General features: G+C 42.6%; 1 protein-coding gene and 1 non-coding gene across 2 annotated transcripts; both read left to right on the top strand.

Moving 5' to 3' along the window:
* Positions 1-5,285: 5,285 nt before the first annotated feature.
* On the top strand, positions 5,286-5,360 carry Trnas-uga (transfer RNA serine (anticodon UGA)). The gene has a single exon. It is a non-coding gene; the product is annotated as a tRNA-Ser (tRNA).
* Positions 5,361-25,146: 19,786 nt separating this feature from the next.
* Positions 25,147-120,318, top strand: LOC126484728 (uncharacterized). Its single transcript, XM_050108323.1, has 4 exons — positions 25,147-25,297; positions 54,520-54,880; positions 97,082-97,248; positions 120,215-120,318. The coding sequence occupies exons 1-4, from the start codon at positions 25,147-25,149 to the stop codon at positions 120,316-120,318; spliced, it is 783 nt and encodes a 260-aa protein (XP_049964280.1).
* The last annotated feature ends 23,861 nt before the right edge of the window (positions 120,319-144,179 follow it).

Genomic DNA, 144,179 nt, shown 5'->3' with positions numbered 1-144,179 from the left:
AGTCGTTCCTGAGAATGTAAGTTTAGAGCACAGCGTTGTGTGGTAGTGAAACATGAACTGTGGGAAACCGAAAAAGAAGAAAATCGAAGCAGTTGAGATATGGTGCTACAGACGAATGTTGAATATTAGGTGGACTGATAAGATAAGGAATGTGGAGGTTCTGCGCAGAATCGGAGATATAGGAATGTGTGGAAAAAACTGACAAGGAGAAAGATGAGGATGACAGGTAAGGGAATGAATTCAATGGTACTAGAGGGAGCTGTGGAGTTCAAAAACTGTAGAGGAAGGCAGAGACTGGAATACATCCAACAAATAATAGAGTACGTAGGTTGCAAGTGCTACTCTGAGATGAAGCAGATGGCACGGAAGAGGGATCAAAAATGTCGGAAGACCAATAACTCAAAAAAAAAAAAAAAATCTTATATAGAATTGGAGGAAAACATCGTAGAAGTTCAAAGAAGGACAGCTCGTTCAAATGGTTCAAATGGCTCTGAGCACTATGGGACTTAACATCTGTGATCATCAGTCCCCTAGAACTTAGAACTGCTTAAACCTAACTAACCTAAGGACATCACACACATCCATGCCCGAGGCAGGATTCGAACCTGCGACCGTAGCAGTCGCGCGGTTCCGGACTGAGCACCTAGATCCGCTCGGCCACCTCGGCCGGCGGGCACCACGTTTTCTATAATCGTGAAACAGGGGAGAGTGTGTCCCGTACATTATGCGCAAGTTGGGATGGCAATCTGTACAACAAAGGCGTTTCTCGTTCCGCTGAGATCTTTTCCCTACATTTCAAGCACGAGCTTTCCCTCCCATCACGAAAATATTTTGCTGTCTGTGAGCTATGTAGGGAGAAATGACCGTCGTAGTAAAATAAGGGAAATCAGAGCTCGCAAAGCAATATTTAAGTGCTTGCATTCCGCAGGTGCTACTCGAGTGTGGAAAGGTAGAGAAATACTCTAAAGGTGGTTTCATAATCCATCTGCCAAGCACTGAAATGTGAGTCGTGGAGTAGTAGTGTAGAGATATAGATGTAGATGAAAGACATAACTCTCAAATACGGCGCGGTAAGTCCCATTGTGGAAGGGGGGGGGGGGGGGCGGGACGAATATAGCCTCCTCTGAGGTCAATCTCTAGGTCTACCAGTCAACAGCGCCAAACCACACGTTCAGTGTTTTCTGTAGTAATGAAAAAATAAAATAAAAAATGTTCACATGATGTATAAGAAAGCCTGACGTCATAATTGTACGAGTAGCTTACCTCAACTGTCTTGTGGCCAGCATGAAACGTGTTTTTGTATAAACTCAGTCTTATTGTTATTTCGCGACTAACCTCGTACTATTGGCCATTACACATCTCTCACTTTGAAGTCATTCTGTTCGAACAATGATTCCTTTCTCGCTTAATGTTTCAGAGTTCAAATCATGTCTCAGTTACGAGTGTTAACGAAACGGTTATTGCCATCCAAAAAAATTAAAATTTTATATTTAGGTAGTTGGTTAGAGGTTCTGTTTACAAAGGAAATGCATCTCCTTTTTGTCTTCCCGTTTGCTTCTTAATTCTATCAGTGGAAGAAGTAGAGGGCACTAAAGCTTAACAGTGGATTTTGTCATGATTGTGGGTTGGTTTTACTTATTCTCTGAAAGATGAAACGCATACGTGCATGATCGAGTATTAGACACGTGTGATCCTAATGACAGTGCTGTGGAGCACCTATGACCCCGTACTGTTATCATCATCTATGGTTCGACATTACCTGCGAGACTGATTCAGAGCTCTCCCTAAAGTACTCATATTGTGCAGATACATTTGATTAGCTTGAAAGAGAATAAAGATATATAAACAATCATCACAATGCAGATAAAAGAAATTTCATCTTCTTTATCTTATCCAAAATGTTCAACGTACAACGGCGAGATTTCGGAACTAAAGCAGCTTTGTTAGAGGGTATAACGTTGGGGCTCTAACCCGTGCTCTGACGTGGAAGCAATATCTGCGTAAAGTGTGCTGTTGTTTCTGGGCCACTGGTGCGGAATATGAACATCCTCGGCACTTGCTCCCGTATTTCATGCGACACACGTCATGAAATTAGTGCACAGCCATGTGCATCCCCGCGCCTCTAGGATTCGGGTTGCTGGTCCTCAGTGTAGCTACCAACTACAGCAGCTATGTAATAGCTCATTTCTTAGATCCCAGAACTAATTACATGTGTCGCACACCGCAGAAAGAATGGGTGCTTACAGTATTCCATACTATATATAGACAGCACATTACTCAAGAACAAACAGAAAGCAAGCTTCTTCTCACATAACATTTTCGCATTAAAACAAATAATAAAAACAAACGACAGTAAAATTCTTAAAACCTACATAGTGGTTATAGACTATCGCGAAGCTCCTGAAAATATTCACGGAGGAAAACTGTGGAGTATAGTCGCTAAAAGGGGGAATAACGCCACGTCTGATGGAAATTATCCGAAGTATAAACACAGATAAATGTAACATTAAAATCTGGAATATCGTCCAAGAAAATATTCATATAATGGTCAGAGAAGGCCCTTGTTTTTACCGATACTTTTTAATTCATATGTATATGATGCTGTAAGAGAGTGGAAACAACAGTTTATAAAATTTAAAACAGAAGACGCCTTCAAAAGAAGAAATTTTATTAAAGCCTATATTTGCTGGAGACCAGATTGTGGTTCCCCTTAAGGCAGGTAACAGAAAGTGCGCTGTATGAACTGTATAAAATAGCGAAGTAACAATTTACGCACATCTAAATGGAAGCTTTTCAAATGCAAACTCATATTAGAAAACGGAAACAACGAATACGTTAACAAACTTTCAAACTCGTTGACTGTGACATATCATATCTCGGCGAAGTTGATACTGAAAAAAAAATTGAGAAAATGAATATGTTGTGTGGAAGCATTAAAAGAAAACTCATGGCAAAAGAGCGAAAGGACATGAAGCTAAAATTTTGTCAAGATATGACAGTTTTCTGTGGACTTATAGAAGCGAAAACTGAACTGTGAGCTCTAGAATACATAATAGACCCCAAGAAGCAGATGAGATGAGATTTTCGAAAAAAGCGTAGGGAGTTACAGAAGTAGAGAGATTAAAGAAAAAAGAGAGAGACCTTCATCCCTAAGAATGTAGGTATTCACAGCTTACATTAAGGACTACTCGAGAATGGGAACAACATATAGAAAGAAAGGACGATAAACGCACATCCCATAAGAGAGAAGAAACACTGGAAGTCTAACGAGAAGATGAATGGACAAGAAGCCGCAACGGACAAACTGGTGTAATGCTTGAGGCATAATAATAATAATAATAATAATAATAATAGTTGTAATCGCAGGTACCATATATCAGACGGGACCACGTCATGATGATGTGCCATTTTATTAATCTGCTATTTTTTCGTTTGGTATTCTTTCGATTTTTTTTAATCCGTGCACGAATCCAAGGAGCAGGGGAGGGGAGCGGTGGGGTTTATGGGAGACATGATCCCAGACATATTTCTACTGGACGTGTTTATATTTTCACGCATGTCGATGTCCAGATTTCACAGCTAACTTCACGAGACTTGACTAGAACGAAAACATGGAGTCTCAAAAATGGCGAGGAATCCTAGAACTCACAAGCCACAGCTTCAGTCGCTTGCGCTACCGCCTGCTCACTTGGTACTGCTCGCTGTGTGTCAGGTGACACTCCAGCCAAGAAGAGGCGTCCATTCAGGATATGACAGTGCATCTTGTCAGCAAAAAACCTGACCCAAAATGGTGAGTCAGTAGGTAGAACAGGAAAAGCACAAGAAGCTGACTAAGGAAAGGCAGAAAGGGAAAAATCCTCCACGAAGAAAATAAATTTCTAGAAAAAAATATGACTCCCCGAAAGCAGGTTGAAACGCTTAGGAAAAAGAGAATTCTTTCATTGGCTCGCAGGTACATTTATATCTCGTAGACCAGTGTTCACAATTCTTGTGCTTAGTGGAGTACCGATAATTACGTGGTGTACACTTCGATTTTACACTGTGTAAATTACGATGGTATCAAAGTTGTGAGAGTTTATAGTTGTTAAATTACTGTGTTAAACATACACTTCTCAAATTTTCGGACTGATGCTTTTTAAAAGTTTATTCTTTGTGAACTGTAATTCATTGGACATCATGCCAAGGAATTGTTCTCTACACTTATGTATAGAGATTTTTGCTTCATTGAAATATTTAATATATTCTATGGAACTTACTGAATTATTATTGTATTAATACATTTCGGACATTTTATCTTTCTTATTACTAAAATAGTACATTCTGTGGCATATTAAGTGGGACTGATGGCAAGCTGTAGTGATCGGTATTGGTTGGTGGAGAGAAAGGGGGGGGGGGGGGGGGTAAGAGGACAGAAGAACAGAGAGATGATAAAAGTCAAAGTCTTCTGCTGTTAGACACGTTTGCTGCTGAGGGAGGTGGGGGGGGGATGTGGGAGACGAAGAGAGAGAGAGAGGGAGGATTAAAGCCTTGTGCTGTCAGACACGTTTCTTGCTGAAGCAGGGGGAGAGGGTGAGGGAAGAGAGAGGGAGAGAGAGAGAGAGGGAGAGAGTGAGACTAAGAAAGTCTTCAGATATTAGAAAAATTTCATGTTGAGGGGTGGAGAGAGGGAAGAGAGAGAGAGGGAGGGAGATGATGAAAGTCTTCTGCTTTCTGCTGGGCGAGGGGGGACGGGGTGGGAGCGAAGTCAATACACAGATAGAGAGAGGGAGAGAGTGACTATGAAAGTCTTCTGCCGTTCGTTCGACACATTTCATGCTGAGGGGGGAGGGGGGGGGGGAAGTGAGTACATAGATAGAGAGAGGAAGAAAATCTTTTGGTGTCAGACACATTTCATACTTCCAGAATGAGATTTTCACTCTGCAGCGGAGTGTGCGCTGATATGAAACTTCCTGAAAGTTTAAAACTGTATGCCCGACCAAGACTCGAACTCGGGACGTTTGCCGTTCGCGGGCAAGTGCTCTACCATCTGAGCTACCGAAGCACGACTCACGCCCGGTACTCACAGCTTTACTTCTGCCAGTACCTCGTCTCCTACCTTCCAAACTTTACAGAAGCTCTCCTGCGAACCTTGCAGAACTAGCACTCCTGAAAGAAAGGATATTGCGGAGACATGGCTTAGCCACAGCCTGGGGGATGTTTCCAGAATGAGATTTTCACTCTAAAGTTTCTAAGGTAGGAGACGAGGTACTGGCAGAAATAAAGCTGTGAGTACCGGGCGTGTGTCGTGCTTCGGTAGCTCAGTTGGTAGAGCACTTGCCCGTGAAAGGCAAAGGTCCCGAGTTCGAGTCTCGGTCGGGCACAAAGTTACATTTCATACTGTTTGGCTGTTTGTTAATGGGTACTTAGGTAGGTACCTGTCCCTCTCAAAGACTCTGTGGTCATCTAACTATCTTCTGGGGTGTTGTACTGCTTGGTGGAGACCGTCAGGCATGCCTTAGTAAGCTGTCTACAGTTTGCTGTGACCCATCCAAAAGCTTAGCTTGGCGGGCGGAATCGTATAGCAAGGATTGGACCGTCGGCAGGCAAAGGATCACTCTCGTCTTGTCAGTCTCTTCTTCCATCTTGTAACGACACAAGCCACAGTACCTGCCTGGTGTCGTATCTAGGACATAGGTAGAACCCGACTGCCACAGTCAATGACCTGTCAGTGCAACACACCCCGCTGCTAGGCCAGTGCCGCGGCGTTTTCCTTCCGCCGCCCGCCCTTTTGGGAAACGTAAATGCCAGCCAAAGGGATCAACAAGATTGAGGAACATGTCTCCTACGTGGTCAGCTCCAGGCAATTGTATTTAAACCTTCAGGGATAGACCATCATGGATCTGCGTCTCAAGGTTATGCTACGATGTCCACCAAGCTAGAGTCACCGCCTACAGATGACAACATACTAATGATGCCCTCATCGTCGATGCAGCTGGACTGTTCTGTGAGGCTCTGCATGTTCAACTCGCCGCCGTAGTTAAGATGGAGCCGCCAACGGCATCACTGGGATTCAAACCTCCAACTGCTGCCTGATCGCTGCGTCATTAGTGTTCTTTACTTAGACAGTGTACGTAATGTGTCACCTCCCTACTTGGTCACGTAATTAATTCCCCTGCAGCTACGTTTATTCAATGCCTGCTATTGAGGAAGAACAACTTCTCTGACAAATGTATTCATCCGTATTATCTGTATGGGACCCTCATGGATAATTGTTCACCACCTTTCCACAGTAAGGACAGCTACGTGGATTAATCTTAACTCGGTATTCTCGGCAGATTGTTTACGAAGTAGACTTACGGACGAGATGTTAGTCGCCCATCCAAAATAATTTTCACATGTGCAGGTCCTCTCTTTTGCGTATTAGGTACACAAACTCTACGATTAATGTTGATAGGCGTAATTTAGATCAGGTCTGAGCAATTTGCCGGAATTGAGTCCGAATGTACCTCAGTTGCTACAATATTCACAGATACTGCTAATACACAAGCCTGTTAAAGACGTGCTAAAGAGCTCAACTCTCATTCTTGTTAAAATGGGCGTCTTCCGTCATCTATTTAACTTCAGTGACAGATCAAACTATCTTTTACTGTCCTTTAGCAATCAGTCCACCTCAAGCTAATTTCACGTCAGAATAAAGTATTCTCCCTTATCACAAATCAGTTATCTAACTTATCTAACTAGTCAATTTCAACGATACAATCTTCTGACTGTACGTCGTAATGAAACCCGTCATTAGTTATTGAGGCGTAATATTCTTCTCGTCGTTTAAATAAAGTCACCTTCCTTGTAATAGGTGAAGTTCTCTGTTGCACAACGTTCGTACTTTGATAACTGGTTTAAAATATTTGGAATAACAGTAACAGTTAACTTAGAAAACCAACAGGAGTTAGTAAGAAGCATAAAATTTTCCAATTCGTTCGTTGTGCATAGTGATGGTAATGTGAAATGGAAGAAACATATTAATGAGCTTCTGACACAACTAAGTCCATTAATGTTTTCCCATCATATAATTACCAGTTTCAGAGACAAAGAAATCTTGACTTATTTTGTACATTTCCCCACATTAACGTCTTAAGGCATATTTTTCTGATGTCGCTTATGACTTAGAAAAGCACTGAGAATAATACTAGTACGTGGTGTTCATCCACAGTCTTGCTGAAGACGGCTCCTCGAAGAGGTAGGCATTTTAATCGGTTATTGCCGGTATATACGAATACATTCAGTATTGAAATGTTCATAAATTTCTATCGCAATTTGAGGAGAGTGGTGATATCTACAGCTACAAGAGTTGAATATTTTATACATTACTAAGTGGCTCAGAAAGAAGTTGAACACAAAACCACAAAAATAATTGTACATTTGAGCAACAGCACAAAATCAGTGATTTTGTAAAGAATCCAGTTCGCATATAGGAAATTGGTTCAATAGTCTGGTAATTTACTAATTAGCTAATGTGTTCAATATTTCACTTTAACTGTGTAAGACCTTTAAGGTTAAGGAGATGAAACACTAATTATGTCGGTCTCTTTAGGGTCGGATTATTTATGCAGAGTCTGATATAAAAAGTCGAAGATAAATCTGGTAAACGAAACACATAATAACCCATGCACTCCGCTAAATAATAAAGGTAGTTCAGCTTCACTATGAGTCGCACAATGATATAATTTTGCAGGTAAATTCAATTGCATGTGTGCCTACAGTCAGAAAAATTTATTAATAGTAAAACAGTAATAAATTACGATACTGAAGTTCTACTGTATGAACAGTGAAAGTCTAGTAAGTGGCAAACTTTGTTCCTTTCACTGTTTTGTGTTGAGTGTAAGCGAGAAAATGTTTTGAAAACTTTCGGAATTGTGTGCAAGTTTGATTGAATTCGCCAAGTGCTCGCATTCTCAAATACTGGATGAATAGAATCAGAGTAATTCCACAGAAGAAAATTTATTGTTAACGGTTAATGTGTTCACTTATGAAAAAATAAGTACATCACAAGTCATATTGCTGCATAGTAAAACTCTCCAGTGAGACAGTGACACTACCGAGTAATTCAGACTACTGCTCTTCATGTGTTGTAACTGTGGGCATCACTCTTCTGAATTCATTAGCGATTAAACGTACTGTGAAGAACTGGTTGAAGTGAGTAACTCCTTGGTGGGATGTCTACGAGATGACTGCGATTGCCGACCACACTGTAGGCTCTCAAACTCCGCTCCTGAAGTAATGCTATCCGGTAACCTGGTCTGCATACACAGCGAACAGAATGACGTTCCCATTCGGAATATAAATGAACATGACGTACGGAACTTCGCTACGCATTAAGGTAATGCTGCTGACTGAGTTGGTTGTGGTGATATTCAGACCAAAAACTAACTTGATGCCATTGTCCCCGTTAGTCTGTCGTGTGCGAGACTCTCCATCTCTGCCTCTGTTGTAACCTACGCCCATCTGCTTACTGTAGACAACCCTTGATTCCCTCACTTCTCACACTTACCTCAAATACAGGATTAGTTATTCCTTGATACCTCTGTAGGCAACCTATCAACAGATCCGCCTCTTTAGACACATTTTCTCATAAATTTCTTTTCCCCCTATTTCCATTTTGTTCTTCTCCGTTCGTTATACGTATGATACGTTCATGAAGCTTTGAGCATTACCATGAAACATGGTACCAAATTTCAGAACTTTCTGTCTCTTCTCGTCTGTAAAATTTATCGTCCATGCTTCACTTCTGCACAAAGGTTGCACTCCACATTAATACACTGAGAGAAGAACTCGTAACACTTAAGTTGACATAGGTTGTTGAAACAGCCCTCTTTTCTTTCTGTTAACAGTCAGCGTTTTATAACCTACTTCCCCCATCTCAATTATTTTGCTGTCCAAACAACACCTGCAACTTTTATTGTCTCATTTCATAAACTTTTTGGTTCAACATCACCTACTTCATTTGACAAAGTCCATTACTGCTATTAAACTGTATTGATGTTCATCTGATAACCTCTTTCGTAGACACTATCCATTCCGTTCAACAGTTCTTACAACTCTTTTGCCATCTCTCACAATGCCGTCGGGAAACGTCAAAGTTTATGTTACCTGTGCCTGAACTTCAACTCCCTCTGCAGATCTCTCCTTTCTTTCCCTTTCTACTTATTTGACGTACACACTGAGCAACATGGAGGACAGGAAAGAACACCGTATCTGTTGCTTTTCAACTATCACCTCCCTCTCGGGCTCTTACACTCTTATAACTGCAGTCTGGTTTTTCTGTGTGTTGTATTTAACATAACACACTCTGTACTGTCACCTGATACCTTAAGAATTTCAAGAAATGCTTTGTGAAAGGCTTTCTCTGAAGCTATAAATGACATAAATATTCGTGTCCATTTTTGGACTTGTTTGCCTGAACGAATGTAAAGAGTGTCAATAATAAAAGCCTGTCTTAATAATTACGATGAAGCAGAGGCTGCACCAGTGCCGATGAGAATGGGAATAAATACAGCCCACTGTAAAGATAAATCCGTCTGCAACGGCCACAGGAGTCGCCACAGACAGAACGTAACGGAATAAACATCTCTCATGCAGACCCAGACCACAGGCAGCGCGCGGGTCATCCGTCTTCTCAACCGCGAACCTCCTGTGGTCTGCCACTGTGCGGTCACTGGGCTGACACTTCCGCCACTTAAGCGGCTTGAGTGCAAAATACCACACTGAGCTAACGTGACAGTTCGCGGTTAGGGCATCAGTATGCAATATATTTAACTGTAATTGAACAAGATGTATAGTAACACTTCAAATTTTAGAATTGTTACTGTGTATACCGTGTAATTTCTCTGCATCTGAAACCGATAAATGTATTTAACGCCTGTTCAAAAAGAATAATAATATCAAGAAAGGTTATATCGCTATTTGAAGAACAACGTAGAACTAATTGTAAAATTATACAGGAATTAGATTACTAGACGTAACATCCAAAACTTGTTACGCTACGATCCTGAACAACAGATTAAAAGTAATATCAGACCGTATATTAAGTGAAGAGGAAATGAGTTTCCGTCGAGGAATATCGATAAGGAACACAGTATTTGTGATGAGACAGGTCACAGAAAAACATGAAGAATTAAGTCGGTAGACCCATCTGGCGATTGATAATTTGGAAAAAGCCATCATAAAGTTGACAGAGAAAATCAGTGGACTATAATGAAGAACATAGAGTACCCACTCCATCTGATAAACGTCTTAAGATGCCTATACGAAAACATAACACTCGCGCTAGATTGATATGGAGGGCTTGTAGTACAGCTTATTATTAAGAGGGGGCATAACTAGAAAGGACAAAATCAAGCATTAGGTGAACAGAAAAGTAGCTGATATTAAGGTAGCTGTCATAAAGAAACGCAGGCTTCAGTGGTATGGGCACATAAAGAGAATAAACAGCGAGAGCCCTTCCAAAAGGTATTTCAACCTGAGCCTCGTAGGAGAAAGACCACGGGGAAGACCAACAAAACGCTGGATAGAGACTGTAAGATTATAAGCTGAGGGCAAAGGACACAGATGGGAAGTTGTCCTGAAACAGAAGCTGTACGAAGATAGAAGCAGATAGCGAGAGCTTGTACAACACACCCGGGAAATTGGAACTGAAGTATTATGATGATAATGACGATGATGATGAGGGGGGAAAAAGTGCGTATCATTACGCTCACGGTTGTGTACGTATGACTTTCCATTCCAACAGTGAATTGTGTGTGTATGTACGATTTAATGTGTGAATGGAAAGGCAGAAAGTCAAATTACAAGCACGTATTAGAACAGACAGAGATCCTATCGTGAATTGTGCTTTATGTGTAAATGATGTCACGTTTTTATCAGAGAAAGAGCATGACCTGTGGAAACAAAATAGCCGAGGACTATGGTATTACTTTACCCACATAGAAAACTAAAATAAAGGTTCCAATCATTTTAATTGTACTTGTTGTGACGTGACAGTACATACGAGTATGACGGAGACATAGACAAGAAAGCAGCAAAGTGTGGAAATGATTGTATAAACAGTAAACAAATCCTTGTGAAACAGGACACGAAATGTAACACGAATGACGTTTTATCAAATAAGGGCCACCCCCAGCGGAAGTACGTCGTGGGTCATTTACAAGTAGCAAGACAGTAAGACCCAGACACCTGAAAAGAGATTTCTTACGGCTGTAAAATGCTGTACCAGAATGGACAGAATAAGAAACGCCGACTTTGTCAGTGAATAAAATATGTTAAACGTAATTAAAGATAACAGAACAAATTGTTGAAACTTCCTGGCAGATTAAGACTGTGTGCCGGACCGAGCTCGAACTCTGGACCTCTGCCTATCGCGAGCAAGTGCTCTACCACCTGAGCTATCCAAGCACGACTCACGCCCCATCCTCACAGCTTTACTTCTGCCAGTACCCGTCTCCTAACTTCCAAACTTTACAGAAGCTCTCCTGCGAAACTTGCAGAACTAGCACTCCTGAAAGGAAGTATATTGGGGAGACATGGCTTAGCCACAGCCTGGGGGATGTTTCCAGAATGAGATTTTCACTCTGCAGCGGAGTGTGCGCTGATATGAAACTTCCTGGCAGGTTAAAAGTGTGTGCCGGACCGAGACTCGAACTCGAGACCTTTGCCTTTGGCGGGCAAGTGCTCTAGCATCTACCATTCATATCAGCGCACACTCCACTGCAGAGTGAAAATCTCATTCTGGAAACACCCCCCAGGCTGTGGCTAAGCCTCGTCTCCGCAATATCCTTTCTTTCAGGAGTGCTAGTTCTGCAAGTTTCTCAGGAGAGCTTCTGTAGAGTTTGGAAGGTGGGAGACGAGGTACTGGCAGAAGTAAAGCTCTGAGGACGGGGCGTGAGTCGTGCTTGGGTAGCTCAGTTGGTAGAGCACTTGCCCGCGAAAGGCAAAGGTCCCGAGTTCGAGTCTCGGTCCGGCACACAGTTTTAATCTGCCAGGAAGTTTCATATCAGCGCACACTACGCTGCAGAGTGAAAATCTCATTCTGAGGACAAATTGTTGTCAATACCTCGACAGATTTTACTGCGCCAGACTAATTTTGAAAGCCATAAATTGTAAGCTGGTAGGCGGAGGAAGTCTGTGACGGCCAAGCAATAGGTTGGCGCCGCAACAGGCAACGGCATGATACTAAATGTGCAGAATAAAAGTAAGAAGAATAAGAAGAAGAAGGTAATTTTGTGTAGGGATAGTTTACCCTTAAAGATTGAATGGATTCTCTGAGATGAACACCAGGCCACCTGTTGCAAGTTGGACGAACATTATGCAAATTGTCAGCCCTAAAAGAATGATACTGGGCATGTTGTACAGAAATGTGGGGTATCACATTGTGCAACACACTGACTGAAAAACGCCCAACACAAAAAAAAAGTTAAATCAAAGGAAATTTTGTAAAGTCTTTGTCTATGCAACATATTTAACTGCATAACACTGCAAGATCGTAGGATAACTATGCGCAAGATAAGCCATTGCAAATGTGAAATACTGGTATATTAATAACCGATGTAAACGCCAGGATGTTGAATATAAGCATGTAAACGTGCATGCATTGTGCTGTACACTTGCCATATGTCACTTCGTGCGCGGGGTTCTATGCCCTTTGTACTTGGTCGAGCAATACAGGGGCGGTTAACGCTGATGCTGGATGATGCTGAGATTATCGCCCGATGATGCCCCAAATGTGCTCGACTGGAGGCAGATCTGGTGATCGAGCAGGCCAAGACAACATGTCGACGTTCTGCAGGGCATTTCGGTTACAACAGCGATATGTGGGCTAGCGTAATTCTGTTGGAAACATCCACAGGAACGCTGTTCATGAATGGCGGCATAACAGGTCGAATCACTAGACTGACGTGTAGATTTGAAGTCAGAGAGCGTGCCACGAAAGTGCTCCTGCTCTCAGCCTAAATCGCATCCCAGACCTGGTGTATCTCCAGTGTGTCTAACACGCAGACAGGTTGGTTGCAGGCTCTCGACTAGCCTTCTTCTAACCAACACACAGCCATCACTGGCACCGAGGCAGAACCAGCTTTATCAGAAAACACAACAGACCTCCGCCCTGCCCTCCAATGAGCTCTCACTTCACACAGATGAATTCGCAAATGGCAGTGGTTTGTGGTCAGTGGAACGCACGCTACAGGACGTCTGTTAAGAGCTATTCTGTAAGTAACAGTTCGCTGTGTCACTGTGGTGCAAACTGCGCTCGAATTGCTGCTGCAGACGTTGTGCCAGAGGCGTACGCCGAACACGATTGCAGTCGCTCTTGGTAGGCCACGTGACCGCCCGGTGTCCGGTCTTCTTGCAGTCGCACATTCTCTTGACTACCCCTGCCGCCAGTCACGTAGAGTGGCTGCATTGCTGCAAAGTCTTCCTGCAATTCGTAGAAGAAATATTGAGCTTCTAGAAGCCCTATCACACGATCGCGTTCAAACACAGAGAGATGTTGACAACGGCGTCTTGTCGCCTTAAAGGCATTCCTGACTAACATCAACTCACCACGTCAAGCCTCAAATGCAACTCATCCTCACGAAGGTTGCACCGTGTGTTTAACGCATACCTGATCTGTATCGTCTTACAAGGGGAGGCCGCCAATTGTGAAATTCAGATTCGATTCATACTGTGCATAATAAAAGCTCATGGCCAGAGGTGTAATGTGGCAAAGCACCAAGATGCACTTCTCAGCGGTTGTCGAGAAAATCGACAGTTAAAAGAAACCGTTGCGGTGAAATACTCTCTACGATTAATAATTTTCTTCAGCGTCGTGGCGCAGCGGTAAGCGCTCGGGTTCGTAATCCGAAGGTCGCCGGATCGAATCTCGCGCCATGCAATTTTTTTTTATTATTAGTTTTTGTAATTCATATATATATATATATATATATATATATATATATATATATATATATATATAATGAATTGCTTATGCATGTTGGTGAAGGTGGATCGCTCTCCAATTGTACCGCCTCCATTTTTCCGTTTTTTTTAACAGGTTGTACCAAAGCTCTCCCGTTCGCACTGATTTTCGACAATGTTATAAGTTGCGCTAGGGACCGCATCTACCTTCTTTCGAAGTTAGCAGGCAACTACGCTGTTATGCGGCGGCTCGTTTCGGCCCATTCAACATCTGTCATTCAAGTGTAACGAGCGAGTAACGGAGTTTATATTTCATACCTGCCTCAGCAAATTTGTGTTCGTGGGGTCTCTATTCTAATTCGAACGTTTGACTTACGCTATACGTATTCGTTTCGGAATATCGTTTCTACGTCTTCCGTTAACTATACGTGGTTAACATTATGAAGACAATTAATAACATTTGTGAAATACAACTTTGTTTGCGGAAAACATAATGATGTTCGAAGTCGCCAGTTTTTCCACGACAAACGTCTTTCAACAACTTATTATATGCATAATTGTTGCAACTGATTGCCGGGAATTATATATATATATATATATATATATATATATATATATATATATATATATATATTGAATTATAAAAAGCAAATACTAAAAAAAAAAAAGTTGCATAGCGCGGGATTCGATCCGGCGACCTTCGGATTACGAACCCGAACGCTTAGCGCTGCGCCACGACCCTGTAGAGAATTGTTAATCGTAGAGAGTATTTCACCGCAACGGTTTCTTTTAACTGTCGATTTTCTCGACAACGGCTGAGAAGTGCATCTTGGTGCTTTGCCACATTACACCTCTGGCCATGATCTTTTATTATGCGCAGTATGAATCGAATCTGAATTTCACAATTGGCGGCCTCCCCTTGTTAGTGGCGTTTCTAGCGCCACTCTTATGCGACTGGCGCGAAATTTGAATGGACATCATCTTCCAGATGTAGAAACACGACTACCAAGTTTCGTCTACGTTGGACAGTTCCTTCCTAGTCCAACGATTTTTTTTTCAGCAGTGTATTAACGATTGTGCGAGAATGTAACGCTTTTCATCCTCGGAAAAAATAATTGTCATTTTAATAAATGAATGAAAAGCAGCAGTTTGCTTTTGTTCTACAATATTACAACAAAACAAAACAAGTTAATGAATACATTAAGTTGTTTTGTTTTGTTGAAGTTGCCTTTGTGTTCCATATAGACTGTAGTTTCAATAGTTACGGCTTTCTTTCAACTGGTACTTGTATTACTGTCCATGTTTAACACCCCTTGTAGTTGTCTCATCAAGTACTGTTCATATTTTACTTTGCTCATTTATTTAACGGAAACTGTTACACAGCCACTGCTTTGATTACCATGTTAATGTTAAAATGCAGTACCACCACACTCTCAAACTGTAGGTTTCCTCAAACACCTCCATTTTCCTGCATTTATTTATTTCTTTTTATCTTATTGATATTGCTTAAGTTCCTTATGTATTCTGTAGTTACACTGATAATTGTCTCTTCTTTTAATTGGTTTGTGTACCCCTCTCCACGTTTCACACCTCCTGATGCAGCCTTGTCTAGCACTAATTTTATTTTATTTTATTAGTTTTGTTTATTAATAGAAACTGTTATGTAGGCATGCTATTCCTATTTTGTGCTAAAGGTTTTCCTGTCTACTCCATTATTATTTATGTACTGTTCAATTTTTACTTTTTCATTGCAAAGATGTTACTTACTGTATGTTTCTACTTCATTCTAGGTGTGTTACTTCCAATGTTGTTTGCAAACATTTTAACTTCTTTGGTGGTAATACTAAGTAAATATCTGAAGATGGCCTAGTAAGCCGAAAATCGGTTAACAATAAAAGTAATATTGTAGAACAAAAGCAAACTGGTGCTTTTCATTCATTTACTATAATGTCGTTCTACCAAGAACCGACGGAATATTTTGTTAACATAATTATTATTTTGTTTACGACATATTCAAATACTCCCGCGTCATCTCATATATCTCCGGTGACTCCCGGTAGATGGCAGCGCTATAATCAGTTTTTAAAACGGCCTCTGGAACTGAGGTTCGTTGCAAGCAAAGACCAATTATTGAGGTTCATTTGCTTTTTTGCGGAGGATTAGAAAATCAAAAATACTCGCAAGCGTTTGCAATATGGGTACCGATACCCTGCATGGACAAACTCGCGGTAAGCCAGTTTCCTACGCGGAGCCCCGCCCCACACAGTTGTGAAGCCTGCAATGTGGCAACGTGTGGACCTCTGTTTCGAGGTGATCGAAGAAAAACACTTACGCAACTCAGTACTCCATCCAACGTATATGTCGATAGCGCTGACACACTTGCCCACGAGTCACGGTATTCAAAGGCCTTTACCACCTTAGTTCCTCGAAGCGTAAATTAAAAACATAAACAGGACAGAAGGAACATCTGTGATGAACTGTTCGCTCATTATGCGGCTGACGGCGACGATTTCCTCTCGAACATTGTCACAAGTGATGAAATATGAATTGACCACTTCGAGCCTGAAACAAATTGGCGAGCCAAGGAGTGGCACAACACATCTCCTACCCAGAGGAAGGTCAGAACCCTTAGCTGATAAAGTCATGGCTGCAGTCTTCTGGGACTCTGAAGAGGGTATTCTGTACTCTGTCCCCCTCCCCCTTTATGGCCAAGCGTTCAGGTTCAAAGTTTACTGTGAAACTCTTTGGAAACTGAAGAAATGATTTCAACGTCTTCGTGGCCACAAAAATGCGAATGCAATTGCCTTTTTCGAGGTCACACACAACAGGAGCTTACAAAACGTGTGTAAAGGATAGTAATAATAAATGTCGTGTGGCTAGTGCCTCAAGTCGGGTAGATCGTTCGCCTGGTGCAGGTCTTTCGATTTGATGCCACTTCGGCGACCCGCGCGTCAATGGGGATGAAATCATGATGAGTAGGACAACACAACATCCAGCCCTTGACCGGAGAAAATCTCCGACCCAGCCGGGAATCGAACCCAGGCCCTTAGGATTGACAGTCTGTCACGCTGACCATTCAGCTACCGGGGGCGGGCTGTAAAGGATAGTGTAGTGTGGATCTCAGAAGCTGAGAATAACGGTCTATTACAGCACTAGAGCTATCAGACTATAACTAAACTTTCAGTTGTAGAAACATTCCGTCAAACGAAACACTTCCTGTATGTTCAAATTGTAATGTAGTTGTATCTGAGATATTTTCTATCAAAATGGTTCAAATGGCTCTGAGCACTATGGCACTTAACATCTGAGGTCATCAGCCCTCTAGAATTTAGAACTATTTAAACATAAGTAACCTAAGGACATCACACACATCCATGGCCGAGGCAGGATTCGAACCTGCGACCATAGCGGTCGCGCGGTTCCAGGCTGAAGCGTCTAGAACCGGTCGGCCACACCGGCCGGCTATTTACTATAAAAACTTACTGTCGCAGCATAACACACACATTTTAGGATCAAATTCAACTTCAAGGAGAGGTGATGGTAAAACTTTCATTTACTTTCATGTATTGTGTCAGATCTTGGTGTACTCTGACACTTGGACCGGCGCCAGCCAACAAGAAGGAAGGCCACGAAAAAAAGACACTTTTTCCGGCCTGCTCTGAACAAAGAGCTCAGACCACTATTACTGACGCGTCCTGTTTGGTGTTGTCGTGGTGATGTTTCGACGTTTCAACACGTTTTTTGGGTAAAACAGTTACTTGGTACAGTGCATATTCCTCATGTTTCAAGCATGCACTGTGCGTGGACCAAGGTATGCAAGCATCACAAATACATTACCCAGACAAATACGATGCAGGAAAACCTTGGCATCCACAACAGCTTCCTGTGGTCTCAGAATGAATAAACACAGGTTCTGTGTGGTTCTCGGGGGAAATAGATATCATTATTACTACAAAACTGTGGGTACTTATGGTAACGATGATGGAGTGTTTAGCGATCACTCACCTTTGTCTCCAACTTAGATCACAATAGCTCAATGATATTGGCATCTGGTGACTCTGGTGGCCGTGGTGAATGCGACAGTTCATCCTCCTGCTCACACAACCAGTTCAGGACGACGCGAGCTGTGGGAGCTGTCATCTTGAACACAGTATCACCACTGGCGAACAAACAATGGGCTTCATCGGCAAAAATGTTCACCTTGCGTAGTAACCATAGTGACCATGGAATAGCACAATACAGTTACCGAAATCATCATCAAACCCCTGCCAGGTTTCACTCGGACATCCCTTGCTGCATAGTCCAGGTTTTATGGCTTCTGCATCACGTTTTCCTATTATGGTCATTTGCACCACTGAAGAGTGATTTTGAAATTCTAGCTTGTCCTGCCAGTCCGAGCCTACGGAGCTCCGTTCGAGTAGTTATGGTGCTGAGAAGGTTCGCAACTGCAACATCCTCAGTGATTTTTGAACCTGTCGTTCTCTTATTTTCTGTCACAATCGTCCTCAATGTCTGTCCGTCACGAACACATCGAGAAACCATTTTTATCCTTGTGACTTAGTGGATCCAGTTTTTCCGCTCTCCCTGTATGATGTATAAATCTTCGGCACAGTGCCTCTTGAATCACCAAATGCTTCGGCTACCTCGGTTACAGGAGGAGGCACCATACTGGCATCGTCAATTTTCTCACTTTCGAATTCACTTAGCTCCGGAATAATTCACTCACATGTATACGGAAGGCTCTTCTAGCCAGGACTGACACAACGTACTGAGGACGTACCACAGGCGTCGCTCGTGGTCAAATACAACAGCGCAACATGCAGGCTTGCCCTTCAGCTGCATTTATGTTTATTTTTGTCTAGCCATTGTGTTTTACAAAATGGTCATTCTTAGTTACGTGTTGAAGCGCGTGTTTGATAATTTCCTACGGGACTACTTTACCAGCCATTAAAATTGTGCAGATGTCCGTAAGTTTCTCGTCCGCGAAAGCAACTGGCTTCAGATATCTCTTTCTCTCTCTCTTAAAGCACTCTGGAAACATCTTGTAGCTGTTACTTTGGATATTACCGGGTAAAGAAGTAATGTGTGAATTTTTGCATAGGTTGTATTACCGCACAACTGCGGATATATATTTCTTATTGTCATATTGTCAAAGTGTATACCATCCACTTTCCCTGATTTTTTTGTTCGCATATTTTTTACAGTGTAGAGCTTTCTTTTGTCATCCCCTACAGCCAGGAGTAGGACTCATGCCACTTAACCATAGTCGTATTTTCCTCGGAAGACTCTTTAAGAGCAAGGCCACCTATACGGTATATACACTACTGGACATTAAAATTGCTACACCACGAAAATGACGTGCTACATACGCGAAATTCTACCGACAGGAAGAAGATGCTGTGATATGCAAATGATTAGCTTTTCAGAGCATTCTACATCTACATCTACATGACTACTCTGCAATTCACATTTAAGTGCTTGGCAGAGGGTTCATCGTACCACAATCACACTATGTCTCTACCATTCCACTCCCGAACAGCGCGCGGGAAAAACGAACACCTAAACCTTTCTGTTCGAGCTCTGATTTCTCTTATTTTATTTTGATGATCACTCCTACCTATGTAGGTTGGGCTCAACAAAATATTTTCGCATTCGGAAGAGAAAGTTGGTGACTGAAATTTCGTAAATAGATCTCGCCACGACGAAAAACGTCTTTGCTTTAATGACTTCCATCCAAACTCGCGTATCATATCAGCCACACTCTCTCCCCTATTACGTGATAATACAAAACGAGCTGCCCCTTTTTGCACCCTTTCGATGTCCTCCGTCAATCCCATCTGGTAAGGATCCCACACCGCGCAGCAATATTCTAACAGAGGACGAACGAGTGTAGTGTAAGCTGTCTCTTTAGTGGACTTGTTGCATCTTCTAAGTGTCCTGCCAATGAAACGCAACCTTTGGCTCGCCTCCCCACAATATTATCTATGTGGTCTTTCCAACTGAAGTTGTTCGTGATTTTAACACCCAGGTACTTAGTTGAATTGACAGCCTTGAGAATTGTACTATTTATCGAGTAATCGAATTCCAACGGATTTCTTTTGGAACTCATGTGGATCACCTCACACTTTTCGTTATTTAGCGTCAACTGCCACCTGCCACACACACCATACAGCAATCCTTTCTGAATCGCTTTGCAACTGATACTGGTCTTCGGATGACCTTACTAGACGGTAAATTACAGCATCATCTGCGAACAACCTAAGAGAACTGCTCAGATTGTCACCCAGGTCATTTATACAGATCAGGAACAGCAGAGGTCCTAGGACGCTTCCCTGGGGAACACCTGATATCACTTCAGTTTTACTCGATGATTTGCCGTCTATTACTACGAACTGCGACCTTCCTGACAGGAAATCACGAATCCAGTCGCACAACTGAGACGATACCCCATAGGCTTGCAGCTTGATTAGAAGTCGCTTGTGAGGAACGGTGTCAAAAGCTTTCCGGAAATCCAGAAATACGGAATCAACCTGAGATCCCCTGTCGATAGCGGCCATTACTTCGTGCGAATAAAGAGCTAGCTACGTTGCACAAGAACGATGTTTTCTGAAACCATGCTGATTACATATCAATAGATACGTGGTTCATAATGTTTGAATACAGTATATGCTCCAAAACCCTACTGCAAACCGACGTCAATGATATAGGTCTGTAGTTCGATGGATTACCCCTACTACCCTTCTTAAACATGGTGCGACCTGCGCAATTTTCCAATCTGTAGGTGCAGATCTATCGGTGAGCGAGCGGTTGTATATGATTGCTAAGTAGGGAGCTATTGTATCAGCGTAATCTGAAAGGAACCTAATCGGTATACAATCTGGACCTGAAGACTTGCCTGTATCAAGCGATTTGAGTTGCTTCGCAACCCCTAAGGTTTATACTTCTAAGAAACTCATGCTAGCAGCTGTTCGTGTTTCAAATTCTGGAATATTCCATTCGTCTTCCCTGGTGAAGGAATTTCGGAAAACAGGCATCTTATCCACATGGCTGTAATGGATCGTGCAGCCACGTCTCGATCCCTGAGTCAACAGATGGGGACGTTTGCAAGGCAACCACCATCTGCACGAACAGTTCGACGATGTTTGCAGCAGCTCGGAGACCATGGCTGCGGTTAGCCCTGACGCTGCATCACAGACAGGAGCGCCTGCGATGGTGTACTCAACGACGAACCTGGGTGCACGAATGGCAAAACGTCACTTGTCGGCTGAATCCAGGTTCTGTTTACAGCATCACCATGGTCGCATCCATGTTTGGCGACATCGCGGTGAACGCACTTTGGAAGCGTGTATTCGTCATCGCCATACTGGCGTATCACCCGGCGTGATGGTATGGGGTGCCATTGGTTACACGTCTCGGTCACCTCTTGTTCGCACTGACGACACTTTGAACAGTGGACGTTACATTTCAGATGTGTTACGACCCGTGGCTCTACCCTTCATTCGATCCCTGAGAAACCCTACATTTCAGCAGGATAATGCACGACCGCATGTTGCAGGTCCTGAACGGGCCTTTCTGGATACAGAAAATGTTCGACTGCTGCCCTTGCCAGCACATTCACCAGATCTCTCACCAACTGAAAACATCTGCTCAATGGTGGCCGAGCAATGGCTCGTCTCAATACGCCAGTCACTACTCTTGATGAACTGTGGTATCGTGTTGAAGCTGCATGGGCAGCTGTACCTGTGCACGCCATCCAAGCTCTCATTGTCCAGGCGTATCATGGCCGTTATTACGGCCAGAGGTGGTTGTTCTGGGTACTGATTTCTGAGGATCTACGCACCCAAATTGCGTGAAAATGTAATCACATGTCAGTTCTAGTATAATATGTTTGTCCAATGAATACCCGTTTATCATCTGCATTTCTTCTTAGTGTAGCAGTTTTAATGTCCAAGTAGTGTATATACGGAAGGCTCTTCTAGCCACGACTGACACAGCGTACTGAGGATGTACCACAGGTGTCGCTCGTGGTCAAATACAACAGCGCAATATGCGGGCTTGCTCGGCAGCTGCATTTATGTTTATTTTTGTCTAGCCGTTGTGTTTTAAGTAATGTTCATTCAAAGTAATGTGTTGAAGCACGTGTTTGATAATTTGCTACAGGACTACGTAATTCCTTTCTCAGCCATTAAAAGTGTGTAGATGTGCGTAAGTTGCTCATCCGCGAATACAACTTGCTATACATATCTCTTTCTCTCTCTCGTAAAACACATTGGAAACATGTTTTAGCTATTACTGCAGATATTATCTCGCAAAGAAGTGATGTGTGAATTTTTGCATAGGTTGTATTACCGCACAACTGTGGATATATATTTCTTATTGTCATATTGTCAAAGTGTATAGCATCCACTTTCCCTGATTTTTTTGTTCGCATATTTATTGCAGTGTAGAGCTTTCTTTTGTCCTCCCGTACAGCCACGAGGAGGCCTCATACCACTTAACCATAGTCATATTTTCCTCGGAAGATTCTGTAAGAGCCAGAGCACCTATACGGTGTATAATTAGTACGCTAGCTATCTTTCGAAAAGCTGTCAGCAATCAGATAAGGACGCCGCGACGCTGATCATGAGACACAGTTTGCAGTGGCAGTTTAATAGCTTTCAGGTACACCACAGCTTAGTAGTTTTAAAGTGATACGAGTAACAAACGGCAAGCACATTTGCCCGTCACGAATTGAGCCAATAATGCAAGATTCAACACACTTTGGTATTAGTTTAATCCAAGTAACCATATTATTGAATCGATCCTAGTTGGAAACACTTTACAAAAAACAAACCTGTTGCGTTGACGAAGCGTCTATCATGTCTTTATATCGGTCAGCCACATGTGCTCCTTTGGTTTGAGACCAGGAAAGGTATCAAAGTGAATTCGCTATTATGCTTGTCAAGCCACTGTAGTTCGATTCTGGCCTTGAGAGACCGACAGTTATCCTACCGACATTCCCCGGCTGACTGCAAAACGATTCTGCCGCCGCCGATTATTACTTTTCGTATAAAGACCGCGAAGACGAAATAGAAATTAGGGCTCGTACAGAGGTGCACACAGAGTCACTCTTTCTTTGCTCTGTTTGCGCATGGAGCAGGGAAGGACTAGCAGTGGTACAAGTTACGCTCCACCATGCACCATACAGTAGTTAACGGCGTATATATGTAGTTGTGGGTGTAGACCAGTTGCACAAGTCAAACGTGCGTTATCCATGGTCATAATATCTGGAAACTGATAAAATTCAGGATGAAACACATTTAAAACTTACTTGAACTGTGGCCGAGCTGTTCTAGGCGCTTCAGTCCGCAACCACGCTGAGGTTCGAATCCTACCTCGGGCATGGATGTGTGTGATGTACTTAGGTTAGTTAGGTTTAAGTAGTTCTAAGTCTAGGGGACTGATGACCTCAGAAGTCCCATAGTGCTTAGAGCCATCTGAACCATTTTTACTTGAATTTGCGTAAAAGTCTTCAGAAATATGTAGGACATTTTCAGTGTTTATCAAATTATCGCGGACGAGAACCTTTTATTCTAGCTGTATCATTCTAGTGTACGACCAGAAACTTACTTTCTCGCGTTTTATATAGGAGCGGATCTGAAATTATGAAATATATATTGATTACAAGAACGTAGCCTTCCGCGGCCGGTGTCATAGTGATTAAAATTCTTCTGGGTATTATGCCGCGTCATTGCTAAAAAACTAAAAACAATAATAGACTAAAACCGACGTTTCGGCCGAATTGCAACGGCCTTCCTCAGAGCACGGCTGGTTTTGCATGGGGATAGGTGCTTCTATTTATTACAATCTATGTCTGACGTCACTGTTGTAAAACTTTTTAATTGGCCCTCTAATATAATAGGCTAGTCATGACGTCTACGATCTACGGTGTGAGTGCGGAGTTGCCTACATAGGAGAAACAGGGAGACCTGTCAGCTTACGAGTAGCAGAACACGAACGCTATGTACGATTACAACATAATAAATCGGCGATAGCGGAACACCACCGTGACTGTGGACAACCTATCAGGTTCTAGGAAGCCCGAGTACTGGGGAAAGAATCGTGGATGCGAGAACGCAAAATACGGGAGGCGATCGAAATCATTAAGCAGCCTGACAACATCAACAGAGAAGATGGCTACGAACTCCAGGCGTCCTGGCTGCCGGCCATCCCAGTCCAACGGGCCGCTAGCGGTCGCGGGGCAGAAGCTACACGGGACACGGACGTATCTGCACAAACAGCTGTAGGGCAACTGTCAGTCCACTTCCGCGCACAACAGGAGGAAAACTTGCCGACCAGAAGCCCAACGCTGATTGGCGGACAGCGACCAATCGTTGACGACATGGACATCCACGAATAGCCTCTTTCCTTCCATCTTCCCTTACGTCATGACTAGCCTATTATATTAGAGGGCCAATTAAAAGTTTTACAACAGTGACGTCAGATATCGATAGTCTGTAATAAATAGAAGCACCTATCCCCATGCAAAACCAGTCGTGTCCCGAGGAAGGCCGTTGCAATTCGGCCGAATCGTCAGTTTTAGTTTATTATTGTTGTTAGTTTTTTAGTAATGACGCGCCATAATACCAAGAAGAATTTTAATCACTATATCTTGATTAATTAATTAGATGATAAATAAGCTGAAAAAGTGTGCTTTCAAGTATAAATTATCACCCGTAGAAACACCCACAGTGTTATGTTTTGCTGCTCTTATTTAGGTATAATTGTTATTTGCTTCGTTTGTAGATTGGAAATTTTTGGTAAGGTCTTATGGGACCAAACTGCTGAGGTCATCGGTCCCTAAGCTTGCGCACTACTTAATCTAACTTTAACTTTCACTAAGGACAACACACACACCCATGCCCGTGGGCTTCGTCTGTGATGGACATGTACGTACTAATACACGGAACGGAACACTCAATGATTACCGCGGAAACAGGTGTTTGGAAGTGAAATACAACCGGCGATCAGCAGCGTGATTAAGCATTGACTGCGGCTTCCACTCGAGAGTTGCAGACGCGGACTCAGCTGAGACTGACTGCAGACAGGACGGATGCTGGTTTTGGGAAGGCCAGACGCGCACTGCCAGAAACGTTGCACGTCCTGCGGAAGGACGTATCCGCCGCCGGCATTTCACGCGTCTGGAGGGAGTGTAACCTGTGTTCTAGCGCAGACGTGTTCGGTATGGTGACGCCGCTACTGCTTCTTATGGCGCTCAACACTCCGCTAGAAGCGGCGTCGAGCGTCGTGACCGTGCTAGACTGCATCTGCGACAGGTTCTTCGACAGGGAATTGGAAGAGACGGCGAACAGTATGCTGCGCCCGTACTGCGTCGGTAAGTACTTCGAACGGCTGAAAGTGAATACATTACGTAGCAGCAAGTATACGATGAAATGGTTCCGTTGAAGAAGCAAGATAATTTATTATAAATGTCATTTCACAGAACATTAAGTAAATAGAATAATCACCAACATCGCTCACAGAAATTAATATATTTATCAAAATTCTTTAAAAAAATTCCTCATATCGTGCTGATGGGATTTCAAAAAGAATTCTGGAAAGATATTTCAAGTTATCAAGCAATGTCCTTAGCAATACCTGTAATGCTTCACTGGCACAGGTAATTTTTTACACACGGAATAAAATATGCTGTTGTTAAGCCTCTTCACAAGAAAGGTGACAAAAAGATTTAAAGAATTATCGTCAAATTTCCTTACTGACATCTTTTTGCAAACTTTTCGAAAACGTGGCGTTTTCAAGAGTAATCTCACATTTAAGTACAAACACTTTATTTAACACATCACAGTTTGGATCTCAGACGAATGGCCCGTCTGAGAATGCCATTTATACATTCACTTACTAAATATTACAATCCTTAAACAATAAAAATAACGCTGTAATGTACTTACGTGATGTTTCCAATGTGTTTCACTGTCTAGATAATAACACTCTCTTAAAAACTTACGTTTTATGAAAAAAAACTTATATACGGAAAAGTGGCTTAAATCGCTTATACTTTATACATTCACTTACCAAATATTACAAGCCTCAAACAATAAAAATAACGCTGTTTCGCACTTTTGTAACTTTTACAATCGTTTGAGTGTCTAGATAATAACACTCTACTAAGAAACTTACGTTTCACGGAAAAAACATATTTACGGAAAACTGGCTTAAATCACTGAAGACCACGGACTCTCATGGTTATGATTGTCTAGCAGAATATTAAAATGCTGTGCTGCACATGTTAGCCCTGTATTTAGCCATGTTTGTAATTTTTCCTTTAGGAATGCTCAGTTTCAAATGGCTCTAAGCACTGTGGGACTTAACACCTGAGGTGATCACTCCCCTAGACTTAGAACTACTTTAACCTAACTAACCTAAGGACATCACACACATCCATGCCCGAGGCAGGATTCGAACCTGCGCCCGCAGCAGAAGCGTCGTTCCCTACTGAAGCCCCTATAACCACCCGGCCACCGCAGCCGGTAATGGTCAGTTTCCTGAGCGATTAAAGTCCTCAGTAGTAAAGCCGCTTTATAAAGAGGGAGAAAGGGATAATGTAGATAATTTTAGACCTATTTCTATGCTATCAATATGTGCAAAAGTTATTGAAAAGGCTGTGTATGTAAGGATAATTGATCATTTTATATCACACAATTTGCTATCAAATGTGCAGTTCGGCTTTAGAAGTCATTTAACAACTGAAAATGCTATATTCTCTATGAGGTACAGGATGGGATAAACCAAAGATTTCGAACGCTTGGCATATTTTTTGATTTAACTAAGGCATTTGATTGTGTTGATCACAAAATATTGCCCCAAAGTTGGACCATTACGGAATACGGGGAGTAGCTCACAATTGGTTCACCTCTTACTTTAGCAACAGGCAGCAAAAAGTCGTAATTCACAATGTTGATAAAGGCTGTGAAGTTGGATCTGAGTGGGGTGCCCCAGGGATCAGTGCTGCGGCCACTCCTTTTCCTTATTTATATAAATAATATGCCCTCTAGTATTACGGGTAACTCTAAAATATTTCTGTTTGCTGATGACACTAGCTTGGCAGTAAAGGATGCTGTGTGCAACATTGGCTCGGTTTCAAATAGTGCAGTACATGACCTTACTTCATGGCTTGCAGAAAATAAACTAACGTTAAATCACAGTAAGACTCAGTTGTTACACTTTCTGACATACAATTCATGCTGTCATGGAAAACCCACGTTCAGGATCTTGTTCAAAGACTTAATACTGCCATTTTTACTATTCGAACGGAATCAGAAGTGAGTGATCGTTCGACAATAAAATTAGTCTACTTTGCTTATTTTCATCCGCTTATGTCGTATGGTATTATATTTTGGGGTAACTCTTCCCATTCTAAAAGGATATTTTTGGCTCAGAAACGGGCGGTTGGGGCAATAAATAGTGTAAGTTCACGAACCTCTTGTCGACCCGTGTTTACGAGTCTGGGTATTTTGACTTTCGCCTCTCAATATATACATTCCTTACTGTCATTTCTTGTTAACAATATTAGCTTATTCCCGAGAAGAAACTGCTTTCACTCGATTAATAATCGTCATCGGAAGGAACAAAACTGGCGACCTATAGCTCGGAGAGTGGAATGTTAGAGCTTTTAATAAGGCAAGTAGAAAATATAAAATGTGTATGGATGGGCTAAAGTTTGATGAAGTGGGAATTAATCAAGTTCAGTGGCAGGAGGAGCACTATTTCTGCACAGAAGAATACAGGGTTATAAATGCAAAATTAATCCCGATGTGGGTTTAAGAATGAATAAGAAAATGTAAAGATTTAGAGGCATATTTCATTAGAGGAAAACAGGCAATTGAATGAAACTTTTGGAGAAAAAAAGAAGCAACTTTGTGAATCTATAATGAGATTTCAACTCTGCAACGGAGTGTGCGCTGATATAAAACTTTTTTTTTTTTTATTATTTCGATATATAAAGAAAGAAATTACCTCTTCCACTTCAGGCGTTGGCCCCTATCACCCATACTACCCACAAAAACCTATCTAACCTAAAAACAAAAACAAAGCTAGTGCCCCCGCCACTTTCTTCCTAAAGCTACACTCCTGGAAATGGAAAAAAGAACACATTGACACCGGTGTGTCAGACCCACCATACTTGCTCCGGACACTGCGAGAGGGCTGTACAAGCAATGATCACACGCACGGCACAGCGGACACACCAGGAACCGCGGTGTTGGCCGTCGAATGGCGCTAGCTGCGCAGCATTTGTGCACCGCCGCCGTCAGTGTCAGCCAGTTTGCCGTGGCATACGGAGCTCCGTCGCAGTCTTTAACACTGGTAGCATGCCGCGACAGCGTGGACGTGAACCGTATGTGCAGTTGACGGACTTTGAGCGAGGGCATATAGTGGGCATGCGGGAGGCCGGCTGGACGTACCGCCGAATTGCTCAACACGTGGGGCGTGAGGTCTCCACAGTACATCGATGTTGTCGCCAGTGGTCGGCGGAAGGTGCACGTGCCCGTCGACCTGGGACCGGACCGCAGCGACGCACGGATGCACGCCAAGACCGTAGGATCCTACGCAGTGCCGTAGAGGACCGCACCGCCACTTCCCAGCAAATTAGGGACACTGTTGCTCCTGGGGTATCGGCGAGGACCATTCGCAACCGTCTCCATGAAGCTGGGCTACGGTCCCGCACACCGTTAGGCCGTCTTCCGCTCACGCCCCAACATCGTGCAGCCCGCCTCCAGTGGTGTCGCGACAGGCGTGAATGGAGGGACGAATGGAGACGTGTCGTCTTCAGCGATGAGAGTCGCTTCTGCCTTGGTGCCAATGATGGTCGTATGCGTGTTTGGCGCCGTGCAGGTGAGCGCCACAATGAGGACTGCATACGACCGAGGCACACAGGGCCAACACCCGGCATCATGGTGTGGGGAGCGATCTCCTACACTGGCCGTACACCACTGGTGATCGTCGAAGGGACACTGAATAGTGCACGGTACATCCAAACCGTCATCGAACCCATCGTTGTACCATTCCTAGACCGGCAAGGGAACTTGCTGTTCCAACAGGACAATGCACGTCCGCATGTATCCCGTGCCACCCAACGTGCTCTAGAAGGTGTAAGTCAACTACCCTGCCCAGCAAGATCTCCGGATCTGTCCCCCATTGAGCATGTTTGGGACTGGATGAAGCGTCGTCTCACGCGGTCTGCACGTCAAGCACGAACGCTGGTCCAACTGAGGCGCCAGGTGGAAATGGCATGGCAAGCCGTTCCACAGGACTACATCCAGCATCTCTACGATCGTCTCCATGGGAGAATAGCAGCCTGCATTGCTGCGAAAGGTGGATATACACTGTACTAGTGCCGACATTGTGCATGCTCTGTTGCCTGTGTCTATGTGCCTGTGGTTCTGTCAGTGTGATCATGTGATGTATCTGACCCCAGGAATGTGTCAATAAAGTTTCCCCTTCCTGGGACAATGAATTCACGGTGTTCTTATTTCAATTTCCAGGAGTGTATCTTATGCCGACCTCGACAAGAAAACTACATCGTCCGCATATCCACAAAATTTAAAATGGACATTGCAGAGGCGAATGCCCTCGAAACGCTGTTGTAGACCATAAAGTGCAGTCTCGAAGGCGACGGCGAAGAGAAGCGCCGACAGAGGGCATCCTTGTCGCACTGAGCGCTCAATAGTGAACGGTGGTGAGCACTGTGGAAGGGGCTCAGTGGATGAGATGGAGAACCAAACCTGCCAATATTGGACACAGTCTCTAAGACAGCCAGCAATAAATGGTGAACTCGGTCAAATGTGTGGTCTGGGTCAACTGCCGCGAGGGCGCCTTCTAACAAGGGAACCTCCCCATCGCACCCCCCTCAGATTTAGTTATAAGCTGGACCAGGGATAGGCCTTGAAAAACTGAACACAGATCAATCGAGAAAATAGGAAGAAGTTGTGTGCAACTGTGAAAAATTAAGCAAAATATACAAACTGAGTAGTCCATGTGCAAGATATGCAACATCCAGGAGAACGTAAGCTTACGAGCGCCGTGGTGCCGTGGTTAGCGTGAACAGCTGCGGAGCGGGAGGTCCTTGGTTCAAGCCTTCTCTCGAGTGAGAAGTTAAATTTTTTATTTTCAGACAATTAACGAAGTTCAGGCACTCACACATAATCAACTTCGCTCTCCAAAATTCCAGGACATGTTCAGATTTGCTTGGACATATGCAGTATTTGACGGTCTACACACGGAAACATTTGAAAGCGTAAAAAACGTGTTTTGACAGAGCACTGGGAAAACTGTGCGACTGTGAAACTGTTGCATTTATTTGTTGCAGTTTATGTGTTTTCATCACTTTTTTGGGAGTTTTTATCACATCCACAAGAAAACCTAAATCGGACAAGGTAGAAGAATCTTTTTACCCATTCGCCAAGTGTGCGAGTTAGGTGGGTCGACAACATATTCCTGTCATGTGACGCACATGCCGTCACCAGTGTCGTATAGAATATGTCAGATGTGTTTTCCTGTGGTGGAATCGGTTGACCTATGACCTTGTGATCAAATGTTTTCGGTTCCTATTGGAGAGGAACGTCCTTTCGTCTACTAATCGCACGGTTTTGCGGTGCGGTCGCAAAACACAGACAGTAAATTTATTACAGTGAACAGAGACGTCAATGAATGAACAGACAGATCGTAACTTTGCGAAAATAAAGAAAGAAAAATTTTCACTCGAGGGAGGACTCGAACCAAGGACCTCGGGCTGTACAGCTGCTCACTCTAACCACGGAACCACGGCGCCCCTCAGCTAAGGTTGTCCATAATGTTGCTTATGTTGCGCATGGACTACTCAGTTTGTATATTTTGCTTATTTTTTCATAGTTCCCCACAACGTCTTCCTGTTTTCTCGATTGATCTGTGTTCAATTTTTCAAGCCTATCCACTGTGTCAATTTATAACTAAATCTGAGGCGGGTGCGATGGGGAGGTTCCCTTGTAAGTGGCGTGACAACATGAGCGCCACCACATCTCTATAAGAGCTTAACGCCGTGAGTATATTACTGCCACGTCCTAGACATGTTTCGTCGGCATGAATGGCATATTTGACAATAGAGATGAGGCGAGCACTAAGAATGCAGGCGTACAGCTTGTAATCTGAATTCAATAACGTCAACGGCCAGAAGTCTTGCAGTCTGCACCCCCCCCCCCCCCCCGTTTGGTTTTGGCACTGGGATGATCATGCCCTCCAAAAATTCCGGGGAGGGGGGCGGGGGACGCGGAAGTCCGGATCCAGGAGTTCGCAGCACATCTGCCGCCAAAGTTCCCCCAGGAGGTCAGAAAAGGTGCTATAAAATTCAAGCGGAAGACCATCAGGTCCAGGTGATTTGTTTCTCGCACCCCGCGATAGGGCCATGTGCATTTCTTCCCACGTGACGGCCTCCAAGAATGTGGCGTCGCCTTCCGCCCTACCTGAAGGTGACAAGTCGTGCAGGACTTCCTCAGTGTCATTGTCACGCCGTTGATCTGCTACATAGAGAGTGCGGTAATAATCTGTGAGGTCATGGGATATAGTGGCGTGTGTCTCCGAGCGTTGCCCATCCGCAGACATAACTGCCGGGATGAGTCGTCTCTTACGGAGTCTCCGGTCTCTGACGATGTGATAAAGAGAGGCACGTTCCTCTGGTATGGAATCTTGCAGTCTCCATTGAACCCGCGTGCCGTCCAATCGGTCAGACGTGATGTGCAGAAGCCGTGCCTGTGTCCGGTGGACGGCCATTTGGCGCTCTGGCGAAGGTGGTTGCGTCGCTAGTTCCCGCAAGACCGTGTAGTAAAACTCAGAGGTGGATCGGAGCCAAAGCGCCCTGTCTCGTCCGTATGCCACGAGCGTGCGACGGAGAGCTGGTTTTGCGCTGTATGTCCTCCATCTTGTCGTGGAATCATAGGTATGACGCCTTCGCTCACATTTGTGCCAGGTATCAGTGACGGCTGCACGGCAAGCCTCTTCCCGGAGAATGTTAACGTTACGAGTCCAAGGTCCTCTACTACGGATCGTCTGTTGTCGTGGCAGCGTCACGGTGCACATGAAGGCCTGATGATCTGTGAATGGAGTGGGCCACAGCTCAGCACCGACAGTTGCTGTCCTAAGACCTCGGGAGACATAAATCCTGTCCAACCTGCTGGCCGAGTGGCTGGTGAAATGTGTATATCCGCGTCGGTCGCCGTGGATTAGCGTCGATGTATCATGCAAAGCGATATCTCTGACCATAGCATGAAGGGTTGGACATGGGACATGGTGAGGTATCTGATCTTCAGGGCGTCAGACGTTAAAGTCCCCGCCCACCAACAGGTGCTCTGTAGCGCCTTGAAACAATGGAGCTACGTCAGTGGAGTAATAGAGTGTTCGCTCTCGACACTTCGCAGTACCAGACGGGGCATACAGATTCACAAGGCGGACAGCGCCTATGGTGAGCGCAATGACTTTCACTGATGGCAAAAACTGTTGGTTCGATGCCATCGCGTATTAGTATAGCCGTACCACCACCACCGTCGGAAGTTGGGTTGATGTATGACGCATATCCATAAACATCCAAACGCAGATCAGGCAGTACCGTTTTGAAGAAACACTATATCAATGTCCGCCGCTCGAATCATGTCCTTTAGCAATTGAGTTTTGATTGTGGTGCTAATGCCGTTGGCATTGAGTGTACCTACCAGATAAACCTGGGTCATTTGATAGTACGATGACGTATCCTGCAGTCTTTTAAGCCTGTATGCGCCACATAGTCTGCCAGACTTTCCCTGTCATCTGCACCGTATACAGGGTGAGTCACCTAACATTACCGCTGGACATATTTCGTAAACCACATCAAATACTGACGAATCGATTCCACAGACCGAACGTGAGGAGAGGGGCTAGTATAATTGGTTAATACAAATCATAAAAAAATGCACAGAAGTATGGTTTTTAACACAAACCTACGCTTTTTTAAATGGAACCCCGTTAGTTTTGTTAGCACATCTGAACATATAAACAAATACGTCATCAGTGGCTTTTGTTGCATTGTAAAATGTTAATTACATCCGGAGATATTGTAACCTAAAGTTGACGCTTGAGTACCACTCCTCCGCTGTTCGATCGTGTGTCTTGGAGAGCACCGAATTACGTAGGGATCCAAAGGGAACTGTGATGACCTTGGGTACAGAAGAGACTGGAACAGCATATTACGTCCACATGCTAACACCTTTTTATTGGTCTTTTTCACTGACGCACATGTACATTACCATGAGGGCTGAGGTACACGTACACACGTGGTTTCCGTTTTCAAGTACGGTGTGGAATAGAGTGTGTCCCGACATGTCAAGCCAATAGCTGTTCAATGTGGTGGCCATCATTTGCTGCACACAACTGCAATCTCTGGCGTAATGAATGTCGTACACGCCGCAGTACATCTGGTGTAATGTTGCCGCAGGCTGCCACAATACGTTGTTTCATATCCTCTGGGGTTGTAGGCACATCACGGTACACATTCTCCTTTAACGTACCCCACAGAAAGAAGTCCAGAGGTGTAAGATCAGGAGAACGGGTTGGCCAATTTATGCGTCCTCCACGTCCTATGAAACGCCCGTCGAACATCCTGTCAAGGGTCACCCTAGTGTTAATTGCGGAATGTGCAGGTGCACCATCATGCTGATACCACATACGTCGACGCGCTTCCAGTGGGACATTTTCGAGCAACGTTGGCAGATCATTCTGTAGAAACGCGATGTATGTTGCAGCTGCTTGGGCCCCTGCAATGAAGTGAGGACTAATGAGGTGGTCGCCAATGATTCCGCACCATAGATTTACAGTCCACGGTCGCTGTCGCTCTACCTATCTGAGCCAGCGAGAATTGTCCACGGACCAGTAATGCATGTTCCGTAGATTCACTGCCCCGTGGTTTGTGAAACCCGCTTCATCGGTAAACAGGTAGAACTCCAACGCATTCTCTGTTAATGCCCATTGACAGAATTGCACTCGATGATTAAAGTCATCACCATGTAATTGCTGATGTAGCGACACATGAAACGGGTGAAAGCGGTGACCTTTGGATCCCTACGTAATTCGGTGCTCTCCGATACACACGATCGAACAGCGGAGGAGTGGTACTCAAGCGTCAACTTAAGGTTACAATATCTCCGGATGTAATTAACATTTTACAATGCAACAAACGGCACTGATGACGTATTTGTTTATATGTTCAGATGTGCTAACAAAACTAACGTGGTTCCATTTAAAAAAACGTAGGTTTGTGTTAAAAAACATACTTCCGTGCATTTTTTATGGTTTGTATTAACCGATTACACTAACCCCTCTCCTCACGTTCGGTCTGTGGAATCGGTTCGTCAGTATTTGATGTGGTTTACGAAATATATCCAGCGGTAACGTTAGGTGACTCACCCTTTATATCGGTTGCGACATGATGTCCGTACGACGATCCGCCGGCCGCGGGCATCTGGTTGTCGCTCGAGTCTGATATCATTCTTTCCATCTCCATCTCGGACGCCCAGTCACCAAGCTGGAGGTGTGGCATGTTAGGCGACGCATGACGTTCTTCCGATGTCTTAGGGGCAGAATCGCCAGGGGGCTCGTCGGTGAGATGAGCATCGTCATCTTGTCTTTGTCCTTGGGCGGACGTCGCCAGCAGCGAACCAGGAACCGTTGGTGTGAGGTCCACAGCCCTGGCCGCAGTTGGATTTTCCTCATCCTCCTGCAACGTGTCACCATCTCTAGAATCATTTCCTGCAGACAGCCTCCTCTTCTTTCGTCGCTTGGGCGACTTCTGCTTGCGGGAACGCGTGTCCGCGTCCTGTGGATCACGGCAAACAGAAGGCACCTCCTGCATCTCCGTGTCAGTGGTCGAATCGATAATTAGGTATTCTCCTTCCTCACACGGCTGGGGTGCAGACGTGGACGCTGCTGTCGAGCACGGCGACGGTTCCGATTGAGGCTTCGTCGTCGTGGGCGCAGGAACCGGGCCCGCGTGGGTCGGCAACTGGAACGGAACAACGTCCGTGCCAACACGTTCCTCGCTGCCTCAACGTATGTAATAGGCAGCGTTGTCGGTGGCGACGTAGGCGCCGTGTCTGGACGTGGTATCTGGACGAGGCGCCGCTGCAGGCATTCAGAGCGTACAAGCCCTTCCTGCCCGCACCCTAAACAACCCGCGGTTGACCGTCATAAATGACGATTTTCTCGACAGCCACCAGTGGTCACGTACGATGGGATGTGTTTACGCAGTTCAATTCGCAGCTGACGCACTCCATTCAGTACAGGATACGTCTCGAACGTATGCCACTTTTCTTCCACGTGACTCACAAGGGAACCTCCCCATCGCACCCCCCTCAGATTTAGTTATAAGTTGGCACAGTGGATAGGCCTTGAAAAACTGAACACAGATCAATCGAGAAAACAGGAAGAAGTGTGGAACTATGAAAAAAATTAGTAAAATATACAAACTGAGTAGTCCATGGGAAGATAGGCAATATCAAGGGCAGTGGCAGTCAAGGAGCACCGTGGTCCCGTGGTTAGCGAGAGCAGCTACGAAATGAGAGGTCCAAGGTTCAAGTCTTCCCTCGAGTGAAAAGTTTAATTCTTTATTTTCAGTTTATGTGACAAACCCTTATGTTTTCATCACTTTTTTGGGAGTGATTATCACATCCACAAGAAAACCTAAATCGGGCAAGGTAGAAGAATCTTTTTACCTATTCGCTAAGTGTACAAGTTAGGTGGGTCGACAACATATTCCTGTCATGTGACGCACATGCCGTCACCAGTGTCGTATAGAATATATCAGACGTGTTTCCCGTGGAGGAATCGGTTGACCTATGACCTTGCGATCAAATGTTTTCTGTTCCCATTGGAGAGGCACGTCCTTTCGTCTACTAATCGCACTCTTTTGCGGTGCGGTCGCAAAACGCAGGCACTAAACTTATTGCAGCGAACGGAGACGTCAATGAACGAACGGACAGATCATAACTTTGCGAAAATAAAATTTTCAGTCGAGGGAATACTTGAACTCAGGACCTTTCATTCCGCAGCTACTCACGCTAACCACGGGACCACGGCGCTCCTGAGCTCACATTTTCTTTGATGTTACTTATCTTCAGATGGACTACTCAGTTTCTATATTTCACTAACTTTTTTCGTGGTTCCACACAACTTTTTCCTGTTTTCTCGATTGATCTGTGTTCAGTTTTTCAGGGCCTATCCACTGTGCCAACTTATAACTAAATCTGAGGGGGGTGCGATGGGGATGTTCCCTTGTCAGTACTTCCTCGTAAGGCCGCAGCGCGTTCACGTCACGCGTGGCCGGTACTTCAAAAGGCAGTGCGAAGATTCGTATGTTCCGAACGCCGAGTCCTGCATGGTCGACAATCACTACACCCACGTTGCCGTCTGAGTGGTGGAAACCATATCCATCGGTGGAACGTCGAAGAAGTCGTTCGCAAGCTGCTTCATCTACAAGTTTCAGATAAACTGATGATCGAAAGATGTACACCAATAAGTTCCTGTGGGTATACGTGCATTACTTCACGCAGGAAACGTTCTACTTCGTATGCCTTAGGTCGTGCGTACTGGGGATTGAACGTCACTTTAATCTTGGCCTTTCTATAAGAAAGTACCATCGTCATTCTAGGTGATCTGTTTACACTGTAATGCCCCTACCCGCGCGAGGTAACTCGGCCCGCTTGCGGAGCGCCGCACAGAGCCCCACGCGCGTCCACTTCACAAGAAGGCTGAGAGCCGACTGGCCAACTGAGCTAGCCAAGCACGACTCACACCCCGTCCTCACACCTTTACTTCCGCCAGTACCTCGTCTTCTACCTTCCAAACTTCACAGAAGTTCTCCTGCGAGCTTTGCACTATTAGCACTCCTGGAACAAAGGAAGTTGCGGAGACGTGACTCAGCCACAGCCTGGGGAATGTTTCCAGAATGAGATTTTCACTCTACCGGCGGAATGTGCGCTGATACCAAACTTCCTGGCAGATTAAAACTGTGTGCCGAACCGAGACTCTAACTCGGGACCTTTGCCTATCGCGGACAAGTGTTCTACCATCTGAGCCACCCAAGCAGGACTCACGCCCCGTCCTCACAGCTTTACTTCTGCAAGTACCTCGTCTCCTACTTTCCAAACTTCACAGAAGCTCTCCCCGAGTTCGAGTCTCGGTCCGGCACACAGTTGTAATCTACCAGGAAGTTTGAGCTTTGTGAATATCAAGAGCTCAGATGGAAAACCAGTACTAAGCAAAGAAGGGAAACCTGAAAGGTGGAAGTAGCATATAAGGGTTCTATACAACGGGGATAAATTTGAAGGCAATATTATAGAAATGCAAGACAACTTAGATCAAGAAGAGATAAGAGGTAGCCTATGTTATCGAGAGAAGAAATTGACAGAGCACTGCAACAACCAAGTAGGATAAGACCCATGGAGTAGACGAAATTCTGTCGGAACTACTGACAGCCTTATGGGAGCTAGCCATGATGAAACTCTTCCACATAGTGTGGAAGATGTATGAGGCAGGTGGAATACCCTCAGACTTAATCATTCCAGTTAAAAGGAGAACAGTCGCTGACAGATGTGAAAATTAGCGAACTGTCAGTTTAATAAGTTGTGGTTGCAGAATACTATAACAAATTCTTTACAGACGATTGGAAAAATGGTATAAGCCCGTCTCGGGGAAGATTTGCTTTCCAGAGAAATGTAGGAACACGCGAGGCAATCCTTACGCTACGTTTATTTTGGAAGATAGGTTAAGGAAAGGCAAACCTTCGTTTAAAGCTTAGTTAGGTTAGTGTTTTTTTTAACGTCCCGTCGACAACGAGGTCATTAGAGACGGAGCACAAGCTCGGGTTAGGGAAGGATGGGGAAGGAAATCGGCCGTGCCCTTTCAGAGGAACCATCCCGGCATTTGCCTGAAACGATTTAGGGAAATCACGGAAAACCTAAATCAGGATGGCCGTACGCGGGATTGAACCGTCGTCCTCCCGAATGCAAGTCCAGTGTGCTAACCACTGCGCCACCTCGCTCGGTCCTTCGTTTAAAGCATTTTTATGCTTAGAGAAGGCTTCTGACAATATAAGAGAGGAATACTCTCTTTTGAATTCTGAAGGTAGCAGGTGTAAAATCCACGGAGCAAAACATTTTTTTTATAACTTGTACAGAACCAGACGGCAGTTATATGAATCTTGGAGCATAAAAAATAATCAGTGTTTGTGATGGGAGTGAGACAGGGTTGTAACCTATCGCCGATGTTATTCAGTCTGTATATTGAGCAAGCAGTACAGGAACCCAAAGAAAAATTAGGAGTAGGAATTAAAGTTCACGGAGAAGAGATCAAGACCTTTTCGCGAGGATGCTTTCAGTTACTGGTCTATTCTACCGCTATGAGAGTATTTTGTAGCTCTGTGCAAGACGTACAGTATCTATGTAGACACATATATTTCACTGTGATGTATGGCCGTGGGTTCTAGGCGCTGCAGTCTGGAACCGCGAGACCGCTCCGGTCGCAGGTTCGAATCCTGCCTCGGGCATGGATGTGTGTGATGTCCTTAGGTTAGTTACGTTTAACTAGTTCTAAGTTCTATTAGACTAATGACCATAGAAGTTGAGTCCCATAATGCTCAGAGCCATTTGAACCATTTTTACTATGATGTATCGCGTTATGGTAATGTATTGGTGACTTAACAACTACAGTTAATTCGATAATGAATAGTGCCGCACTCATAAAAGAACGACCTCAGAAGAGCGTGTCAAGAAAGCTGGTACCGATCTCATTCCACTCTTTTGCCTTTTTTAACAAACCGTTGGCAGAACGAGGATGACGCCGAAAGAATTTGGCCACAGTTGCTAAGGATTTTTATTCAAAACCTAAGCATTGGTGAGGTTCGAACCCGAGACGTTTGCAAGTCAACGAATCTAAACCCAGACTGCGGGAATGATGTTGTTGTCGTGGTCTTCAGTCCAGAGACTGGTTTGATGCTGCTCTCCATGCTACTCTATCCTGTGCAAGCTTCTTCATCTCCCAGTACCTACTGCAACCAACATACTTGTGAATCAGCTTAGTGTATTCATCCCTTGGTCTCCCTCTACGATTTTTACCCTTCCCGCTTCCCTCCAATATTAAACTGGTGATCCCATGACGCCTCAGAACATGTACTACCAAACGATCCCTTCTTCTAGTCACGTTGTGCCACAAACCCCTCTACTCCACAATTCTACTCAGTACCTACCCGTTAGTTACGTGATCTACCCATCTAATCTACAGCATTCTTCTGTAGCACCACATTTCGAAAGCTTCTATTCTCTTCTTGTCGAAACTATTTATCGTAAATGTTTCACTTCCAAACATGGTTGCACTCTATACAAATACTTTCATAAAAGACTTCCTGACACTTCAATCTATTCTCGATGTTAACAAACTTCTTTTCTTCAGTAATGCTTTCCATGCCATTGCCAATCTACATTTTACATCCACTCTACTTCGACCACGATCAGTTATTTCGTTCCCAAATAACAAAACTCCTTTACTGCTTTAAGTGTCTCATTTCCTGACCTAATTCCCTCAGCAACACCTGATTTAATTGGAGTACATTTCATTATCGTCGTTTTGCTTTTGTTGATGTTCGTCTTATATCCTCCTTTCAAGACACTGTCCAATCCGTTCAACTGCTCTTCGAGGGCCGTTGCTGCCTCTGACAGAATTACAATCTCATCGGCAAACCTCACATTTGTATTTTTTCTCCGTGGATTTTAATTCCTACTCCAAATTTTTGTGTGTAACTGAAATACAACACTATGTCCGAGTAAATTTGAAAATACTACATGAGCAGTCGCGCGGTGTACTGAGTTACACAAAATTTCCAGTTATACAAATTCATTAGCATCGAGAATCAGTAGACAGCATACTGAAGTAGTGAGGATACTAATGAAGGAACTGCTAGAGTTTAAAATGATTCCAGCATTGTCAACGTAAAGAATGAAATCTTCGTATATCCATGATTGAAATGGACGATTTGGGACGTCAGCTAGTATATGTTAAAAAATGATGAAATTCCTCCAGCTGTATTAAGGTGTTGGTTTTATTGGTGACTAGTTTCGATTTTGTTACAACATCATCTTCAGGCCCATAATTGTTGACAGCAACCGTATGTGTCGAACACAAGTAGTCAGTTGTGAGATAGGCCTATCGCAGCACTACTAGTGTTAGACATATACGGTTTCTATCAACAAGTATGTGTGATGTGTGTTGGACCTAACCTTTTCTGAGACTGACTTCACTTGCAAGTAGTTAGACGACGGCGGTGTGAGTTCAAATGGTTCAAATGGCTCTGAGCACTATGGGACTTAACATCTATGGTCATCAGTCCCCTAGAACTTAGAACTAATAAAACCTAACTAACCTAAGGACATCACACAACACCCAGTCATCACGAGGCAGAGAAAATCCGTGACCCCGCCGGTAATCGAACCCGGGAACCCGGGCGTGGGAAGCGAGAACGCTACCGCACGACCACGACTGCGGACGGCGGTGTGAGTTCAAACGTCTCGGACTACTCGTCTGCCGAGGGCACACTTATTCGTTATTCGTTTACCTGACTTGACGTTTGGTATCCTTTGCGCTCTGTCGTATAAGCCAGCCAAATTGGTCCTTGGTACGACCAGTGAACCAGTGTGTCACACACTGAAATCTATCATGATTTCAGGGCTCTGGTACAGAGTAAACTGCGATCCGTCTGCCTGATCGCTAGATCGTCATATTTTTGCATTTCTTTCGTAGTCGCGATCGATTCACAGGTGCCACCTCCACATCTTACTTCCGTCGCACACATCTCGCCAGCTGCAAGTTACATTACCGCACGAAGCAAACAGGGTAGCCTACTGCCGCTCTGGCATTGACAGGGCGTACAGATCTCAATCGCCACTTGCCCTCAGCTGCACCTATGTAGAGATAATTCAGTAGATTTGATCAGTCAAATTCTGCTCAGCGACAGATCAATTCAGATCGTGTTATCCACATGTTTAGAGCCAGAGTACTTGACCCACTCAACTAGTTAAACTGCCTCTGCCACCCAGGATCCCTGTCCAGTGCAGTCTTACATCACCTGTCAGTTATTTATGGTATTCAATCAAGAACTTGTTTAGCAGAATGTCTGTTTTGGAAAAATAAATGTTGTTCCTACACTACATATTGCCTACAGGCCCAATCATTATGTAGTCCCTCCAGGGTACCCTTTCAACTATAAAATTGCACCCAGTAGACACATGAATAACTACAGAAAAATCAGTGTATGTACACCCACAACGCTTCGCCGAATACATTCTGTAATTCATTACTGTAACTGGTATTAAAAAAAGCTTTTCCTAAACGCGACTATAAATTAATATAATACATTACTGGCCAATAAAATTGCTACACCACGGAGATGACGTGCTACAGACGCGAAATTTAATCGACAGGAAGAAGATGCTGTGATATGCAAATGATTAGCTGTTCAGAGCGTTCACACAAGGTTGGCGCCGGTAGCGACACCTACAACATGCTGACATCAGGAAAGTTTCCTACCGATTTCTCATACACAAACAGCAGTTCACCGGCGTTGCCTGGTGAAACATTGTCGTGATGCGTCGTGTAAGGAGGAGAAATGCGTACCATCACGTTCCCGACTTTGATAAAGGTCGGATTGTAGCCTATCGCGATTGCAGTTTATCGTATCGTGACATTGCTGCTCGCGTTGGTCGAGATCCAACGACTGTTAGCAGAATATGGAATCGGTGGATTTAGGAGGGTAATACGGAACGCTGTGCTGGTTCCCAACGGCCTCGTATCTCTATCAGTCGACATGACAGGCATGTTATCCGCACGGCTGTAACGGATCGTGGAGCCACGTCTCGATCTCTGAGTCAACAGATGGGGACGTTTGCAGGATAAAACCATCTGCACGAACAGTTCTACGACGTTTGCAGCAGCATGGACTATAAGCTCGGAGACCATGGCTGCGGTTACTCTTGACTCTGCATCATAGACAAGAGCGCCTGCGATGGTGTACTCAACGACGAACCTGGGTGCACGAATGGCAAAGTGTCATTTTTTCGGATGAATCCAAGTTCTGTTTACAGCATCATGATGGTCACATCCGTGTTTGGTGACATCGCGGTGAACGCACATTGGAAGCGTGTATTCGTCATCGCCATACTGGCGTATCACCCGGCGTGATGGTATGGGATGCCATTGGTTATACGTCTCGGTCACCTCTTGTACGCATTGACGGCACTTCGGACAGTGGACGTTACATTTCAGATGTGTTACGACCCGTGGCTCTACCCTTCATTCGATCCCTGCGAGACCCTACATTTCAGCAGGATAATGCACGACGACATGTTGCAGGTCCTGTACGGGCCTTTCTGGATACAGAAAATGTTCGACTGCTGCCCTGGCCAGCACATGCTGCAGATCTCTCACCAATTGAAAACGTCTGGTCAATGGTGGCCGAGCAACTGGCTCGACACAATACGCCAGTCACTACTCTTGATGAACTGTGGTATCGTGTTGAAACTGCATGGGCAGCTGTACCTGCACACGCCATCCAAGCTCTGTTTGGCTCAATGCACAGGCGTATCAAGGCCGTTATTACGGCCAGAGGAAGTTGTGTGGCACTTATTTCTCAGGATCTATGCACCCAAATTGCGTGAAAATGTAATCACATGTCAGTTCTAGTATAATATATGGGTCTAATGAATACCCGTTTATCATCTGCATTTCTTCTTGGTGTAGCAATTTTAATGGCCGGTAGTGTATTACAAAGACTCTGGCATAAGCGTAGACAGCGTCTAGCACATTGAAATGAACGTGCACGAAACTCGAAACCATTTCCCAAAACACGTAGAGGAGTTGATAAATAATTCCACTTTAGGTATTTCACCATTGCTACCGTTTCCAGGAGCTTATCACAATTACTGGGACAGTAACACACACTGTTACGTGTTTGTATTAAGAACGCACTTTGTAGCTACAGATTAACTGTTTTGGTTTGTAACTATGCTCCTCTTCGAGTTTACTACGATTTCTCTCTACTATAATCAAATGATCTGCGGGAAATTTCTGGACACCAAGATTATTCTCGAATCCTATCCTCCTTCCTGTTTCTCATTTGCCGTGATTGTATCTTTAACGCTGCAAAGGCTCTGACACACCGGGGAGGGAATATCGTGAACCAAAAAATCACGCAACATGATTTATTCAGTGGTGTCAGTATGCCTTCTGATTTTAGGAGACATAACCTAAAGTCATGATCAAGTCACGATTTATAAGTATAAAGCAGTCAAGATTTAACTCTTAAGCGAGTTCTCGTCTAAAATATGATAAACTGCTAGCTACAGTACAGTTTTATGAAAACGGGAATTGTAAAACTATTCTGACATGATTACGTGAACAACTTGGAGGTATACGGCAATCCAGAATTATAATCTTAAGTGAGTACTCATGTAAATCATAATAAACTACTGGCTGCAGTATAACGTTACCCAAGTGGGGATTGTAAAACTGTACTGATATATGGCTGTACGAAATGAATTATAAACCTTGTGTTATGCAGGGTTTTCTTGGTGGGAGAGCCAGGTATTTTCCTCCGTTGTATAGATCCAGCTGAAGTCTTCAGTGTTTAGTAGGTTGGCGAAGTGGATAAGTTGCTTCTGCGTGTTACTCGCTCGTCATTAAACACCTCTTAACGGATGATTTGGAAACAGAGACAATATTCACATTCCAATACCATGACTGACATTCCATAAAAGCCGTAGGACAGTTCTGCATTAGTTCTGCTGTCCTGTTTTAGTCAGTACATTCCTCCCAGTCATGGCATCACATACTGCAGTGCTAAGTATTGATTAGAAAGTACTGGTTTCGATTCCACATTGGTCGGTCTTATTACTAACAACTGTCACTTCTCTATCTTCACCAGTATCTACTTTCGTTGGCAGTTCACTGGTTGCAACATAGTAATATTCGATGTACTTTTTCCAATCATCATTTAGCTTGAAGGCTGTTTTCTTTTAATTGTGTACTTTCGGTGTACGTAGTTTCAGAGCTCTTTCCAACAATCACCTGCGTCACAAAAGAAGCGTTTCCGGTTATCTCACGACCTCTAACGAGCACTGAACACTATTTGGAGCATGTAACAATTTAATTTCTAGTATCCTCTATGTCCATGACATCCTAAGCGTCATCTACATAAGTCAAAGGAAGTAATACACTGACTGCAGCATAATCCTTCCGACAGTTTGCAAACCATCATACACAGGATCTCCAATGCTGCAGCCACTGCCTAGGGAAGAAATTTAGCGACATATAATGTTATAAACTAATGGTTATATCGCAGATTGGTGTGGGTATATGTAAGTGGCGATCTAAAAGTTACTTCTCGAAAGCTGTACAGACCACACTCGTTGTGCCAATCCAACAGTATCTCTGTGAGCAATTGAGGCGATCATCCCACTGACGCAGTAGGTTGAAGATACCCATTTGGTAAAACATGGTGAGCTGCTATGTGAAGACGTCAAGAACTGCATGCTCCACGTCGCCCCTTTTAAGAAACCGAAGGCGTGATAATGGCATGGGGAGTCTTGGTTCAGTCGGCAACCCCAGTAAGATGGTTGTATCTGTATATTGAAGACTGTTTTAACAAAATTCGTCACAGCGCGGGATTAGCCGAGCGGTCTCGGGCGCTGCACTCATGGACTGTGCGGCTGGTCCCGGCGGAGGTTCGAGTCCTCCCTCGGGCATGGGTGTGTGTGTTTGTCCTTAGGATAATTTAGGTTAAGTAGTGTGTAAGCTTAGGGACTGATCACCTCAGCAGTTAAGTCCCATAAGATTTCACACACATTTTTTAACAAATTTAGTCTACAACACCTATCAGTCAGCTGTTTGGTACTTCCTCCTGCCACTAACAACACTTTGCAAAAAATGGTTCAAATGACTCTGAGCACTATGGGACTTAACAGCTGTGGTCATCAGTCCCCTAGAACTTAGAACTACTTAAACCTCACTAACCTAAGGACAGCACACAACACCCAGTCATCACGAGGCAGAGAATATCCCTGACCCCGCCGGGAATCGAACCTGGGAACCCTGGCGTGGGAAGCGAGAACGCTACCGCACGACCACGAGCTGCGGACCGTTGTCTATCGAATCGCGAAGCTCGGCGCACCGTTCCTACAAGATGGTTTGCGAAAGACACGCTGCCGCATACAAATTCTTCATTCTCAACTGGATATATGCCGATGTTTCCCCTTTGGCAGCGAGCACATTGGTCTGTTTGGACGCAATTGGTAATAACGTCACTGTAGTGCATATCTCTGCATTTACCGCAGACGTTTCGGAAAAACATGAATTCCACACTGATCCGTTGGCTACACCCACAGCAAAGTCACGCTATGTTGCATAGATGCTGCAGCAACTCCCTCCAACAACAACTTTAAATCAACCCTTACATAAAGCGCTAAATGATTAATAAACCCCGAATCTATTTGCAGCATATTTTCGACAATTTTGACACCGCACAGGAATTATGGACTATCTGGCAAGATAAACGACAGCCACATAATGCAAGCTTTGCAAAAAAGCAGTAACATCTAGTTCACCATTCAGTCATACATCTTCTCATGCTTAGAATGTATTTTTGTGTAGCGATAGGGTCAGAATGCCTAGCACCAGGGAAAGCTATTTTTGTTGATGGCAGTAGTCTGTACCAGCGGCAAAATCCTCAGGAAAGGTAGAGCTGTTGACAACTGCTGTTGATAGTGCATAACTGCAAATAAACATATTTCCCAATATCATGACTTAAATCAGTCTTGATTCAATCGGCAATACTAGTAAGACGGTTGGTCCTGTATGCTGGAGACTGTGTTAACAAAGTTACTCTACAACACCTACCAGTCTGCTGTTTGGTTCTTCCTCCCGCCATTAACAAATGTGCCATTAACATACTTCTACTGCTACTACTACTACTACTACCACTACGTGATCAGGCCCAGTGGACCGCACGCATCTACAAGTTTCCTCCTCCACTGTACACTGTCCATTGCTGTTATCCGCCATTCGTCCACATCTATTGACACATCCCTCCAACGCTTCTTGGGTCTCCCTGGCGGTCTCTTTCCTGTAGGAGCTTCCGAGGCCATCTGTGATCCTCCATCCGGGCAACATGGCCGGCACACTGCATTCGTTTGTCTTTGACATTTCCTGCTATGTTGGGCTGCTGGTATAGTTCCTCAAGCTCTTGGTTGTATCTGATCCTCCATTCCCCTGTATCTGCATCCAGAACCGGACCTAAGATCTTCCGAAGGACTTTTCTCTCAAAAACAAGGAGCTTATGGAAGTCCTGTTTCCAGATACTCCACGTCTCACAGCCATATAGAACAACAGGCTGGATCAGGGTTTTGTACAGTCGAATCTTGAGCTGTGGGGAGAGATATCTGGACCGAGACAGTTGTGCTAGGCTGTGGTAAGATCGGTTTCCTGTTTGTATTCTGACATTGATCTCTGCTTCACATGAAGAGTCGTCAGTGAAAAGTGCCCCTAGGTATTTGAATTCATGTAGGACTGGTCCCCAACCTGCAGTGATTGTAATGACCAGCAGTCTGACAATGACCACGCGTCATAAAGAGGTACTCTTTCTTGGCTTCTTTTATGTTTAGCCCAAATTTGCTGGCAGCCTCCTTTAGTGCTTTGGTCATTTGCTCCAACTCCTCTTCCGACCTAGAGAGTAAACAGATGTCATCTGCATAGGCTAAGTATGCCAGTCTCTTTCCTTCGATTTCAATCCCTTCGTTCTCTTGGAAGGTCTCGCATACGATATTCACGAGGGCAAAGTTAACATAAAAAAAGAAAAACAGACTTACGAGGGATATAAACGTATCCTAGGAACTGAAATTCAGTTTTCTTACAATGAATACCCAACACTTCATCATATCAATTAAATCAAACATGTCACAAAGGTTCCACATTGTTTACATCTGTCAGTACTCTATTTACAATACAGTTTTGCTATGTGCAGCACTGCCTCCTGCCAAAACTTCCATGTGTTCTTATCATTGCAAAATGACTGTGTTTGTCACAATACGCTAATTATTAAATATTAAAACCGTTCACAACATTTCACCACCTCTATATCAGACTGACAGCATTATCTGACGTAGTTTGTCCTACCGCGCAGTGATACAGTAGGGAAAGTGTTTCCACAGACCACAGCTTTAGACATCTCCAAGCAACAGCGAATCAATATCTCTATGCAGACTATCCTAAGAAAACACTTTTCTTCTGTGGCCCCTACGTACATGGCCATAAATATGAGTGACATCTTCATTAGACTGTTATGGAGAATGGTATGTTCCTTTCTTATTCCTATGACACTCTAAATTTTCTTTTAGCCAGAAAAGAAAATGATTTATGTATTCATCTGATCTGTTTTTGCCTTATGTCCTGTGAAGATGTTCGACGGACAAAACTGGTAGATATTAGATGTCAAATAAGAACAACTGATGGTTAAAATACATTTTTCCCACAACATGTGTTGCTGTTCCGTTACACTATTGGTAATAAGCCGCTGGAAAGGGCAGCAAGAGTAAAATACCCAAAGTGAAATTATTTATAACCTGCATGATATGTTTTGCGAAATGATTTCGAATTTCAAGTAACTTTCTTCATGTGTTAGGCGCTGTGTACATCATATGCCAGACTCTTTTGTAATATTACATTAATTTACATATGCATTTAGAAGAGTAATAATTCTTGCATACTATTCAAGAGGTTATGGGAACATAGTGTGTCAGAACACAGCAATGTCTCTTCAGCCATCCAGTATACCAGTTGTGTCATTAGTGGATGGCTATGTGGAGGATTTAATAAAACGCTTGTGTTTTCTATTCCTACCCCATGCCTTGGCGATGTGTTGTAGGCTGTGTTTATTTGTTAATATCAAATTACTTCAAGTCACGTCTCTTGAGACATAGACTATGGAAATTTGTTAATAGCAATTTAATATTATGCAAGTTGAGACTCCTAAAGGGGCCACACCTAACAAGATACAGTATATAAGTACCCTGACTCTTCACAAATTTTCAGTTTTTCACCTAAAATCGTATTTTTGCATATTTAACCAAACTTAACATGTTTTTGCAATTACCTGAGTTCCATTTCAATATTCCGGACGCCGCGTCAACGTTATGATTTTCGCACATGATCATAATACAGTATGTGTCCAAATTCATTGTCACTGTTGTCGAAGCGCCCCTTCTAATCACCACCTTTGACAACTGGGATACTTGAGTGGGAAGTACAGGGAGAGTGTCAAGGCTGCATTTATTAATAATAAATTCCGTTGAATCACGGTTGTTAATAACAACTTAATATTTAGTCATTCAAGGCACCAACAGAGGACCCACACTCATATAGAGGTAACTACTCTACTGGCCATTAAAATTGCAACACCTAGAAGAAATGCAGATGATAAACGGGTATTCATTGGACAATTATATATTACTACTAGAACTGACATGTGATTACATTGTCCGCAGCTCGTGGTCGTGCGGTAGCGTTCTCGCTACCCACGCCCGGGTTCCCGGATTCGATTCCCGGCTGGGTCAGGGATTTTCTCTGCCTCGTGATGACTGGATGTTGTGTGATATCCTTAGGTTAGTTAGGTTTAAGTAGTTCTAAGTTCTAGGGTACTGATGACCATAGAAGTTAAGTCCCGTAGTGCTCCGAGCCATTTGAACCATTTGTGATTACATTTTCACGCAATTTGGGTGCATAGATCCTGAGAAATCAGTACTCAGAACACCCACCTCTAGCCGTAATAACGGCCTTGAAAGGTCTGGGCATTGAGTCAGAGCTTGGATGGCCGGTACAGGTACAGCTGCCCATGCAGCTTCAACACGATACCACAGTTCATCAAGAGTAGCGACTGGCGTATTGTAACCAGACGTTTTCAATTGGTGAGAGATCTGGAGAATGTGCTGGCCACGGCAGCACCCGAACATTTACTGTATCCAGAAAGACCCGTACAGGACCTGCAACATGTGGTCGTGCATTATCCTGCTGAAAGGTAGGGTTTCGCAGGGATCGAGTGAAGTGTAGAGCCACGGGTCGTAACACATTTGAAATGTAACGTCCACTGTTCGAACTGCCGTCAATGCGAACATGACGTGACCGAGACGTATAACCAATGGCACCCCGTACCATCACGCCGGGTGATACGCCAATATGGCGATGACGACTACACGCTTCCAATTTGCGTTCACTGCGATGTCACCAAACACGGATGCGACCACCGTGATGCTGTAAACAGAACTTGGATTCATCCGAAAAAATGACACTTTGCCATTCGTGCACCCAGGTTCGTCGTTGAGTACACCATCGCAGGCGCTCCTGCCTGTGATGCAGTGTCAAGAGTAACCGCAGCCATGGTCTCCGAGCTGATAGTCCATGCTGCTGCAAACGTCGTCGAACTGTTCGTGCACATGGTTGTTGTCCTGCAAACGTCCCCATCTGTTGACTCAGAGATCGAGACGTGGCTCCACGATCCGTTACAGCCGTGCGGATAAGATGACTGTCATTTCGACTGATAGAGATACGAGGCCGTTGGGATCCAGCACAGCGTTCCGTATTACCCTCGTGAACCCACCGATTCCATATTCTGCTAACAGTCATTGGATCTCGACCAACGCGAGCATCAGCGTCGCGATACGATAAACTGCAATCGTGATAGGCTACAATCCGACGTTTATTAAAGTCGGAAACGTGATAGTACACATTTCTCCTCCTTACACGACGCATCACAACAATGTTTCACCAGGCAACGCCGGTGAACTGCTGTTTGTGTTTGAGAAATCGGTAGGAAACTTTCCTCATGTCAGCATGTTGTAGGTGTCGCTACCGGCGCCAACCTTGTGTGAACGCTCTGAAAAGCTAATCATTTGCATATCACAGCATCTTCTTCCTGTCGATTAAATTTCGCGTCTGTAGCACGTCATCTTCGTGGTGTAGCAATTTTAATGGCCAGTAATGTATTATATTAATTTATAGTCGCGTTTAGGAAACGCTTTTTTTAATACCAGTTACGGTAATGACTTACAGAATGTATTCGGCGAAGCGTTGTGGGTGTACATACACTGATTTTTCTGTAGTTATTTATGTGTCTACTGGGTGCAGTTTTATAGTTGAAAGGGTACCCTGGTGGGACTATATAATGATTGGGCCTGTAAGCAAAATGTAGTGTAGGAACAACATTTATTTTTCCAAAACAGACATTCTGCTAAACAAGCTCTTGATTGAATACCGTAAATAAGTGACAGGTGATGTAAGACTGCACTGGACAAGGATCCTGGGTGGCAGAGACAGTTTAACTAGTGGAGTGGGTCAAGTACTCTGGCTCTAAAAATGTGGATAACACGATCTGAATTGATCTGTCGTTGAGCAGACTTTGACTGATCAAATCTACCGAATTATCTCTACATAGGTGCAGCTGAGAGCAAGTGGCGATTGAGATCTGTACGCCCTGTCAATGCCAGAGTGGCAGTAGGTTACTCTGTTTGCTTCGTGCGGTAATGTAACTTGCAGCTGGCGAGATGTGTGCGACGGAAGTAAGATGTGGAGGTGGCACCTATGAATCGATCGCGACTACGAAAGAAATGCAAAAATATGACGATCTAGCGATCAGGCAGACGGATCGCAGTTTACTCTGTACCAGAGCCCTGAAATCATGGTAGATTTCAGTGTGTGACACACTGGTTCACTGGTCGTACCAAGGACCAATTTGGCTCGCTTATACGACAGAGCGCACAAGGATACCAAACGTCAAGTCAGGTAAACGAAAAACGAATAAGCGTGCCCTCGGCAAACGAGTACTCCGAGACGTTTGAACTCACGCCGCCGTCCGCAGTCGTGGTCGTGCGGTAGCGTTCTCGCTTCTCACGCACGGGTTCCCGGGTTCGATTCCCGGCGGGGTCACGGATTTTCTCTGCCTCGTGATGACTGGGTGTTGTGTGATGTCCTTAGGTTAGTTAGGTTTAAGTAGTTCTGAGTTTTAGGGGACTGATGACCATAGATGTTAAGTCCATAGTGCTCAGAGCCATTTGAACCTTTTGAACTCACACCGTCGTCGTCTACTTGCAAGTGAAGACAGTCTCAGGAAAGGTCCAGGTCCAACACACATCACACATACTTGTTAATAGAAACCGTATATGTCTAACACTAGTAGTGGTGAGATAGGCATATCTCACAACTGACTACTTGTGTTATACATATACGGTTGCTGTCAACAACTATGGGCCTGAAGATGATGTTGTAACAAGATCGAAACTAGTGACCAACAAAACCAACACCTTAATACAGCTGGAGGAATTTCGTCATTTTTTAACATATACTAGCTGACGTCCCAAATCGTCCATTACAAGTATGGATATACGAAGATTTCATTCTTTACGTTGACAATGCTGGAATCATTTTAAACTCTAGCAGTTCCTTCATTAGTATCCTCACTACTTCAGTATGCTGTCTACTGACTCTCGATGCTAATGAATTTGTATAACTGGAAATTTTGTGTAACTCAGTACACCGCGCGACTGCTCATGTAGTATTTTCAAATTTTCTCGGACTTAGTGTTGTATTTCAGTTACACACAAAAATTTGGAGTGGGAATTAAAATCCACGGAGAAAAAATACAAATGTGAGGTTTGCCGTTGAGATTGTAATTCTGTCAGAGGCAGCAACGGCCCTCGAAGAGCAGTTGAACGTATTGGACAGTGTCTTGAAAGGAGGATATAAGACGAACATCAACAAAAGCAAAACGTCGATAGTGAAATGCAGTCCAATTAAATCAGGTGTTGCTGAGGGAATTAGGTCAGGAAATGAGACACTTAAAGCAGTAAAGGAGTTTTGTTATTTGGGAACGAAATAACTGATCATGGTCGAAGTAGAGTGGATATAAAATGCAGATTGGCAATGGCATGGAAAGCATTACTGAAGAAAAGAAGTTTGTTAACATCGTGAATAGATTTAAGTGTCAGGAAGTCTTTTATGAAAGTATTTGTATAGAGTGCAACCATGTTTGGAAGTGAAACATTTACGATAAATAGTTTCGACAAGAAGAGAATAGAAGCTTTCGAAATGTGGTGCTACAGAAGAATGCTGAAGATTAGATGGATAGATCACGTAACTAACGGAGAGGTACTGAGTAGAATTGTGGAGAAGAGGAATTTGTGGCACAACGTGACTAGAAGAAGGGATTGGTTGGTAGTACATGTTCTGAGGCATCATGAGATCATCAGTTTAATATTGGAGGGAAGCGGGAAGGGTAAAAATCGTAGAGGGAGACCAAGGGATGAATACACTAAGCAGATTCACAAGTATGTCGGTTGCAGTAGGTACTGGGAGATGAAGAAGCTTGCACAGGATAGAGTAGCATGGAGAGCAGTATCAAACCAGTCTCTGGACTGAAGACCACGACAACAACATCATCCCCGCAGTCTGAGTTTAGATTCGTTGACTTGCAAACGTCTCGGGTTCGAACCTCACCAATGCTTAGGTTTTGAATAAAAATCCTTAGCAACAGTGGCCAAATTCTTTCGGCGTCAACCTCGTTCTGCCAATGGTTTGTTAAAAAAGGCAAAGGAGTGGAATGAGATCGGTACCAGCTTTCTTGACACGCTCTTCTGAGGTCGTTCTTTTATGAGTGCGGCACCATTCATTATCGGGTCAGTTCACTTTTTGCGGTCACTATTCATTTTGTAGGCTCACGTTTCAACCAAGCCACAGGAACATATCTAAAGATGCAGCATCCCTTGTCCATAATGGCCAAGAAACGTGACGATTTCTTCCTGGGAAGGGTTAGATGATGTCTCATTTGACTAGAATGTGCAGAGGCCGGAAATGAGGATTTTAGTGGTTGGGACTGGAGGCATAATCTTCTATGTGAAACACCGATACGTAGAAAAATATTATATGTCTCTCTGGAAGACTAAGTTCTACCGTCTGAATAATGTCTTGTATTTCGCCTACAAGCTGTTGATGAAGCATGGCTGGTATGCACTGCACCAGTCTCAGGCAGTTAATGAAAGCGCGAGTGAATAGTCTTGAATCTCGTGCTCTGCGGTTAGGAGATATGTCTACAGTAGCCTCTGCAAGCAGTAGCAGAGTGTCAATTACCAAACCTGTACGCAGATATCATATCGGCTCACCCAAAATTCGTAAATACTTGTGGCACACTTCAGTGATTCAGTGAGTTGCTTAACAAGTTACATTCACAGTAACAGTCGAATAATTGCATTATATAAACACAAGCATGCCCTCATGGTTTGAACTTATAAACAAGAATGACAACCAATTAACAAAATCCGTAGCGCCTGCAGCACAAATACAGGGATATTACAAATGATTGAAGCGATTTCACAGCTCTACAATAACTTTATTATTTGAGATATTTTCACAATGCTTTGCACACACACACAAAAACTCAAAAAGTTTTTTTAGGCATTCACAAATGTTCGATATGTGCCCCTTTAGTGATTCGGCAGACATCAAGCCGATAATCAAGTTCCCCCCACACTCGGCGCAGCATGTCCCCATCAATGAGTTCGAAAGCATCGTTGATGCGAGCTCGCAGTTCTGGCACGTTTCTTGGTAGAGGAGGTTTAAACACTGAATCTTTCACATAACCCCACAGAAAGAAATCGCATGGGGTTAAGTCGGGAGAGCGTGGAGGCCATGACATGAATTGTTGATCATGATCTCCACCACGACCGATCCATCAGTTTTCCAATCTTCTGTTTAAGAAATGCTTCTGCTTTAGCCTTTTCCGTAAGATTTTCCAAACCGTCGGCTGTGGTACGTTTAGCTCCCTGCTTGCTTTATTTGTCGACTTCCGCGGGCTACGCGTGAAATTTGCCCGCACGCGTTCAACCGTTTCTTCGCTCACTGCAGGCCGACCCGTTGATTTCCCCTTACAGAGGCATCCAGAAGCTTTAAACTGCGCATACCATCGCCGAATGGAGTTAGCAGTTGGTGGATCTTTGTTGAACTTCGTCCTGAAGTGTCGTTGCACTGTTATGACTGACTGATGTGAGTGCATTTCAAGCACGACATACGCTTTCTCGGCTCCTGTCGCCATTTTGTCTCACTGCGCTCTCGAGCGCTGTGGCGGCAGAAACCTGAAGTGCGGATTCAGCCGAACAAAACTTTATGAGTTTTTCTAAGTATCTGTAGTGTGTCGTGACCATATGTCAATGAATGGAGCTACAGTGAATTTATGAAATCGCTTCAATCATTTGTAATAGCCCTGTACATTAAAAGAGAACTTATCTCTATAAGCAGCTGCACAGTTCTAACTGATAAAGGCTGGACACATGTTGTATGGAACTGTTCATTCGAATCAGTGTATGCCATCGGCTCCTGAATTATTTACTGTTCCTTCCGAAACATCTATGTATGTGTCTGTGTCTGTGTGTGCGCTTGTTTATAAATAAAATTATGTTAACTCTGCAGGTCCTTACACCATATTCAGTAAGCCCTCATGCGAAGACAACATTCCGGATGTCTTCCCTAAAGGCGAGTACGCTGTGGACAGACCATCATGCGCATACGCCTTGAAGGAGGACGACGACCCACAAAAGTACGGTAGAAACGGCTCCAGGTGCGAAGACGCCATGATGGATGACGCCTTCAGCAGCTCGCTCGCCATGGTTGCTCAAATGATTCCTCATCGCAACAGCTCAGCTCGCCTGCGTGGTGATCCGCCCGACACGTGTGGCTCTGTAGACGGGTTGCGAGATATGGAAGCCGACGACGCCAGCAACTTGCTGTGTCAAGTCGTGCCAGAGATAATGAACACCGTGCCAGGCGAATGGTGAGTATCACAAACAGCCTCTACATCTGTATTTGATAGTCCTCATTCGAAGAGTGAAAGGACGTTGTGACACGTGATTGCACTGATAAACCTGTTGTGTTGTTCTGCCCCCCCCCCTCTCCCTCACCATGTTGACTGTCAATTGCACTCCCCCAATCATATAGCTACTATCAAGGGAATATTATGCTGCAGCAATAAAAATCGACAAGCTCCCAGCGTTCCAAAATGTACTACGCATTCAGCCTCAAACTGTGTGAAGGGTCGTAAATGTTCCTACTTTCAGGGCATCCCTGACTGGTTGAGAGATTCAGGGTGGTGGGACGGATGGGAGGGTGGGGGGGGGGGGCGGTGGGTGTGCTCACAACTTAAAACCAAGTACGCGTTAAAGAGTCACGTAACCGGTGAATTCTGAAAAATTGAAATCGCAACAGTTATCAGAGGGCAGTCTTCACTGACATGTGAAGGACATAAGAGTACACGATGGATACCTGCGTTTACGGCGCACAGAAACCACACAGGCTGAGTGAAGGTTACTTGGAATATACTGACGCCTGTATTGTATTAGACGGAGAACGTCTGAAGCGGTTGGATTCTGCCGGAGAGGGATCTACTGAAGCACGTCTCACAAGAAGATGCTAGAGAAGATCATCAGTTTACGGTCTTAAGCCAGGTTCTTCTTCGAGCAGGAATTACACGCTGCCCGAGCAAGACCGGACTGTTTGCTTCTGCTGAAACGAAAATCTCAAATCCTTTGCGCATCTGTGTTGTCCTATAAAACAAGCACCAAGTGCATTAACTATTCAATCGGCATGTCTTTTTGGTACTGGGCAAGGAAACCATTTTGAAACCTCTTAAACCACTTAAGGCTGAACGTCATCTGTGACAAAGCTTACGAGCTTCTGAATAGCTGTTCTCGGTCTAAGTCGCTGCAGTCATGGACTGTGCGGCTGGTCCCGAAGGAGGTTCGAATCCTCCCTCGGGCATGGGTGTGTGTGTGTGTGTGTGTCCTTAGGCTAATTTAGGTTAAGTAGTGCGTAAGCTTAGGGACTGATGACCTTAACAGTTAAGTCCCATAAGATTTCACACACATTTGAACATTTTTGAATAGCTATTCTCCCACGTGTTGTGAGTTGTTTTACGGCCTAGAATGTAAACACAATAAACGAATACATGTGTCTTTTCCTTCTGTTACGAATAACTCATGTTTCCCTGTGGAATGAAAATGATAAATTATACGATTTTTGGATGCACAACTCATTATACATGAAGTGGTTCTGTTATATACTATTTTGTTGATACAAAGATGAAGTTAGAAGATCTTAGTCACAAAATCTCTCCGATGACCAAAGAAAGAAACTTCGGCATAACATTGTCTTCAACGTGGCGAACTGAGACGATGTTCTCGGAAAGAGTGCCCTTCATAGAAATTACTTTCGAAATTCATTCTTTTTGTCAGCTAAGCATTTGAAAATCATCCTAAGAAAACGTTGTCCTCTTGCATCATTGCACTCATCTGATTTCATTGAAAAATATTAACACTCATCCAAATCTAATTGGGGAAAAACATCATCAGTCTTTGTTTCATCTCTTTTTACGATCGATGTTGATTGAAGTTGAAGTTGTGGAGTGGCATCCACTGTTTCAGATTTATATTTTAAATTCTAGAACAATTCATGAAGAGCTTCCCGAAATGTTGCTTTTACGAATTCATCGTTTTCGAATGCTTTCCTCCTTCTTGCCAATCCATTCGAAGCACGATAAGAAGCAAGATTGGCAGCACCACTTTTGTCAACTGCTTTTGTAAACAGATTTTGCCGAAAACTTAACTGATGTTTAATTTGTTTGATTTTCATTTTGTCAGTTGAGAATATAAAGGAAACTCGGCGTTCACACCTTTTCTTTTTAGCAGCTGCTACAGAAGCTTGACACAGCAAAGAAATGCATGTGCAATTTCTTGGTGCAGTGAAAAACTCATGTTCCCTTTCGGAACGAAAAGGATAATTTTTTATTTTTTTTATACACGAATTATTATGGGTCAGGACATTGCGGTACGTTTTACTTTCTTGATAGAGGATCACGATGAAGATCGTAGTTATGAAATCTGCCTGATGACCAAAGACGAATTTTCAGATAACATTCACGTGAAGAATTGTGATGCCGTTCTCACACAGTTTAATACTTTTAGTTTCTTGTTTGCATATGTGTGTGTACCCATAGAAGAAACAGTTAACATTGTACAACAACAGCTCATAAGCAAGAAATCCCCACACATGCAAATAAATGAAATCTCATCCATTCATACGCTAATCACAGAATAAAATTACTTCACTGTCCGCCTGTTTAGCTGAGTGGCACCGTGCTTGCCTTCGATGCAAGCGAGCCTGGGTTCGATTCACGGCTGGGATCGAGATATTTCTCGACTCGTGGACTGGGTGTTGTGTTGTCCTCATTATCACTTTATTCTCATCGCCGGCGAACAAGTCGCCCAATGTGTCGTAGAATGGAATAAGACCTGCACGTGGCGATCGAACTTCCGCGGATGGGCCTCCCGGCCAACGATGCCATACGCTCGCTCGATTTCATTTTTTTTGTTTCATTACCTCACTTTCAATAACAACTTTTATTTGCAGCTAGAGCCGATATTCATCAAGAGGTCCCACATCACTGGAACTTTAGCCAACATTTTCTTAGATCGTACAGTGAACTCAATATTCAACAACACTGCGAAACAAGAAGTGTACAAAATAATGTAAGCTGTTATGTAGATGACGTAATGTGTCTCATAGATGAAACACAAAATGGGATAGAACAGCTACACGGTAACATCAACACAGTACACCCACAAATCAACTTCACAATGGACATAGAACAAAAAGAAACCAAGTTTCCTGGATCTAACAATTACATGAAGCAACATCTATGGAAAACTCAAATCCAGAATCAGTGTTATCTATAGCACAGCCAACGACCTGACAGTGCATAAATACGCCAGTTTCACAAACATGCTCCACAGCATAAACACAACAAAAAAATAGCTCTGAGCACTATGGGACTCAACATCTTAGGTCATTAGTCCCCTAGACTTAGAACTACTTAAACCTAAGGACATCACCCACATCCATGTCCGAGGCAGGATTCGAACCTGCGACCGTAGCAGCAGCGCGGTTCCGGACTGCAGCGCCTAGAACCGCTTAGCCACCGCGGCCGGCTAAACAGAACACTTCTTAAAATAAATTGCTCTGAGCACTATGGTACTTAACATCTGTGGTCATCAGTCCCCTAGAACTTAGAACTACTTAAACTTAACTCACCTAAGGACATCACACACATCCATGCCCGAGGCAGGATTCGAACCTGCGACCGTAGCGGTCACACGGTTCCAGACTGAAGCGCCTAGAACCGCACGGCCACAACGGTCGCCAACACTTCTTAAAACACAGATAACTACACACGGAAATTAAATATAATAAAACAAATTGCTGTTAAAAACGACTACAAAACAGACACCATAAACAAGCTCAACAACAAGGCAAAAATGAAACCTGACAAAAGTGGCCCCCCCCCGGTCAAGAGCACAACCAAAGAATCTGAAAACCTAAAGGCAGAACACACAGTCAAGAAAGCGGACCACACCACACCCGGAAAAACAATCAGATGGTATACACTAACATAAAGTAATAAAATAGCACAACGAATCGGAAGCACATTTGAAATGCAAAGAATCTCAATAACATTCAGATCAGACAACACAGTTTAACAAATGCTAAGACCAGACAAAAAATTTCAGAGAAATTCAGCAATTCTGGAATGTCGCCGGCTGTGGTGGAAGCGCGGTTCTAGGCGCTACAGTCTGGAACCGCGAGACCACTACGGTCGCAGGTTCGAATCCTGCCTCGGGTATGGATGTGTGTGATGTCCTTAGTTTAGTCAGGTTTAAGTAGTTCTAAGTTCTAGGGGACTGATGACCTCAGAAGTTAAATCCCATAGTGCTCAGAGCCATTTGAACCATTTGAACCATTTTGGAATGTACAGGGTGGCAATTATTGAACTGTATGAAATAAAATCGTCATAGCTTCTGAAAGGTTTGCATTAGGACGCTCAAACTGCACGGTTGGCCACGGGGTGTGATGGAGATTGTATGTCTGGGTTTAGACGACGTTGCCCATTTCAATCTGGATGGGTTGATCAAAAAGCAACCCAAAATGGGTGACTGTGTGGTATGCAATGGCCACTCACGGAATAATCGGTGTAATATTCCTTGCTGTCACGGCGGCTATTAAACGGTGCGTGAAGGTTTTGTAGGGTGATTTCATACTCGTTATATAAACAGATCCTGATTTCGACAAGACGTGGTTCATGCAAGACGGAGATCAGCCCCAGCGAAGCGAGGGAGGGTATGATGTCCTGGAGGAGCACTTTGGGGACCGCATTCTGGCTGTTGGGTACCTAGAGGCTACCGGCTTAGGCATCGATTGGCCGCCACATACTCTGGATCTAAGCACTTGCAACTGCTTCTTGTGGGGCTCTATTGAAGACAAGGTGTACAGCCATAACCCAAAACCATTTCTGAGATGAAAACAGCCATTCAGGTCATCTACAGCATCGATGTTCCGACACTTCAGCGGGTCATATGGAATTTCACTATTCGTCTGTGCCACGTCATCACCAATAATGGCAGGCACATGGAACATGCCGCAACAAAAATCAGATTATCCGTAGTTGTATAAAGTGTGTGCACGTGGTAGTTTGTAACTAATTTACGTTTTCTTTTCATACAGTTCAATAACCGTAACCCTGCACCAACTCACATGTAATTCCTGTCAGGCCCAATACATAGGACAAACAAGGAGAAATACCCAAACAGGGTACACAGTGCACATGAGAACTGTAAAGAGTGACAGCATACGTTTCACTTTTGCAGAACACCTAATGAACAAAAACCTCAACACCACTAACATCGAAAGTGATCCACACATCCTGTAGCACAGCAACAGTTTATATCGAAACCTAATAACAGAAGTAAATTATTACATAAAAAAAGCCTGTAGTGGGGGAGAAAAACGTAATAAACGAAAACACAACACTTTGCAGCAACAGACATTTTACTGCTCTAAGAGAACTGACACAGGACACAGAACAGGAAAACACACACACTAAGCCACTCCCCATAACACACAAAGACATAAATAAGGAAAAGAAGTCTTCAGAGTTCCCACTATAATTGTCATAACCTTCTCGCAATATACGATACATTTCTCGCGACAACGCGCACTACAAGAAGGCCTAATGTTTTGGATTATGAACAAAGTGCGAACGTTAGTTTTTCTCTGTCTAAAACTGGCCACCAGCCGTCCAACGAACGTGAGTACATGACAAACTGGTAACAACCTTGTACACACTTAAACGGTATCGACAACACTACCGTAAAACCAATTGTATATCGCTGACATGCATATGTTCACACTTTATTATTTCTTTACCAACAGGCATTCACACAGTTCCAGATAGCAGGCTGTATGCCGAGAAAACGGCAAAAACACAAAAAAAATACACCAGAAACAATGGCGACAACCGCAAAAATCATACTGTGAAGTATGATAAATAGGGTATTATGAAACTACTCACAGGAAACAATATTTAGAATCAAATAATACAGATGGAAGAATGTTTAACAACTTTTATAAGTGTGCTGTCTTTGCCTGTTCTAGAACCTAAGAAGTCCTGCTGATGCCGATATTTTCGCTGAAACTAGTTTGTGAATAAATAAATTAATAACAAAGGTTTTTTTTCATCAAGGCGGACCAACAATCCCGTCTGGTTCTTATTCACGATTTTTTTTATCTGTTCTTAATCCTATATAGTCTTTGACGAACCCTTGTTTCCTAACTCTAGTTTACAGTCTTTCTTTACGTTGCACTTCAGTATTCCTTCTTACTACTACGCAGCCATTTGATGGATTGGTGATTCAGGTGGATGAGTGGTTTTAAGCATCAAGCGAAAGTAGAATGCGCAGATTGTCTGTAGAATCACTACAGCATTGGTAGCGGAAATGCTTATAGTTTTGAATAAGATGGAACATTTGTCCTGGAGAAATTCGTACTTTTAGTGGCGCTCTCAGTTCGTTTAGCGAGTGCAATAGGACGATGTAAGAGGCTTGGTTGAGGAATATTATGTTCTAGGTGTAGCACTTCCAGCTGTTATGCTAGCCTGCACAGCGTAGGCCGTGCGAATTGGATCGTGGTTATATCCATGACAGAAGCTGGACGACGAAACTGTGCTCCTATTATATCACAAGTTGTACCATTTATTGATATACCACTGTTCCGTAGTTATACTTTGATTATGCCTATGGATTTTCCATTTTGGTAACAGATTACGGTGACAGCTGCCGGTATATGCTGCCTCTCTCTGGAAATATGGTTCTGACACGCTTCCGTTTTCTCTAGCGACAACTATATTTCACATGGCTGTTCGTCAGCCGGTATCGCTCCGGCAAATCATAATACTTCCTCTTACATGTTCTTGTAACTCTGCTAATGTAAACTTCTCTTCGTTTTGATATTACTAGCACTTGTTGAGTTAATATCTGGATGCACTTGTAGACACTAGGGTGAACTGTAAAATAACGGTATCGTGCATTCAATTCCACTCTCGGAAACTATCGGAAAAAGAATTGATAAGTGTAGTTTTACTCTATATGAAGTGGCGTTAACGGGTGCTATGCACTGTTTCTCGTATTTGTTGTACTGACTTATTTAAGTTTTGTACATCTTCACTATCTGCTGAGCTGGATACGATTTTCAGTAACTTCTGTGCGGCATTCAACCATTCTCATATCTTCCTGACTAGCATCTGTGGTATTGCTTCTGGCAACTGTTTTGGCTGTGCTCTCAATTTCTCATACAGGGTGGGACAAATAAAAGTGGCCTATAGAACGAAGTTCCATGGTACACAAAAAGGAGAAAAGGAAATACAGTGCTAACCTGTTTATAGCAAATTTTTCAAGTGATCACCATTCATCTCTTGACACTTTTGGGTCCTGGTCAGCAAGTTCCTGAATGTGTATCGAAGCTGGGCTGCTGGAATAGATGAAATCTCATCTGAAATATTCTGCTGCAGTTCTTGAAGACTATGAGGAGTGTTGAGCTATACCTTAGACTTGAGAGTTCCCCACACAAAGTAGCCCCACACTGATAGGTCATGTGACCTGAGTGGTCAGCTAGGGCCACCACCAGTTGGACTTCTTTTGACAACTCGGTCAGTTAGGAAGATTGTGTAAATGTGCTCTAGGATTTGTCCCCCTGTGGATCCATCCTGTTGGAAATACACTACTAGCCATTAAAATTGCTACACCAAGAAGAAATGCAGATTATAAACGGGGACTCATGGGACGGATAAATTTTACTAGAACTGACATGTGATTACATTTTCACGGAATTTGGGTGCATAGATCCTGAGAAATCAGTACCGAGAACAACCACCTCTGGCCGTAATAACGGCCTTGAAAGGCCTGGGCATTGAGTCAGAGCTTGGATGGCGTGTACAGGTACAGCTGCCCATGCAGCTTCAACACGATACCACAGTTCATCAAGATTAGTAACTGGCGTATTGTGACGAGCCATTGCTCGGCCACCATTGACTAGACGTTTTCAGTTGGTGAGAGATCTGGAGAATGTGCTGGCCAGGGCAGCATTCAAACATTTTCTGTATCCAGAAAGGCCCGTACAGGACCTGCAGCATGCGGTCGTGCATTATCCTGCTGAAATCTAGGGTTTTGCAGAGATAGAATGAAGGGTAGAGCCACGGGCCGTAACACATCTGAAATGTAACGTCCATGTTCAAAGTGCCGTCAGTGCGAACAAGAGGTGACCGAGACGTGTAACCAATGGCACCCCATACCATCACGCCGGGTGATACGCCAAAATGGCGATGACGAATACACACTTCCAATGTGCGTTCACCGCGATGTCGCCAAACACAGATGCGACCATCATGATGCTGTAAACAGAACTTGGATTCATCCGAAAAAATGACGTTTTGCCATTCGTGCACCCAGGTTCGTCGTTGAGTACACCACCGCAGGCACTATTGTCTGTGATGCAGCGTCAAGGGTAACCGGAGCCATGGTCTCCGAGCTGATAGTCCATGCTGCTTCAAACGTCGTCGAACTGTTCGTGCAGATGGTAGTTGCCCTTCAAACGTCCCCATCAGTTGACTCAGGGATCGAGACGCGGCTCCACGATCCGTTACAGCTATGCGGATGCCTGTCATCTCGACTACTAGTGATACGAGGCCGTTGGGATCCAGCACGGCGTTCCGTATTACCCTCCTGATCCCACCGATTCCATATTCTGCTAACAGTCATTGGATCTCGACCAACGCGAGCAGCAATCTCGCGATACGATAAACCGCAATCGCGATAGGCTACAATCCGACCTTTACCAAAGTCGGAAACGTGATGGTACGCATTTCTCCTCCTTACACGAGGCATCACAACAACGTTTCACCAGGCGACGCCGGTCAAGTGCTGTTTGTGTATGAGAAATCGGTTGGAGGCCGCGGTGGTCTAGCGGTTCTAGGCGCGCAGTCCGGAACCGCGCGACTGCTACGGTCGCAGGTTCGAATCCTGCCTCGGGCATGGATGTGTGTGACGTCCTTAGGTTAGTTAGGTTTAAGTAGTTCTAAGTTCTAGGGGACTGATGAGCATGGGTGTTAAGTCCCATAATGCTCAGAGCCATTTGAACCAAATCGGTTGGAAACTTTCCGCATGTCAGCACGTTGTAGTGTGAGTGCTCTGAGAAGCTAATCATTTGCATATCACAGCATCTTCTTCCTGTCGGTTAAATTTCGCGTCTGTAGCAATTTTAATGGCCAGTAGTGTAACTCTATGTCTCTTCCTCCTCCGTTAATGCTGCCAGAAATGATTTCAAAGTGTTGCCGATGTAATTTGCCTCAGTCAGCGTCCGACGAAAGAATATGGGACCAATAACGCGGCATGCAGACACTACACATCGAATCCCAGCCTTCTGCTCATGTAAAGGTGTTGTTGTGGAAGTTATGCGTATCCTCTTCTGACCACAACCCGTGATTCTGTGAGTTGACATAACCACTCAGGTGAAACCAGCCTTCATCAGACATAAAGAACAGATCCATGTCCAAGCCATTCATTGCTATCTCACGAATACGCGCTCGCTAAACTGGAGGCGCTGGGGGACATCTGCTAGTCTTAATTGATGAACAACAGACACGCAGTAGGGATGCAAGTGCAGGTGCTGTAGGAGTATTCGTCCACGTGGTCGACGTGATAAGCAGGTCTCTTGCTACAGCGTTGGATTGGTTCAAATGGCTCTGAGCACTATGGGCCTTAAAATCTTAGGTCATCAGTCCCCTAGAACTTAGAAGTACTTAATCCTAACTAACCTAAGGACAACACTCACATCCATGCCCGAGGGAGGATTCGAACCTGCGACCGTAGCAGTCGCGTGGTTCCGGAATGAAGCGCCTAGAACCGCTCGACCACCGCGGCTGGCTGCGTTCGATTGATTTGGTAGGACTCTCAAGGATTTTCTGGTGAACTGCAACCACATTTTCTTGTGTGCAGACACCTGTCGGAATGTTTTTTGATCCTGACTGACGACACCTTGGGACTGAGCGTTGCATGGCATTCTTTGCTGGCGCTTCAACACCACTAAACTTCTCAGCAAACAACTGAGTACTACGTTCCAGCGATTTTCTTGTCATGTCACTTTCCACGACGAACTCTCACCATCGTCCCCTTAGCACAGCTCCACTCACACTGACATAGCCCGCACTATGCGTTGAACCAGTGTGGATCACTTGTCTGGCGTAGACGTGGTGTGCACGTCACGTGCTATGGTTATATGCATACGTTCATATCCAACCGTATCCTCTTGTGTGGGCGACTTCCATTTGCCCCACCCTCTCTCTATATGAATGTCTTAGCTTGTGATATTCGTTTTGTATATCATCCAAACCATCATCTTCCTGCGATTCCTCGTGTAACACCTCCACTCATCTGCTTACCTCATTTCGTATTTCCCATATGCCAAAGGTAAATCTTAACGTCCGCCCATCACTGGTTAAAAGCACATCTAGCAGTCTCGAGAACAATGTACCAGAACTGTGCGGCTTGTTCCAAATTGTATACGGTGCTCCTCCATTGACGAAGCGGAGCGTTTTCAGCACTGTGATAAACTTCTTGCTCGTCCATAGAGACACGTTACCTACGAGAAAGGAAAGTTTCTTCAATTCCTTCCCTTTTCTGCAAACGCGTGCACAAGTAAAGGATAAGAAAATAAACTCTACGGTATTGAATACAGATTTTTTAACTATATCGTACATGACAGGCCAATAAATACATGGCAACACATGGACACAACTAATGTGCAGCAAACTCTAAAACAATATAAAAGATCTAATCATGACTTTTTATTTCGCTCTCTGTGGGAGTAAGTCGTATTTTGTGGCCCTTGATCGTCATTAGACACCCGCTCCCTAGTATTTTTGGACACTTTTCTCGAAATTTCTGTAACTGGTGGAACTTTTTGTAGAGCCGCTTAATGGCTTAACCCTGCTTATGTGAAAATCAGATGTTGTTATCCATCTTTGCAACGTCATATTTACCGGTAATGTCATTTCACTGACTTGATGTAGGCCGTTGTACTTAAATAAAAACTTTTTGGTTTTCTCTTAATAATACCTACTGACAAACTCTGTATTGTGGTAGTAGTAGTATACATTTCTCTTCCTGTTCCTGACATTCTAAAGCTTTTTTGTTGGCTCGTTTTATTTTTCGTCAAACCTCACATAAACGTTTTGCGAATTCTGTTACTCTCTCACCGCTAGCTCCAAACTCGGATTTTATGATGTCAAAAGTAAATGGCATCATATGCATTACACCACCTTGTATGTTGAAAGATTACTACAGATGTGTAAACTTTAGAACTGCACGCCGAAATTGTGGATGCTACGTATGTGTCCTCGTTATCCTGCTAACACAGCGGCTTAACACTTTGGAAATCGTTTTGTGGACAGTTTTTGTGTGTCCAGTTGCTTGTGGAACGCAACGATTTGTTCTTAAGCTGCCAATGTCAAGCAGGTGACGCAGCTGTTTCATTAAATCCGATATGAAATTAATATATTCATTTGTGAACATGGTATCTGGTATTCCGAACTTGAGGATCCAGTTATTTACTGAGAGATATGATTCTGTGTTAGCGTCTTGATCTGGGATTGCTACCATTTCATTGAATTGGGAGGAGTGACCTATTGTAGTTAATATTGGCTTATTCCCTACTGGAGCTCTGTTAAGTGGTCCTAATACATCCAATCCAAGGGTTTCAGATGGTTTGTTCACTTCTAGTAATTTTTGCAAAGAAACTTATCGGAGGCTAAGAACAGCCCTTTGTGCACAAGGTACGTATTTTTTTACATACTCTGCCACATCACACTTCTTAGTGTTCTGCCGGTACATTTTGGCAACGCTCCTATCTGTAGTTCTGCGACCACCATGAGCTGCTGACATGTTGCAAAATTTCGTCCCTATCACAGCTGGAACTAGCACGTGTGGTCCGCACATTATCGATTGCAGAGTAAGCCGCCATACACCATACGCAGCTGCTGCAGGTTAAATGCCTGACACTATGTTACTTCTTTGTGCCTTCTGATACACTTTTGACTATCGTTTGAAGTTTTTCAATTTTTCTGTTCAGTGTGTCTGCTTTAGTATGTTTCTTCCCTGGTATATGAAGTGCTTCATAATCGAATTCACTCAGTTCTAACACACATCTCTGTAATTTACTAGGAGCATCGTTTAAGACTAACAAACATCTCAGCAATGTGTAATCTGTTAGTGCTTGGACATTAGATCCTACACCTAACAGCAGAAGTGCGTAAATCCATAGAACACTAATCTTCTTTTCCACGATGGAATTATTCTATTCTGCCCTGTAGATCTGTCTAGATACTGAACCTGTGGAATATTCTTTATCGTCTAAATTTTTACTCGGAATGGACTCCGGTGCACTTTTATTAGTACCACACAAGAGGATGAATTCTTTTTCGAAATATAGGAATACCAGTACTGGATCTGACGTCAGCTCTTTTTCAATGTCTCAAATTCTCTTTATCAATCTCCTGTTGATTCCAGTATTACACTTTTGCAAATACTGGTTTGGCAATTTTTGCAGATTCTTTAATGAATTTCCTATAAAAACTGATTAATGTTCTTTTGTTGTTTACGGTATTGCAAAGTTACAGACTACTGAAATTAACCGGGGATCAGCTTCTATATATTCTGCGCAAGTTACATGTCAAAGTACTTACCTTTCATTTGTGCAAAATATTGTTTATTTATGTGAGCATCAGATGAGCTACAAGTAGTCTGTTAAACTCTTTCTCCAAAAGCTTGACATGTTCTTCACTATTTCTAGAAAATATATATAAAGTACACCATAAATTTCTAAGGTTTCAACTGCAGAATACATCATCAAACAGTCTCTGAAATGCATCCGATCCATTTTTAAGTAACAATGGCCTTCTGAAATATTGGAAATGACTTGATGGTGTCGTGAGGGCAGTTTTCGGTCTATCGTTTGGAGCTGCATCCAGCTATTGATACATTCATTATTGAAAAGCATTTGCTTTGACCCAGATTTTCCAATGTCTCTGTAATACTGGAGGTAGCATATGCATAAGTGGCGGTTTTAGGATTCAGATATTTGTGATCGCAGCAGAATCTGTAATTCTTAGCTCTGTCTGGTAATTTCTTTGGGACAATGACGACGTTTTCACTGCATGGACTATCACTATGTTCTGTTATTCCTTCTGCCAGTAGCTAAAGAATAAATTCTTCCATCAATAGTTGTAAGTGCTTGGCTACACATTAATATTCCCAGTAGACTGGAGCATTGTTGCCTGTGGCTATATGATGTGTAATAGGAATATTTGTGTTAAAAATCGTAGAAACAAAGCTTCCATCACTTGGCAATCAGTTCCTTGCAGATGGTTCATTTCTTTATGTGAGGCAGATGCCGTAACATTTGTCTTTCAACTGTGTTCATCACACGACCTATCAATGTCTTCTTCATACAGAACATCTAAACCGGAAATCACGAATCCCTCTAGCAGTCTGACCTTGCCCATGTAAAAATTATCTAGGTTAACATCAACCAATAACTCTCTGTTTCTATTACTGATACATGCTACGCTTCTATAGGCAAAACCATGCATTTTATCTAACTTTTCTTTCCTTTGAAGTGGTTCTGCCACACGCAGCACTTCCTATGGTACATTGGTATCTACAGGAATCCGAAGCAGCTCTCCTGTTTCTGGTGGTACGTTATAATGGGAACCAATATTTAGCACATGTGTCTACATTCAGTTGGCAACACATTCATAAGTTGTCCACCTTGTGAGAGTGTCTATCTCACAGTTGTTGTTCCCAGCGCAAACAAAGTTACACCGAGTTTAATCGTATATCAAGAAAGATCGATTTTGACATGATGTTTGTCAAGAAAGTGTAGTCTGAGAATCACAGAAAAACCTTCACCTACAATTGTAAACACTTCCATGTATTGAAACTTCCTCGAAGATTAAAACTGTGTGCCCGACCGAGACTCGAACTCGGGACCTTTGCCTTTCGCGGGCAAGTGCTCCACCATCTGAGCTACCGAAGCACGACTCACGCCCGGTACTCACAGCTTTACTTCTGCCAGTATCTCGTCTCCTACCTTCCAAACTTTACAGAAGCTCTCCTGCGAACCTTGCAGAACTAGCACTTCTGAAAGAAAGGATATAGCGGAGACATGGCTTAGCCACAGCCTTCCATGTATTCCCGCAAACTCTTATCTCCAGCGCTAGATTCGAGTAGTGTTGCCCCAAACGACTTCATGTCATTTTCACGTACCCTACAAATTCTGTACCGTATGGTCCTAGATGTCTTCCTAAGTAAGAGGTCCAGACATATTATTGACAGATAAGCACCTGTGTCTACGAGGAAACCGTAGCAGTGCGTCACAGGCTTGGCATCGTAGCTGGTGTACTGGACCGTAAACATTTACAGACGTAAGGGCATCGTCTGAGGCAACGACATTATGACAGGCTGGAAATGACCGAATGGACCATACTCTTCCAAGCTACCTGCAGTCTTCAGTAACCACCTATTTTGCAAAAATGGCTTTCAGGGCTTCATACTGTTGCCTTTCCACCATATCAGTGGGCTGATGGGTGTTCTTGTGCACCTCAAATCTCTCTTGCAAAATCAGGATGAGATGTTAGAATGACGTCATGTTTTCTCGCCGTTAAATTTTATGTTGCTGAGTTCACGGTTCAGGTCTCTCAACAGTGTAAAGTGAGACAATATCTTCTGGGCTTGCTCTGCTATTCTCACTGTGAGTTTTCTGTCTTTGGTTCTGATTGCGTTGGTCTGACTTTAGCTTGACTGGTGCTGGATGTAGAGACAGGGCGCAAAATTCCTGCTGCTAGGAAAACTTGGACTGTGTGTGAGATGGTTGTGCTCACCCAGTGAACAAGACACCATGTGTACCACAGCAACACTACAGTGTACAAAGTCAAGCTGTACTGTTGGATCTTTCGGTGCTCTCTCAAATTCTGCTCGCAGTATCATATCTCTCATCTCATCTTGCTCAACGAGGTACCCATAAAAGGTAACCAGATTTAAAAAAATGTAACACTTTATTGAGTACAGAAAATGGAGTATGCATTACACCACATTAAGATCTGAACCTTGCATAATCATTTTATTAAGGTAATACGAGGGTTATTCGGAAAGTAAGGAATGATCTGTCGTGAAATGAAAATACAGCGAAAATCTAATGAAGCTTTGTACAGATGCGCTGGACACTGTGACTAGTACGTTCGTCAATCGCATCATGCCGCTATTTTCAGTTCTGAACTCTCAGTGGGAACGTAAAGATGGCTAGAAATTAGCGTCTGCGGCCAAGTATGATGGCCTGGTGAAACATTTCGCCTGAAGCTATGCAATCCACATGACATAACTGTCATGCGGTTCGTTCTACACGACAATTCTCGGCCGCACTCTGCAGGGGCAATGAAGATGCTCCTGCAGCGTTTTCGATGGGAAGTGGTTGATCACCCACAATACAGCCTGTAATTGGTTACCCCTGAGGTTCATCTCTGCTCGAATGAACTGTTGGCTATGAAGACAATATTTTGACACACAGCGAGCTGCAGTCCGGAGTGGAAAATTGTCGGAAAACACTGGCGACTGTCTTCTATAACGAGAGAATTTAAAAGTTGGTACAATGCTACGACAGATGTCTAAGTCTGAGCGGCGACTGTGTGGAGAAGTAGCTGGAAGGTGTAGCTAACCGTTGCAAATAAAACAGTTTTGATTTTCACTGTGGTTTCCGTTTCACGACCTATCGTTCCATACTTTCCAAACAGCCCTCGTACATTTCAGCTTCGAATCACTTCAGGATGTGCACTGCTGGTAACACGCAAAATGTCCGCCCTGTTAGCTGAGTGGTCAGCGTGAAGGATTGCCGTCCTACGGGCGCGGGTTCGATTCCCGGCTTGGTTGGAGATTTTCTCCGCTCAGGGACTGGGTGTTGTGTTGTCTTAATCATCATTTCATCCCCATCCAGCGCGCAGGTCGCCCAGTGTGGCGTCGAATGTAGTAAGACCTGCACCAAGGCAGCCGGACCTGCCCTGCAAGGGGCCTCCCGGCCAATGACGCCAAACGCTCATTTCATTTCCAACACGCAGAATATTATGCCACGCGTTCTGCAACGTGTCTGGTGTGACTGCGCCAGTGTCATCTATGATGAGCTATCGCAACGTCTCAGTAACAGAAACTGTAAATTTGTACACATTATCTTTCGCATACCCCCAAAGAAAGAAATGTATGGGAGGTATGGAAGGTGGTCCTGGGGGCCATAGAATTGGGCCCTCTCTGCCAGTTCATCCTTTGGGGAATGTTTCAACAAGAAAATCGCAGACTTCTAGAGCTCGATGAGGTGGAGCATCATCTTGCTGAAAGATGAGTGTCTTGCATATCCTGTAGCTAGAGAATGGGAAGATTCACCAACACATCAGATAAACATACCCAATTACACAGCTTTCAAGGAAGAAAAATGGGTCAGTCACTCAATCACACATTAACTCACACCACACATTGACTTTCGGACTGTCCTGCATGTGTTCTTGAACGACATGAGGACTTTCTGATCCACAGGTCCGGACATGTTGGCAGTTAACTGAGCTACAAACATCAAATGTAACCTCACTGGGAAAACAAGCACGCTTAAAGAAATCATTGTTTTCGTTCAAACGGTTCAGCAAGTCCACTGAAAGCTCTTCACGTTTTGCACAATCATCTGGTTGTAATGCTTGAACAATTTGGACATTCACAAAACTTAAGACGTTTGCGAACCACTTTATGCACAGCATTCTTTGGCACTTGAAGCTCCTGCGGGCTAGTCTAATCTATTTTTTGTGGCGACCTCGCGAATGTGGTTTAAACCACCTTCACAGTCTCCTGCGAAACTGATGATCTGCCTCTGCTTGTGCGTTTATGAACCGACCCCGTTGCAAAAGAAGTTTCCATCTAATATTAACTTGATATCAGGTGCTTTCTTTTCATAAGGGGGCACAAATGTTCCCTGCACTATAATCGGTGATTTGCTTTCTGCTAGCCACACCACATACTGAGCTTTCTCCTGTGGTCCTCTAGCCATTCCTCCTTAGCCATTTTGCATTTCCTGCCAGTCTCATTTTTTAGACATTTGTATCCCGTTTTGTCTGTTTCGTTTGCTGCATTTTTAAATTTTCTCCTCTCATCAGAAAAATCCAATATCTCTTGTGGTATCCAAGGATCTCTATTAGGGCTTGTCTTTTTACCTATGTGATCCTCTTCTATATTCACTATTTCATCTCTCAAAGCTACGCATTCGCCTTCTGTTGTATTCCTTTCTCCTGCTCCAGTCATTCGATGCCTAGTTTTCCCAATGAAAGTCTCAACAACCTTTGGTTTTTTCAGCTTATCCAGGGCCCATCTCCTTAATTACCAACCTTCTTTCCAATTTATTCATTCATAAGCGATAAATTATGGTTAGAGTCCTCATCTGCTTCTGGAAATGTCTTACAATTTATGATATGGTTCCGAAATGACAGTGTTACCGTTATTTAATCAGTCTGAAACTCCTGGCATCTCCAGACATCTTCCTCATATACAGCCTCATTTCATGATTCTTAAGGTAGTGTTTGCTCTGTGCAAAAGTCTACAGTGGGGGAGGGGGGATGAGGGCGGGGAGGGTTTCCTCCTTCATTCCTTTCCCCAGTCGATATTCACCTGTTATTTTTCCTTCTCTTCCTTTTCCTGCTATCATAATGCAATTCCATATCACAATTAAATTTTCGTCTCCCGTAACTATCTAATTTCTTTTTTTTTCTTTAATCTCATATATTTCTTCAGTTTCTTCATCATCTGCGAGCTAGCTGGTATATAAACTTGTGCTGCAATTTTAGGTGTAGGCTTCGTTTCCATCTCGGCTATGATAATGCGTACACTATGTTGTTCAAAGTGGCATTCCGACACTCCTATTTCCTTATTCGTATTAAAACCACCCTTGCATTACCCCTATTTGACTTTGTTTTTATAATCCACCTCACCAGAAGTCCTTCCTGCCACCGAACTTTACTAATTCCCACTACATCTAACAGCGGTAACTTTCCATTTCCTTTTTCAAATCTTCTAACCTAGCTGTCCAGTTAAGTGATCTGACATTCCACTCCCCAACCCGTGGAACGCTAACTTTGTTTCTCCTGATGGCGAGATCCTCCTGAATAGTCCCCTTCCGGAGATTAGAATAGGGGACTATTTTACATCCGGAATACTTTACCCACGAGGACGTCACAGTCATTTAATGATACGTAGAGCTGCATGCCCCCAGGAAAAATTACGGCTTTAGTTTCCCCTTGCTTTCAAAAAAGTGGTTCAAATGGCTCTGAGCACTCTGGGACTTAACATCTGAGGTCATCAGTCCCCTGGAACTTAGAACTACTTAAACGTAACTAACCTAAGGACATCACACACATCGATGCCAGAGGCAGGATTCGAACCTGCGAGCGTAGTGGTCGCGCGGTTCCAGACTGAAGAGGCTAGAACCGCTCGGCCACTCCGTTCGGCCCTTGCTTTCAGTTGTTCGCAGTACCAGCATAGTAAGGCCAGTCTGGTTGATGTTACAAGGCCAGATCAGTCAATCCTGCAACTACAGAAAAGACTGCTGTCCATCCTCAATAACGACAGGTTTGCCTGCCCTCTTAACAGATACCTCTCCGGTGTGGTTTATACCGGCGGTCCTTCTATCTGTACCGCTGAGGCACGCAAGGCGCTCCACCAGCTGTAAGGTCTTGGTTCATGTAGGGTGACGTGTGTTAATGCATCGATTTTTGTAGAGCAGTTTCCTGCAGTGCATATGTATATAATTAACTACCTGACATTAAGAGAAAAAAGCTTATCCTGAATGAAGCTGTTTTCCCTTAGTAAAATAAAACAAACAACCACCACATGACGCTCTCCCATCAGTACCCCCTATCCCATTCTACCTAAAGTTGTTCGATGCACACCTAACTTTGTTTCGCTGTACACTGCACTGTCACATTCAAAGTGTACCTTATGCTTAGCCACCCATACAAGCGATGTGGCCAGCATTTTTTTGTGTTATGGTAGGACTTATAAGGTAAGTAACCATCTTGTTAAACGTACTTGTACTTTGATTGACTTCATGTATTGTATACGTAGATTGTAAAATGGTGTACTCTGTTCTACAGGATGGCTTGACAATGATCTAAAGCCCGAAACCTTTTCGCGATTTGAATAAAAACAAACTTTTTTGCTACTCTGACGGTTTCATAATTTCATTGAGTCTACTAAGTTACGGCCTTTTTCCATTCAGATCGCTAGAAGTTAGTATCCACGTATTGTTGCATAGCAAGCGTCATAGTGCTGATCGTGTGCCAAAGTACTGTATAACCGCAAGTGCCTGCATCACAAAGTTAACCGAACGTAAGCAAAAGTGACAATACGAAACAGATCTAAAATTGCTGTAGCAGTGAGGTAACAAGCAGAAAACTGTGGATTAAAAGTAAGGTTATATATGCTTATAGCTGTAAAGAGAGTTCAAATGAGGATATTTATTTCTCGCATTTAAAACTTTTAGCTAGCATGGATTCAGTGATAAGGTAGGGGAAGTAATCTGTAAGTAGCGAAGTTTTCTCCTTGTTATAGAAGTAAGAAAACGTTTCATCAATGATGAACTGACTTTACTCAATAAGAGCCATCAGTTCTCTCCTTGTTTACCATTAGCTGCTGCAGATTTTGCTCTTACGATTGTGGAAGTAAAAGTAGGAGATGCCGTTGGTTAACTTAGCAGTATAGAAGAAATCAGAGTGGCTGTAGAGACACACGATTTATTAGTCGCAGGGTTAGAGGGAGGAAAGAGTATAGAGTAAACATAATGGATAAATGCCCATAAATAATGTCAGCACTAAATTGAGTATGGAAAATGCACTGATTATGAAGTCAGATAAAGGAAGTACGTTGACTGTTATCTATGAGTCTGAGTATGAGAACAAATTCTTGCAGTATTCGTCAGAAAATTACATGAAAGGGGTAGATTAAGATCCTAGAAAGTATTGTAATATGAGCTCAACAAAGGAAATAGGAAACAGTGCAGTTTATGTTACAGCCACATGGAAAGCGATATATGATGAATACGAACCCAAAAAATACCGACATTAAACGCGCGGTGTAAGTTACATAAGACAAACAGAAGCACGAATATACTCCCTGGAGGGAGGAAAAACTCATCGTAGAATTTGAATAAATTGTTTTTCAAGAAACTAAAACGTATTTGTGTGTTTCCAAACAATTTTTACATTACAAATAGTACACTTTCTGCTAATGAATGTAAAGACCTCCGGTTAAGGGTGGTATGATGACAGCATCCTCTGATACAGTTAATAATTACACACGTTTCAGATTATGAGACATCTGAGATCCTTCGGAAATACCTGAAATATAACGAAGCCATGAATAAAGGCGAGCTTAGTAAATTCCTTGACCTGGTTAAATTCAGTTTTCCTCACAATGATTTTCAGTTTGTGGTAAAGTATATCAGCAATCATAAGGTTTGATAGTTGGCAATTCCCTATCAGGTTTATTAGCAGATATCTTCATAAACAGCCTAGAAACCTGAGTCTTCACCAGTAACCCTGAATTACGAGGAACAGTCGTCTTTTGCAGATGATATGTAGGTGACAACTTTCCCATCGTTAAAGGTGGTCATAATGAAGTTATGGCTATTTCTAATGAATTCTATAAACAGCACAAAAACGTCAGTTACACGCTCGAAGTAGAGGTTGACAATAAAATAAGTCTTTTACATTTTCTTGTAACTATAAAGGCTTCCCAACCTTTCGTAAAACGACATTATGAGATGTAATTATTGGAAAAGATTGCAATCACCCCATTCAGCATAAAATGCCCTTTTTCAGTCCGTGATTACACTACTTCATAGACTGCCACTAAGTAATAAGGACAAAGACAACAAATTTAACATATTACAACAGATCGCTTTTAGCAATGGCTACAAGAAATCTGTTGTTACCCGGTTGAACAATAAGTTCAAACAAGGTACGATCGCAGGTGCAGATAAGGATAAGGAGTTCTTAACTACGCAGTACTGCGGCCCATTGTCCTCTAAATTAGCATCATATGTTCTTCACAAATTCAGTGTTGGCTTCCGGATTGGAGCCCATCTCAGGTGTATGTCGATACATAAAATAGGGAAAGAGAGAAACGGATCAGTTACGAAGAAATACAGCTCGTCAGCTGTGCATAAGTCGCAGTGTGGCGCATACGATTCCTTTTACATTCGTCAAATGGGCAGAAAATTTCTCACCCGCTTTATGAAACATACAAGCCTAGCTAACAAGACGGCATTCGGCCAGAATCTGAGTGCTGCATCATGCGTCTAAGGTCTTCCATCTCGACAAATCAGAAAAGTTACTGACTTTTAGAAAAAGATGAAGCAACTCGATAACGTAATCAATGAGCAGGTCGACTTTGGTTTCAACAGTTTTTCTAGCAGTTTAGGTATGAGTTATAGAGCCCCTTTGTGTCATCTTCATTGTAAAACATTTTAGAGCGAGTAACTTTTGAACTAACGGATTGGTACTATACTTTGTGATGATGAACTTTTATTTGGATTAGTATTTCACCTTATTTTCTAAAAGTAATTCCTCCGTTAGAACCTCCACTTGTCCCACCCAAGCCGGCCGGGGTGGCCGAGCGGTTCTAGGCGCTACAGTCTGGAACCGCGTGACAGATACGGTCGCAGATTCGAATACTGCCTCGGGCATGGATGTGTGTGATGTCCTTAGGTTAGATAGGTTTAAGTAGTTCTAAGTTCTAGGGGACTGATGATCTCAGAAGGTAAGCCCCATAGTGCTGAGAGCCATTTGAACCATTTGTTCTACCCAACCGTCTTTCTGTGCCCCTATGCGGCTGCGTTTTCTTGTTGTTTTGTAAGACAGTTTATTGGAATAGTGAACTATCTGGGTGGGAGAGTACGTAGAACAAGAATTAGTTAGTGAGTAATACATGTGAACAGGAATAAGTTTTGCATCTATGAGGTGTCTCTTATCTTACGCAGAATAGTACATTCCAATTTGAGTACGCTACCTCTTCTACAACACCTCATTGCTTGCCACCTGCTTATGCCTGTAACCCTCTACATCTCGCTTTTCTACCCCTCCCCCTTCCAAGATAATCTCATCTTTCTCATGCCCATCTTATTTGAACAGTCATGCTAGATTCATATTCCGTTATGTTCGTTTGATCGTAAAACAAACACTGACGCTCATTAATGCGTTAGAGGCCTGGGTAGGCCTTTGGGTACACATTCACCTATGCCGTTATGCATAACAGTTGCCGATAGGTTATTTTATATGGCTATGTTATGTAATTTAAGTAAGAAGTAAAAAGAAGGACAGAATAAAATAAACATTGCCACTCAGAAGACCGATGATTCAGATATTGTCTAAAACTGGGAACCGGCGTTTACTATAATTACACTAATCTTTCGATATAACCATTTTTTAAATTGTGTCTAAATTTAAATTTTTAAATTGTATCTAAATTTCAATTGCGTCTAGGAATCCTGCTTACTCACTTTACTAGACAAACAGTCAAACAACTTGTATTAATCAGTTTTTCGAGGGTGAATCAAATGAAAACCTTAAATATTTTTTTAAATATTATTTGTTGTGCAGAAGTGGTACAAAGCTGTATCACTTTCCAACATAATCTCCCCCACGCTCAATGCAAGTCCTCCAGCCCATACAAAGTGCATAAATTCCTTTAGAAAAAAATCTTTTGGTAGTCCGCGCAACCTCTTATGCACGGCATGGCGTACCTCTTCATCATAACGGAGCTTCTTTCCTCCCATTGCGTCTTTGAGTATTCAAAACATATGGTAATCACTTGGTGATGAGGAATGGCGCCATTCCTTGCTCGCTCTCTTCGTTTCCGGTTGATGGAAGTGAACCCAGATTTCTTCCCCAGTAACGATTCTTGCAAGAAAGCCATCACCTTCTCGTTCAAATCGCCGAAGAAGTTCTTCACAAGCATCAACACGTCGTTTTCTAATTTCAGGAGTCAGATGCCGTGGCACCCATCTTGCAGACACTTTGTGAAACTGGAGCACATCATGCACATTGTGGTGTGCTGACCCATGACTACTCTGTAAACATGCTGCAATGTCATTCAGTGTCACTCTGCGGTTTTCCTTCACTATGGCTCCAAATGGCTGCAATGTTCTGTGGAGTCACAACTCGTTGTGCCTGACCTGGACGAGGAGCATCTTCCACTGAAGTCACACCATTTGCGAACTTCCTACTCCATTCGTAGACTTGCTGCTCTGACAAACATGCATCACCGTACTGAACCTTCACTCGTCGATGAATTTCAATAGGTTTCACGTTTTCAGTACGCAGAAACCTAATAACAGAACGCTGTTCTTCCCTGGTGGGGCGGCCATCTTTATAATGATACTGCGACGGTATGTGTGCATCTGCACTATGCTGCCATCTACAGGCCATTGAGCACGCTGTTTGTAGCACACTTACCAACTTACAGGATAACGGCACGAAATTTCGATTTGTTATTAAAAATTTAAAGTTTTCATTTGACTCACCCTCGTATTACAAGTACAAATACTTAACTTTGATTTGAGAATTCTACATCTACATCTACATACATACACCGCAATCCACCATACCTTGCGTGGCGGAGGGTACCTCGTACCACAACTAGCATCTTCTCTCCCTGCTCCACTCCAAAACAGAACGAGGGAAAAATGACTGCCTATATGCCTCTGTACGAGCCCTAATCTCTCTTATCTTATCTTTGTGTCTTACCGCGAAATATAAGTTGGCGGTAGTAAAATTGTACTGCAGTCAGCCTCAAATGCTGGTTCTCTAAATTTCTTCGGTAGCTATTCACGAAAAGAACGCCTCCTTTCCTCCAGAGACTCCCACGCGAGTTCCTGAAGCATTTCCGTAACACTCGCGTGATGATCAAACCTACTAGTAACACATCTAGCAGCCCACCTCTGAACCGCTTCTATGTCCTCCCTCAATCCGACCTAATAGGGATCCCAAACGCTGGAGTAGTACTCAAGAATAGGTCGTATTAGTGTTTTATAAGCGGTCTCCTTTACAGATGAACCACATCTTCCCAAAATTCTACCAATGAACCGAAGACGACTATCCGCCTTCCCCACAACTGCCATTACATGCTTGTCCCAAATCATATCACTCTGCAATGTTACGCCCAAATATTTAATCGACGTGACTGTGTCAAGCGCTACACTACTAATGGAGTATTCAAACATTACGGGATTCTTTTTCCTATTCATCTGCATTAATTTACATTTATCTATATTTAGAGTTAGCTGCCATTCTTTACACCAATCACAAATCATGTCCAAGTCATCTTGTATCCTCCTACAGTCACTCAACGACGACACCTTCCCGTAAACCACAGCATCATCAGCAAACAGCAGCACATTGCTGTCCACTCTATCCAAAAGATCATTTATGTAGATAGAAAACAACAGCGGACCTACCACACTTCCGTGGGGCACTCCAGATGACACCCTCACCTCCGATCAACACTCACCATCGAAGACAACGTACTGGGTTCTTATAGTCCTTTATACATGATCATCCACAAGTGCACTTACACAGATGTGTCGCAAGCAAAGGGCGACATACAAAGCAATCAGTCTTCTTCAGAATAGACTGATTGCCTTTTGTGAGAAGAGCTAGCTACAACCAGAAGTGATATTTGTGTTTGTCTTCTTCAGAATAAAACATGGTTCAAATGGCTCTGAGCACTATGGGACTTAACATCTATGGTCATTAGTCCCCTAGAACTTAGAACTACTTAAACCTAACTAACCTAAGGACATCACACAACACCCAGCCATCACGAGGCAGAGAAAATCCCTGACCCCGCCGGGAATCGAACCCGGGAACCCGGGCGTGGGAAGCGAGAACGCTACCGCACGACCACGAGATGCGGGCTTTCTTCAGAATAGACAAACACAAATATCACTTCTTGTTGTAGCTAGCTCTTCTCACAAAAGGCTGTCAACTGAACTGCAGTGACTACTGATCTCTAACTGACCAACGTAGAGATTGCTAATGTAGAGGCTACGATGTGTCGGCTAACTAAGTGGCTTCGTTGAAGCTGCTATCAAAGTGGTCCGCCACCACTCTGGCGCGGCATTTATGTCGTCTTCACCTAGTGGTCCTTGCTGACGTGTTGTCGTCCGGGAGGGAGGTCGGTCAGCGTGGGATTGGCTGACCTCTTCGCACAGCGTTCTCTACTCGGTCGTTGCCAACTGACGTGCCAGCGCTGACTTTTCGCCGTAATATTCCACTCCCCCCCCCCCCCCAAATCGACGGACCGTCGTCGTATATAATATAGAGCATGACAAGGTAGGGGGGGGGGGGGATGGGGGCAGAGCACACACGCTATGATGGACCGGAAACTGTCGCCGAAGGGGACGTCAGACTTCTGGTGGTACCCCGCCACGCGGTGTTTCCCTCCGGTGGAAAAGTCCCCCAGGAAAACGTCCAGAAGGGTACTTGACCGCCTCCTGAGGCCCATACCAAGGTGAAGAAGGCTTCGGCCGCTGCGTCGTGGGCCGGTACAACTCCATCTGTAAGACGAGAGGAGGCAGAGGAGGCTCCGTCTCCATGGGGTCGTCAGCAGTGTCGCGATGACACGTTCTGACGGCTGCTGTGGCCGCGCTGTCCTAGGGCTCCGTGAATCTGGGGCAGAAGATACAGAAGGATCACCGTGCGCGTGACGGTGGCGAATTTGATTATAATATCGGTGCTGCAATTTGTCTAGGCCAGTAATGCAATACATGTACGCGCCAAGTCGACGAAGCGTCTCACCTCACGCCCACCGTCTGCTGCCGCTAAAAAGCCTGAGAAACACAGCATCATACAGCGCGAAGCTATACTTGTGGCCTTCCTTCGGCGCTGGATGCTGAGAAGGGTGGAGCAGTGTCCTACGGCGGCGGCCGTGAAGTAGTTCCGCCGGCGGTGGTCCATCTCGTGCATGCGAACGATAAGAGGCGAGAAACAGTTGTAATGCTTGATCCCTGGTGTCTGCGGTGCGAAGTTCAGCCATCTGCTGCTTGAAGATTCTGACAAAACGTTCCCCTTTGCCGTTTGGCTGTGCATGGAATGGTGCGATAGTTAGATGCTGTATGCCATTGCATTCACAGAATGTTTCAAATTCATTTGACGTGAACTGAAGGCCAATGTCGGACACTATGACTTCAGGCAAAACTTCGAGGCAAAAAATAGAGGACAACGCCTAAACTGTCCTACGTCACGTTGTCGAGTTCATTGGCACAGCAAAAGGAAACTTGCTATATGAGTCCATGACAATCACTCAACGAATGTTCCAAAAAGAACCCGCAAAGTCTATGTGCACACGTTGCCATGGTGCTTGCGACTTAGGCCATGCAGATCATTTTTGTAGCGGAGCGGACTGATTGTCCGCACATGCGTGACCCTGTGACGTCATCTGTTCTATTTTGTTGCCCACACACTGCCAAGTACAGTGTCGACGCGCTACCTGTTTTGTACGAACAACCCTCAGTGTCATTGGTGAAGTAATCGCAACTTTTTTTTTTTCAAAGCTTTGGGGATCAACACACGTGACTGTCCACTGTCATTTTGCAGCATTCGGTATGAATACCTGGAATTCTAAGACTGACTGTAATTCAGTGACATTGCGAGGAACTGGCAGGTCACATGTGGCTAACAAATGTGACTGAAGAAAACGTGCGCCTTGACTGTTTATGACATGACCAAGATACTGCAACTCAGGTTTTAAAAAATTACATTTGTCCAATGTACTCTTTAGTCCTGCATCAGGTAACACACAAAGCAAAGCACGCAAATTTGCGATGTGTTCTGCAGCTGTATGACTTGCTGCGACATATCGTCCAAATAGCTGAACAGTTTCGTACTTGGGCAGTCAGCTCTTACAAACGCCGCTGGAAAATGGTGGGTGCGGAAGCACTGCCACAAGGTAAACAATATATTTAGACAAGCCCAAATGAGTTTTCACAACACACACGGTTTGAGATTCTTCATAAAGTGGTATTTGAAGATAAACCTCACGCAAATAAATATTTGAAAAGTAGCGACCAGCGCCTTACCTGAATTGTTAGTGTTGCCTCAACCTTCAGAAAAGAGTTCAGGGAATTCTTTCAGCTACACTGTTTTCGGTATTGAATGCAGTCACTGGCAACACATTGTCCTTGATTTGAAAACTATGCAAATCAAATGAATCAGGACAAAATACGTTCTCACAATCGCGTGATTGTAGCACAGTGAAAGTCACAGTTTAAGTATGTGAGCGATACATGGCAGGGAAATTACATTTTCCAAGAACGGGAATCTCTTGTCCATTATAAGCCACGAAGTGCGTGCTAGTTTCAGACAGGCGTGTTGAGCCTAACAGTTCATATGTGTTACGATTCAGCAATGTAACAGAGGCAACTGAAATTTCACACATTTCTGGTAAGAAGCAAATGAACAAAAAGTTTGTTGGGCTGGCGTAGCACTGAAGAAACTGTTTCGTTTCTTGTTTTGCTAATGCTGCAGCAGGACAATGCATTGTATTGACATTGTATTGATTACATCGTCTTGCGACTAAATGTTTGTGTGGGGGGGGGGGGGGGGGGGCAGAATTCATATGTTTGTTCCGATGCAAACTTACGGACTGTATGTAAAGTTTGTTGCTTGTCTGGACGGGCAGTTTTGGGGCTTGTGGCGTGATATAATCGAGAGCATGACTTAATTCTATTCACTGATGTAGCCGCCTGTTTAGAGAACTGTTTACACGGCTTGGCGTGCGTGTGTTGTTGTTGCTTAATGGGTTGCTCGTGAACAAGTGGTGACTCAACCCGAGAAATTGGTGGCTGCTCATATTTGTCAGCCTCTACGGCACATGAATTATAATCATCTAGAATTCGCACTACGTGATGAAATTATGAATCTAGCTGTTTCAAAATCTGTTCTCTAAGTTGACATCAGTTACGTTGTACGCAATCGCATCATGCAATATAACATCTGAATATAAAGCACCACAATCACCACAAGCATAATTTGCATTTCGTCATCACACCTTGCAAATCTGTTACCCACTCGCGGTATGTTTGTACTGACCTTCTCTTGCAATGAAAAAATTTGTACTTAGCTGCCACCACATTCACCTGTTGGTCATACTAGTTAGTCAGGGAACCTATAATCTGATCATAGGGAAGTTCTCTCGGAGTGGAGTTAGGAAACAGTTTCTGAATGAGAAGAATGACTACATTTCCTACCGTTCACAAAAAGTAATAGAGTTTCACAGTATCTGATACTTTGTGACCAATGATGTGGGCTTCATACTGGAGTCATTCTTCTTTTTCGTTAAATGAGGTAAAAGGCGGTTTGGCACATGGATCTACAGTTGTTTAGACAATAAGAAATTCAGCTTTCAGCTATGTTAAAGATTTGTAAAGTTGTTTCCTGTTGGTGGGGTGGTCGCGATGCATTTCTTGCTTGGTTGGCCAGTAACTGCTGCACCGTGTTTAGCAGGGTTGCAGTCTGCTGCGTCGGAATCTGAAACATATGTGTTAGCTGCATTGCATCTATCGCTTGCAGCTGAGGCGCCTGAACAGAGGGTGGGAGAGGTGGGTTGCTCATTTTGGAACAGGAAAATGCAATAAACAGATCATGCAAGCAATAAAAATAAGCACGCAAGCAAAGAAACTTTCTGCAATGCTCACCAGATATATTGAATAGAAAAAACACTGTAAGAGACACTGTTAAAAATGCAAACACACCGCCTGTCGGGGTGGCCGATCGGTTCTAGGAGCTACAGTCTGGAACCGCGCGACCGCTACGGTCGCAGGTTCGAATCCTGCTTCGGGCATGGATATGTGTGATGTCCTTAGGTTAGTTAGGTTTAAGTAGTTCTAAGTTCTAGGGCACTGATAACCTCGGAAGTTAAGTCCCATAGTGCTCATAGCCATTTGAGTCATTTTTTGTTAACACACCCCTGCAAAGAAAAGACAAGGTAAAAGTAAGGCGCCGGAAAAACACAAAAGCCCACGACAGAACAAAACAGAGGCAATCTGTGACAGCTGGTAGTTCTGGGTTCGAAGCCTTAATAGATTGTCGCTATGTTATTGCTCCTAAATCGTTGGCACCAAGTTATTCGTACATCTTGTCCCCATATTGTTGTGTCTAGGAATCTTGCTTACTCAGTTCACTTAGAGAAACAGTCAAACAAGTCGTATTAATCAGTTTTATTACGAGCACAGATACTTAACTTTCATCAGAGAATTCTTGTAGTCCTTTATACACGATCATCCACAAGTCGAGTTACACAGATGTGTCGCAAGCAAAGGGCGACATACAAAGCAATCAGTCTTCTTCAGAACAGACAAAGTATCACTTCTGGTTCTAGCGACCGCTTCTATCAAAAGTCTGTCTACTGAACTGCAGTGACTGCTGATCACTAACTGAGCAACGTAGTGATTGCTAATCAAGAGACTACGATGTCTCGGCTAACGAAGTGGCTAACGTTGAAGCTGCTGTCAATGTGGTCTGCCACTAATCGGGCGAGGCGCATACGTCGTTTTCACCTAGGAGCCGACGCTGACGCGTTGTCGTCCTGGAGTGTGGTTGGTCAGCATGGGATTGGCTTACCTCTTCTCACAGCCTTCTCTTTTCTGTTGTTTCCGACTGGCACGTCGGCGCTGACTTTACGCCGAAACATATCGCTGCTTTACATAGTTTTCATATCTTATCTTCCTCTCCCCCTCCCCGAGTCACTGCCCTGCATCGTTCCTTCAACAGACTCGTTTCCTCTCGCCACCCTACACCCTCTCCTCTTTACCCCATCCGCAGCTCTGTCTTTTCACCCATCCTTATTCCATTCCCCTCGCCCCTTCCCCAGGATGTACATGTAAATTTTACTTGTGGAAGTTCTGGCATTCCTGTAGAAGAGGATAACTGGCTTGAATCCCGACATCGTTTACGTTGCACATCAGGCTGTGTTATTAGGGACAGGGTTTTGTTCGTTGTGAACGGATTCCAAGACGTACTTTGTATGATTTTTATATGTGTCCTCGGATAGTCTGTTGTTGATAATCGTTATAAAATGATTGCCGGCTTTTGTGGCTGAGCAGTTCTAGGCGCTACAGTCTGCAACCGCGCGATCGCTACGGTCGCAGGTTCGAATCCTGTCTCCGGCATGGATGTGTGTGATGCCCTTAGGTTAGTTAGGTTTAAGTAGTTCTAAGTTATAGGGGACTGATGACCTCAGAAGTTAAGTCCCGTAGTGCTCAGAGCCATTTGAACCATTTGTAGCTGCCTTCGCAATAGCTCCCTTCACAACAGCGTCGGAATCGAGAAAATCTCCGTAAGATAGTGAAATCGTGAGAGAGATGCCAATTCACGGGGCACACCCCAGCCGATGCCAGATAGGAAATTTCCAGCCCGCACGGAGAGGCGTGGTGGCTATGTAACGGCTATTTGTCATTGGGCTGCACTGAAAATATTGTCCGCCTATATGGAGAAGAAATAAAAACTTTGAGGTTCGCCGATGACATTGTAATTCTGTCAGAGACAGCAAAAGACTTGGAAGAGCAGTTGAACGGAATGGACAGTGTCTTGAAAGGAGGATATAAGATGAACATCAACAAAAGCAAAACGAGGCTAATGGAAGGTAGTCAAATAAAATCGGGTGATGCTTAGGGAATTAGATTAGGAAATGAGACACTTAAAGTAGTAAAGGAGTTTTGCTATTTAGGGAGTAAAATAACTGATGATGGTCAAAGTAGAGAGGATATCAAATGTAGACTGGCAATGGGAAGGAAAGCGTTCCTGAAGAAGAGAAATTTGTTAACATCGAGTATACATTTAAGTGTCAGGAAGTCGTTTCTGAAAGTATTTGTATGGAGTGTAGCCATGTATGGAAATGAGACATGGACGATAAATAGTTTAGACAAGAAGAGAATAGAAGCTTTCGAAATGTGGTGCTACAGAAGAATGCTGAAGATTAGATGGGTAGATCACATAACTAATGAGGAGGTATTGAATAGAATTGAGGAGAAGAGGAGTTTGTGGCACAACTTGACAAAAAGAAGGGACCGGTTGGTAGGACATGTTTTGAGGCATCAAGCGATACAAATTTAGCATTGGAGGGCAGCGTGGAGGGTAAAAATCGTAGAGGGAGACCAAGAGTTGAATACATTAAGCAGATTCAGAAGGATGTAGGTTGCAGTAAGTACTGGGAGTTGAAGAAGCTTGCACAGCATAGAGTAGCATGGAAAGCTGCATCAAACCAGTCTCAGGACTGAAGACCACAACAACAACAAGACATCTCCGAAAGGAAGAATATTTCGAAGAGAAACTGAGCTAAGATATGGAGGAGGAGCGAAACAGGGAGTCGTCGAGACACCGTGAAAGCGAGAGGAATGGGCACCCTTCCACACATCGACAACATCTGCCTTCCGACACCGTGATATCACAGCTTCAGCCACGCAACCGACAGTGGTTAGACCACGTGGAGTTAGTGCCTTGGCCTCGCCGCTGAAGAGGGCAGCCGACTCGTGCCACTCAGCTCCGAGGCGACGCGCCGTACCGACGCAGCGCCTGCCGCCGACAGCAGTCTACGACGAACGGTAACGAGTAATGGGAAGACGATTCGTCCCCTCCTCCTTCCCCATAATAACTGAGTCACGTCCACGCCCAGTCAAAACGGCCGTGAGATCAGTAATTTGGTTTTGGCGTCTGTAAACAGCACTGAAATAAACACATTAATTTCATGATTTGATCATAAAATTAGTCTTGTACATAAATATCCGAACCCTTAATTTCTTACCCTTGGTGTTTCATTTCATTTAATTATCGATATCGAGTAACTGTTACTCCTAATGTGGGGCAATCTTTTTAGACATCTACTCGTCATTTCACATCTGACAGCACACAATAGTTCTCAGTCCGAATGTTGGGCTCCATAAGGTTACCTTTCTGTGCTGCGACCGTGGAATATAAAATTATAAAGAATGTAGCAACCAGTCGCGGAAACATAATTTATTTATCTTGTTGCAAATCGATTTCGACTTATATCAGTCATCATCGGTGCATTTTTCTAACCGATATATGTCTTATGGCAAAAAGCAGCAACTTACTATGATTCATTGAAATTATCAAACCGCCAGAGTTGCAGAAAAGTTTGATTTTATTTAAATGGCGACCAGTTTCGGACTTTAGTCCATTATCCCATTATCAAGCCAGCCTGTAGAACAGTGTGTAACTTGTTACAGTTAACATTTACATTACATAAGGTCAGTCAAAGTACAAGTAATTTCGCCACATCGATCGTACGAGAGACTATGTTTAAAGCATCATCTACCTAAGACAGTCCAGTGCTGTATGCAGCAAAACAATGTTACGTGGGCATTGAACTTCTTTATGTAGAGTGAGGTAGAGGGCGTTGAAAGGAGTGCGCTGTCGAGAGGTTGTTTGTTTTACTTTACGAAGGTACAAAATATCGGTTCCATAAGATCATAAATAATATTCATTTGATCTTGATGTTAAAACATAGTTATAATTTAAAAAAAAGAACACAAAAGCGTCGTGCCTTGTAGCTTTGCGAGTGGCTAGTCAGTACAGCACTAAAATGACCGTAGCCTTCATAGGGGTACACAATTCTATTTTTCTACACAAAAAACTAAAGTAGCCAAGACACAACACAGAAGATAGCATGTACAACAAGAATTTTACGAACTCTTCCGCGTCAAACTTCGCAGCACTACTGGTGGGCAATCAGTACTACAGTAAATGAATTTAACGTACATAAAATATATTATTCAGATTCTGGTACCGCGCGCCAGAAATTTGAATCCGCGCCAGATGTCATGGACGTCGAAGGCCCATAGAGATCTCTACACCATCGCGCCCAGTGATCTCTATCCTACCTGGATGTTGAACTTCAGCTATCTGATCTTGCCAGCCATAGATGCTCATAATTCGTTTCTTGCCAAACTACAACATAGCTGCTAGGAGATATCACTACAACACGAAAAGAAAATACTTTTCAATTCCGCTCCCTCACCAGCCTATTACATCATATGTTGACATAAAGTTCAAAACAAGAAATCAGTCCGCAAATCTTTGTGACATGCAGAACGATGGAAATTTGTTTGCCAAACTACAATATAGCGGACGATTCAAAGCACGTGTATTTGCAGACACGCTGCAGTTCTATGCTCACAGACCAGACCTCTACATCCAGGTTGTATGGAGATCACTGATCGCGCCGTAAGCCGTGGCGGCGCGCGCCTCCTGGCCTGCTTTTAGTGTGAGGGCGCCACAGTGGAACACGTGGTTCCAGCGGCCAATAACGACGCCCCCGATAGCGTACTTAAGCGCCGGCCTCTCGCTCAGCCAGTCCACCTTCTCCAGTATGCTGATGACACCGCTTTCCTGGCTCTCTATCCTACCCTTCAACGGTCTCAACGTACCCTCCAAACCCACCTTAACCAGTTCACCACTTGGTGTAACCAGTGGTTCCTCCGTCTCATCCCCTCCAAAACCCAGGCAATCCTCATAGGCCACACCACTCGCTCCTTTCGCCTTCATGATTTCTACCTCACCCTTTGTGGTCGTCCCATCCTACTCACCCCCATCCTGACATACCTTGGCCTCACCCTCAACCGACACCTCACCTGGACCCCTCATATCCAGACCGTCCAGCAGAAAGCCCATTCCCGCCTCCGCCTTCTGAAACTCCTGTCTGGCTGGACATGGGGATTGCATCCTTCTACCATCCTCCACACCTACAAATCCCTCATCCATCCTATCCTCTGTTATGCCAGCGTTGCCTGGATCTCTGCCCCCACCCACTTTTACAAGGGCCTCCAAATCCTTGAACGCCATGCGCTCCGCCTTGCCTTCTGTATCCGCCTTCCTTCCCCCACACGGCTCCTGTATGAACTGATCCCCTTCCCCCACCTCCTCCTGTTCCTCCAATATCTCCACATCCTTTACATTGTCCGCAGGCTTGATCCGCCCCACCCTCTGGTTTCCTCCTTCCTCTCCTCCCCCTGGCCGTTGCAGCGCCTCTATCGCTGTATCCCTCCCTCTCTCCACCTCCACACCCTCCATCTCCTTCATCAGGGCAATTTCCAATGCCTCCCCCTCCCAGATGACGATCTTCGCCGTGACATCTACCCTTCCTTCCAACTATAACCTGGCCTTGTTCCCTCCCCCCCTCCCCAGGGCCCCTTTTTTCCTCTTCCCTCCTTCTCCCAGAGCGGATTTTCCTCCTTCCCCCCCCCCCTCCCCTGAGACCCTGCACCCCATACTTGCCTCTTTCCTTCCCACATCCCTCCCTACCTGGCCCTCTTCAGCGCGCACCCCACTCATCTCCCCCATCTCTTCCCCTCCCTCCCTTCTTCCGGTCTCCCTCATCTCCTTGCACCTGGCAGATCCTCTGTTTTGATCATCGTCAGTGTGCCACATCAGTGTTGTGTTTAGTGCTGTTTCTCCTGTGCGTCAAGAGGTGTGATTATAATTGTGTACTGCCTTGAGGTTCGCCGTCAGTGTTTGTTATGTGCTACACCATCTGTCAATACCTTTTATGCTCCAGTCATACTGTGCCTTGTGTTCTTTTAATTGTCGCAGTGTGTGGCTTTATGTGTGTGCTACTTTTAAACAGTTTTAACAGTTTTTTATCTACATTTTACGGTCACCCCGTTTTTTGTCTATTGCCTTCCATGATGTTCCCCCTTTTTTAAATCTATGTTCACCATATTCTCTCCTTTGTTATTTTTAAATGTCTTCTATTGTTTGTTCTATGTCTTTCGGCTGAAGAGCAGCGCATATGCTGCTGCCAGCCCGCCCCGATGGGGAATTGAAATACAATAAAGAAAAAAAAAAAGCTCAGCCAGCCAGTGTAATCTCGCGTACGTCTGTTGAGACCTCGTCCCACGTTAGACAGCTTACTTCCTTGTTCTGTGTACGAGTGTTGTTACCTTGTGATTCCATTGTTCGATCTTGTATTCGTTCTGTCCTTCGTTGGTCGTGTCCGTCCTCTCCCGTTGTGTTGTTGTTCGCGGGCCTCTCTGCGCGTACCGCTGCGCTTTCCGTCATTGCTACCCCGCGACCCTCCCGGTCGCAGTTACAACACAGATAGATAAAGGAGAGGAAAATATAATTTTGTTGGGGGACTCGAATTCAATAGTAGGAAAAGGAAGAGTAGGAAAAATAATAAGTAATATGGACTGGGGAAAAAGAATGAAAGAGGAAGCCGCCTGGTAGAACTTTGCGCAGAGTGTAATTTAATCATAATTAACACTTGGTTTAAGAATCGTAAAAGAAGGCTATATACATGGAAAAGACCTGCATACACGGGAGCATTCGACATTGATTACATAACGGTTAGACAGAGATTTAGGAAACAGATGTTAAATTGTAAAACATTTCCAGAGACTGATGTGGACTCTGACCGCAATTTATTCGTTATGAATTGCAGATTAAAACTGAAGAAGTTGGATACGATATTAAGGCTATGAATCTGGATAAGTCGAAAGAACAAGAGGTTGTTGAGAGTTCCATAGGGGGAATTAGGCAACAGTTGACTAGAACAGGGGAAAGAAATACAGTAGAAGAAGAATGGGTAGCTCTTAGAGATGAAATAGTGAAGGCAGCAGTGAATCAAATAAGTAAAAAGACGAGACCTAGTAGAATTCCTTGGATAACACAAGTGATATTGAATTTAACAGATGAAAGGAGAAAAATTAAAAATGCAGCAAATGAAACAGACAAAATGGAATATAAACGTCTAAAAATGAGATTGATAGGAAGTGTAAAATGGCTAAGCACGAATGGCTAGAGGACAAACGTAAACATTTAGAGTCCGCAGCTCGTGGTCGTGCGGTAGCGTTCTCGCTTCTCACACCCGGGTTCCCGGGTTCGATTCCCGGCGGGGTCAGGGATTTTCTCTGCCTCGTGATGACTGGGTGTTGTGTGATGTCCTTAGGTCAGTTAGGTTTAAGTAGTTCTAAGCTCTAGGGGACTGATGACCATAGATGTTAAGTCCCATAGTGCTCAGAGCCATTTGAACCATTTTTAAACATTTAGAAGTATGTTTCACTAGCGGAAAATAGAAGCAGCTGTATGAATATCAAGAGTTCAGATGGAAAAGAAGTCCTAAACAAAGAAGGGAAATCTGAAAGGTGGAAGAAATATATAGAAGGTCTATACAAGGCAGATGAGCTAGAAGGCAATTTTTATGGAAAGGGAAGTGAACGTAGATAAAGATGAGACAGGAGATACGATACTGCGATAAGAATTTGACAGAGCTCTGAAAAATTTAAGTTGAAACAAGGCCTCTGGAGTAGACGATATTCCGTGAGAACTAACTACTGATAGCCTTGGGAGAGCCTGGCATGACAAAAAATTTTCATCTGGTGTACAAGACGTATGAGAGAGGCGAATACCTTCAGACTTCAAGAAAAATATAGTAATTTCAATTCCAAAGAAAGAAGTTTCTGACAGGGGGGGGGGGGGGGGGAATTACCGAACCGTCAGTTTACAAAGTCGTGGTTGCAAAATACTAACATGAATTCGTTACAGAGGACAGAAAAACTGGTAGAAGCCGACATTGGAGATTGGATTCTGGAGAAATCTAGGAACGCGTGAGGCGTACTGATGCTACAAATTATCTTAGAAGACAGGTAAGGAAAGACGAACCTCCATTTATAGCATACTGAGAAAGCTTTTGACACTGTTGACTTGGGTACTCTCTTTAAAATTCTGAAGGTAACATGGGTAACATACAGAGAGCGAAAGGCTATTTACAACTTGTACGGAAACCAGACGGAAGTTATAAGGATCGAGGTGTATCAAAGGGTGGCAGTGGCTGAGAAGGGAGGGAGACATGCTTCTTCCCTATCCCCGATGTTATTCAATCAGTACAATGAAGAAGCAGTAAAGGAAACAAAAGAAAAATTTGAAGTAGGAAATAACGTTCAGAGAGAATAAATAAAATCTTTGAGGTTTGCCGAGTACGTTGTTACTCTGTGAGAGACAGAAAAAAAAACTTGAAAGTGCAGTTGAACAGCATGGACAGTGTCTTGGAAGGAGCATATAACATGAACATCAACAAAATGAAAGCAAGGACAATGGAATATCGACGAATGAAATCAGGTGATGACAAGGTAATTGGAAACGAGGCACTTATAAAGTAGATGAGTTTTGCTATTTGGGGAGCAAAATAACTGACGTTGGTCGAAGTACAGAGGATATAAAATCAAGACTGGTAATGACAAAAAAATCATTTCTGAAGAAGAGAAATTCGTTAACATAGAATGTAAATTTAAATTTTAGGATATTTTTTTCTGAATGTATTTGTCTGGTATGTAGGCATTGTGGTGAATTGAAAATTATGAAGGATGTAGCAATCAGTCGCGGAAACGTAATTTATTTATCTTGTTGCAAATCGATATCGACTGACATCAGTCATCATCGGTGCATTTTTCTAACCGATATATGTCATAAGTAGAAGTACTGTCATTCGAAGGACAGGTACAGAGTTTAGCACAGTAATTCCTTCAAGTTGGTCCATATTTTCTCGTACAATCACTAAACGTACGGCTGCCACAGGCCTTCGCAACTCAGAGATGCACCAAATCAGCTGCCAGTGCGAGAATGCATATACAGGCGAAATTTTATGCAGGGTAGATAAGATCTTCCCTGAAAGTAGATGCCACACTGAAGTACGTGGGACCACCAATCCGCTCATGGCCAGTCATAGTACAAAACCTGGCCATACCACGGATTACGACAACACCAAAATATGTAGTCACTTTTCCTACTTGTTGGACTGTGTTAGTAAAGAGCCCATAGAAAATATCGCCTAAGGTGGTCTGATTGATGAAGATACTAGCTTACAAGCGAGTCAGGCGTGGAACCCAGCTCGGAGTTAGGGAAAGAAAAGCGTTTCTGTACAGTGAGGCCTGCAGGCAAGTGCGACAGCGCGGGTACCAGAGACCAAGAGATAGGGACAGGGCGGCGCTACCCCCACCACCGCCGCCGTCCACCGCGGTGACCGCAGGGGCAGCGACGGAAGCGAAAAGGTTGAGGGGGAAACGTCCAACTTGTATTAGACGCCAAAAGCAGGGTAACAGCAGACATTATGGGTCGCCTAAAGATGGTAACGAGTATGTTTGCCACAATATTGTGGAGTAATTAAGATGTGGTACGGCTCAACACACAAGGATTCTACAGATTTTTCTTGCCGAGAACGGAAGCGTGGCGGGACCAAACGGGAGTGGCCCGCGAACAAACAAAACAAACGAGGAAGGACGGACACGAACAACAACAGGCAACCGAGCAAGACCTAACGAACAACACGCAAATAGCAATGGGGTCACAAGTGAATCCTCACGAATCCACAACGTCTACTCGCAAACGAAACAAAGTACTGTAAACACGCTGTCTGTAGGCGAGAAGTACATAGACTAACGCGAATATCAGACTGCCTGCTGAGCTTTGTTTTTTTTTTTTTATTATTATTTATCGTGATTTCATTCCCCTGCCCCATCTGCCGCTCTTCAGCCGAGTGACGCTACAACTAAAATAAGAATAAAATGATACATACAGAAGGCGATAGAAAAGAGGAACATAGAGTAATGGGAGAAAATGGAGGTAAAAATAGACTGACATGGAGACGTTCATGGGGGGACAGTTAAAAAAGTCACCAGAAAGTTAAAAAAACACAGTTGGCGATTCTTAAAACACAGAGAAGACACTGAATGGACATGCACAGGTTAAAAGTCGGCCACAGTATTAAAAACACTCCAGAACAACACGTTTAAAACTCACTTGTAGCACACATGACGAAAAATAAAACTGCCAGGTGGGACCTGCCGAGGGAAAGGTCAGAGAGGCTGGAAAAGGAGGGGAGAGCAAGGGGCAGCAGGGCAGGCGGCGGGATGAAGAGAGTAGGGACGTCAGCGGGTACACTAAGAGGCAGGAGACATGCGGGGCAGGAGATGAAGAGGGAAGGCAGGAGGGAGTGCAAAGGGGCACAAGGAGGGGGAGTGGGAGGGGGAAGCCGCTCAGAAGGAGGGAGGGGGAAGAGAGGGAGCCCTGAGGAGGAGGCAGGAAGATGAGGTTAGAGTTGGTAGGAAGGGTAGATGTCAGGGCGAAGCTCATCATCTGGGAGGGGTAGATGGTGGAAGTTGCATTGGGAAAGGAGATGAAGGGTGTGGAGATGGAGAGAGGGTGGGACACAATGGTAAAGGCGCAGCAACTGGTTGGGGGAGGAGAGGAAGGGAGCCACCAGGGGGTGAGGGGGATCAAGGCGGCGGACAATATATAGTGTGTGGATGTGTTCAAGGAAAGGGTGGGGGAAGGGGATGAGGTCATAGAGGATGCACATGGTGGATGGGGGGAGGATGCGGAAGGCGAGGCGGAGCGCATGGCCTTCGAGGATTCCTGCTGAGCGAGAGGCAGGCGCTTAAATACATGGTAGAGTAGGTCGCTATTGGCCACTGGGACCACGTGTTCCACAGTGGCGCCCTCACATTATACGCTGGCCAGGAGTGCGTGCGCAGCCATGGCTTATGGCATGACGACTCGAGAGACCTCTAGTGGTAATCAAGGTCCGTGCCGTCTAGCGCAGATTCGAAACCTGTGGCGCTCGGTACCAGATTTTCCATAGTTTTTTCGAGTGATCAGTTAAGGTTAACTTATATCTCAGGACAAAAATTAATAAGTCATCAACAGACGATCAATTGAAGCAGTATTTGCTTCAGATTGTATCTTAGTATTAAAATAAATTTTGAGAGTCACACGATGGACTTACTCTTTCGCCAGGAAAGTCTGCAGTGGTGATACTTAGGATGGAAAGATGTAACCGTTTCTCACTAGAGATGCATCTTGGCCCATACCAGTTTCCCACACCATCACGCGCTAAACTACTTGGAGAAACTACGGTGGAAGAAATACGAATATATTAAGAACAACTATTGAGATCTGGTGTAGAGCAGACCTGGCAATTCTTCTGACTATGCATAACGTATCGATCTCCTCTGTCTTCGACTACAGAAGCATCGATTTTTGATTTGCAGAAACTAAATGATCCCCACTGCACGTTAATCCTCTTAGTGCTTTAAGCCATTACCTCCAAGCCTTCAAAATTTTCTAAATTCCATTTAAGATACGAAGACAGATGTTGTCAGATACATTTGCCTTGAGTTTTTTATCGGAACATTTGATCATAGCTTCATAACTGCAGTGATTAAATTTGGGGGACTAACAAAATACATTCCCTTGCTGGTCCAAAGAGAGATCTCTTACCTCGAATACTACAGGACAAGAAATTACCATCCTCTCAGTATCAGTATTCCCACTGTCATACTTGCCACACGAGAAGTTGTGAACTACAGAAATTTATTGAACGACGATGGCCACAGTAAGCTCATAAATATAATGATCGCTCTAAAACAGAAGAAACTGTGGGGTACACCTCCTTCAACCCCCCTAAAAGGCACCAGTGAAGTGCTTACACCTCTACCCGAAAATTCCGTCTATACAACGGCGGTATTGGCCTAAAGGTAGGCCATTTATTGTGCAATACTGGTGTTTCAGTTCGTAATGATGCGCACAGACTCCATTAGCATTAAAAAACCGAAAATCTGACAAGCAGACTACAATGTACATTTTCGATGTGTTAAGATTACTACAGAAACAAGGAAAAGTGACACAGACATCCCCTTGCTGTGGATAAAAGGACATTATGGAAATTTAGAACAATAAATAGTTGATCACCTATCAAGCAGACTCGTGTACTGCAGGACAATTGCATCTAACACTAATCCATCACATTAAGTTCAAAGCTACGATTAAGAAAGCTACTTACCACGACTGCAACAGTGAGTAGCAACATAAAGGTCGACGCCCAGAAGCCATCCAATCGGTCATCTGTCCTCGGCTGTGGTTCAACTACATGAAGCTGACTGAACATCATCTGAGCTCCATCTTTCTTATATGGCTGGGACATGGGCACTAAACCCACATCCTTACACTGTATAAAAATTTTAGTTTCTGCACACTATGATCACAATCAAACTGATGCAGCTGGTCTGAATCGATTCATATAATACTGACATGCACTAAGCACAAGCAAACACGAGTAGTTGGGTACATAAAACTCAGCATGCTATGTACTTACTCTGTACATTAGATGTAAGTAAGTAGAGTTTGATAACAGAAAACCTATAAAAACCTGATATACAGAATTAAACTTGGCTAAAAATAAAAACTTATAATTTTAAATGAGAACTCGAATTATTTTTTTCTTTGTATACTAGTTTAAACTGAGAACTTTTATGTGCTTATGTGGACTACATCTATTTTGCATGATATACTACATATGAAACCATTCCAGGACTAGACATGTATAACAAGATTTCCTTGGTATACTGTACTGTCCACAAAGCTAAACATACTCTGTCAATTTACTTTAACTGAAAGCCTTAGTTTAACCTGTATGTTTTTAAATGTTTCTTGCTGTATTGGCACTCTCAAATAAAGGCCAAACAAATAAATCAATAAAAACGTTTCTAATGCAACAAAAGAGACTTTATCAAAGGATAATAATGTTTGCAAGACATATTGATTTTACCATCACTTTACCTCTCAAACAATATAATTACTAGCTTAATACACCATATTACTAAAGTTAAAACAGAAATATAATATTTGACTTGAAACTAATTATCTTTTCTATTACAGAGATACTTTAGAACAATATTGTTTGAGAAAAAAAATCTGTGACATTTTTATACAAATTTACATATCTTCCCATATGCAGGGCTTAGAGGCAAGCCTACCCTTCTTCCTATGGAGCCCTAATTACACAAAACGCATTTCTTTCATGCAGCGGAACCAAACTAGGGATTAATACAACCAAGAAATCAAAGTTGAGGAACTAGGGTTCCACTAACACGTACTCTGTAGGATATAGCAACTGCTGGACAAGTGTTAAACCATTTTTTTTTTGTTACATAAGTCATCATACTGAACTTGTCTTTATCACAGTTTTTGCGTTCTTATAACAACAAGCCACCTGTCGTTATAACATTATTTATTTTCGCACTTTCGGTAAGTGTGTCATGAGAAGAAGACCAAAGTAATTAATACTGTGTACCATGCAAATTGTTTTTCCGAAATCAGTTAATAGTGACACCACAAACCTGTTCTGCATTTAATGTCCTGTATATTTCACAACTATAAATTTATTATACTTTGTTGATCAACTTACCAGAACACATTCATTGTAGTAAGTAGAAAGCAAAATGTAGTTGTTAGCATGGTTGCACATGAGCATTTATATTGCTGGGTCCATGCTTCAATGCTTAATACATCCGATTGTACCTTTTCTCTTTGGTAGTGGTATAACAATAAGACTCTACTGCTCTAAGGGGCTACCAGTAATTCACCTATCTAAATTTTGCCACTGTTTTCTTGAAGGTTGGTGGACATGCAACTGAGTGAGGAAGTACTTCAAATACCCCATCAGCGAAGAGAGCTGTTGGACAAACTATTACTAACTAATGCCTGGCTTTCGAAAGCCATAATCATCAATTATGATTGCCATGTGTTGAGAAGCGACAGCCAAACCAGCTCTATGGAAATTGGTGAGCATCTTTATTGTGGAACTTGTATCATAATAGAGAATGTTGGAAGGAGAAATTGTATTGTGCTGCCAGAACGTTAGCATGCAAATTGCATACTCTCTACAGTATCAACATACTGTGATAAATTGGATGAATGGTTGTCTCTTGCCCGTGATACAGCCTCTATTGTTTAACCAGTGGTTTGCCAGCGGGGAAGAACCATAATCTGACCCATGTGCACCCATTTTAATTGGGATTTAAGTGATTTCCCTGACACAGTTAACGATAAATCCTTTAAAACAGATTGGCCCAATTTCCTTTCATAGTAGAATACGAGCTTTTGCTTCATGTTTAATGACTGTGTCATTCAGAGAAAGACAAACACTAATCTCTGAGTCATATGCTGTTGTTCATTTATCTTACTTCCAAAACTATCATTTTATTACATTTGAAATATGAATTTATAACTATCTGACTACAGCTTTAACAAAAATACAAATGAATCCAAATGACTTTGTCAAAATTTTGTATTCTCTCGAAACTATAGTATAATTCAGTTTTACCAAACAGTTAACTAGTTGGTTCGGTATGTTGCCACCAAACGAACCAAAAACAATTTTTGTGTTGTAGTAAGACATCCATTGTATCCCAGAGCGATCAGATGACTCTAAATTTACTATTCCACATTCGATATTTTGTGGTTGGTCTGCTGGTAATGCATCAATTAAGAGCATACCACAAAATTATTTAATTTTAAATTTCTTAGCAAGTTTTTTCTGTATCGAAATTAGGATAGATTCTAATAATTTTTTGAAATTTAATTTTTTTAAAGCTGAACCCTTTCTTACATTGATTGATCATACTTCTTTTGTTCTTCCAATTCCTTATCGCCTTTTTTGTTATTTATAACTGCTTTTGCTACAGTGGCTGTTCTTCCAGCTATTGAACCAGTAGTAACTAAATATGGTGATATTGCCAAAAGAAATGGAAGAAATTGTCTTCATGTTGTGTTAATCCAGACCTTCTACGTTATTAGTTACATATTCAACATTTTTTCACAACAGGTATGCCTAGTGTATGACTAATGCAATGAGCAAATTTCCACTAGTATCTTATCACTCTTTCTTTTGGAGTATCAGTTAAAAATTATCAGTCATGTGACTGACAGTTATTGATTCCACTTCTTTTAATTTTGCAGAATAGATATCAGCTATTTCTTTTATCAAATTATTTGTATTTAATGCCTTTACTTGATTTTATTTAGGATTCTTATCATAATATATTGCTCCTGACTGGAACAAAATATCTGGATAATTTGATAACTCAGTACTATAAAATTTTGTACCCATATTATCCATAGTTATCAGTTTTGCGTTAAAAGATTGAACAGTCCATTTGTAGCATCACATGTTTTTCACCAGCTGTTAATTTTTCTCCTTTGAGATCAACAGGCATATTACCAACATATTTAAAATAACGAACAGGTCTAAGTCAAAAACTTTATCTACTTCTTATATTTAACTTTTAATGTTTTCTCCTTTATCTTTTCTTTTTTAAGATTATGTTGTTTTTTTTCTCTTCTTGATATTTATTCAGTGCATTCTATGTTTCAAATTCACCAATGTATAACCATATTGTTTACTTGATGGTATATCATTAAATTATATTAAATAATGGTGATAAGGAACGATTTATCTTTCAACTTTCTGCTTTCTTCGATAACTTTTGAGTACATTATGACCTAAACATTCGTTTCCTTGTTTTACTGATTTGATTATGTCACTAATTACTTTATATTTTTCATATCCTGTTCTTGGTTTTATGCATTTCTTAATTTTTCCTTTTAAATTTTCATTTTTCTTTGTAATTTTTCTGACTTTTCTACAGCTACTGGGTCTTACTTGTAAATATTTAATAAAGATGAAAATAAACAAATTATTTTTCAATGTTTGTATTAAAATTTATGATGGGGTGATGTAAAAAAGCTTTAATTTGACAATTTTATTTCCCTCCATTTGGTTTTCTGGTCATATCTATGATGGAAATTGAAACTGATCATTGTATCATTTACTACAAATTTCTTTAAAAATAATCACACTTTAAATTCCCAGCAACAAGTTCATGGTATGTATGACATAAGTTTGTGTCATCTTGTCTAAGACAATTTAAAGTTTAAGGCTGTCTCTGATTATTTGTTTTCATATCTTCGAATATGTCTGAGTTAAATAAAAACAATCTATTCCTTTGTGTCTGCCTCTAGTGAACTATCCTCTAACCACATTCTGGTTTCCATGAATGAAGTCATCAAATACTAGAAGTGAATTATTGTGACATTCATTTGATGGCATCATTTCTTCATTATTGCAAATAGATGTTACAATTTTCAAGTTATTTTTAACTTCAGATTTCTTGTAGATTCTTATGCATTCTTTGTATTTTGGCCGATTGAAACTTCCAGAGTAAATGTATAAATAATTAATTTTCTTCCAGTTTAACAATAATAGAATCAAAATAAAATCACCAATCATTAATGGTTTTTCCACATCTACCTAGTCCTATTATGGCTCGTTAAACAGAATTTGGTGAAAACTTACCATGTTTATTTTTTTATTTTTTCTCTAGAATTCTTATTTTCTTTTCTCCTTTAGTTTTGATGTAATTAATACTATTTTTACTAATAGTAAATCAGTCATCTATTTTAACCAAGGAGTACATCATCTCTTCTCAAAAGAAGATTCACTGTACTCATATGACACAACTATAGTAATGTAGCACTAGTTAGTTTGTATACAACATTTTTACCTCCAAATATTACATCGGAAAATAACCAATTGCGTTGTGATGGAGAGACAATCGATGTTCCTCTGGTCAATATGCACTGGAAATCTTAAAAATCTAGTCATTGAAAAGAGTCAATATTAACATGAAGATAGGAGAAATTTTATATAAAATAATTATTGAAAGTGATGTTAAATTTTATATCGGTACAAAGCATAATATTGGTAGTGTGCTTGGACTGAGTGGCCAAACTATTCTTGCTTGTGAAAAACTACTTGCTAACGATGTTCCAAAAATATTCCTTTCGAATTAATAATTGTTAAGATGGAAATATTAAGCTGAGATACAAGGGAATGAAGATACTTTAAAGTAACAATAATGAATTTCATGACTTAGAATTTTTTGTAGGAGTGCAGCTGGTGCTGAATTCCATTAAAATTTTTACCTGAGCCGTACGGGGCTCATATTCCCTCCATCATGTATTTTAAAGCCTGTTTTTAACGTACTTCCACCTCACTTCATTAATTTAAATCACTCGTTTCACTAAGTTGCTGCTTTGCCTGACCTTGAGCGGCGCTAGCAGCACATTTCATTATATCCCCTCTTGTAGTATCTTTGCTCGAATCCTATTACTTCCCAATCATTCTCTGTCATAAGTCTGTCAGTTTGGGTCTCGAGTTCGGGCTGCCAGTCAGTTGGAACACGTCTGGAGCACAGTCCAGACCTGCCAGTCGGGGAGTTGCAATGTGGCACTAGTACAGTCAGGTTTGAGCGTCGACATGCCTCGCCCAACCACTGCCATCATGCATCACTTGAGCTGGGCCATGGTCTTGGTGGATTGTCGGTCGGTCGTCCTACCGGACGACGTGTTTTGGCTCGCCGATCGTTCGTGAGTCGGCTGTTTGCGTGTGCATCGACTCCCGATTTGTCTTCGTGCGTGCATAGTTACTGTTGGGCATCGTTCAGGTCTTCATGCAAGTATTTGTCAGGTTGTGTGTGTAGTTGGCGTTATTTCTACTGACGACTATTTTAGATGTTGTCGGCATTCTGAGGGTAGTCGGTCGGTTGGTGCGCACCAGGGAGGATATCTCCATGCGGTGCGGTCGGCTGGATCTGCTGGTGGTCCCTGCACAGTGTTGGAGTGTGTGTGGAGATGTCCAATCACTACGAGCTTCGTGGCTCACCGACCCAGGATGTCAGAGTTGAGTGGTGTCGTAAGTACCCAAGCCACGTCCATTCATGCTGTGTCGTTCATTTTGGTGATTCGTTGTTGAGCTGTTCAAGTGAACCAGCGGAATTTTCTGCCTTGTGGCCGTTAGTGTTCCGGTTACCTGCTCTGGCCACTAACGTAATTTCAGGCAGTGTACTTTACTCACCTGTTGTCGCTGTGGAACACGGTGTGTAGTTTTGACAGCTTAATACATATTTCATTGTGGATAATCACATCCATCACAGTTTGGTACTTGAGTTGATGTAACGATTGGTGGCTAGCAAGTCGTTTTGTCGGCCGGTCTCTTGGTTGGGTTACAGACGGATCAAGTGTAGTTGGCCCACAACCAGTCTCATCTAAGTGAACGTTAATGTTTCAAGGGCAGTCCAACCCCCCGTCCCCCCCTGGAGGCGTCTGATTGCCATTGTCTATACTGTCATTTTCATGGCTGTTTAATGGTCTGTTGGTAATCTATTATAACCAATGCTGTAAAGGAAAAAAAGTATTGTATTTTATGTAAATCAAGGGCCTTCAGCCCATATAAGTAAGTCTGAATTCTGGCAAGTGTATATTTTGCTGGAAGTTACTGTTGTTGTACTATCTTTTCATAGAGTGCGCGATCAGCCACTTTAAACTTACAGATTTAAGGTACTTTGAATTTTTGGAAGATCAATTGCGTGCCTTCAGCCACTTAAAACCTGATTCTTAAATTTAGTAATTGTCCTTACATTCCTTTTTCATTTAGTGTGCTTTCAGTCACTCAAAACTTAAGGGTTAAGGTATTTTTTTTAATTGTTGGAAAATCAACTGTGGGCCTTCAGCCAATTAAAGTCTTATTCTCAAAATTTTCACTTGAGCGAAAACATTGCAGCCTTCTGCCTTAAAGTATTATGGTAATACATTTTATAATTTTGAAATTTAATTGTGGCCTTCAGCCGTTTGTACTGCACCTTGTATATGTTTGTTCTATCCACTTTTGCCTTGAGGCTTTCAGCCTAGTGTGATATATATATATAATTTTATTTCCAAATTTTAACTGCATGCCCTCAGTCAGTTGAAATTTATCTTTTTGATTTCTTAAGATTTCTTGTTTGGAGGCCATCAGCTGTGAAAGAATTGGATTTTAAAACTCGTAGTTGTAAAGGTTCGGCTATGTGCCATTTTGGTTTAAATGTGTTTTTAAATTACAATTTTGAAGTGAAACTGACCGCCACTTTATTTGGCCCTTACCACAATCCTAATCACCTGTTCTGCCCTGCAGATTTAGTGGGTGTTTTATTACCTTATGGTAATGCAGGTAATGTGAGGCCAGCACCTGAAAATTATTCCAAAATTTAAAAATAAACGAAATAAAAATAAACGAAGTGATTAAGGTAAAATAAATAAAAAGTATTAAATAATATCGAAAAATAAAATAAATATTATACCTAAAACTAGGTCTTTACTTATTTAAAAATAAACGAAATAAAAATAAATGAAGTGATTAAAGTAAAATAAATAAAAAGTATTAAATAATATCGAAAAATAAAATAAATATTATACCTAAAACTGGGTCTTTACTTATTTAATTCTCTTGGGACTGAGGTGAAAGAGTCGAAAAAAAGCCTCCAAGTGCACTCAATATGTCCACTTACTACTTTTGTTCTACAAATCAACAATAATAGGTCATCATAATACAGATCGAATTCCCTTTTCATAACACAGAAGTGGAGAAACCACTGCAAAATTTGACAAGCATCATAGGACAATTTAGATGTGTAAATATTTTCTTTGAAGGTTCATTATGCTTTATACAACTGTAGCACTGGAAATGGAATTAATTAGATTCTTCTCGTAGCTGACAGTAATTTAGTTTGCCTATTTGTTTGTATGCTTGTCTGCACGGCACTCCATCTTCAGGGCACAAGTTTCCCATGAGAATGCGGAAAGGAGGTGCGTGTGGTCAGCACACCACTCTCTCGGTCGTTATGATGGTTTTCATTGACCAGAGCTGCTACTATGCGGTCGAGTAGCTCCTCAATTCACATCACGTGGCTGAGTGGCAACAGCGCATGGTGGCCTGGATGGTCACCCATCCAAGTGCTGGCCACGCCCGACAGTGCTTAACGGTAACCGGTATATCCACTGTGGCAAGGCCGTTGTCTGTATGCTTGTCTGCTTAGTATATCAGTTTAATGAACGTTTGTTTTCTTTACTCATAAACTAGATCAGTTTAGTTTTACTGTATCACCATATAATGTATCTATACTGCTTACTGATAGAATATAGATAGTTACATCTTCATCACTATCACATTACTGTTTGTTACCAAACAAAACAACAATCCAAAGGTAAGCAATGGAAATAAATTAAAATCTCACTGTAGTGAGTCACAATTCTGAATCACAGAATATGGTTTGAATGAATTTAGATTGCAGAATAAAACCCTTATGAAACTCATAACACTATCTCTTTAAAAAAATTTAAATGTGACAAAACCTATTACTTTACAAATAATTGTGTCTCAGAATAATGCCATAATAGCTTTCATTCATGGCAAAAACTATTTTTCAGTACTAATGTTACATAGACATAAACAAATCATGTCATTAACAAAATGCAATATAAAATTCTAAAACTAGTTAGAAAAAAGAAAACCAACATACTATTGTCCTAGACATGAATTTAAGTTAAATCACTTTTAATTTAACTGATTGTCTGCAGTTGTAGTGTAATACTCTCTGAACAAATGTAATTTTGAACACAATAAGTATCTGACTGAAAATAAGCTGAAAATTTTACTAGATTTGGATTCTTTTGACTATTTCCGTAACTTGAGACTTGCGACGAGGCGTCAAATAATTAATGAAGAAGAAGTATGGTTGCAGCGTTTTCACGCGTATGTGCATATACAAATGTTGATAAAAAAATGTTATTGCAAATTTTGGCTCTCACGTGAGTCTCAGGGGATGATTTCCACACTTGGTGCATTAATACACTTCCACACCGGCGCTCTTGTTATAGTTTTGAATTAATTATTCACTCCGACATAAGTACAGTTTACGCTAGGGAACACCCGACATGCGCTGCTAGCGCACGTCCTGAGGCTCAGGCGTGAACCCCATGCTGCAGGATGGCAGCAGACCGTATTATTCGTTTCGGACCTCTTGATAAGTATGGAAGTGTGATTACGCATGTCAATCACATCGCGATTACGGGCAGCATGGGGTTCACGCCTGAGCCTCAGGACGTGCGCTAGCAGCGCATGTCGGGTGTTTCAAGCGTCAACTTCGCGTCTTAATATCTCGGGATGTAATGGGAATATTGCGATGCAATCAACGCCATTGTGTATGTGCTTTGTCATGCTATGGACTGCTGAAGAAAAAATATAGGAGGCCCATTTAAAAAAACATAAGTTTGTGTTAAAAAACACATATGCTTTCGTTTTAGAATGTTTCCAAATATGTACATTCATGGGCCCCAGCCCTACATTGATACCGTACAAAGTCATTTTCCAATAGCTGTTATTGTTCCAGAGATATTTTAGGTGACAAGATAGCTGGGACACCCTGTATAGTGCTGTTCTTTAAGTCATGAATTTCCTATTGAATTTTATAAACAATTTTCCATCAGGCTTTGTTTATTGCTCTTTACGGGCTTAATTATTTATGAATCTTAACATATGACTACGGCACTCAATCCGCTATAACGAAACGTTTTCAATGAGTGCTCGCTCATCCCTGTAAGTCGGTATTTACTATTTCATTAATCTTTCAGTATTCGTGATATTAACCGATTTTGAGGTCACTATAACTTCTGCGTCTCGTGACTTGAAATAAAGATCGATCTTTCAGAAGGTGCATATTGCTGACCACAATCCACTGCCGCATCGCTCTTCACAAGTTTTCGCGTAATGGGCGAAAAACCAAACAATGCCACAAGCTGCAGGCTACATGGTCGCTCGGCCGTGGAGACCAACCGTTGCAAATCTCGCGTGGGCGCGGCACGCGGTTCCGCGAATCACGCGCCGTGTAGTGCGCTCGCTGTCCATAAAGCAATCCTTGCACACTAGAAACATCCATCTAGTAACGGGAGTTTGTACCGTCACAGACATTCGCGGAATTTGTGGTGAAAGTATAGCACACTGCTCATGCTTAATGACTCTGGTCAATGAAGGTTCTCTCGACAAGTTTGTTCGTTGACTAAACACACTAGTGAAACAAAAAGTTCCTAAGATAGTGGCAGGTCTATTACAGAGCAACGAAATATTGGCTGGATCTTATTTTGTGATGCGATGCTTGTGGTGACAAGTCCTGTTTATTATGAGGTCCATCACTTGTAACAGCTTCTTCCTGATTAGCCAGCTGCTTGATTAAATTTGGGCCACACAGTAATCTCGGTTACTCGAAAAATCGTCTTGCAAAGATATGCTGTACCCACACACTTGCTCTTCAACTTATCATTTGCCTGGTCACATTTTAAAACATTTTAGACCCAAAAGACCCTAATATTTGCGCGCAACACATGTATCTGTTCTGCATCACAGATATTCACACATAATTCTCAGCCTTCATCTCTAGGACTTAGCACACTTGCGGTTACGATGTTATTGTTTCACGAAAGATGTTCTCGTGTTTTATGCAATAAAAACTTCCCTGCAATGGCCCACGTGTTTATTCCAATAATTTGACATAAACTTTTCTTACTTATCTTATCTCCAGACATTACATTCCCATAAAAAAGTAATTACTGACAAAACCTATGCATAGACATCTAATGCCACATACCTCCACAAACCTGCCAACAAACTGCCAGTCATCTGACATACAGAATCAGTGGTGTATTTCGTTCAAAAGATGGACAAACAGGCTGTTAACTAGGTGGTCAGAATGTTTTGGCTCATCAGTGTTTATATGAATGGACGTGTGTTCCGCTTCTCGTACTGAACCACTTCATTAACTTCAACCAAACTTTGTGTCTGGAAAGAATGATTGTGGGGGTCAGAACGCTCCACTTCTGAAAGGCACGGATGTGGGAAAGAACCATAGTTCATGACACGCAGATTGTCGTATTATTTTTTCTCAGTATTTCAGAATGAGAGCACTTCGTGAGTTGTAACTAACTTTGCACATAATTTCAAGCTTTTGCCAGACATTTTCTCGCTGACGTCTGCTACCGATAAAATTATTCGTTTCCATTTACGCTCTTCATGCAATGAAACTGCTATAGCAAGCATGACATTTTAATTTATTATTTCGATAATACTAACTCTATCAACAACAGTTTTTGCAGCCAGCATTCACATATCCCACAGAAAGTACCTGAAAAAATATATCGTTGTACAAAACATCATAAACACTGAGATGCATGAAAGACAGCTGCATTACGCGTGACGTCCAAATTTATTATTACTTTCCTTCTAATTCTAGTCGTGACACATTTCGCAGGCAGTATTCGCATATGCCATATATTGTGTCTGCAAAAATATATCATTGACCGAGACATATTCCGGGAGATATGAGACTGCAAAAAGAGATGAGAAAAAGCCGTCTCACCAGGCTTTCAGTTTACATTTATTACTTCTTTACTACTAACACTATTTGCAAGACATTTCGTAAATAGTGTCTACATGTACGTTTCAATGTACCAAAAAAAATACATCATTTTACGAATTATAATTCAGAAGATGTAACGTCACAAACACTAAGCTGTATGAAAACGAGACTGCTGTTCGAAATTCGCTAGAGTTACAGGTGAAATATAGGTACAAGTATGTGTGAAATACACGTGAACATGTACGAAACGGAGCAAAACCACAGGTAAAAAGTTGCTTCTAAATGTCTGGATGGATTTAAAACAAACTTGGTACGCATGCCACTCTGCCTGGAGTAGGGGTAACGGGTACCAGCTGAAACGTCCCCTTTGAACAATTCTACATGACTGTGCTTAAACTGACACACAATATTTTGTTAGCGCAACGCAATCTGACTTTCAAAATTCCCTACAAAAGAATGGCCCTGACTAACATTAAACTATACCTTTCACAAATCACTTACCTCACAAAAATCTTCGTTACAGGAACTACTGCAATACAGCGAGCGCCACTACTGCCAGCTAAATAAAAGATTCAAACTACTGAAGGCACTAACTACTGATAGGGATAGTTAGCAAATGAAAGATATTAATAGAGAACAAACAATGTATTTACCTTGATATCATCATATATAAATATAGCAGTTCATGACAAATTTCAAAACTCCGCCATCTCTCTCCCCACATCCACCACTGCTGGCGGCTCACCTCTAACTGCGCAACGCTACGCGCTGTTCACAGCCAGCTGCCTAACACTACAATGGCGAGTATTACAACAATGCAAAGCAGCCACAGACTGCACACAGCACAGCCAGTGATTTTCATACAGAGGTGGCGTTACCAATAAAAAAACCTAAACAGCCTACTTACACAGCGTCCTATTTGTGATAACGTGATGACAGAGAGTGAATGAAGGAAGAGAAAGTGGACGGCATTACAGTGGGTCCAGTGCTATGGCAAAAGAATTGTATTGTACAGCACAGACTGTTTCTGGTCGTTTGCTGATGCTGCTGTCGTTTACTCTTGCGCAATAAAGGCTAGCTGACATTTTGTCGCATACAGTGCTATTTTGCAGCAAAATCGTAACAATATACGTCACGATTGTTAAAAGAAATTGTAACACATTGCCCGACATGTGTCACCATGTTACAGGTAAGCACTGACTGTCATTACCAAAATCATAGTGACTGCCATCTGCCATTCCCCCTCCTCTGCATACTGTTGCGGGCAATGACAGCTAGCTGACTACGTACCTGCCATTTTTGCATACACAACTGGCAGCGGTCATTTGACATGATGACTGCAGTTATTGCAGATATCATTGCGGGGCAATGATGGTCATTTCACATGGGGAATGCCATTACCTGAACGAGGGGAGGAACAAATAGACAGAGAGTGGGCAGTGATGGTCAGTTCACATGGTGGATGTCATTATCCTGAATGAGGATAGGAACAGTTGGACAGAGAGAGGGAGAGAGGAAATGGACAAAGAGAGGAGAAAATGGTGAGTAAGAGGAGATGGTGGACGTGGACAGAGAGAGGAGTAGGAGGAGAGAGACAGAGAGTGGGGAGGAGGAGATGAACAAGAAGGGAGCCAGGAGGAAATGGACAGAGAGAGGTGGGAGGAGATGGACACAAACAGGTGGTACAAGGAGAAGGACTTAGAGGGGGTGACAAGGAGATGCACTCAGAGGGAAGGAGGAGGAGATGTATCAGGAGGTAGTGTTGGGGAGGAGTCAGTGGAAACCGTTGAATTAATGACATATAACAGTGTGTCCACAGGCCATGGTGCCTGTAACTGAAAGAGTATCATGATGATCTCTCCAATGACAAATGATTCCCAATTAGCACCCAATTCAGATTTTTGGGAGGGAATACCAAGAAGCATGCAAACCTGGAAAAAAGTTGAGTAATCAGTGAAAAGGTAACATACTGCAAGTTGAAGAGTCGAATATCAGACATTTGAATGTGGTAGGGAAACTAGAACATCTGAAAAGGGAAATGCAGAAGCTAGTCTAGGTGTAGTGCAGGTCAGTTAAGTCAAATATCAGCTGCGTTTTGAACTATTTAGTCATGAAAATAACATTGAGGCAATTATTTTGAGAGTTCAGAAATACATTACTGAAACCGATGTTTGCTCAATATGTGTCTGTGAAAAATAACGTTCTGATACTTGGCAGAAGTAGTGAAATTTTTGTGTTGCTGGTGTAATTATGCAGACATTTTAGGTTTGTAAAATTCATTTTCACATTTAATAAGAATCATAGAACAACTTATTTGTGAAAAGTACTCAATTTGAGGGTGCAGTATGCCTTTTACAAAGCATGGTACAGGGATAGAACTTTGCACGTCGTGAAGTGCTACGTTCCCTGTTTATGATATAAACATTGTGTGTGTGTTCCATATCTCTACCTAAACCAGTTGATAATTTCAGTCGGACTTGGTACATGGATCACTTACTGTGTGGAAAGAACCACTGGGTTAATAACCTCCTACCTCTCCAAGGTAGTAAAAGAAGTTTAACTCACGATGTGCAAATAGCCGATTATATTCATCCAGTATTTCATAATGAGGGAACTTATGGGCTTGCAACTAACTTTACACGTAATTACAAACTTTTACGAGATATATTTCTCCCTGACGCTTTCTACAAAATAATGAAGCGAAAAAAACACATTTTGCAAATAGTATTCACTTATACCAATGAATGTACTGCAAACACATATCACTGTATGACTTATGTATCAGGAGATCTGTCATGAACAGTGAAATGAGATGAAACTGCCATATCATGCACGACGTTTCATTTTATTACTTCTTGATATTTACACCATTCGCAATACATTTTGCAAACAATACCTATAAATACCACTCAATGAACCTAAAAACATGCATCATTGTACGACTTACATTTCAGCAAATATAACGTTACAAACATTGAGCTGTGTGAAAACGAATCTGCTGGTCAAAATTCGCTAGAATGATGTGAAACATTTATACAGATATGTGTGAAATGCATTAAATATAGGTGAACATTTGCGAACCAAGGCAAAGGCACAGGTAAAACGTTCCTCCAAAACGTCTGGATCGTTTCAAAACAAATATGTTATGCATGTCTCTTTCTACCTGGAAAGAAATACCGTGGAAGTTAGAGACACCAGCTTACTGTTATGATAATGTGGTGATGAAAAGTTAATGGAGGAGGAGGAGATGGACAGACAAAGGAGGAGTAACATAACGGCAAGGATGGAGAGGAGTAAATGGATAGAGAGAGTATGAAGGAGGAGACTGAGAGAGTCAGAGAAGCAGATGTATGGAGTCAGTGGGGAGGAGGAGATGGAGAGAGGAGGCTAGAAGTAGATAGATAGAGACATGTTGATAAAGAGGAACAGAAACTGGACGGTAGGAGATGGACTTAGAGGGGGAGATAGAGGTCGACTTAGAGGGAGTGTGGATGAGCTGGACAGAGTATCAGGGGAAGGGGAAGTCAACGGAAACCAATGCATTAGTGGCATACATTCAGTGTCCACGGGGCATCTAGCCCATACTACTGAAAGAGTATTGTGATTATCTCTCCACTGGTAAATGATTCCCAATAAGCCTCTTATTCAGATCTGCTAAGGAGGATGTAAGCTGAGAAAAAAACGAATAATCAAAGAATGGGTAAAATACAAGTCAAAGTCTGGATGGTTAGAAGCATGAAAGTGGTTGGGAAGCTGGAACATGTGAAAGAGAAATATAAAGCTTCACTCTAGGCATAGTTATGGGTTACTTAAGTGGAAAGAAAAGGCAGAAAGTCAGTCCTGCAAACAATTCCATGATTGCGTTGTACTCATCAGAATCATCAGCAAACCAAGCTGACAATAATAGTTGCGGTGTTCATGCTGTCGTCAAAGAAAGAAGATAGAGCTAGAGAAATAGTATGTCAAAACTGAACAGGCAATTCAAGATGTTAAAGGTGATGATAATCCAATAGTCATGGGGTACTTGTACATGATGGTAGGGAACGTAGGAGATGGAAGAGTCTTAGGAAAATATAGACTTGGCAGTAAGAATGAGCGGGGAGAACGACTGAGTTCTGCTTTAAATTTCAGCTAGTAATAGCGAAAACGCTATTCTAACTTAACAGAAGAGACTAGATTCCAGCTGAATTACATCATGGTCAGAAAAAATTTCTGAAATCAGGTATTGGATTGCAATGGACATATAGTCTCCGATCAGAATTTAGTAATTATGAATAATAAACCGAAGTTTAAGAGAATGTGTATGTGGATGAAAGTGGGATACTAAGGTTTTGAGGAATTATGACACATATTTAAAATCCTATATTGACGTGGATATTGTGACAAGGAATACCAAGCAGGAACTTCAGCTGAAGACACGGACATCTCTAGAAAGAGCAACCACAGGGTATAGACAAATAGATGAGTCCACAGAAAGTAACTTTGAAGAAACTTCGGGTGACAGAAGAAACAGTTCAATTGACCAACTAGACAATGGGGTACAAAAGTGTTCTGGGAAATTTAGGAACAGTGAAATACAAGTCACATAGAAATTTGATAAACAGGAAGTGCCGTGAAGCCAAGATGAAATAGATGCGAGAAAAATGTGAATAAATCGAAAAAGAAATCGTCGTCGGAAGGACTGACTCAGCGTCAAAGCAACCTTGGTGAAATTAAAAGTAGGAGAGCAACATTAAGGATGGAATGTGAATTCCACGATTAAGTGCAGAAGAGAGAGAGCGGATAGGTGGGAAGAGTACATCGAAGGCCTCTACAAGTGAGAGTATTCGTCAGGTGATGTGACTACGAAAGAACTGGAAATCGATATGGAAGACTGGGAACACAGGGGATGTAGTATTGTCGTCCGAGTTTCATAAAGGTTTGGATGACTTGCGATCAAATAACGCAAAAGTTCTGAAGTAACTGGGGGGTTCGGCAACCAAACTAATTTTGAAGTTGTTATGTTGAATCTGTGAGAGTTGATACACACCATCACACTTCCTGAAATATGTACCCACAATCTGGAAGATAGCTATGGCAGATAAGTATGAGAACTATCAAATAATCAGTTTAATGTCTCATACATTATAATAATCTACGGACGAAGCAGTGAAAGTTGAGTTTCTGTTGTACGACGATGAGTTTAGTTTTCGGAATGGTAAGGGCACCAGAGGGTGAAATATGAAGTTCTGATTAATAGAAGAAACAAGAATTAAAATCAATCAAGACATATTCATAGCATATGTCCAACTGGAAAAAAGGACAGAATGGAAAGTGGTGCAATACTTAGAAAAATAGCAGCAAGCTGTAGGAAAGCACAGGTAACATGCAATATGTACAAGAAGCAGAAAGGAATGATAAGAAAGGAAGTCCTATATCGAAGCGAGTAAGATAAAAAGGGTGTAAGGCAGTGATGTAGTCTTCCACGCCCACTTATGTGGCATCCCGCCTTAGTAGATGATTAAAACCTTTTGTTTCACGACCCTGCGTTCTAGTGGAATTATTAAAATCCTAGAGCTGAAGATAAAAATGCGAGAAAAAGGGCTTAATATGGAAATCCTCTTGAAAATGCAGTTCCTTATTATATTGACTGCCCTAAGTATTTATCTTACTGCGTTGTCATAAATTTCATTTCTGCACGAAATCTAGTGTTAAAGGTACAAAGGTTCTAGCGTTTCCAAAACTAGAGCTTATGCTCATTTCACATTATTATTCGTCCCACATGAAAATAAAACTCCTGCGTTTATCAAAAGTAAGACCAATTCCATACTATCACACAAATAACTTCAAACTACCAAGACAAATGAAGGAAATGCTGAAATACATTTTATGTATATTCTTCAGATTAATATTACATTCAGTGCACCTTATAATCCCCCACTATCACTAAATATTTCAATCCAAATTAAGTTCAACATCTAGCAAAACTGGATCTTGGTCTGGCAAGGTATAAATAATTTACATCAGTCAATCAAGAAAACATAGCAACGACTGACGTTTGATTATATAATTTCATCTTGTCTTGAGCCATAGTAGCAGTAGCTTCCTGACATTCCATGGTTGCCATAATATTGTTGGCCTGCTGTCGTTGCACACACAAACAATCCAGGTCAGCTACTGATTCCATATACTACATGTCGTCGTTACACATTACCACATGAGAAAAACCTTACTTATGGTTACGCCTTGTCGCTCAGCAGTACTGCTCAGTACACAGTCAAACATATTAATGATTTGTACAGGATTCAAAATGCCATGCTAATGATCGTCGTAGATGAACCATTGTATACGATCCTTCTAAGACGAAGGAAATACCATCTAAACTTCTGAATCGCTCAGACAACTAAAAAACTAGATCAGTTGTAAATTGGCCTCTTCAGTATCAAAAGTTTGTTTGCAATAAGAGCATATCTTCTCAGTACTATAATCGCAGAATCATATATCTTTGTGTCATTGCTTCTGATTATATGATTATCATACATACATAATGCTATTAAGCCTATGCGTTCCAACAGATTTTCCTTAAGCCTGTGGGTGGATGTAGGTACATTCTGTAACTAGTGATGATCTATTTTTGTTTGTGTAAGACCGTTGTCAGCATACGTAATTGTAATAATGAAATGTAATCACTGTTTCAAATACTTCTTTCAGTATATAAATTCTCTCGTTTTCAGTATAGCTCCCTTGCCATTCTACTGTAAGTACGCTGAACATATACAACATTCCTGATGCAACTTCACTAGTGTCCGCAGTTCATACCTGAAAGCTCCAATACAATTCAGCAGGTAGACCTGGTAATTGCAATACATATCTTGTGAGTTCTACCAGTGTAGCTGCAATTTAAATTTTAAGCGGGTATCGCAAGTGAATGCAGTATCTGTCCAACATTTAACAATGTGACTGTAGAGAAGTTTTATATAAATCGACATATTCGCCATGACCCTCACTTCACACACATTTTTCATTCAAACACACAATATGTATAACCATGATGATCAGTCCACAGTCTTATACATAATTAATATAAATGCTCTTGAGTATCTTTTAAATCTTTGGTACCACAAGTGTTACAAACCCACTCCAGTCTGCTCTCTTTCCATTATAACATCAATAGAGAATGTGATTACTTCATGCAATAATACCATACATACATACATATATCATGTCATTTTCTGGAAATGTTATTTAATTTACCCTTTTTCATTATGCAGTTCCCAAGCTTCTGATCTACTCTGTAAATAACTTAGTTTAACATCGTGGCATTACATGACAATAACGATAATAAACACCCCCTTCACTATGCAAGTTACTTTATTCATGCACAGTGCTATTTGTTGCTTTCCCATTCATTTCAGATGTCAATAGCGGATGTAAATGTATTTTTTATTGTTTTCCTATTCATTTCAAGGGTCAGCAGGTTCTGTAAAATATCCACCTCACTCCTGCTAACCGAGCTTTATGCTAATTTCCTCTATACATTAATGATTTCGTCTTATGATAACAAAATTCTTATCAATGCAACCATGTTATTACAGGAAAGAAAAGCACTTCTCTTACATAATATTAGTATTTCATTATCCTTTTCAAGTAACATTTCAAAGACTTTGCTCAACAGTCATCTGCTGATTAACCTCACAAACATCACAAGGTATTAATTCTGTGATGTAAAGAGTTAGTAAGCGATCAACAGATTTATTACTCAGCTATGCACCATGTAACTGTGAGAATTCATTGTAATTGATGTTTGCATACTGCTACACTAGAGCAATGATGCTATTATAACAACTGAGCTTTCCAGAGCAGCAGCTAAAAACAGTTCAACACCAATAACATTGAAACTTCCTGGCAGATTAAAACTGTGTGCCCGACCGAGACTCGAACTCGGGACCTTTGCCTTTCGCGGGCAAGTGCTCATATCAGCGCACACTCCGCTGCAGAGTGAAAATCTCATTCTGGAACCAATAACATTCATTATATTAAGTAATTATTTAAATTCATTTAACATCATTGTTTCTTTTTAATCAATAACGAAATAGACAAATAAATAGTAAGACTTTTTTGCGCCAGATGAGTAGATAATTACACCGCATTTTCCTTCGTATTGGAATAACGTAACCTCAGGTCTGGCCAATAAATGCTCCTAATGTCTTTCCCGTCTATCCTTCAGTATAGGAGGGCTGTTCAATAAAGAATTATGGTGATTTTTCCACTACATACCTTTATCACCCTCATAACTTGGATATCCCTTCTCAAAGTAGTGTCCTTTGAATACAATGCGCCTATCCCAGTGTTTTGCCACTTAGCAAACATACTCGTATGCTCCACACCATTTGTTGAAAGGCCTTGTTTTCGAAATGCTGAAGTTCTCTGTGTGTATGTGGGATGTAGTCCATCGTGTTGTAGATTGTGTGGCAATTTCGTGTGCTTACACTTCCCATTTTGTTCTTACAAAGTTACAGTTGCGTATTACGAAATTACACAGTTTAAGTGATACAATAAATTAAACATCTTGTCAAAACACACCGTTATAGTATGGGTAATTGTAATATTGTGTCTTGAAAATGTTATATCAGTGGATAACCATGCAACAACATTTATGTCTAAGATATATTGTAATGAAAAAGATATATTAATCAGTCACTGGTAACAACTACACTTTTCTAGTGTAGAATATGATGCATCGTCTTCTTCAGACCTAAAATTGTGCTTCGTGAGGTGAAGCATTACTGAAAACCCTCGAAAAATCTTTGGGCTTTCTGTGTGTTTACAGCTCGTATGTGTTGCGTTACGACGCTATGCTTGTATAAGTCGTAAACGTGTTGTTTAAGTGATATGAAACACTAAATATTTCGTCAAAAAGTATGAGTTGATGGATAAGTATGCTAGCGCAGATGTATCTGGTATAAAATGTAATAAAGAAGCTACATTAGCCTGTTGATAACAACGATTATACTTTTCTAGTACAGAATATTTTGCATTATTTTCTTCATCCACTAAAAGATACTTATTGAGGTGAAGCACTACTGAAAATTTTCCAAAAACGTTACATTAACATAGTTTTATCTATGTACCAGCGTTAACGTAACCAGAAGTAAGCTTAAGATCGAATTGCCAATATCTTTATGTATTCTGATAAACATTACAGACAATTTAGATGTGGAAACAGCGTTGTGGCCATCAATTTGGCAGTTCACACTCATGTTTTAGGCGTCATTTGAGATGTAATAACACAACCGCCATACCCCCGACATTGACTCAAATAGTGTGTGTGTTGCTGACATATTTGTTGACATATATTTTAGACACAGAAGTACAGTGTGTTACACCTCTTACGTGTTCCGCACATGGCATTAACATAGTGACACATGAGATACACAGAGTGTGTATGTTGGAAGGTAAGTGTGTGTGTGTGTGTGTGTGTCATGGCGTTAATTCAAGGTCAATGACCACACATAACATCAGCAAAGTTCAGGACAGGGTGTAACTGCGCTGAAAGCACCGTGCCATTCTACTACCGTCCAACCGGATATGGATCCATTGTCTTTCCATTGCCGCACCTTACTCAGTAAGATGGCATGATTGTTTCGTAACCAGGGCACATTACATGCGCTTCAGTTATGCTTATCACTGGAAGTGCCAGTGAACAATGCGATATACGGTTTCTTTACTGACTTTAGCGATGAATGAAGTGCGTGTCAGTAATATCGAAACCCGACACGGGTGAAGGTATATGCTAATAGAAGCGGAAACACTGCAGTGAACTTGGATCCACCATTTGCCAGATAATTGTCAGTGGCTACAAGCCACCACTGATTTCAAATTTGGGCCATACTAGATGGGGACTAAGTTGAAAAATTTGCAATTCAAAGACACATGCAGCAGCTATCATAGTATTTCACACTGAAGTTGATGGTGGTACCTGCCACGGATTTGCAATCCTCTCTTAAGGGGCTCCGGAACGCCCTATACATGCAATGTTAAAATAACGCTTATAAATTACATCTTTCCTCACAAAGTATTTGAGGTAGGAAGTTGAACTTTTTACAGATTATTTATTGGAATATGGGCTACAACTTAAAACAGGGATTTTACAAAATTTTAGTTCAGTTATTAAAGATGATTTTTTTTCAATTGTAATGAAAATTCACAACATTTTTTTGCAATTTTTTATTTATATATTCAAACATATACAGTTTTTTGGAAAAAGGCTGTGTTAAATTATGCAGAAGGTACTGTGTAACATTTACTGAAAGTTTGAAACAAATATGTTTGGAAGATCCTTAGAAAACATGTAATTAGTATGAGAAAATAAAAGTTTTGGGAATCGAGCGACAAAGATTGGATTAACTTTTTAGTGCATTCCAGGTCCATGGGATGGATTATCTTCATCCTCTGCAAACTCCTCCTCCAGCTTCCTCTTGTTCCTCCTCCTGTTTACTCTTGCTTGTATTTATAGACTCTTTACAGCCCTGTCTGCAGCCCGAAGGCGTTCCTTGTCTAAAGCAAGCATCGCTCGTTGTTGTGTTCGTAGATTTTGCTACCATTTTCTTCAGTTGCAGTTACTGCAACACTGTTCCAAAAGGTGGTCATGTATGAACACTTATCACATTTCAGTTGTATTTCACTAGCAAGTCCTACGTGCTTTATTATGGAGAGTTCCAGACCAACTTCACTACAATGAATACATCTTACACAGTTTGAAAAAATTCCTTTGAGAACCGACATATGAAATATTTCATTCACATCCGATTCGCCCATAAAACATTCATAGATTTCACTCATTGAAGCAAGCTTCTTCTGTGAAGTATTTTCTTTCCCACTTTGACTGCTATGGGCAGGTGTACTTGAGAGGTTAGGTTCACTCACTTGGTTATCGTCTTTATTGTTTACAGTAATAACACATACCTTTGGCTTTCCAACATGTCTCCTTTTCTTAAAAGCCTCCAGAGGATTTCTAATAACTTTACTTTTACTCATTATTATACTTCAACAAAACAGAGACTCAAGAAACAGAATTAATTACGAATATTTTCGAGATAACGACAGAGTAAATAAACATGAAACAATCGACAATCACACCAGCGCTATATATTGAACCATCACAGGTTTGCCACAACACATACTTTATCTCACATCACTAAAATGTACCTGATGAACACGGACGTTAATAATAACACCATTTGACAGGAGTTTAACAGCGCCACAGTGGGTCACGCCCATGTAGAACACATTTTAAAAAAAATTAAAAATAGTTGTAGTCTTCGGAATTGAATAAATTATATATCTATTAAAAGGTAATAGTCTGCAGATTCAGAAAACGCAAAAAAGTAAAAATTGAACTTTTCATGATTTTGAGCCTTTCCGGAGCCCCTTATACGACCAGACGTGCACTGGAAAGTTTTCTCTTTTATTACCATACACTTACCACATGATGCTAACTGGCTGTACCTTGCTTCAATCAAGAAGGTCGACCAAATTCTAGTAACATAGCGAAGGTTACAATAATAGATGTTCGTTGTCGTACACACGGAAGACTCAGCCAATTTCCAACTTCCAGCCGTCTAGGCTATTACAGTTGATTATAATACAAACTTAAACACGTATTGTTAATAGTAGACTGGCAAGGACCAGTGTAATAAAACAATTTCGTTAATGTTGTGCATTTAGTGAACGTATACAAACTTGGGATGCTAGGCAATGAGGAAGTTGACATATGTGCCGTGATATTGTCGCATATAATAAATTTAATCGTGAAAAACTACCCTGTTGACTTAACATCGGGCAGAGCGTTACCAAAGACGCTGACTTATGTGGAAAACGTGCTGCCTCAGGATTGACCTAACTAGGGGTATAACTGAGCGTAATCATCATGCGTGACGTGGGAAATATAAGGAGCACAGGTAAGATCCTAGCGAAACCATAAGCCGAAGAATGTCTGCTACCCCGTGTACCGTACTAATTTGTTCGGAGCTTCGAAGCGCTGCATGACTCACGTCTTCCCAAGATCCATTTATGGATATCTACGCAAAGTCGTAATAAATGCTGGTAAATCCACGTGGCATTTTCATTTGTGTTGTACCTAGCGCATGTCAGACTGCAGTGTTACGTAACAAGAACAATCTGTTTTCGTGCCATTGTCCTCAGGTAAGTCCCGTTTTAGTGTAATGCGTGAATGTAGACGCTAGATGGCGTGGAGAGAGTCAAGTGTACGCTTCTGGCCGCAAATTATGCTAAAACAAAGCAATTACGATGGCCGCGGTGTCAAATTCCAGGAACAGCAGTTTAGGATTAGGTTCACAAGAACATCTTTTGCGCTACATACGATATTGCAGTGCCTATGTTGTTCCGAATACGGACTAATCTTCGTTCCGAGATGCATTACAGGCACTGTAATATCGTATTTATCTGTGGACACCGGGCAAGCGAATTTCAAGTAAACTGTCTCGCCTGTACGGGAATATTCGTAAAGGATGCGCGAGTACAGGTTGCAGACACGTGGTTGGCTACATAAGTGAGGTTAGGTCTGGACAGAGTCGTATTCGGATGGCCAAATGGTAGAGAAATCAGAAATAGGTTATTGAATGTACCTGAACGTTCGACACTGTGCCCTTTCCGCAACCCCAGATACAAGCAGTTCTTTTCTAATTTTCTATGGAGCATCTTCCATAACCCGCCTTCCAGCTGGAACGTCCAAGCCATGAGATTCTGATACTTTTTTGCCGACATAATGCTCTGAACGGACTCAAAAGGAATCTCCACTAAATTTTCGAGAAGACATGTTTGGATGTTCTGCCAATCGGAAGGCGCTAGCGACTTTTGGAACTCTATTATAGACTAATTTAATTTTAAAAAATTAAAAAAAATAAAGAAATGAAAGAAAATAAAAATATATACAGCAAAACGCAAAAAAAAAAACAAACAAAAAATGCAATAAAAAACTAAAAAAGGGCCCATTCACAACTACTTACCTTTCCATCGCCACTCTCTGTGTTCTTCCCCCCCCTACTTTCATCCTTTCCCAACCCTTGTAGTAATAGGTTATTTGTTTTGGGATAGGACTAGATAGGCGCCAACGCCTGAAGAGGCGCATTTTCTTTTTTTTGTTAGGACACAAGTGGCGGTGGCAGGTAGATTTTTTTTGTAGTTTTCCCTTTCCTGTCCAGGGGCAGAAAAAACAACAAGCAGTAGAGAAAAAAAAACTTTAAGTGACCGATCGCAATAAGCGGACAATCCGGGGTTGGAGCCCAGTGGCGGGATAAATTGTCACTATCGTCATTCCATTATACAACTTATGGTTGTCCATATTCGCAACTGCGAATTCATGTCTCTCTTTGTGATACGCCTAAAACACCTTTTAATGTAATATAACTTCTGTCCCGTCAGAACTGGCTAAATGGCTGAAAGAATGGAGGCTCTTCTCTTTCAGGTGTTGACGACATCGTTCGCAACTTGAAGCAGCAGACATCCCGTGATTTGAGTGACCACGCTCACATCCTCTCACTTGCAGTCAAGAGCATCGAAAGTACTTGAACTCTTCTGATACTCGAAGAAAAGGTAAGTCACACAGTTGTACTGATGAGCGAAGTCACTATGAGCTCCGCCCAGTTAGATAGTGAAGGATACTGGCGCCGTTGCAAGCACGCGAAAACGGAGCAGGTATTATCTGAGAATCACGCAAGCTACGCTGTAGAACACAAATAGGGAAATCCTCTGACATAAGAGACTTAAATGGCAAACTGCTAAGGCCTGGCACATCGGAACGAACATCTCACAATTGGCAAATCTGGTCGGTTGTTCGCTTGCTAATGGTATGACAATCTACACTACTGGCCATTAAAATTGCTACACCACGAATATGACGTGCTACAGACGCGAAATTTAACCAACAGGAAGAAGATGCTGTGATATGCAAATGAGCTTTTCACAGTATTCACATAAGGTTGACGCCGGTGGTGACTCCTAGAACGGGCTGACAGGAGCAAAGTTTCCAACCGATTTCTCATACAACAACAGCAGATGACCGGCGTTGCCTGGTGAAACGTTGTTGTGATGCCTCGTGTAAGGAAGAGAAATGCGTACCATCACGTTTCCGACTTTGATAAAGGTCGGATTGTAGCCTATCGCGAAAGCGGTTTATCGTACCGTGACATTGCTGCTCGCGTTGGTCGAGATCCAATGACTGTTAGCAGAATATGGAATCGGTGGGTTCCGGAGGGTAATAAGGAACGCCGTGCTGGATCCCAACGGCCTCGTATCATTAGCAGTCGAGATGACAGGCATCTTATCTGCATGGCTGTAACGGATCGTGCAGCCACTTCTCGATCCCTGAGTCAACAGGTGGGGACGTTTGCAAGACAACAACCATCTGCACGAACAGTTCGACGACGTTTGCAGCATCATGGACTATCAGCTCGGACCCCATGGCTGCGGTTACTCTTGACGCTGCATCACAGACAGGAGCGCCTGCGATGGTGTACTCAACGACGAACCTGCGTGCACGAATGGCAAAACGTCATTTTTTCGGATGAATCCAGGTTCTGTTTACAGCATCACGATGGTCGCATCCGTGTTTGGTGACATCGAAGTGAACGCACATTAGAAGCGTGTATTCGTCATCGCCATACTGGCGGATCACCCGGCGTGATGGTATGGGGTGCCATTGGTTACACGTATCGGTCACCTCTTGTTCGCATTGACGGCACTATGAACAGTGGACGCTACATTTCAGATGTGTTACGACCCGTGGCTCTACCCTTCATTCGATCCCTGCGAAACCCTACATTTCAGCAGGATAATGCACGACCGCATGTTGGAGGTCCTGTACGGGCCTTTCTGGATACAGAAAATGTTCGGCTGCTGTCCTGGCCGGCTCATTCTCCAGATCTCTCACCAATTAAAAACGTCTGGTTAATGGTGGCCGAGCAACTGGCTCGTCACAATACGCCAGTCACTACTCTTGATGAACTGCATGGGCAGCTGTACCTGTGCACGCCATCCAAGCTCTGTTTGACTCAACGCCCAGGCGTATAAGAGGAGGTTGTTCGGGGTACTGATTTCTCTGCGTCTATGCACCCAAATTGCGTGAAAATGTAATCACATGTCAGTTCTAGTAAAATATATTTGCCCAATGAATACCCATTTATCATCTGCATTTCTTCTTGGTGTAGTAATTTTAATGGCCAGTAGTGTATGTGTGGTGGTAGGAGGCCGGTGAAACGGCGGGTAGATGACGGGTGTTGGACGCTTACGCCTCGTCTCAGAACAGAGATGGAGGCTGCCCCACTCTCTATATCAGGACAGGTGGCAATCCGTGACAGATCTGGCGGCGGGGTAGAACGTCGCTGCAGGCACAAGTGTTGAGGTGTACAGCGTTCCCCGCACACTTCTGTTGCTAGGCATCAGACGACCCCTGTACGTTCGTCAGTTATATTCGGCATCAACGAGAATGGACCGTGGATCAAATGTAGCGTGTGGCCTTCCTGTCAAAGCCGGTTATCATGTCTGCATACGCCGTCATCTGGTGAATAGCTGAAAGAAAAATCCACTTTGCCAATGATGCAGGTTGGCGGGATCATTAATATATTTTGCGGAACATCACTTGATCTTCGATGGACCTGTCGTAGTAACCAGAGCCACAGTGGAAGTAGTGGTGAGCCCGAGAATTACTCCGGACCACCTATATTCCTTCATGCTTGACGTCTTCCGCGACTGAGGCGTCACTTTACTGTCCCTGTTACGACGTCGGCAGCGTGCAACAGCAGTTAGAGACACACGATAGTGAACGTTAATGTCTCGGTCAGTAAAGTCGCCTTTCTTGAAACTCATGGAAAACATGTATGATGCTGTCGTGCATCGGCTGCACACCCACAAAACTCCGATCCGAAAATGACGGGAAATGCATGATCTCCCCGTTGATTTCCGGTGCTATATACTTCCGTAAACCGACCATGAACTTTTTGACTCTACAGTATGACACGTACAACTCCGAAGGTGAAGCGACAGTCTGTTAGGTCAAATGGTGCTAACTCTTTGGTTCATCAGTGTGTTGCCTTTCAATATTTGACGGCGTCTTACATTTATTGAATAAATTATTAACTGTACTTATCTTTACAATAACTACCACATATTTTAAGAAATATGAAATAGAATCTCCGTAGATGCTCCCTAGATCAACACTTTAGGTCTCGTGTATTATCTCACATGATCTAAACTTAGCAAAACGCTGTAAAAGCCATTCTCAGTGTTGTTAATTTATCGCGTCACTTTGGTCATGAGGGCTTTGTTACATCGACTCTGACACGACAAAAATCGTTGAAATGGATGATCAGGGACTTAACCATTTCTGTTACAAGATGCTCTGCCTGTTCAGTGAACTTAGGGTGAGTCCATTTTTCAATGCATGCGTTTTAAATCACACTGAAAGCCATCTACAGTTGCTTTTTTTCAACAAAGCAGAGAACATAACAGGTATGACTTCAGTAATAATCGCCTGACAATATTCCCCCCTCTTCATTCAAAATTTTGACCCATTAATAAGGGACGCGGAATTGCTGCTAATTGATTGATATAAGCAGATGTAGGAAAGACGTTCATAGTGTAACGGGTACTTTAAAAGAAACTCTTGAAAACGTATTTAAATGAAGACAACATAGCAATCAACACAGTTTACTCTCCTGATACGGTATTCAAGTATGCTTCTGCCCGTTCTTATAGAAAGGAGAGGTGTAAGGCGGATTTTGTATCTTTTGTCAATTACTGACTACGGACATGAAGTACAACAATCACTCTGGACGTATTCAGCATCAGCAGGAACTCTCTGGCTCCTCGGCAACACCAATCTACCTGACTTGCTGTAAAATCTACATCTACATCTACATACATACTCCGCAATCCACCATACGGAGCGTGGCGGAGGGTACCCCGCACCACAACTAGCATCTTCTCACCCTGTTCCACTCCCAAACAGAACGAGCGAAAAATCACTGCCGATATGCCTCTGTACGAGCCCTAATCTCTCTTATTTTATCTTTGTGGTCTTTCCGCGAAATGTAAGTTGGTGGCAGTAAAATTGTACTGCAGTCAGCCTCAAATGCTGGTTCTCGAAATTTCCTCAGTAACGATTAACGAATAGAACGCCTCCTTTCCTCTAGAGACTCCCACCCGAGTTTCTGAAGCATTTCCGTAACACTCGCGTGATGATCAAACCTACCAGTAACAAAGCTAGCAGCCCGCCTCTGAATTGCTTCTATGTCCTCCCTCAATCCGACCTGATAGGGATCCCAAACGCTGGAGCAGTACTCAAGAATAGGTCGTATTAGTGTTTTATAAGCGGTCTACTTTACAGATGAACCACATCTTCCCAAAATTCTACCAATGAACCGAAGACGACTATCCGCCTTCCCCAGAACCTCCATTACATTCTTGTCCCACTTCATATCGCTCTGCAATGTTACGCCCAAATATTTAATCGACGTGACTGTGCCAAGCGCTACACTATTAATGGAGTATTCAAACATTACGGGATTGTTTTTCCTATTCATCTGCATCAATTTACGTTTATCTATATTTAGAGTTAGCTGCCATTCTTTACACCAATCACAAATCATGTCCAAGTCATCTTGTATCCTCCTACAGTCACTCAACGACGAAACCTTCCCGTACACCAACAGCATCATCAGCATACAGCCGCACATCGCTATCCACCCAATCCAAAAGATCATTTATGTAGATAGAAAACAACAGCAGACGTACCACACTTCCCTGGGGCACTCCAGATGATACCCTCACCTGCGATGAACATTCACCATCGAGGACAACGTACTGGGTTCTATTACTTATGAAGTCTTCGAGCCACTCACATACTTGGGAACCGATTCCATATGCTCGCACCTTAGTTAGGAGTCTGCAGTGGGACACCGTGTCAAACGCTTTCCGGAAGTTAAGGAATATGGCATGGCTGCGAGATCAAAATAATTACTCGTCGCCATTCATGTCGGGGCATCTTCAAACACAACTCCCTGGTCATCGGCGCTCAATTCGAAGTGGGACTCAACACTGAATACAATTATACTCCAGTCAATGAGAATCCATACCGAAGACGTGTGTGGAGACAGTGGAGGGATATGAGCCTAGTTGAATTACAACCCAACAACCAGGAGCGATTGTCTTTCACAGCAGCACCCCTCCGGTTGTCGTCCGTGGCACCTTGCAGCTATGCGGTACGTCGACGATACTCTATGCCTCGTTTTGCTGCCCTTCATGGGAAGTCTGCTTGTCTTCCTTGTCTTCGCGCTTGCAAAACCCAGCCTTGGCCAGCTAAGTCGCCGGATCTCTCTCCAATTGAGCAAGTTTCGAGCATTAAGGGCAGGGTCCTTCAACTACATCGGGATTTTGATATATTTGTCCTGCATGGCTACCATTTTGCAGGACTTCCGATGTGTTACAACGGTCCTTAATAATCTACTGGCCATTAAACGGCTACACCAAAAAGAAATGGAGATGATAAGCGGGTATTCATTGGGTAAATATACTATACTAGAACTGACATGTGGTTACATTTTCACGCAATTTGAGTGCATATATCCTGAGAAATCAGTACCCAGAACAACCACATCTGGCCGTAATAACGGCCTTGATACGCCTCGGCATTGAGTCAAACAGAGCTTGGATGGTGTGTATAGGTACAGCTGCCTATGTAGCTTCAACGCGATACCACAGTCCATCAGGAGTAGTGACTGGCGTATTGTGTTAAGCCAGTTGCTTGGCCACCATTGACCAGGCGTTTTCAATTGGTGAGAGATCTGGAGAATGTGCTGGCGAGGGCAGCAGTCGAAGATGTCGTGTATTATCCTGCTGAAATATAGGGTTTCTCAGGGATCGACTGAAGGGTACAGCCACGGGTCGTAGCATTTTCTGAATCCAGAAAGGCCCGTACAGGACATGCAACATGCGGTCGTGTATTATCCTGCTGAAATGTAGGGATTCGCAGGGATCGAATGAAGGGTACAGCAACGGGTCGTAACGCATCTGAAATGTAACGTCCACTGTTCAAAGTGCCGTCAATGCGAACAAGAGGTGACCGAGACGTGTAACCAATGGCACCCCATACCATCACGCCGGGTGATACGCCAGTATGGCGATGACGAGTACGCGCTTCCAATGCGCGTTCACCGGAATGTTGCCAAACCCGGATGCGACCATCATGATGATGTAAACAGAACCTGGATATTCGAAAAAATGACGTTTTGCCTTTCTTACACCCACGTTTGTCGTTGAGTACACCATCGCAGGCGCTCCTGTCTGTGATGCAGCGTCAAGGGTAACCGCAGCCACGGTCTCAGAGCTGATAGTGCATGCTGCTGCGAACGTCGTCGAACTGTTCGTGCAGATGGTTGTTGTCTTGCAAACATCCTCATCTGTTGACCCAGGGGTCGAGACGTGGGTGCACGATCCGCTACAGCCATGCCGATAAGATGCCTGTCATCTCGATTGCTAGTGATACGAGGACGTTGAGATCCAGCACGGCGTTCCTTATTACCCTCCTGAACCCACAGATTCCATATTCTGCTAACAGTCATTGGATCTCGACCAACGCGATCAGCAATGTCACGATACGATAAATCGCAATCGCGATAGGCAACAATCCTACCTTCATCATAGTCGGAAACGTGATGGTACGCATTTCTCCTCCTTACATGAGGCATCACAACAACGTTTCACCAGGGAACGCCGGTCAACTGCTGTTTGTTTATGAGAAATCGGTTGTAAACTTTCCGCATGTCAGTACGTTGTAGGTGTCGCCACCGGCGCCACCCTAGTGTGAGTGCTCTGAGAAGCTAATCATTTGCATATCACAGCATCTTCTTCCTGTTGGTTAAATTTCACGTCTGTAGCACGTCATCTTCGTGATGTAGCAATTTTATTGGCCAATAGTGTACTTTCCTGGATTATCTGGTGACTGCTTTATCTCCATCATGTCAAGCTAAATGGTCCTTCATAAATTACCTATCGTTTCGTCTGGATAAACTGGCGATTTTGGTCTAAGCATTGCCTGCCCTCATGTGTGCTTTCATAATATCTGCCTGCGATCTTCACCCTCTCAACTCTGACATAAAAATGTGTATAACAAAGTACAATGCCTGGAGCTGGCGCACCAGTGGAAAGGCACCAGCTCTGGGAAGCTGGACTTGAAGAGTAGAGGTGGACCAAACACGCGGAGGGTGGTTTCTGACCCACAATGCTTTTGCACTTGACGTACCATCTCATCATAGCAGGGGTGCCAATAGTTCAGCCACAACTGATAGTCATTTTTGCTGGTTAGAGGTCATCTATTACGTCAAAGCACGGTTTCCAGCCTCCAGTAGGGCAACAGATCATTGAATCGTCGCTTAGTAACCGCATAGGTCTTATACAGCAAGAGACCAGTCTTACCGGCCTGTTAGCAGGATTGTTGCGTTTTGGCCACCACACGTTGCAGTGCGTAAACAACTGGCATGCCGACATCATGACGCCTGCCAGCTGATGATGTCCTTTTCAACTTCTGCGTCTGAGATACACGTTCCCCAGTTACGGCCAAAAAATAGCGGCTGCGCTAAAATGGTCCCCCCCCCCCCCCCTCTCCTTTCAAGAGACTTGTTCCTCAAGTCGGTACCGTGGACTGGTCGGTAACAAAACTTGGTACATGGACAGAGCAATGTGTAGTATTTACAGTTACTTTGATACGTACTAGGTGGCTAGAACCACAACGTTCAGAGGCTGCAAATTTACCCTACAGCATCTAGACATCTGACTCAATGTTTATACCGGGTGGCCCACTGGAACGTTCTGGCACACATATTGCTGTAACAACAATAGATATTAAAAACCGACTTTCACACTATGAATGTATGGCAGGGGCTCATGAAAGTAAATACTGTGAGACAGTCTCAAACACAAGCAAATATTGTTTTCAACGCAAAATTATGTTTCTTTTTTGCAACCAATAATATGCAAAATCACAAAAATAATGGCAGTGGTTCAATCGCAATACGTCAATTGCATATCGAGATGGAACCATTGCCATTATTTTGTGATTTTTCTTATTATTCATTTCGTAAGAAATAATACGGTATGCCCATTTAAAATATTAAAATGAAATAAGTTTGCGTTGAAAATAATATTTGCTTACGTTTTCGAATATCTCATAGTTTTTACTTTCATGACCCCTTCCTTACATACATACCCTTGAAAGTCGTTCTCCAACGTACGTTCAAGTATGTATGTGCCCTATAGTTTTCTGAAGTGTTCTCTTACAAGTAATAGATCCAGCGTTCCGCTGTCATTATTTTACGGTCAATTATTCTTCGTAAAATCTTACTACAGAATATAAAACTGCTGTCGTCACCTCTCTCTGCAGATGCCACAATGATAAAGCACTACGCGTCTCGTAACATCTCAAAAGACCTTTCACGGCCCCCGTGCCCTGCTCAATAGTTTTATAACATTTTAGATGCTAGGAAACATATTTATTATCACTTCTCACACATTCACTTTGAAACGTCCCCTTTTGAACAATTATACAAGACTGTGCTTAAACTGACACACAATATTTTTAGCGCAACGCAATCTGACTTTCAATAATCCCTACAAAAGAACGGCCCTGACTAACATTAACCTATACCTTTCACAAATCACTTACCTCACAAAAATCTTCGTTACTCGAACTACTGCAATACAGCGAGCGCCACTACTGCCAGCTAAATAAAAGATTCGAACTACGGAAGGCACTAACTACTGATAGGCATAGTTAGCAAATGAAAGATTTTAATAGAGAACAAACAATGTATTTACCTTAATAGTCATAATTGACATCCAGTCTTACAAATTTCAAAACTCCGCCATCTCTCTCCCTACATCCACCTCTGTTGGCGGCTTACCTCCAACTGCGCGACGCTACGCGCTGTTAACATCCAACTGCCCAACACTACAATGGCGAGTATTACAACAATGCCAACCAGCCACAGACTGCACACAGCACAGCCAGTGATTTTCATACGGAGCGCTACGTAACGTTGCCAATAAGAAAATATAAACAGCCTACTTACAGCTTACCAATTAAGAATGATTCTGGAAAACTATTCCTCAGTTAATAAATTATCCTTAGCAAATCTTGTTTAACTCCACGTTGTCTGGTTTGACTCAGATCTTATACTCGACATTCTTTTGTCTAGCCAATGCATTCTTTAGTCCGTTCTATTGGAATATCATTCAGAACTTTATCCTTGCGACATTTCCCTCATTCTTTCCTAGAAAACTTATCATAAAACTACCTTCGCACTTGAAGCACACACGGTACTACCACTCACAATATACCGACAAGTGGCTTCACTTGTGCTGTCTCACTGTTGTCCTGTTACAGGCTGAATTCGCCACGGAATGCTCAGATTTCTGGTACCTCTGCTCACCCCAAAATGACACTCTGGTGCCCAGTGGCACTGGATCACACAATTAAGGCTCAGCAGTTTTTCTGCAGTTTAGCCGGCTTGTCCCTGAAGATGGATGAATCTTGCGAAAATACTGTTCTGGTGAGAACTCCCTCAAGCTGGGGTTTTGTCCCACTAAGTTTCTGCATACGACGCCAAGTACAATTTTCGAATGGTGTGTACGTATTGACAATGTAAGTGTAGAAGAGGGGCAACGGGCTTGACTGTCGGTATAAGTTGGAGAATGGACAATCTGGGGAGAAACGTTTATTAAACGCCATTGCGAGTTCCCCAACCACCGGATGGCATTCCTAGTACAACGGTGTACTGCAAAGCGTATGCTGGAGTGGAACGCTGCTTGTTAAGCATAGCAAGTGGAACTCAACAAAGATATTTGGTAGGCACAGGAGCTCATGCGTCAATAGGTAGTGTGAATCTGTTAGGTAGGAAGGAACGGAAGTCCCAACAATACAGGTTAGTGGAGTAGGGGTCACTGGTGTGCCATCATTCAGGTCAATGTAGGATAGTTTCGGTGTTGAACTGGAAATTTCCAGGAGTATATGGAAGAGTTGTCATTTGTTGGCGAGGGAAACTGTGAAAACCTAGGGCTTGAGTTTCTGGATAAGGATACGCAAAAACTGACCTTCTCCAGTATACTGTCGACCTCAGTGGAACATTGTTTCGGCCAGGAACGACCATTTCAGATGTTACACAGCTGCAAGGTTTCCTAGTCATTAAGGTAGTACCGAGTAAACAGCAGACACATGCTCTAAAACTCAGTTCATGTGATAGATACCGTGAGGCACAGGATTCTCTGGATGAATGTGGGTACTGATCTACCGAGTGATATGTTATACTGTAGAGCTTTTAGATTGTAATTACTTCGCATCATTTTGTGCGTTGGAGTAATGCATGTGTAAGAGATATCGGTGGGGTTAATGATTCTGGTGAGTGTAGATCTACATCTACATCTACATCTACATCCACACTCCGCAAGCCACCTGACGGTGTGTGGCGGAGGGTACCCTGAGTACCTCTATCGGTTCTCCCTTCTATTCCAGTCTCGTATTGTTCGCGGAAAGAAGGATTGTCGGTATGCTTCTGTGTGGGCTCTAACAAACAGTTCACTCTTGGGTTTGCTACGTACGGTTCACCTACATTACACTCACCTCGCACAACAGACTGCGGCAATATTGTAAACAGTTCTCAGAGTGCGTCAGCAATTTGCTCTGGGAGGCTCTGGCCCACTGACCGCGCTACTGAAATATCCCGAAGCTCAGCCACGCACTCTTCAACAGATCCCGCCTAGCCGTCCAGAACTACGCCGTTGCAAACCCGTTTACTCTTCCTCTTCATACGCTCACACTTCTTCTGAGAAAGTATGTACATCTGTACAGTTTCTTCGAAACAGCAACAATACAACTTCCAACAACAACAGCCTGCTATGCATTCTCTATACAACCCAAAAATCAGTGACACATATAGCTCCTACTGCATATGGCCTGCACTCCACGGGCTCTGAACAACACGCATTATCACCAAACCTGGGAGATTCCACTGCACTTAAATTACCCTTGTTGCTATCGGCATACTTATTTACTCCATTGCAGCACCAAGGTACTCTGTCCGCCACTTCAGCTACTTAAGGCGCCCCACAATCTCACATCATATCGGAGCTGATACTTCTACGTTACTCCCCGTAACCAGTAAACTCACCAGATTCTGCACGACATTATTCTCTTCACAAATTACCCAATTTTTCCACTCAAAAGTCCTCCAACCATTCGTCAAATATTGTCCTACCCTACACAGTGCTGACAAGTCTAATTAATTTAACCTTGTAGAACAGCTAAAATAGACACAGACCTGCTCCCCTCCTTTTATCTCTCTCCTTACTTCTGTTTTCTGCTTCCTCCCTATTTCTTCTTTCCTAACTTATCTCATTCCTTGCTTTATCAAATCTCCACCGCAAATCCTCCTCTTACTCTGTACAACCGCGAAAACTTATTTTCTTCTTTCCAACGCGAAGTACTCCCAGTCTCTTAGACAATGTTCATTCTTCGCTCGGATCTCATACACTCATTTTGAAAACCTCCTCCATAGAAGCCCTTATGGTACTGAAAACTCAGTTGCCTATGGTACTGATCACGATACGCTTAACCTGCGTCAATCACACCATACAGAGACACCGAGGACACCCAGATGTACTACTATCTCAACGCTTCTCACCAGCTGACAAACTTACATAACGTGCCATATTCCTTGCTCAACGCCATTAACTGTTCCTAACAGCGTAAACTACCGCACATGTCCTACAATTCCCAGACTCCGGCGTCGTGAAAACTCCATTCCCTAAAAGCAGCTAAACAAAATCAAAATATGAGAAAGAATTGTGTTGTAATATTATCATAATACTTCTAGCAGTAATTTCAGTACTCTGTCTGAATGGCACATTATAATTATTACCTTACACACTCAAAACTACTACTTGATCCACCCACTTTCACCTCCTCAATCGCTACACGTCGTTACCAAGTTACACTGAAGTCATGAAATATCTCCTAATAATGTGTCGGACCTACTATTGCCGGCATAGTGTAGCATCTCGATTTGGCCTGGACTCAAAAATTCGTTGAAAGTTCCCTGCAGAAATATTGAGCCATGCTGTGTCTGTTACCGTCGATAATTGCGAAACTGTCACCAGTACAGATTTTTTTTGCACGCACTGACCTCTCGATTACGTCACATAAATGTTCGATGTCATTCATGTGGGGCGATCTGGGTGGCCAACCATTCAGCTGAACAATCGGGAATGTTCTTCAAATCAGTCGCGAATAATTGTGACCTGGTGACATGTCGCAATGTCATCTATAAAAATTCCTACATTGCTTATGAACATTACCTACGTGGATGGCTTCGAATGTGCTCCAAGTTGCCGAAAATCCGGAGGACCCAATCCATTCCTTGTAAGCACGGCCCACACCATAATAGAGCCACTATTAGTTTGCACAGTGCCTTTTTGACAACTAGAGTCCATGCCCTCATGGGGTCTGCGCCGCACACGAACCCTACCATCAGCTCTTACTAACTGAAATCGGGACTCATACGACCTGCCAACGGTTTTCCAATGGTCTAGGGTCCAACCGATAAGGTCACGAATCCAGAAGACGCGCTGTAGGCGATATTGCGCTGTTAGCAAATGCACTCGCGTCGGTCGTTTGCTGCCATAGCCCATTAACTCCAAATTTCACCTCAGCGTCCTAACCGATACGTTCGTCGTACGTCCCACACTGATTTCTGCGCTTGTTTTACCCATTGTTGCTTGTCTGTTAGCACTGACAACCCTACACAAACGCCGCTGCTTGTGGTCATAAAGTGAAAGCCATCGGCCACTGCATAACGATTTCCGAAATTGAATATCCCATGAGTCTAGCTCCAATTACCATTCCGCATTCAGAATGTTCATTCACGTCTTGCTAGCTGTTGACCAGTAGGCCAAGACGTCTGCACCCATGAATCCTGATACCAGAAGCTTGGTCAGGGGCGCATGACCCAATTACGTGGAGCACAGCTACTTGAAGAAGGTGCCAGTTGTATGGAAGGCTGCCAGAATACTTGCAACGAATGTAGCCTCTGGTAGTGGACCTCCCAACTAAAGGCAAAGGCGTGTGGCGCTAGGGTCTTGCACCAGCATATGAGGGTGAGTGGCTGTACCGTACTGGTCTCTAACTGCTTCCCCCCATGCTGTAGTCGGACTGCTGCTGGTATGAACCAGCGGTTGGCCAAACAGTGGAAAAAAACAAAACAAGGCTGGGATGGTGGACTTGGTGACAGTAGATGGTGCAGTGGTGGCATTGCCCCGAACCCATGGTGACTGACGCCTTCTCATCGCAGCTCGTCCTGCCAGACTTCCATAACTCTGATACAGTTTATGTTTATTTAAACTGCATAGGATATTGTTTGTTATGCCAATGCAAGGCTTCCAGCCACATACACAACCACAAATCTGAGGCTTGTCTATATAGAAACCAGTTGGTTCATCGAAGAAGAGCCCCATGATACCGCAGCATTGACAGGATTGCGATGTTTGGTTTGATCCACTTCCCAATACACAAACAGCCTTATTGCTTCAACTGGTGTGCCAACATCTTAGCGTCTACTGGCTTCTTCGTCTAATGTGGCTGAGCTGCTTGTTTCCATAGTAACATCCAAAAATAGTGGCACTGCTACAGAGCAAAGAAACCACTACGTTGGTATAACAAGCACTGGTCAGTCTCAGTCTGATGAGAATGAGTTAGGCACCTTCGATCTGTGGGCCACACATGCAACCAAGCATTCGTCATCGTGGGGCATGCAGTCTCCACGGCCCATCTCCTGCTCTTGTGGGAAGACTCCACTACCGCTGGTCGCTCTCCAAATCTGGAGGCCACGTCGCAACTCAGTGCGACTCCAAACACTGCATGCGGGACTGGTGGCTGCCACTTTCTGCTTAGCTAATGCCCAGAGCTGTCTCACCTACTCTTACAGAACAGCGTAACGGTTTTGTCACAGGAATGAAATGAGTCAGTAGCAGCATTTTCCGACAGAAATGGGAGTCAATGTGCCAACCTAAGAGTTAACATAAAACGCAGAAGCAGACATAATTATTCCACTGGATGTAAGGAACAGGACCCTGGAAGAGTATTTGAGATGCTGCCAGTTCATCTGTCGAGAATGGTAAGAATGGAAATCGTGAGGGACTTAGACGCAGCTGTTGTTGGTACTGCACAACTTGAAGAAGTCGATTTTGTGATCCAAAGAAAAGACAAACGATCTGTGTTTTCCTGTGAGGTGACATTCTTTAGGTGTGTACGTATTGACAATGTAAGTGTAGAAGATGGGCAACGGGCTTGACTGTCGGTATAAGTTGGAGAATGGACAATCTGGGGAGAAACGTTTATTAAACGCCAATGCGAGTTCCCCAACCACCGGATGGCATTCCTAGTACAACGGTGTACTGCAAAGTGTATGCTGGAGTGGAACGCTGCTTGTTAAGCATAGCAAGTGGAACTCAACAAAGATATTTGGTAGGCACAGGAGCTAATGCGTCAATAGGTAGTGTGAATCTGTTAGGTAGGAAGGAACGGAAGTCCCAACAATACAGGTTAGAGGAGTAGGGGTCACTCGTGTGGCATCATTCAGGTCAATGTTGGATAGTTTCGGTGTTGAACCAGAAATTTCCGGGAGTATCTGGAAGAGTTGTCCATTGTTGGTGAGGGAAACTGTGAAAACCTAGGGCTTGAGTTTCTGGATAAGGATGCGCAAAAACTGACCTTCTCCAGTATACTCTCGACCTCAGTGGAACATTGTTTCAGCCAGGAACGACCATTTCAAATGTTACACAGCCGCAAGGTTTCCTAGTCATTAAGGTAGTAACGAGTAAACAGCAGACACATGCTCTAAAACTCAGTTCATGTGATACATACCGTGAAGCACAGGATTCTCTGGATGAATGTGGGTATCATCTACCGAGTGATATGTTATACTGTAGAGCTTTTAGAATGTAATTACGAGATGGTTACTTCGCATCATTTTGTGCGTTGGAGTAATGCATGTGTAAGAGATATCGGTGGGGTTAATGATTCTGGTGAGTGTAGATCTACATCTACATCTACATCTACATCCATACTCCGCAAGCCACTTGACGGTGTGTGGCGGAGAGTACCCTGAGTACCTCTATCAGTTCTCCCTTCTATTCCAGTCTCGTATTGTTCGCGGAAAGAAGGATTGTCGGTATGCCTCTGTGTGGACTCTAATCTCTCTGATTTTATCCTCATGGTCTCTTCGCGAGATATACGTAGGAGGGAGCAATATACTGCTTGATCTATCATCTCCGTAACGCTTTCGCGATTGCTAAATGATCCTGTAACGAAACGCGCTGCTCTCCGTTGGATCTTCTCTATCTCTTCTATCAACCCTATCTGGTATGGATCCCACACTGCTGAGCAGTATTCAAGCAGTGGGCGAACAAGCGTACTGTAACCTACTTCCTTTGTTTTCAGATTGCATTTCCTTAGGATTCTTCCAATGAATCTCAGTCCGGCACCTGCTTTACCGACGATCAACTTTATATGATTATTCCATTTTAAATCACTCCTAATGCGTACTCCCAGATAATTTATGGAATTAACTGCTTCCATTTGCTGACCTGCTATTTTGTAGCTAAATGATAAGGGATCTATCTTTCTATGTATTCGCAGCACATTACATTTGTCTACATTGAGATTCAATTGCCATTCCCTGCACCATGCGTCAATTCGCTGCAGATCCTCCTGCATTTCAGTACAATTTTCCATTGTTGCAACCTCTCGATACACCACAGCATCATCTGCAAAAAGCCTCAGTGAACTTTCGATATCATCCACCAGGTCATTTATGTATATTGTGAATAGCAACGGTCCTATGACACTCCCCTGCGGCACACCTGAAATCACTCTTACTTCGGAAGATAACTCTGACACGAATGGAGTGAGTCTGTCGAAGGGTTTGCTGATTGTCAATTTAGATATCCTAGATGATGATGATCTGTATAAGTCGAGGGGAGACATTTACCACAAGCAAACCATCATTGAATCAGCATTGCGCGAAAAGGTGAAGCATTTAGAGGGAAAAGATGAAACAGTGTTGGAAGATTTGTTACTGCATTTAACGTATCTTGTAATCTCTGTGAACCATCAACACCAGTGCTGTGATTTAGAATACCAATGGGTAATAATCGTCTAGTCTATAAGAAGTGCTACAGAATCCCTAAGCACCTACAATGGATAATGGTAAAACTCATCGATCAACAGTTCTTTTGATAGTATTACTGAACATGGTGGTTCTCCATAGGGAGGTACGACTGTGAATCTCTCTGAGGGGAAAAATACTTCTGAGAAAATAATGTGGGACATCGAACATTCCTGCCAATGATGCACACTCTAATAAGACAAAAAACGAACCATGGAGGAGTTATGCGAATTGGTCACAAAAGTACATTCATACAGGTATCGGCGGAAAATACAAAACTGTAGACTGTGTGGGCCAATGGATGAATATGTGACACTCCAGTGCTGTTTCAAAGCGCAGCTGGCAATGATAATGAACAGGAGACGTGTCGATAACAGGACGTAAAATCTTTGTGAATTTTATTCCGTGTACTCAGTACCTATGCGACGCAGACAAGCGGTTGAAAATTAGATATCTGCGTTTGGAACAGGACGTGTGATTGGGTTCAAAGAAACCGGTTGGAGTAATCGGCGAATCGCTCGACGTGCGAATAGGAGCGATGCCACTATGTACGATTTTGGTAGGAATTGGTGGACCGTGGCCAGACACTGCATCAAGACGGAAGTGGTCGACCTAGGCAGGCGACAGAACGAGAGAACCAGACACATGTCAGAGAGGCACTCAGAGTCCCAGAACCATCAGTGTCATCAATCCAGTGTGTAACTCGAGCTTCAGTGAGCATAAACACAATTAGTAGGCGGCCGACAGAAAGGGGGCTGAGCTCACAACGCCCCTTGCACCGTCTACCACTGACCACTGCAAACCAACAAGCCCGATCACAGCAGTGTTGGTCCTAATCGGCCTGGAATTTCATTGACAGGAGCAGAATTGTCTTCATCGATGCGCCCCACTTCAAACTGAGCCCCTATGACCAGTGAAGACGTGTCTGGTGACGCCCTGGACAACGGTGGCATACCAGCTTGAATGTTACCCACCAACAACTTAAAGTGATGATCTAACGCTCCATTTCATTTCGTAGCGGGACCCCATTGGTTATCATCCACAGCACTCTTAACAATAAAGCGGTGCGTCGGAGATATTCTACGCTTGCCTTTCATGGCAAGCTGTCCTGGGCTTACATTTCAGCTAGGCAGTGCCCACCCGCACGTCGCGAGCTTTCTGCTACTTACTTGTCTTTGTGGTTTCCAAACCCTACCTTCGCCAGCAAGTTCGCTGGAAAGCACACATTGAGAACGTTTGGAGGATTATGGGCAGCGACCTCCAACCACCTCGCCATTTTCACGATCTACCGAGCCATTTTGACAGAATTTTGCACGATGTCCCTCACGAGAACATCCTACTACTCTGTCAAATGATGCCAAGCCGAACAAGTGCTTGCATAAGCGCCAGAGCTGGACCACCAAGTTATTGCTTTGATCAATTTGTGACACTCTTTCTCTTGAGTATATCATCCAATACTTTCTGAAATCATTTGTTTGTCTGTACATATACATCACATCTACCGATTGCCATCCCATTCGGAAAATTACTTCATGGCGTGTCGTCTTTTTTTGTGTCTTAGGTTGTATGTTGCACACATTACAAAATTAAAAGACAGTAACAATAAGTCAAGAATTTCGCAAAGTCTCTCACACACCTCAGGAGCCATCACAGCGATTTGTATCTTGACTCATCTATAATCGTTATTCACACTGATAACTCACCAAAGTTCAGGAAGGAGGTTAACCTAATATCTTTTTAACTTAATTACAATTCAGTTTTATCTATTACCTGACTCTGCCACAGGGCTCTCACTTGAATAGTTCTCAGGTGGCATTATTTCATTTAATTTGTTCCTCTGGATATTTTCATATTACTTATAATGTGGTCTTCTATAGTGTGTAAAATAAATCTCTGTTACTTTCCCCACAAACTTCTAATCCCACACAATTCTGATTCCTATTCCATCTTAAGTGGCAAAGAGGACTACATCATCATTACTTGACCGCCAATGCTCTCCTTAATTCACCTGATAAACAAAAAATACGATCAGCTACAAGCAAAACACATCAATATCCTCGATACAGCCCACAGTCCTGTTCTTTCACGCATTAGAAAACATAAAACATCTTCTCCAATAGACATATTCATCAATATTCACTTCATTACTCATAACTCTCAAGAACAAGACAAAGCATTCTATAGTTTTTCAGTCTACTGCCCAATTTTAATCAAGAACTGCAACAATAAACATCACACAATGACGATCTTCTTTCATTGGGAATTAATGATCATCATTACACTTCTTACCAATACACATGGCAACGAAAACCATAAACCCACGCTGTTCGTCCTCTGCCTTGTAGAGAATCCACAGTGACAGAAGTTTGTCTCAAACAATAATAATATAAACAGCAACCAGTACAACCACATCCAAAGTAATCACATCATTCATATCTATAGAGGCTCATACGAAGTGTATCAACCAAATTTTCTTTCATTCCACAATGACATACTTAGATTCTTACAGATGGCTTGAAACAAAACTTTCAGATCAAGTGATAGAACTAAACCTATAGTCACAGGACAGAACAAGAATAGGAAACGGCAGAGAAAATAAACGATGAAATATGTTCTGTTACATATGGGGTGATCGTATGCTCACTGCACACGCCATATACACAGTCAGTATAAATATGCCCCTTACAGTACTGCCTCACATCATTTTATTTACAAAAAAATCATGTTGATGCTCTCAGTTTAATCTCACTTTCTTATTACTCATGAAAAACATATTCCACATCTGAAGATCTCTGCGATGTCACACAGACTGACAGATAATCTGTTACAAAGTAAAAACTACCTTGCCAACATAAAAGAGCAGTACACATGCAAGATCGAATGGCTTTGTTACGCACTCACACCAAAAAACAAGGTCGTCATCCTGTACCATCTCACTTTATCATTCACTATTCAATGAATCAAGTAACACTATTTGAAACTATTCATCAAAGGAAAGATGAGGAAAAGAAGCCCTTGCAAATCATCAAATTTCAACCACCATACGAAGCCTCGCTAGATATTCACACAAGTTGGGGCAAGAGGAATTTGTACAAACTGTATAAAAATAATGTCACCAATGAATAAAACAAGTTAATATACGTCACTACATATTCTCACAAGTTACAGCAAGAAGAATTAACTGTACATAAACCATATGGATAGTCGTGCCACCAATGAATAAAGCAAAAGTACGAAAAGGTACAACAAACATAGTACATTCCTAAGGAAGCTATCACGTGTAACCTCGCTGCACACTATCTTATCAATCCTCAAAATTAAAAAATCACTCTTCACTATCTCATCTCACAGCGTGCAAAAGGAAATACTCCGAATGTTCCTCACATTATATATCAGCCATTTATGAAGGACTGTGACATAAAACGCATGAGAATGCCGTGTTGATACAGAAACGATCATAAGTCGTGAGAGGATATACGCAGCAGTAGATGTAGAAGCTGTCTGGTTACTTACAGGGCTTAAATAGGGTTAGGCAAACACACAAACTTTGCCTCAGTGGGTGTATTAACACCAGGAATCATAATATCTCCACATTTTCTCTCAATGAGATACACTATAAAACCAGTGTAAAACCAATGACATTCACATAGAACTCTTTTCGAATTGGGTTCCACATCTCCCACCTGTCGGAGGTCATTAACTGATACATGAATCAGTGCATGTTGAAATCTTCTGACGTCATACCCACCAACTCTCAAGCATATTGGCATTCTGTTGTTATTGTTGTTATCATAGTAAATAGAATCTGACACACCCATACGGCAACAGGAACAAACTTGTTAAAGACTTCAAAATGCTCATGATTTGTGATGAAGGTTTAACCATTGTTCATACAATATTCAGAAAACTGAACTCATTTTCAACGTTAGGAGTGACAGTAGTTGAGAGCTCACTAGAAATTAAAGCTTTATATTCTAATTTCTGCTTAGTAATGTCTCACTTTTAGCTAATATATCTACTACTCTTGAATCACATTAACACATAGATCACGCCGTAATTTTTTGTAAATTGTGTTATATTCATTGCTCAGTTCTTGTTTAACAGATAGGGAAGATTTTTGTACCTTGAAGCACATATCAGACCCAGGCCAGAACTTTATTAGAAGTGAAACATATTTTTACCCCATTTTTAAACGATGGCATTCGCTTTTTCTGTTGTATTTTTCCTCATATTACCGAAATTAAAAATTGTAGAGGGAGACCAAGAGATGAATACACTAAACAGATTCAGAAGGATGTAGGTTGCAATAGGTACTGGGAAATGAAGAAGCTTGCACAGGATAGAGTAGTATGGAGAGCTGCAGCAAACCTGTCTCTGGACTGAAGACCATAACAACAACAGTCTGTCTGTTACATTATTTCTTTACTACACACTAATAATCAGTTAGTGAAATGAACTTAAACAGAAGTATTATCAAAAACCAGTGATATGTTAAACACTTTTGGAAATGGAAGCTATTGGAAAGTAACACAAATTTCTGTTTTAAAGACAGTGAAAATTGTGAAGACATTATGGAAACATAGTACATTTGCAAATATCAAATGTTCAATGGTAAAAAAAAGGCTTCTTATATTTCATTGTAGAAAATGGTGCACAACCAACGACGTCTGTCCCAACTCTCCAGATGTCAAATAAATAAGTTTCAAAATATATAATATTTACTCACTATAAATTCTGTGCCATAAAAAAGGGTTACTTGGACCCAGTTGTTATATATTTCTGATACATATTCTTGTTGAACCACAAATATGAAATATTGGTACTGGTAATTGTTTCATTCTTAATCTACAACTTCTAAACTTAATGTTTGTGAGAATTATTACCCATTCTTGTATCTCACTATTTTTTAAAAATAAAACGAAACTGGGATAAAGCAGCCTTTAGGTTGGGTTTCTTGAACTCATATTCTGTTTTCGTATGGAAATGCATTGCAAACATGTGTCTGGTTCAAGTAAGATGTAGGATCTTTAAATAATAAGTAGATGTACATTTACAAAATAGCTTTATTCGAAAAATTCTATTGATGACACAATAAAATAATGAAAAAATAGAGTTCTGAATCAAATTACAGCAACTTAACCGACTCCAAACATAGTCTTTGATTGATGGAACGTAAAATAACCACCTTTTGACATGTTGTTGATTGCTAATTTTCTCCTTAATATCGCAATATTTGTGATGTAGGATGCCTTTTTGTCTAGGCAACTTCCAGAACTTTTTCTGTTTGATGCCAACAATCGACGACAGCTCTGTTGCCTACACTTGACATAATTCCAAGAAATTCTATATTTTCCAATAAAACTACTACAGAGCGGCTACTGACTGTCTGAGTGTACTCCATTTTTAACCACTGTCTCCTTTTTTCTTCGCGGTTTTTGTAGTGCTCTTTTTAGGTTCTTCGTCTATGGTGCTACTGGTAGATGGAAAATCTAGGTCCCTCAGGTGACACGTTTCTTCCTAACCGTTAAACAAACTAAAGTAAATTTCTCTTGATAATTGGAGGCTCAAATCACCTGCATCTTCTGACGCAATGTCGACATTTTCCACGGTTTCTTCGTGTTCTTGGTATTATTCTTCCCTTTTTGCTGTGGTTGTCATGTTCGACATTTTTAAGATTTGGACCTACCTTTTTTTATAGTTTTTCATCCACAAAATTATCATCCTTGCAGCTTCCATGCAAACATCTGCACATTGAACCCATAAAAAAAAACCTAAACAGTTTCAAATGTAGTAGCAATTAGGTTCAAATCGAAAATACCTTGACATAATCGGTAACAAGTGTTTCATTTTGATGTAAATTATGGAAATACGTACCTAACGGTTAGATGGAACCAAGTCAGCAGTGAGTCGAAGTAGCCGTTGCGTTTGGTTATCTGTGCACCAGCCATACAGTTTGACGGATAACATTTCAAAGGTGATTTATTGTTAAACATTTATACAGAAGTTACATAAAGTACTGTTTACAGAATAACACTGTACACTTCCGTTTTTTACTCATTTTACAAAGAAGCTGTAAGACAAAAATAACAATTCGTGTGATATACCATTAACATGTTGTTGTTGTTGTTGTTGTGGTCTTCAGTCCAGAGACTGATTTGATGCAGCTCTCCATGCTACTCTATCCTGTGCAAGGTGCTTCAGCTCCCAGTACCAACTGCAACCTATATCCTTCTGAATCTGCTTACTGTATTCATCTCTTGGTCTCCCTCTATGATTTTTATCCTCCACGCTGCCCTTCACTGCTAAACTGGTGATCCCTTGATGCCTCAGAACATGCCTTCTAGCCAGGTAGTGCCACAAATTTCTCATCTCCCCAATTCTGTTCAATACCTCCTCATTAGTTAATCTTCAGCGTTCTTCTGTAGCTCCACATTTCGAAAGCTTCTGTTCTCTTCTTGTCTAAACTATTTATCATCCACGTTTCACTTCCATACGTGGCGAAACTCCATAAAAATACTTTCAGAAACGACTTCTTGACACTTAAATCTATACTCGATGTTAACAAATTTTTCTTCAGTAACGCTTTATTTGCCATTGCCAGTCTACATTTTATATCCTTTCTACTTCGACCATCATCAGTTATTTTGCTCCACAAATAACAAAACTCATCTACTACTTTAACTGTCTCATTTCCTAATCCAACTCCCTCAGCATCACCTCATTTAATGGGACTACATTCCATTATTCTCGTTTTGCTTTTGTTGATGTTCATCTTATATCCTCCCTTCAAGACACTGTCCATTCCGTTAAACTGCTCTTCCAGGTCCTTTGCTGTCTCTAACAGAATTACAATGTCATCGGCGAACCTCACAGTTTTTATTTCTTCTTCATGGATTTTAATTCCTACTCCGAATTTTTCTGTTGTTTATTTTACTGCTTGCTCAATATACAGATTGAATAACATCAGGGATAGGATACAACCTTGCCTCACTCCCTTCCCAACCACTGCTTCCCCTTTATGCCCCTCGACTCTTATAACTGCCATCTGGTTTCTGTACAAATTGTAAATAGCCTTTCGCTCCCTGTATTTTACCCCTGCCACATTCAGAATTTGAAAGAGAGTATTCCAGTGAACATTGTCGAAAGCTGTCTCTAAGTCCATAAATGCTTTCGCTCCCTGTATTTTACCCCTGCCACTTTCAGAATTTGAAAGAGAGTATTCCAGTGAACATTGTCGAAAGCTTTCTCTAAGTCCATAAAACGTAGGTCTGCCTTTCCTTAATCTATCTTCTAAGATAAGTCATACGGAATCCAAACTGATCTTCCCTGAGGTCGGCTTCTACCAGTTTTTTCATTCGTCTGTAAGGAATTCGCGTTAGTATTTTGCAGCCGTCACTTATTAAACTGATAGCTCGGTAATTTTCACACCTGCTTTCTTTGGGATAGGAATTATTATATTGTTGTTGAAGTCTGAGGGTATTTCGCCTGTCTTATACATCTTGCTCACCAGATGGTACTCCACTGGAGTGTGCCAGAGACTCCTGAATGCTGCCACGTGGTGCATGAACTAAGAACTTCACCGCATATTTCAACAAACCGCTGCCAAAAACGGCTTAATTCACTCAAAAATTTTGGGTCAAGTAATCCTCAGGATCCAAGTAACCCTGAGTTACAGCGCCTAAGGAATTAACAATATGCGCCAATTAGCTTCAATATGTTATACAGAAAATGTGTAGTACATGATCATTACAAATGAACATTGTTTTAGTGATTCTAAAATTAGTCAGCTGACTCAAGTATCGACCAAAAAACATCACTTGTTTCTAGGCACACTATCCTGTAGGTACATTATTGTCCCCTACTGTATTTTCAGCGGATTCAGCCGCAGCCTTTTCCTGAATAGTTGTGATCCCCTCTGAATCACCTACACCAACTGGCACCCTCCAAACGTAGCTCCTCTCAGCAGTAACAGACAGCTGTGCTTAAAGTCTTGACTTGAAACAGCATCTAACCTACCTGTAATTGTCCCTTCGTCTGATCTGTTAGTGTATTAAACCTGTTTTAAGTATGCTCCCCAATGACTTCAAACTTCCTGTCCAAATTTCGGATTTGTAGTTTTAATTCATTTACACTAGTCTATTGTTCTGTAAAACTAATCTGCCC

Source organism: Schistocerca serialis, chromosome 6, assembly GCF_023864345.2.
Source record: "Schistocerca serialis cubense isolate TAMUIC-IGC-003099 chromosome 6, iqSchSeri2.2, whole genome shotgun sequence".
Classification (NCBI taxonomy): Eukaryota; Metazoa; Arthropoda; class Insecta; order Orthoptera; family Acrididae; genus Schistocerca; species Schistocerca serialis.
The sequence above is the reverse complement of the archived record's forward strand: the minus strand, read 5'-3'. Positions and strand labels throughout refer to the sequence as shown.

Bases quoted from the DNA above. Each gene is read 5' to 3' on its own strand.
- LOC126484728 (XM_050108323.1), top strand. From the start codon at position 25,147: ATGGTGACGCCGCTACTGCTTCTTATGGCGCTCAACACTCCGCTAGAA. The intron at 25,298-54,519 runs GTAAGTACTTCG...TTAACTCTGCAG, and splicing joins GCTGCGCCCGTACTGCGTCG to GTCCTTACACCATATTCAGT. The intron at 54,881-97,081 runs GTGAGTATCACA...GTTTTCTTGAAG, and splicing joins AACACCGTGCCAGGCGAATG to GTTGGTGGACATGCAACTGA.